The following is a 144,179-nucleotide window of genomic DNA, read 5'->3' as shown; positions in this document are numbered from 1 at the left end:
TCCTTGGTCTGAGGAAGCTTCCGCTCATCGAGCATAACATCAGTTAGACCTGGTGTGTGTGGAGGGGAACAAGCGCGATGAGGTGAAGGCTGCCGGGGGAGCCGGTGGCAGAGTCAGCAATAAAACCCAGCGACATGAATTGCTCATCACAGCTCCTGACCTGCATTGGACAGGTTCCAAACAAGGCTTCCAAATGTTCCATTGCAACATGACTGTGGTCAGTAAATTACTCCAGTAATGTCGCTGGCACATGAAGTATTCAGAGGACAGAGGGCTTCAGGGCCTTATTTGCACCTGACACATGTTGGTTTACGAAAAACAATTTCACTCTCACTCTAACTTTTCTTCTATTAATAAACCTCTCAATTTTAGATTCTAGAGGACTGACCCTGAGGGCTGTTTTTGGTAAGACCCAAGTATATATTGACCATGAAATGTGGCTGGTCCTTTTGGGGACTGGAAACACCTGTGTGGATTTGGTGAGATTGGTTTTCCTAACCTCTCAGCTGTGTCAGGTTGGTTACGGATTAAGGCACAAGGGAAGCTGAAACGTCTGCAGGATTTACTTGTATGACTTCTGCATGGCCAGAGAGGCAGCAGAGCTGCTCCTTGTGATGGGTTCAGTTTCCTTTAAAGTGTAGGAAATGCCAGTGTTGGGCTGACAGTGGCCTGGCTTTCAGCAGTTTACCCAGGTTTGGTTCTCTCAGCTGTGCCTGCTAACCCTCCATATATTGCAACCTGTCACTAAAAGGAAGAGAAGAAGGAGCAAATTAAGTTAAGTGGGATGGTGCCATTCCTGTGAACATCAAAGCTGGTGAAATTGCCCTGGTAATGCTCAAGATAATTGAGATCCCTGTTAAGGCCCAATTTATAAGTGTCAAATCTGCAAATGAATTCCAGTTCACGTCTCCTCCTTGTCTCCCTTCTTCCTGCATTGTGTCCTCCTGCCCCCACTCCTCCCGGCTGCTGCATTAACTCTGGATACTAATGGTCCACTCCAAATCTGAGGAAGTGGCTTTTACCCACAAAAGCTCATTACCTAGAGATAAACTCATTAGTTTTCAAAGTGCTGCAGGACTACTTGGGAAGCTACAGACTAGTGCAGCTACCTCTCTGAGTCTAAAAACCGCCTGTGTTTATTCACCAGTCAGGGTGGGTGACTCGCTAAGGCTTAAAAACCAGCCGTCTGCTATGGGATATTTCTAATGAATTGGAAACCTGAACCATTAAGGATAGAAATTTGATATATTTGAGCTTCCTAGAGAAAAAACCAGTACTGAGAGAGTAACTGCTCTCTCTCCCTCTGTAGGTCTCTACATCTCCTCAGCTGCAGACAGAGTCAATCATTCAAATATTTATTTCCCTGGGGCATGTCACTTAACTTGCCTGTCTTCCAACCTGTGTGGTCCAGTTGTAGCTGCTGTGCGGAAAGATGTTTTGCTTTACAAGGGTGTGAAGTCACATGCCACAAAGCATGGCTGACAGGTGGAACAAGACTCTAGGGCAGAACAGGTCATTGTGTGTCTCAGGAGTGTAAATATTTAAATTCCCCACTCTAATATTTGGGATTTCTAGTCTATTAGAATAATCTCCAAAAGCACATGGCTGGGACAGCAAAAATGAGAGTAGAGCCCTGATTAGGCTGAAACCTCTCTGTGAGCGGCGCATGCTCCGGACAGTGTGGGGAACGTTCCTGGCTTGTGCCCTACCCCAGTGAAATGAGCGAGTGAAAGGATCTGAGTTCTCCCTCCCAATCCCTTTACCCAGAGACCTCCCTGATCTCAAAGTCTTCCCTTCCACTCTCTTGTGTTGCAGAGTCTTTGTGTGCCCAACAAGGCTGTGCCCGAAATTCCTGGGCGGCTCTACCCACCGTCTTGTTCTGGTCACTTAGGACTGGGTGGATGTGTAGGCTCTCTGCATGGTACTCGCTTCACCCTGGAGGCTTTCTGAGCTACTCATGGGTGCACCTAATTCAAAGCAAAGGAAAGGCTCTTTGCTAAAACGGGCACTGAAAAGAGGAAAGCCAGCCCAGTGCTCAGCACCTGCAGAATGTTATCAACCAAGGGCTGGAATCTCCTATCTCAGAAAGTGTCAAACTTTGCAAGCTGAGCAGGGTCTGGTGCTGCTGGCTCAACAGGGTGGAATTTCATCCAGAACGATTTTTTCAGCAAGATGGGAGGAACCCAGAGAAACACAAGAGCAATACTAATGATGCAGCAGAGTTTTTAATGAATATCAGATCTGCAGTACACGCAGAACGTAATTGTACAGAGCAGATAGAAATTATGCAGAGCAGAGCTTCTATTAGCTATGACTGATCAGCCACCCCAATGGGATACATTTCAGACGAGATGTTCTTTATGCTTCGCAGTAGCTGTAGAGGTTGACAGTCAAGTCCCGTTTGTAACCAGTCTAAATTCTTTCTTTTATCCTGATCCATGGGATCTGAGACAAAAGAAAATACAAGCCTGGGACTATTCAGCATCACCATTGTATGTCTGCCACAGCAAAGGTAAAGACAAGGGGCTAAATATTGATGCAAACGACAGAACACATAGAGGCAAATGCTCCATGAAAGTGAGGTCTCTTTTCCTACCTAAGGAACTTAAACTGGTGAGGCATGTCACAGATGCCTGTCTTCAGGCCCCAGTTTCCTGTGCAATGTGTGGGGAATGAGTTCAAACATGAATAGGAGACTCAGCACATGGCTGGCAAAGCGTTAGCAGAAAGAGTCATGCAGCGTCCGAGTAGCAGAGCAGCCTGGCCACCGGCCCCAGGTGCTGAGCACACACAGCTCACACGAACTGGGTCTACACGACAGAGATCTGTTGACAGAACAGACCTTCTGCTGACGAAACTAGGGATCGTCCACGCCACCACGGTGTTCTTTTGAGAAGCTGTCGACAGAACACAGCAGTTTTCCCAGCAGAGGTCTGTCATGAGCGTATGAGGCACAGCACTTCTGTCCACAGATTCTGTCCACAAAAATATAGTGTAGATGCTCTGGGGCCCCCTCTGTCAGCACAGAGAACTTACAATTCACCAGGTGGCCCTGTTTCTAGAACTTCTGGTTGGTTTTCTGTCAACAGAGGGCTGGGCAGTCTGGGGGCTGTCTGTCAACAGAAGGCGTTAACAGGGGAGCCCGTGTTGGGTGTGGATGTGTTCTGTGGACAGAGGTTCTTTCGGGAAATATCTGTCCACAGTGACTTCTGTCGACAGAACTCTGTAGTGTAAACACAACCACTGAGTGCGGCTGGAGCTGTGTTTGCACAGCACTTCTGAAAGCTAAGCCAAAAAGTTCAGGGTGAGTTTCTGTATCCTGGCATCGAGTTTCCTGGTTCTTTCATGGATGTACCTGCTGGGTTTAACATGGCCCACAGTTTCCTCTGACATATCTATGGCAAGATATCCTGGAACCACATGCTCCCCCATAACCATAATATCCGGGGTAACCGCAGTATCCCCCATAACCATAATATCCGGGGTAACCGCAGTATCCCCCATAACCTAAACGGCCTCCGTAACCATATGGCCCCCCAAAACCATAATATCCTCCATAACGGCCACCGTACAAGCCCCCATAACCAAATGAGCCCCCGAAGCCAGCTCCCACCACTGGTGCTCCTACGGCACCAACATCACTCTGCTGAGGGAAGTTGCTCATAATGGGTCCTGGGAGGGTCACCACAACCGGGGAGGGGTTGATGACCACTTCGGAGTCAGGGCACTGCCGAACACAGGGCTCGTTGCAGCTGCCAGTGACTGGACTGGGACGGGCCACCCCGCAGTCTGGATAGCACAGGCTGGAGAAAGTCATCTTTGAGGGATCTAGGTAGACCTGGAACACAGAACCCAGAGCAGAGTGAGGTGAAGGTACAAGTGACAATGGAAGAAAGGCTTGAGAGCTCTGTTACTGTTGTGGTGGTGTCTAAGTGGGGCTGAGCAAGAGAAGGAGCAGGGAGCTTTGTCCTGATGTTTATAGCTATGTATTTCCTTCTCTTCCTTTTTCCTACTCCTTTAGTCATCTCACACAAATCCTGCCTCCCAAGTGGCCGCTTTGAACTGGACTTGATTTGAAAAAAGCAACTGCAATAAATGTAACGCTTCTTTGATGAGCACCTAGGATTCTGGGTCCATTTTAGATAATTCTCCAGGAGAGTATCACAGCAATCGTGGTGATCATCTCTTCTGACTAAAGTAGAATGCTCCTTAAACTGGCCCCCTCTGGAGTCACCTGGGAACACTTCTTCTTAACCCAGTTCAATGAAATGTGGTAGAAGAGGTTTTAATGGTTTAAATATCCAACTGAAATTTGCTATTACTTGAAAATATGTTTCCCAACTGCATATGTCGCTCGTCAGTTCCTCTATTTGAATTGCGTATATTATTCTAATACCCTCTTTTGTTTGAGATCACAAATCCACCAACATCTGCAACTCAATGGCTGCACTAGATAATTATGGAAGAACACCCTCATCTCATGTATTATTCATCGTGACTACATGTGAAATTTAGTACTAACTGAAAATAGCTCCTCTTGTTATATCTCTGGGATTCAAAAGAGATAGAATTGAAATGGACTCACCTGATTCACCGAGAAGATGAAGTCCAGAGAGGTGTTTAGAAGAGCCCTGAGTCAAGAGCTCTTTTATACTGTCCCTGGGACTGCCTGGAGGATCTGTGGTGCTTGTGGAGGAGTTCCTAATTAGTTACCAAACATACTTAATTGCCTCTCTAAGTCCTCATTTGGATATAGCTGTGTTCCTCAGCGTTGGTGATTATTGGGCTAATCTCAGCCTCAGAGAGTGTAATGGGCACGTTGCGTTCTTCAGCTTCCTGTCATCTGCCAATCGTACATGTCAACTGCATTTCCCGTGTCATTCCACTGACTTTCTTATTGCTCTAGAGGTGACCCTGGCAATTACAGACTGGGAAGTTTAACGTCATTTCCGGTCAAATTAATTGAAACAATAGTAAAGACTAAAATTGTCAGGCACATAGAAGAGCATAATTTGTTTGGGAAAAGTCAACATGGTTTCTGCAGAGGGAAATCAAGTCTCAGTAATTTGTTCGAGTTCTTTGAAGGGGTTAACAAACATGCAGACAGGGCAGATCCAGTGGATATAGTATACTTAGATTTCCAGAAAGCCTTTGACAAGGTCCCTCATCAAAGACTCTTATGTTAATTAAGTTGTCATGGGATAAGAGGGAAGGTCCTTTCATGGGCTGAAAACTGGTTAAAAGACAGGACACAGAGGGTGGGCATAAATGGTAAATTTTCCAAGTGGAGAGGGGTAACTAGTGGTGTCCCCTGAGGGTCAGTCCTAGGACCAATCCTGTTCAATTAATTCATAAATGATCTGGAGAAGGGGGTGAGCAGTGAGGTGGCAAAGTTTGCAGATGACACTAAACTGTTCAAGACAGTCAAGACAACGGCAGACTGTGAAGAACTTCAAAAAGACCCCATCAAACTGAGTGATTGGGCAACAAAATGGCAAATGAAATTTAATGTGGGTAAGTGTGAGGTAATGCACATTGGCAAAAATAACCCCAAGTATACTTACAATATGATGGAAAGAGATCTTGGAGTTATTGTGAATAGTTCCTTGAAAAGATCCATGCAGTGTGCAGAGGCAGTCAAAAAGGCAAATAGGATGTCAGGTATTATTAAAAAAGGGGTAGAAAATAAGACAAGGAGTATCTTACTGCCCCTATATAAATCTATGGTACGCCCACATCTTGAATACTGTGTACAGATGTGGTCTCCTCACCTAAAACAAGATATCCGGGTGCTAGAAAAGGTTCAGAAAAGGGCAATTAAAATGATTAGGCACTTGGAACAGGTTCCGTATGAGGAGAGGCTAAAAAGATTGGGACTTTTCAGTTTAGAAAAGAGGAGACTGAGGGGGGACATCACAGAGCTATATAAAATTATGACAGGCGTGGAGAGGGTGAATATGGAGAAGTTATTTACTTGTGCCCATACTACAAGAACTAGAGGACACCAAATGAAATTAATGGGTAGCAGGTTTAAAACTAAGAAAAGAAAGTGATTCTTCACTCAGCGCATAGTTAACCTGTGCAACTCCTTGCCAGAAGGCTAGGACTACAACAGAATTTAAGAAAAAGCTAGATAAATTCACAGAGGTTAGGTGCATAAAAGGCTATGAGCCAAGGGTAGGAATGGTGTCCCTGGCCTCTGATTGTCAGAGGCTGTAGACGGATGACAGGAGAGAAATTGCTTGATCATTGTCTTCGGTCCACCCCCTCTGGGGCACCTGGCTCTGGCCATTGTTGGCAGACAGACGACTGGGCTGGATGGACATTTGGGCGGACCCAGTATGGCCATTCTTATGTTTATATGCAATGAGAATGAAAGTCGAGGTGATTCTGGGCAGGATCAGAAGCACAAGTGAGTGTCATGTGAGGAATTCAGTTTGGTCTTTTCAGCTTCTGCTGGTGATGAGTTGTGGGTATTGGGCAATTTACTCTAAATGTGCTTGGAAAGAAGGTCTCTTTTTTCTCCATTCCCACCAGTTCCCTTCCCAGCACATTGGATCACATTCCCTTTGTGACTCGTGGGAAATATTCCTCAATCTCCCGTAGGTTTCCCATCAGGACTCTGAGTAGCAGGCGGCTGGAACAATGCCTTCCGAACAACTTTCATTTGTCCTGGGAGGTTCAGGAACAAGTGCTCATCTGATCAGAATGTCAGAGTCAGGGCACTGCCTCGTGTACGGCCCCTTCAAACAGACAGTAACTGAACTGCCCCCTGCCACTGTGCTGTGTGTTTTAAAAATAGCCAGTTCAATGCTGCATGAGAATGAAATGAAATAACCCAAATCTTGTGGCCTTAGAGCATGACCTGATTAAACAAATGATATGGATAACCTTGACCTCCATTTTGGTTACAGTGACTCTATGACTCAGTGCAGAGGCATCTAATCCTGGAAACAGAAGCTTAATATTGCAAGTGTGCAACCCTTTCAACTTGTGAAACACTAATGAGTGCTCGTGAGGCTTTGAAATCTTGAGCTCTGAGGAGTCTGAAGAACTTCTAGAACTAACATTTTTCCTCGCTGATTGGGTAGACCCAGAAAAAAAGAGACGTTGTATTGAAGGTTGCCGGGGGGGCCAGTGTCAGAAACAGAAAGACAACCCAATACTTCTGCGAGTATTCTCAGTACAAGATAATGACAGGAAATATTTTGTAGGAGATAGTTTATTTCTTCTCAAGTGTCAATACCCAACTGGCTTATCACCTGCCCTTTGGAAAGCTCAAAAGATTGTGTGCTAAGGAAAGGGCAAAACAAAACTTTATTGAATGCAAATCCAACAGGGTTGTACTCAGAAGCCAGGAATCATCCACTGGGCGTTGTCACGGCATAAGAAACCTTAAGATGCATTTGTAAAGTTAATTTTATCCAGTGTGTCCCCAGGGAGGCCACATGGAGGTTTATGGCAGTTAGAAAAGGCTCCAAAATTTGGGCAGGATTTGTGGAGGTGCAAATAATTTGTCCTGCCTGGCAACGCACAGTGGCAGGTGCTGAGCCAGTGGACACCAGAAACTGTTCCTAGACTTCAATCTCATTCTGTGCATTCAACCTCAGACAAGGCATTTAATGCTGCTCAGGTTGAATGAAACCCTGGTGTGTAGGGAGGTAATTTTCACTTCAAAGATCATTCCAATTGTAGTTGCAAACCTTTATGTGGGAGACTAGTATTGCAGGAAGCCTGAAAGTGGTCAGAAGAGCGATTACGCCAACGTCATGCCGTACCAAGGTGACATTTGAAAAAGTTCCCTTTAACTCTGTCTTGGGCTCCTTCCTTTTCTTTACGAGCTGGCATCTCTCACAAAGCCCATTTCTCTGAGATACTCATGGGTGGACACGCCCGGCTTGGATCTGGATCTATACCTTGTATCTGACCACCAGGGAGTAGATTGGCCAAGCATACACTGAAAAATACACTCCTCAAAATGGGTTTCTCTCTCCTTGGCTGGGTAAAGTCCGTTCCTTCAACGTGGTAGACCTCTTCCTTTTGCACCGGTTCAGCATCGAACCCTTAACTTTAAAATGCATGGAAAAGGGAAACGTAAAGACACATTGAGCAAATATGGAACATCCCCAATCTAAAGGCTAGAAATCACAAGCTGAGACATGGAATGACATCTTGAGACATTAATATGCATTTTCCAGTGAATCTAATCATCGGCGTTGCAACATCTAACCCCAATAAAAAGTTAAGTACTATATTAGTATTTCATCTCTTTGGCTGTCTATAACTTGATGAGAGTTTAAGAAGACTTTTGAAATACTTGAATCAGAAAGAGTCTCAGAGAAACCACCCTGAAAGTGCCCATTAAACTTGTTTGCTAAAGTGGTAAATGGAGAAACCCTCAGGTGAAGGTCAGAGACCCAGTGACAGCCAGAGTCAGAAACAAGCCCCAGGAGTTGGGAGTATGCATGCCATACACCAAACTGGATTTTCTGAATACGACTAGAAGCTTCTCCAAAAGTTACTGACCTGATAGTAACTCTTTGAGGCTCATTCTGGAATTTTTCTCTTTCGATGATTCTTGGAGGAATTTTTGCATAAAACATCTTTGTATCTAAGTCTGACTAATTGTCAGCCATTGAGGCTTTTGCGATCGAGGCACTCGAACTGCTTCCACAAGTACTTGTCAAAATGGTAGATACTCACCCTTGAGAAAAAATAAATTGTCTTGTATGAAAATATTTCCCAGACAGAATTCTAACTGAGCTTTTTATTCCTATACAATGCTATCTTGAAGGGCGCAGACTTTTTATTCCTTTGGATCATTATAATCCTCCTCATGCTTAAGGAATGCAGCATTGAAGAGATTCACTATTCTGCAAATCATTCGAACTCAGTATTGAACTGGTATATTTTAAACCCAGGGCGCAGTGGAAGTAGCCAGTTCAGTCGGGGTCTGTTTGAAGGAGCCGTGTGGGAGGCAGTTTCCTGACTCCGACATTCTGATCAGATGTGCACTGGTTCCTGAACCTCCCAGGACAAATGAAAGTTGTTCATAAGGCATCGTTCCATTGGCCTGCTACTCACAGTCGTGTCTGGCAATATAATGGAGAAAGTGGAATATATCCCATTGATGTAATAGGAAATTTGGTCCAATGTGCTAGGAAGCAAAGTGGTGAGAAAAGAAGAAAAAGGGTCCTTGTTTCCTGGCACATTTAGAATGACCTGCGCAATGCCGCAACTCATCACCAGCGGGAGCTGAAAGGACCAAACTGGATTCCTCACATGACCCTCACATGTGCTTCTGATCCCGCCCAGAATCACCTCGACTTTCATTCTCATTGAACCACCAATAAATTCAGTGGAATGACATGGGAAATGCAGTTGGCTTGTATGACTGGCAGATGACAGGAAGCTGAAGAACGCAACGTGCCTGTCACACCCTCTGAGGCTGAGATAAGCCCAATAATCACCAACGCTGAACAAACCAGCCATATCCAAATCAGGACTTATAGTGGCAATTAAGTTTGTTTGGTAACTAATTAGGACCTCCTCCACAAGCATCACAGATCCCCCAGGCAGTCCCAGGAACAGCATAAAAGAGCTCTCAACTCAGGGCTCTTCTAAACACCTCTCTGGACTTCATCTCCTCCGTGAACCAAGTAAGTCCATTTCTATTCTGTCTTTTGAATCCTGCAGATATATAACAAGAGGAGCTATTTTCATTTAGCACTAAATTTCACATGTAGTCACAATGATTATTATCTGAGATCAGAGTGTTCTTCCATAATTATCTCGTGCAGCCGTGAACTTGCAGATGCTGGTGGATTTGTGTTTTCAGACTAAAGTAGATATTTATATAATATCCGCAATTGAAGCAGGGGACCTGACGAGTAACTTGTGCTGTTGGAAATCATATTTTCTAGTAAACAACAAATGGCATTTGGGTATTTAAGTCATTAAAATCTCTTTTACCACATTGCCTTTAACTGGGTTAAGAAGATGTGTTCCCAGGTGAGTCCAGGGAGGGCCAGTTTAGGGAGCATTCTACGCTACTCAGAAGGTACGATGACCGTGATTCTTGTGATGCTCTACTTTAGAAATCTTTAAAATGGACCCAGAATCCTAGGTGCTCATCAAGGAAGCGTAACATTTATTCCATGTGCTGTTTTTGAAATCAAGTCAAGTTCAAAGTGGCCACTTGGGAGGCAAGATTTGTGTGAGGTGACTAGAGGAGTAGGAAAAAGAAATAGGACCAAATACATGGCTGTAACCATCAGGACATAGCCCCCTTCTCCTCCTCTCGCTCAGCGCCACTTCAATTCTCACAACAAAGGTAACAGAGCTCTCAAGCCTTTCTTCCATTGTCACATGTACCTTCTGCTCACTCTGCTCTGGGTTCTGTGTTCCAGATCTACCTGCATCCCTCCAAGATGACTTTCTCCAGCCTGTGCTATCCAGACTGCGGAGTGGCCCGTCCCAGTCCAGTCACTGGCAGCTGCAACGAGCCCTGCGTTCGACAGTGCCCTGACTCCGAAGTGGTCATCAACCCTTCCCCGGTTGTGGTGACTCTCCCAGGACCCATTATGAGCAACTTCCCTCAGCAGAGTGAAGTTGGTGCCGTAGGAGCACCACTGGTGGGAGCCGGCTACGGGGGCTCATTTGGTTACGGGGGCTTGTACGGTGGCCGTTATGGAGGATATTATGGTTTTGGGGGGCCATACGGTTACGGAGGCCGTTTAGGTTATGGGGGATACTGCGGTTACCCCGGATATTGTGGTTATGGGGGATATTGTGGTTACCCAGGATCTTATGGATATGGGGGATATTGTGGTTACCCAGGATCTTATGGATATGGGGGAGCATGTGGTTCCAGGATATCTTGCCATAGATACGTCAGAGGAAACTGTGGGCCATGTTAAACCCAGCGGTCACATCTGTTGAAGAACCAGGAAATTCGATGGCAGGATACAGAAACTCCCCCCGAGCTCTTTGGCTCGGCTTTCAGAAGTGCTGTGCAAACACAGCTCCAGCTGCACTCAGTGACTGTGTCTGCCCTGGAAGCATCTGTCTATAAAAGTTACTGTTGGAACGGATGTTCCGACACAACTTCTGTGAACAGATTGTCTCGACACAGCAAAGCGGATTGATCTTCTGATCTCCTCTGTCCACAGCAGAACTTTTGTTGTTGACAGTTTTTGTTGAAAAACGCATTTTGTTTGTAGACCCTCTGCAAGCTGTGTCGAAAAAAACCCTCCAGTTTTGTCTACAAAACTCTCTAGTGTAGATGCGCTGAGTGTGAGCTGTGTGTGCTCAGCCCCTGCATCTGGTAGCCAGGCTGCATGGCTATTCTTAGGCTTCATAACTCTTTCTGCAAATGCTTTGCCAGCCAAGTGCTGAATCTCCTATATATCTCTGGACACAATCTGAGTTATCTTACGGCTGTTACCCTGACCCCTCAGAGTGAGAGAAGCACAGATCTGGGGATGGTTTTACTTATATTTCTACTGTTTAAAACCCCTTTGTCAATGGTAAAAGAGACATTGCTCTGCTTGAGAATTCAGCCCTATGTGTTCTGTTTTCCACCAGGCTGTGCCTTGAGCACCTTGCTTTGCCTTTGCTTTGGCAGATGTGAAATAGGGAAGCTGTGTAGTCCCCTGCTCCTGTTTTGATTTCTCCCATTTCCCACTTACTGCGGAAGAACTTAGGACTTAAACTGATTGCAGGGAGACTTGTCTGTCAACCTCTGCATCAGAAGCAAAGGAAAAAAGCACATCTGTCTGAGACGAGCTCCGATAGGGAAGGAGAACAGCCACAACTCTTCGTGAAATGCTGAAATACATTCTGTCTGCTCTGTAGCATTTCTTCCTGTAACTGTGCGCTGCAAATTTCATTCACAATAAAAACTGCTGCAACATAACATCGGTCTCCAGTTCTCCCTTTTCCTCCTCCTTGCTGAAAAATTACGCTAGATGAGATTACTCTTTCTGAAGCTGGTTGCATCAGGCACATCAAAGCTTAGTGTGACAGGAGGATCTGGCCGTTGGAATGGCTGAAACCATTCTGCAGGCACTGACCACCTGTTGGGAGTTCTTCTGGGCGTCACCTACTTAGCAAAGGGTCTTTTCCTGCAACAACGGTGACAGATTTTCATGCCAGTTTTCCCTTTGATTTCAAGAAGACCTGTCCCTTGGTTCTCAGTAAGAGACTGGTGAGTCCTTGCAGGATAGCAATCCAGGAATCTTGAAGGAAAAAAAGAGTGACACTCAATGATATGGTGAATGAAAAGCTAAACATAGACTGGGCCAATGGTTTCTACCTTAGAGTCGCTAGGATCACCACTCCCAGCTCTTCCATCGGCCCACCCCTGCCCTCTTCTTCACTCAAGCTCCACTCCCACAGCCAAGCCAAAAGCTGGAGCCAGATTAGGAGGCCTGAGTCTCTTCATGTGGCACCTGGGAACCAAGAGCAGCCAGCATCTTGCCTGAGTGGAGAACAGGATCACTTGAAGAGAAAGAGGAAGAGAGGAAAGGAGGGTAGAGCAAACAGCCCAGACAAAACTAAGAGGGCCACAGCCGCTTGCACTTCCCTCTTCCATTGCACCTGCAAATCCAGACTCCGCTCCTTGAACGACACAGGATCTTTCAGGACAGGGGGTTTGACGCTTGACGAGAAATCTCGACTCATCCTGAGCTCCCCATTCCCCTCCCCGCCTCTTTGTTCTATGGAACTCGCTTTCTCCTGGCTTTGAATGTTTTCATATGGAAAAGTTTCTGGAAGTATTCAGTAGCCAGGCGATTTGTTCTGGGTGTGTCGGGAGCCCTCAGACCAAACCAGCCATTTCCACTGGGATCGCTCCTGCAGATCCTCAGGATAAATGTTCAGACCAGAGTACCACTGTCATGTCATTTGGGAGCATTTCCAGTAAGGAAAAGTCCGACAGCAACCCTCCTCCAACTTGGTTCTGGAGTCAGCAGCCCTCTGTCAGAAGAGGTCTCCTTCTCCCAGGACACTCTTCTCCTTTGCTGGAGACCCCCAGTGACACGAAGCACTGAGCATTACTCTAGAAAATCGTCTTCTAGGACAGGGGTCAGCAACCGTCCTGAAGCAGAGACCTGAAATTTGACATTTTGACCCCTGTGTATGGTCTACGTGCTGGAGATTCTTTTTTCACGTTCCTCGTAGTCTTAATTACAACGGCTTCCTTAATAAACTATAAATAAAGCCCTTCAGCGACACGCCCGTCAGGTTGACCCTTTTTCTTTCACCCAGTTAAGAGAGGGGATTTGAACAGGAGTCTGCCACGTCTCCAGAGTGGGCGCACGTCACCAGGCTGCAGAGTGCTCTCTGGTGGGTCTCCACAGCTCTTCTGCTGGAGCTGTTCACTTGGGATAAATGACATTGAACCAAACAGACAGACTGACTCAGTAGTCCAGCGGTTTGGGCCCCACAGAGGTGGGAGACCCAGCTCCCTGCTTCTCTGGTCGGACTTTCATTATTGTTACAATTAAAAACACATCAGCAGCCGTGAGCAGGGGAGCCCGACATCTACGACCCCACAGCCAAGCAGGACTGACCAGAGACTTCCCTAGCAGCTGTGCAGAGCCAGTGCTGGGCCCCCTGGATGGGGCACGTCCTCAGAGGAAAGGTCCTGAAGGACAGAATTTAGTGGATCAGAGGAGTTCCAGGGCTTCCACCCCAGCTCCAACTGCCCCCGGACTTCAGGCTCTCTGGGCTGCCATGGGGCTCCAAGACCATGCTCCTGGGTCTGCCACAATGTTAGGACAGGTGGGGGCTCCAGCCCCAGCCCCACTGTGCAGTGGGGTATCTGGTAATGGCTGGGCACTTGGCCATCCTGCCCTCCTGTAGCCAGGGCTCATGGCCACCCTGCCCTTCTGCGGCCGGGGCCCATGGCCACCCTAACCCCCCTGCAGCCGGTACCCTGGCCTGACGAGATGCAGCCCCAGCAGGGCAATGTGGGAGGACTGACAGCTTGGATTCACAGAGGGAGGACACAATCCTGACTGCCATCTTAGTGCAGCAGGACTGAGCATTGCCCTGTCTCCTCTCTGCAGCATGGGCCAGCTGGGAACCAGTGTCCTACTTCCACTGCTCTGGCATCCTGCTGTGCTGTCCTCAGGCTTATGCCAGCCCTGACAGCCTCTCCAAACACCCCCCATGAGACCAGCCCCAGTCAGCCTTCCCCACCCCTCCCTGCCCCACACTGCCCCGCCCCTCCCCAGATTGCCCTTCTAGGGCTGCATCTGGTGAGGCCAGTGTCCCAGCCACAGGAGGGCAGAATGACCATGTGCCCCGGCCGCAGGAGGGCAGGGTGGCCGTGAGCCCTGGCTACAGGAGGGCAGGTTGGCCAAGTGCCCAGCCATTACCAGATCACCCACTGTATTGTGGGGCTGGGGCTGGAGCCCCCACCTGTCCTAATATTGTGGCAGCCCCAGGAGCATGGTCTTGGAGCCCCCTGGTATCCCAGTGAGCCTGAAGTCCCGGGGCAGTCGGAGCTGGGGTGGAAGCCCTGGAACTCCTCTGATCCACTAAATTCTGTCCTTCAGGACCTTTCCTCTGAGGCCGTGCCCCATCCAGGGGGCCCAGCACTGGCTCCGCACAGGTGCTAGGGAAGTCTCTGGTCAGTCCTGCTTGGCTGTGGGGTCGTAGATGTCGGGCTCCCCAGCTCACGGCTACTGATGTGTTTGTAATTGTATTGATAACGAGAGTGCCACCAGAGAAGGGGGGAGCTGGGTCTCCCACCTCTGTGGGCTCCTAACCGCTGGACTACTTAGGCTACGTCTACACGTGAACGCTACATCGAAATAGTTTATTTCGATGTAGTGACATCAAACTAGGCTATTTCGATGAATAACGTCTACACGTCCTCCAGGGCTGGCAACGTCGGCGTTCAACATCGAAGTTGCGCAGCACCACATAGAAATAGGCGCTGCGAGGGAATGTCTACACGCCACTGTAGCACACATCGAAATAAGGGTGCCAGGCACAGCTGCAGACAGGGTCACAGGGCGGACTCAACAGGAAGCTGCTCTCTTAAAGGGCCCCTGCCAGACACAGTTGCACTAAACAACACAAGATCCACAGAGCCAACAACTGGTTGCAGACCCTGTGTGTGCAGCATGGATCCCCAGCTGCAGCAGCAGCAGCAGCCAGAAACCCTGGGCTAAGGGCTGCTGCACACGGTGACCATAGAGCCCCGCTAGGGCTGGAGAGAGAGCGTCTCTCAACCCCTCAGCTGATGGCTGCGATGGAGGACCCCGCAATTTCGATGTTGCGGGATGCGCAACGACTACACAGTCCCTACTTCGACGTTGAACGTTGAAGTAGGGCGCTATTCCTATCCCCTCATGGGGTTAGCGGCTTCGACGTCTCGCCGCTTAACGTCGATGTTAACATCGAAATAGCGCCCAACACATGTAGCCGTGACGGGCGCTATTTCGATGTTAGTGCCGCTACTTCGAAGTAGCGTGCATGTGTAGACACGGCTTTAGTCACTTTGTCTGTCTGGTCCAATGTCGTTTATCCCAAGTGAAGAGCTCCAGCAGCAGAGCTGTGGAGCCCCAAAAGAGAGTTCTCTGCAACCTGGTGACGTGCGCCCAGTCTGGAGAGGTGGCAGTCCCCTGTTCAAATCCCCTCTCTTTTCTAGGTGAAAGAAAAAGGGTCAACCTGACAGGCATGTCACTGAAGGGCTTTATTTATAGTTTATTAAGGAGGCCGTTGTAATTAAGACTACGAGTAACGTGAAAAAGAATCTCCAGCACGTAGACCATACACAGGGGTCAAAAAGTCAAATTTCAGGTCTCTGCTTCAGGACGGTTGCTGACCCCTGTCCTAGAAGATGATTTTCCAGAAGAATGCTCAGTGCTTCGCGTTACTGGTGGTGTCCAGCAAAGGAGAAGAGTGTCCTGGGAGAAGGAGACCTCTTCTGACAGAGGGCTGCTGACTCCAGAACCAAGTTGGAGGAGGGTTGCTGTCGGACTTTTGCTGAATGGAAATGCTCCCAAATGACATGACAGAGATACTGTGGTTTGCACATTTATCCTGAGGATCTGCAGGAGCGATCCCAGGGGAAATGGCTGGTTTGGTGTGAGGGCTCCTGACACACCCAGAACAAATCGCCTGGCTACTGAATACTTCCAGAAACTTTTCCATATGAAAACATTGAAAGCCAGGAGAAAGCGAGTTCCATAGAACAAAGGGGCGGGGGGATGGGGAGTTCAGGATGAGTCGAGATTTCTCGTCAAGAGTCAAACCCCCTGTCCTGAAAGATCCTGTGTCGTTCAAGGAGCGGGGTCTGGATTTGCAGGTGCAATGGAAGAGGGAAGTGCAAGCGGCTGTGGCCCTCTTAGTTTTGTCTGGGCTGTTTGCTCTACCCTCCTTTCCTCTCTTCCTCTTTCTCTTCAAGTGATCCTGTTCTCCACTCAGGCAAGATGCTGGCTGCTCTTGGTTCCCAGGTGCCACATGTAGAGACTCAGGCCTCCTAATCTGGCTCCAGCTTTTGGCTTGGCTGTGGGAGTGGAGCTTGAGTGAAGAAGAGGGCAGGGGTGGGCCGATGGAAGAGCTGGGAGTGGTGATCCTCGCGACTCTAAAGTAGAAACCATTGGCCCAGTCTATGTTTAGCTTTTCATTCACCATATAATTGAGTGTCACTCTTTTTTTCCTTCAGGACTCCTGGGCTGCGTCTACACGTGCACGCTACTTCGAAGTAGCGGCACCAACTTCGAAATAGCGCCCGTCACGTCTACACGTGTTGGGCGCTATTTCGAAGTTGAAATCGACGTTAGGCGGCGAGACGTCGAAGTCGCTAACCCCATGAGCGGATGGGAATAGCGCCCTACTTCGACGTTCAACATCGAAGTAGGGACGTGTAGACGATCCGCGTCCCGCAACATCGAAATAGCGGGGTCCTCCATGGCGGCCATCAGCTGGGGGGTTGAGAGATACTCTCTCTCCAGCCCTTGCGGGGCTCTGTGGTCACCGTGGGCAGCAGCCCTTAGCCCAGGGCTTCTGGCTGCTGCTGCTGCAGCTGGGGGTCCGTGCTGCATATACAGGGTCTGCAACTAGTTGTTGGCTCTGTGTATCTTGCACTGTTTAATGAAAGTGTGTCTGGGAGGGGCCCTTTAAGGGAGCGACTTGCTGTTGAGTCCGCCCCGTGACCCTGTCTGCAGCTGTGCCTGGCTCCCTTATTTCGATGTGTGCTACTTTGGCGTGTAGACGTTCCCTCGCTGTGCCTATTTCGATGTTGGGCTGAGCAACGTCGAAGTTGAACATCGACGTTGCCAGCCCTGGAGGACGTGTAGACGTTATTCATCGAAATAGCCTATTTCGATGTCGCAACAACGAAATAAGCTATTTCGAAGTTGGGTGCACGTGTAGACGTAGCCCTGGATTGCTATCCTGCAAGGACTCACCAGTCTCTCACTGCGAACCAAGGGACAGGTCTTCTTGAAATCAAAGGGAAAACTGGCATGAAAATCTGTCACCGTTGTTGCAGGAAAAGACCCTTTGCTAAGTAGGTGATGCCCAGAAAAACTCCCACCAGGTGGTCAGTGCCTGCAGAATGGTTTCAGCCATTCCAACGGCCAGATCCTCCTGTCACACTAAGCTTTGATGTGCCTGATGCAACCAGCTTCAGAAAGAGTAATCTCATCTAGCGTAATTTTTCAGCAAGGAGGAGGAAAAGGGAGAACTGGAGACCGATGTTATGTTGCAGCAGTTTTTATTGTGAATGAAATTTGCAGCGCACAGTTACAGGAAGAAATGCTACAGAGCAGACAGAATGTATTTCAGCATTTCACGAAGAGTTGTGGCAGTTCTCCTTCCCTATCGGAGCTCGTCTCAGACAGATGTGCTTTTTTCCTTTGCTTCTGATGCAGAGGTTGACAGACAAGTCTCCCTGCAATCAGTTTAAGTCCTAAGTTCTTCCGCAGTAAGTGGGAAATGGGAGAAATCAAAACAGGAGCAGGGGACTACACAGCTTCCCTATTTCACATCTGCCAAAGCAAAGGCAAAGCAAGGTGCTCAAGGCACAGCCTGGTGGAAAACAGAACACATAGGGCTGAATTCTCAAGCAGAACAATGTCTCTTTTACCATTGACAAAGGGGTTTTAAACAGTAGAAATATAAGTAAAACCATCCCCAGATCTGTGCTTCTCTCACTCTGAGGGGTCAGGGTAACAGCCTTAAGATAACTCAGATTGTGTCCAGAGATATATAAGAGATTCAGCACTTGGCTGGCAAAGCATTTGCAGAAAGAGTTATGAAGCCTAAGAATAGCCATGCAGCCTGGCTACCAGATGCAGGGACTGAGCACACACAGCTCACACTCAGCGCATCTACACTAGAGAGTTTTGTAGACAAAACTGGAGGGTTTTTTTCGACAAAGCTTGCAGAGGGTCTACAAACAAAATGCGTTTTTCAACAAAAACTGTCAACAACAAAAGTTCTGCTGTGGACAGAGGAGATCAGAAGATCAATCCGCTTTGCTGTGTCGAGACAATCTGTTCACAGAAGTTGTGTCGGAACATCTGTTCCAGTACTAACTTTTATAGACAGATGCTTCTAGGGCAGACATAGTCACTGAGTGCAGCTGGAGCTGTGTTTGCACAGCACTTCTGAAAGCCGAGCCAAAAAGCTCAGGGGGAGTTTGTGTATCGTGGCATCCAATTTCCTGGTTCTTTCACAGATGTACCTGCTGGGTTTAACATGGCCCACAGTTTCCTCTGACGTATCTATGGCAAGATATCCTGGAACCACATGCTCCCCCATATCCATAATATCCTGGGTAACCACAATATCCCCCATATCCATAATATCCGGGGTAACCACAATATCCCCCATAACCACAATATCCGGGGTAACCGCAGTATCCCCCATTACCTAAACGGCCTCCATAGCCGTATGGCCCCCCAAAACCATAATATCCTCCATAACGGCCACCATACAAGCCCCCGTAACCAAATGAGCCCCCGTAGCCGGCTCCCACCACTGGTGCTCCTACGGCACCAACTTCGCTCTGCTGAGGGAAGTTGCTCATAATGGGTCCTGGGAGGGTCACCACAACCGGGGAAGGGTTGATGACCACTTCGGAGTCAGGGCACTGTCGAACGCAGGGCTCGTTGCAGCTGCCAGTGACTGGACTGGGACGGGCCACTCCGCAGTCTGGATAGCACAGGCTGGAGAAAGTCATCTTGGAGGGATGCAGGTAGATCTGGAACACAGAACCCAGAGCAGAGTGAGCAGAAGGTACATGTGACAATGGAAGAAAGGCTTGAGAGCTCTGTTACCTTTGTTGTGAGAATTGAAATGGGGCTGAGCGAGAGGAGAGGAAGGGGGCTATGTCTTGATGGTTACAGCCATGTATTTGGTCCTATTTCTTTTTCCTACTTCTCTAGTCACCTCACACAAATCTTGCCTCCCAAGTGGCCACTTTGAACTTGACTTGATTTCAAAAACAGCACATGGAATAAATGTTACGCTTCCTTGATGAGCACCTAGGATTCTGGGTCCATTTTAAAGATTTCTAAATTAGAGCATCACAAGAATCACGGTCATCGTACCTTCTGAGTAGCGTAGAATGCTCCCTAAACTGGCCCTCTCTGGACTCCCCTGGGAACACTTCTTCTTAACCCAGTTCAAGGCAATGTGGTAAAAGAGATTTTAATGATTTAAATACCCAAATGCCATTTGCTGTTTACTAGAAAATATGATTTCCAACAGCAGAAGTTACTCGTCAGTTCCCCCGCTTCAATTGCGGATATTATATAAATATCTATTTTAGTCTGAAAACACAAATCCACCAGCATCTGCAAGTTCACGGCTGCACGAGATAATTATGGAAGAACACTCTGATCTCAGATAATAATCATTATGACTACATGTGAAATTTAGTGCTAAATGAAAATAGCTCCTCTTGTTATATATCTGCAGGATTCAAAAGACAGAATAGAAATGGACTTACTTGGTTCACGGAGAAGATGAAGTCCAGAGAGGTGTTTAGAAGAGCCCTGAGTTGAGAGCTCTTTTATACTGTTCCTGGGACTGCCTGGGGGATCTGTGATGCTTGTGGAGGAGGTCCTAATTAGTTACCAAACAAACTTAATTGCCACTATAAGTCCTGATTTGGATATGGCTGTTTTGTTCAGCGTTGGTGATTACTGGGCTTATCTCAGCCTCAGAGGGTGTGACAGGCAGGTTGCGTTCTTCAGCTTCCTGTCATCTGCCAATCGTACAAGCCAACTGCATTTCCCATGTCATTCCACTGAATTTATTGGTGGTTCAATGAGAATGAAAGTCGAGGTGATTCCGGGCGGGATCAGAAGCACATGTGAGGGTCATGTGAGGAATCCAGTTTGGTCCTTTCAGCTCCCGCTGGTGATGAGTTGCGGCATTGCGCAGGTCATTCTAAATGTGCCAGGAAACAAGGACCTTTTTTCTTCCTTTCTCACCACTTTGCTTCCTAGCACATTGGACCAAATTTCCTATTACATCAATGGGATATATTCCACTTTCTCCATTATATTGCCAGACACGACTGTGAGTAGCAGGCAAATGGAACGATGCCTTATGAACAACTTTCATTTGTCCTGGGAGATTCAGGAACCAGTGCACATCTGATCAGAATGTCGGAGTCAGGAAACTGCCTCCCACACGGCTCCTTCAAACAGACCCCGACTGAACTGGCTACTTCCACTGCGCCTTGGGTTTAAAATATACCAGTTCAATACTGAGTTCGAATAATTTGCAGAATAGTGAATCTCTTCAATGCTGCATTCCTTAAGCATGAGGAGGATTATAATGATCCAAAGGAATAAAAAGTCTGCGCCCTTCAAGATAGCATTGTATAGGAATAAAAAGCTCAGTTAGAATTCTATCTGGGAAATATTTTCATACAAGACAATTTATTTTTTCTCAAGGGTGAGTATCTACCATTTTGACAAGTACTTGTGGAAGCAGTTCGAGTGCCTCGATCGCAAAAGCCTCAATGGCTGACAATTAGTCAGACTTAGATACAAAGATGTTTTATGCAAAAATTCCTCCAAGAATCATCAAAAGAGAAAAATTCCAGAATGAGCCTCAAAGAGTTACTATCAGGTCAGTAACTTTTGGAGAAGTTTCTAGTCGTATTCAGAAGATCCAGTTTGGTGTATGGCATGCATACTCCCAACTCCTGGGGCTTGTTTCTGACTCTGGCTGTCACTGGGTCTCTGACCTTCACCTGAGGGTTTCTCCATTTACCACTTTAGCAAACAAGTTTAATGGGCACTTTCAGGGTGGTTTCTCTGAGACTCTTTCTGATTGAAGTATTTCAAAAGTCTTCTTAAACTCTCATCAAGTTATAGACAGCCAAAGAGATGGAATACTAATATAGTACTTAACTTTTTATTGGGGTTAGATGTTGCAACGCCGATGATTAGATTGACTGGAAAATGCATATTAATGTCTCAAGATGTCATTCCATGTCTGAGTTTGTGATTTCTAGGCTTTAAATTGGGGATGTTCCATATTTGCTCAATGTGTCTTTACGTTTCCCTTTTCCATGCATTTTAAGGTTACGGGTTCGATGCTGAACCGGTGCCAAAGGAAGAGGTCTACGACGTTGAAGGAATGGACTTTACCCAGCCAAGGAGAGAGAAACCCATTTTGAGGAGTGTATTTTTCAGTGTATGCTTGGCCAATCTACTCCCTGGTGGTCAGATACAAGGTATAGATCCAGATCCAAGCCGGACATGTCCACCCATGTGTATCTCAGAGAAATGGGCTTTGTGAGAGATGCCAGCTAGTAAAGAAAAGGAAGGAGCCCAAGACAGAGTTAAAGGGAACTTTTTCAAAGGTCACCTTGGTATGGCATGACATTGGCTTAATATGTCTTCTGACCACTTTCAGGCTTCCTACAATACCAGTCTCCCACATAAAGGTTTGCAACTACAATTGGAATGATCTTTGAAGTGAAAAATACCTCCCTACACACCAGGGTTTCATTCAACCTGAGCAGCATTAAATGCCTTGTCTGAGGTTGAATGCACAGAATGCGATTGAAGTCTAGGAACAGTTTCTGGCGTGCACTGGCTCAGCACCTGCCATTGTGCGCTGCCAGGCGGGACAAATGATTTGCACCTCCACAAATCCTGCCCAAATTTTGGAGCCTTTTCTAACTCCCATAAACCTCCATGTGGCCTCCCTGGGGAAACACTGGATAAAATTAACTTTACAAATGCATCTTAAGGTTTCTCATGCCGTAACAACGCCCAGTGGATGATTTCTGGCTTCTGAGTACAACACTGTTGGATTTGCATTCAATAAAGTTTTGTTTTGCCCTTTCCTTAGCACACAGTCTTTTGAGCTTTCCAAAGGGCAGGTGATAAGCCAGTTGGGTATTGACACTTGAGAAGAAATAAACTATCTCCTACAAAATATTTCCTGTCATTATCTTGTACTGAAAATACTTGCAGAAGTATTGGGTTGTGTTTCTGTTTCTGACACTGGCCCCCCGGCAACCTTGAATACAACGTCTCTTTTTTTCTGGGTCTACCCAATCAGCGAGGAAAAATGTTAGTTCTAGAAGTTCTTCAGACTCCTCAAAGCTGAAGATTTCAAAGCCTCACGAGCACTCATTAGCGTTTCACAAGTTCAAAGGGTTGCACACTTGCAATATTAAGCTTCTGTTTCCAGGCTTAGACGCCTCCACACTGAATCACAGAGTCACTGTAATCAAAATGGAGGTCAAGGTTATCCATATCATTTGTTTAATCAGGTCATGCTCTAAGGTCACACGATTTGGGTTATTTCATTTCAGCGGCCAGTTCAGTCACTGTCCGTTTGAAGAAGCCGTAGATGAGGCGGTGCCCTGACTCTGACATTCTGATCAGATGAACACTTGGTCCTGAACCTCCCAGGAGAAATGAAGGTTGTTTGTAACGTACCGTTCCAGCCACCTGAAACTCAAAGTCCTGATGGGAAAAATACAGGAGATCGTGGAATATTTCCCATGAGTGTCAAAGGGAATGTGGTCCGATGTGATGGGGAGGAAAGTGGTGAGAACGGAGAAAAAAGAGGCCTTGTTTCCAAGCACATTTAGAGTGAATTGCTCAATACCCCCAACTCATCACCAGCAGGAGCTGAAAGTCCCAAACTGGATTCCTCACATGACACTGACTTGTGCTTCTGATCCCACCCAGAGTCACCACGACCTTCATTCCCATTGAACCACCAATAAAGTCACAGGAATGACACGGGAAATGCAGTTGGCTTGCACAATTGGCAGATGACAGAAAGCTGAAGAACGCAACGTGCCTCTCACATCCTCTGAGACTGAGTTTAGCCCAATAATCACCAAAGCTGAGGAACACAGCTATATCCAAACGAGGACTTAGAGAGGCAATTAAGTGTGTTTGGTAAGTAATTAGGACCTCCTCTAGAAGCATCACAGATCCCCCAGGCAGTCCTAGGAACAGTATAAAAGAGCTCTTGACTCAGGGCTCTTCTAAACCCTTTCTGGACTTCATCTCCTCAGTGATCCAGGTAAGTCCATTTTGATTCTATCTCTTTTGAATCCCAGAGATATAACAAGAGGAGCCATTTTCATTTAGCACTAAATTGCACACGTATTCGCGATGAATATAACCTGAGATAAGGGTGTTCTTCTGTAATTATCTAGTGTAGCCATTGAGTTGCAGATGCTGGTGGATTTGTGATTTCAGACTAAAATGGGTATTAATATAATTTATATCTGCAATGCAAGCACGGGACCTGACGAGTAACATATGCAGGTGGAAATCATATTTCTAGTAGTAGCAAATTGCATTTGGGTATTTATGTCATTAAAACCTTTTTTACCACATGTCATTGAACTGGGTGAAGAAGAAGCAATCCCAGGTGATTCCAGAGAGGACAAGTTTAAGGAGCATTCTGCTTTACTGAGAAGAGACGATCACCACAATTCCTGCGATGCTGTAATTCAGAATTATCTAAAATTGACACAGAATCCTAGGTGCTCATCAAGGAAGTGTAACATCTATTCCAGGTGTAGTTTTTCATATCAAGTCAAGTTCAAAGTGGCCACTTGGGAGGCAAGATTTGTGTGAAGTGACGAGAGGAGTAGGGAAAAGCAATAGGACCAAATACATGGCTCTAACCATCAGGACATAGCCCCCTTCTCCTCCTCTCTCTCAGCCCCATTTCAATTCTCACAACAAGAGTAACAGAGCTCTCAAGCCTTTTTTCCATTGTCACGTGTACATTCTGCTCACTCTGCTCTGGGTTCTGTGTTCCAGATCGACCTGCATCCCTCCAAGATGACTTTCTCCAGCCTGTGCTATCCAGACTGCGGAGTGGCCCGTCCCAGTCCAGTCACTGGCAGCTGCAACGAGCCCTGCGTTCGGCAGTGCCCTGACTCCGAAGTGGTCATCAACCCCTCCCCGGTTGTGGTGACCCTCCCAGGACCCATTATGAGCAACTTCCCTCAGCAGAGTGATGTTGGTGCCGTAGGAGCACCAGTGGTGGGAGCCGGCTACGGGGGCTCATTTGGTTACGGGGGCTTGTACGGTGGCCGTTATGGAGGATATTATGGTTTTGGGGGGCCATACGGCTATGGAGGCCGTTTAGGTAATGGGGGATACTGCGATTACCCCGGATATTGTGGTTATGGGGGATATTGTGGTTACCCAGGATTTTATGGATATGGGGGATATTGTGGTTACCCAGGATATTATGGATATGGGGGAGCATGTGGTTCCAGGATATCTTGCCATAGATACGTCAGAGGAAACTGTGGGCCATGTTAAACCCAGCAGGTACATCTGTGAAAGAACCAGGAAATTGGATGCCACGATACACAAACTCCCCCTGAGCTTTTTGGCTCGGCTTTCAGAAGTGCTGTGCAAACACAGCTCCAGCTGCACTCAGTGACTATGTCTGCCCTAGAAGCATCTGTCTATAAAAGTTAGTACTGGAACAGATGTTCCGACAGAACTTCTGTAAAAATTTACTGTCTACACAGGAGATCGGATCAATCTTTTGATCTGCTCTGGTGACAGCAGGGCAACCCTGAGCATCTACAAAGACTTGTTGTTGACAGTTGTGGTTGAAAAATGCATTTTGTTTGTAGACGCTCTGCAAGTTTTTTCTAAAATACCCACCAGTTTTGTCTAGAAAACTCTCTAGTGTAGTTTCGTTGAGTGAGAGCTGTGCGTGCTCAGCCTCTGCGTCTGGTAGCCAGGCTGCATTGCTATTCTTAGGCTTCATAACTCTTTCTGTAAATGCTTTGCCAGCCAAGTACTGAATCTCCTATACATGTCTGCAGACAATGTGAGTTACCTTAAAGCTGATACCCAGACTCCACAGAGTGAAAAAAAAATGAATCTGAGGATAGTTTCAGTTATATTTTTATGATTGAACGTCCCTTTATCAATGCAAAAAGACTCTCCTCTGGTGGAGAATTCAAGCCTATTTGTTCCATGCTTTTCTATCAGGATGTACCTTTAGCACCTTGCTTTGCCTTTTGCTATGGCAGCTGTTAAATGGGGCAACTGTGTAGTCCCCTTCTACTGTTTTGCTTTGTCTCCATTTCCACTGCCTGGGGAAGATCGTGGGACTTACCCTGATTGCAGGGGGACTTGTCTGTCCACCTTTGCAGCAGAAGCAAAGGAAAAAGAAGACCATGTCTGAGACAAGCGCCAATAATGTCGGAGAAGAGCCACAACTCTTCTTGAAATGCTGAAATACATTGTGTCTGCTCTGTAGCATTTCTTCCTGTAACTGTGCACTGCAAATTTCATTCACAATAAAACTGCTGCATCATACCATCGGTCTCCAGTTCTCCCTTTTCCTCCTCCTTGCTGAAAAAGTGCGCTACATGAGGTTACTCTTTCTGAAGCTGGTTGCATCAGGCACATCAAAGCTTAGTGTGAGAGGAGAATCTGGCCGTTGGAATGGCTGAAACCATTCTGCAGGCACTGACCACCTGGTGGGAGTTCTTCTGGGCATCACCGACTTTGCAAAATGTCTTTTCCTGCAACATTGGCGACAGATTTTCATGCTAGTTTTCTCTTTGATTTCAAGAAGACCTGTCCCTTGGTTTACAGTAAGAGACTGGTGAGTCCTTGCAGGATAGCAATCCAGGAGTCCGTAAGGAAAATAAAAGTGAGACTCAATTATATTGTTAATGAAAAGCTAAACATAGACTGGGCCAATGGTTTCTACCTTAGAGTCGCTAGGATCACCACTCCCAGCTCTTCCATCGGCCCACCCCTGCCCTCTTCTTCACCCAAGCTCCACTCCCAGAGCCAAGCCAAAAGCTGGAGCCAGGTCAGGGACCCTGAGTCTCTTCATGTGGCACCTGGGAACCAAGAGCAGCCAGCATATTTCCTGAGTGGAGACCAGGATCACGTGAGGAGAAAGAAGAAGTGAGGAAAGGAGGGTAGAGCAAACAGCCCAGACAAAACTGAGAGGGCCACAGCCACTTGCACTTCCCTGTTCCATTGCATCTGCAAATCCAGACCCCGCTCCTTGAATGACACAGGATCTTTCAGGACAGGGGGTTTGACTCTTGACAAGAAATCTCGACTCATCCTGAGCTCTCCATACCCCTCCCCACCCCTTTGTTCTATGGAACTCGCTTTCTCCTGGCTTTGAGTGTTTTCTTACGGAATAATTTCTGGAAGTATTCACCAGTGTGGCCATTTGTTCTGGGTGTGTCGGGAGCCCTCACACCAAACCAGCCATTTCCCCTGGGATCGCTCCTGCAGATCCTCAGGATAAATGTTCCAACCAGAGTACCACTGTCATCTCATTTGGGAGCATTTCCATTCAGGAAAAGTCCAACAGCAACCCTCCTCCAACTTAGTTCTGGAGTTAGCAGCCCTCTGTCAGAAGAGGTCTCCTTCTCCCAGGACACTCTTCTCCCTTGCTGGAGACCACCAGTGACACGAAGCACTGAGCATTATTCTAGAAAATCGTCTTCTAGGACGGGGTCAGCAACCGTCCTGAAGCAGAGACCTGAAATTTGACTTTTTGACCCGTGTGCGGTGTACGTGCTTGAGATTCTTTTTTCACGTTACTCGCAGTCTCAATTAGAACAGCTTCCTTAATAATCTGTAAATAAAGCCGTTCATCGACACGCCCATCAGGTTGACCCTGTTTCTTTCACCCAGTTAAGAGAGTTGATTTGAACAGGAGTCTGCCACCTCTCCAGACTGGGCGCACGTCACCAGGCTGCAGAGTACTCTCTAGTGGGTCTCCACAGCTCTCCTGCTGGAGCTGTTCACTTGGGATAAATGACATTGGAGCAAACAGACAGAGTGACTCAGTAGTTCAGCGGTTTGGGCCCCACAGAGGTGGGAGACCCAGCTCCCCCCTTGTCTGGTCGGACTTTCATTATCGATACAATTAAAAACACATCAGCAGCCGTGAGCAGGGGAGCCCGACATCTACTACTCCACAGCCAAGCAGGACTGACCAGAGACTTCCCTAGCACCTATGCGGAGCCAGTGCTGGGCCCCCTGGATGGGGCACGGCCTCAGAGGAAAGGTCCTGAAGGACAGAATTTAGTGGATCAGAGGAGTTCCAGGGCTTCCACCCCAGCTCCGACTGCCCCGGGACTTCAGGCTCTCTGGGCTGCCATGGGGCTCCAAGACCATGCTCCTGGGGCTGCCACAATGTTAGGACAGGTGGGGGCTCCAGCCCCAGCCCCACTGTGCAGTGGGGTATCTGGTAATGGCTGGGCACTTGGCCATCCTGCCCTCCTGTAGCCAGGGCTCATGGCCACCCTGCCCTTCTGCGGCCGGGGCCCATGGCCACCCTAACCCCCCTGCAGCCGGTACCCTGGCCTCACGAGATGCAGCCCCAGCAGGGCAATGTGGGAGGACTGACAGCTTAGATTCACAGAGGGAGGACACAATCCTGACTGCCATCTTAGTGCAGCAGGACTGAGCATTGCCCTGTCTCCTCTCTGCAGCATGGGCCAGCTGGGAACCAGTGTCCTACTTCCACTGCTCTGGCATCCTGCTGTGCTGTCCTCAGGCTTATGCCAGCCCTGACAGCCTCTCCAAACACCCGCCATGAGACCAGCCCCAGTCAGCCTTCCCCACCCCTCCCCGCCCCACACTGCCCTGCCCCTCCCCAGATTGCCCTTCTAGGGCTGCATCTGGTGAGGCCAGTGTCCCAGCCACAGGAGGGCAGAATGACCATGTGCCCCGGCCGCAGGAGGGCAGGGTGGCCGTGAGCCCTGGCTACAGGAGGGCAGGTTGGCCAAGTGCCCAGCCATTACCAGATCACCCACTGTATTGTGGGGCTGGGGCTGGAGCCCCCACCTGTCCTAACATTGTGGCAGCCCCAGGAGCATGGTCTTGGAGCCCCCTGGTATCCCAGTGAGCCTGAAGTCCCGGGGCAGTCGGAGCTGGGGTGGAAGCCCTGGAACTCCTCTGATCCACTAAATTCTGTCCTTCAGGACCTTTCCTCTGAGGCCGTGCCCCATCCAGGGGGCCCAGCACTGGCTCCGCACAGGTGCTAGGGAAGTCTCTGGTCAGTCCTGCTTGGCTGTGGGGTCGTAGATGTCGGGCTCCCCTGCTCACGGCTACTGATGTGTTTGTAATTGTATTGATAACCAGAGTGCCACCAGAGAAGGGGGCAGCTGGGTCTCCCACCTCTGTGGGCTCCTAACCGCTGGACTACTTAGGCTAAGTCTACACGTGAACGCTACATCGAAATAGTTTATTTCGATGTAGTGACATCGAACTAGGCTATTTCGATGAATAACGTCTACACGTCCTCCAGGGCTGGCAACGTCGACGTTCAACATCGAAGTTGCGCAGCACCACATAGAAATAGGCGCTGCGAGGGAATGTCTACACGCCACTGTAGCACACATCGAAATAAGGGTGCCAGGCACAGCTGCAGACAGGGTGACAGGGTGGACTCAACAGCAAGCTGCTCTCTTAAAGGGCCCCTGCCAGACACAGTTGCACTAAACAACACAAGATCCACAGAGCCAACAACTGGTTGCAGACCCTGTGCGTGCAGCATGGATCCCCAGCTGCAGCAGCAGCAGCAGCCAGAAGCCCTGGGCTAAGGGCTGCTGCACACGGTGACCATAGAGCCCCGCAAGGGCTGGAGAGAGAGCGTCTCTCAACCCCTCAGCTGATGGCTGCGATGGAGGACCCCGCAATTTCGATGTTGCGGGATGCGCAACGACTACACAGTCCCTACTTCGACGTTGAACGTTGAAGTAGGGCGCTATTCCTATCCCCTCATGGGGTTAGCGGCTTCGACGTCTCGCCGCTTAACGTCGATGTTAACATCGAAATAGCGCCCAACACATGTAGCCGTGACGGGCGCTATTTCGATGTTAGTGCCGCTACTTCGAAGTAGCGTGCATGTGTAGACACGGCTTTAGTCACTTTGTCTGTCTGGTCCAATGTCGTTTATCCCAAGTGAACAGCTCCAGCAGCAGAGCTGTGGAGCCCCAAAAGAGAGTTCTCTGCAACCTGGTGATGTGCGCCCAGTCTGGAGAGGTGGCAGTCCCCTGTTCAAATCCCCTCTCTTTTCTAGGTGAAAGAAAATGGGTCAACCTGACAGGCATGTCACTGAAGGGCTTTATTTATAGATTATTAAGGAGGCTGTTGTAATTAAGACTACAAGTAACGTGAAAAAGAATCTCCAGCACGTAGACCATACACAGGGGTCAAAAAGTCAAACTTCAGGTCTCTGCTTCCGGACAGTTGCTGACCCCTGTCCTAGAAGACGATTTTCTAGAATAATGCTCAGTGCTTCGCGTTACTGGGGGTCTCCAGCAAAGGAGAAGAGTGTCCTGGGAGAAGGAGACCTCTTCTGACAGAGGGCTGCTGACTCCAGAACCAAGTTGGAGGAGGGTTGCTGTCGGACTTTTGCTGACTGGAAATGCTCCCAAATGACATGACAGAGATACTGTGGTTTGCGCATTTATCCTGAGGATCTGCAGGAGTGATCCCAGGGGAAATGGCTGGTTTGGTGTGAGGGCTCCCGACACACCCAGAACAAATCGCCTGGCTACTGAATACTTCCAGAAACTTTTCCATATGAAAACATTGAAAGCCAGGAGAAAGCGAGTTCCATAGAACAAAGGGGCGGGGGGATGGGGAGTTCAGGATGAGTCGAGATTTCTCGTCAAGAGTCAAACCCCGTCCTGAAAGATCCTGTGTCGTTCAAGGAGCGGGGTCTGGATTTGCAGGTGCAATGGAAGAGGGAAGTGCAAGCGGCTGTGGCCCTCTTAGTTTTGTCTGGGCTGTTTGCTCTACCCTCCTTTCCTCTCTTCCTCTTTCTCTTCAAGTGATCCTGTTCTCCACTCAGGCAAGATGCTGGCTGCTCTTGGTTCCCAGGTGCCACATGTAGAGACTCAGGCCTCCTAATCTGGCTCCAGCTTTTGGCTTGGCTGTGGGAGTGGAGCTTGAGTGAAGAAGAGGGCAGGGGTGGGCCGATGGAAGAGCTGGGCGTGGTGATCCTCGCGACTCTAAAGTAGAAACCATTGGCCCAGTCTATGTTTAGCTTTTCATTCAACATATAATTGAGTGTCACTCTTTTTTTCCTTCAGGACTCCTGGATTGCTATCCTGCAAGGACTCACCAGTCTCTCACTGCGAATCAAGGGACAGGTCTTCTTGAAATCAAAGGGAAAACTGGCATGAAAATCTGTCACCGTTGTTGCAAGAAAAGACCCTTTGCTAAGTAGGTGATGCCCAGAAAAACTCCCACCAGGTGGTCAGTGCCTGCAGAATGGTTTCAGCCATTCCAACGGCCAGATCCTCCTGTCACACTAAGCTTTGATGTGCCTGATGCAACCAGCTTCAGAAAGAGTAATCTCATCTAGCGTAATTTTTTAGCAAGGAGGAGGAAAAGGGAGAACTGGAGACCGATGTTATCATGCAGCAGTTTTTATTGTGAATGAAATTTGCAGCGCACAGTTACAGGAAGAAATGCTACAGAGCAGACAGAATGTATTTCAGCATTTCACGAAGAGTTGTGGCAGTTCTCCTTCCCTATCGGAGCTCGTCTCAGACAGATGTGCTTTTTTCCTTTGCTTCTGATGCAGAAGTTGACAGACAAGTCTCCCTGCAATCAGTTTAAGTCCTATGTTCTTCCCCAGGAAGTGGGAAATGGGAGAAATCAAAAGAGGAGCAGGGGACTACACAGCTTCCCTATTTCACATCTGCCAAAGCAAAGGCAAAGCAAGGTGCTCAAGGCACAGCCTGATGGAAAACAGAACACATAGGGCTGAATTCTCAAGCAGAGCAATGTCTCTTTTACCATTGACAAAGGGGTTTTAAACAGTAGAAATATAAGTAAAACCATCCCCAGATCTGTGCTTCTCTCACTCTGAGGGGTCAGGGTAACAGCCTTAAGATAACTCAGATTGTGTCCAGAGATATATAGGAGATTCAGCACTTGGCTGGCAAAGCATTTGCAGAAAGAGTTATGAAGCCTAAGAATAGCCATGCAGCCTGGCTACCAGACGCAGGGGCTGAGCACACACAGCTCACACTCAGCGCATCTACACTAGAGAGTTTTGTAGACAAAACTGGAGGGTTTTTTTCGACAAAGCTTGCAGAGGGTCTACAAACAAAATGAGTTTTTCAACAAAAACTGTCAACAACAAAAGTTCTGCTGTGGACAGAGGAGATCAGAAGATCAATCCGCTTTGCTGTGTCGAGACAATCTGTTCACAGAAGTTGTGTCGGAACATCTGTTCCAGTACTAACTTTTATAGACAGATGCTTCTAGGGCAGACACAGTCACTGAGTGCAGCTGGAGCTGTGTTTGCACAGCACTTCTGAAAGCCGAGCCAAAGAGCTCGGGGGGAGTTTCTGTATCCTGACATCGAATTTCCTGGTTCTTTCACAGATGTGACCGCTGGGTTTAACATGGCCCACAGTTTCCTCTGACGTATCTATGGCAAGATATCCTGGAACCACATGCTCCCCCATATCCATAATATCCTGGGTAACCACAATATCCCCCGTATCCATAAGATCCTGGGTAACCACAATATCCCCCATAACCATAATATCCGGGGTAACCGCAGTATCCCCCATTACCTAAACGGCCTCCGTAACCGTATGGTCCCCCAAAACCATAATATCCTCCATAACGGCCACCGTACAAGCCCCCGTAACCAAACGAGCCCCCGTAGCCGGCTTCCACCACTGGTGCTCCTACGGCACCAACTTCACTCTGCTGAGGGAAGTTGCTCATAATGGGTCCTGGGAGGGTCACCACAACCGGGGAAGGGTTGATGACCACTTCGGAGTCAGGGCACTGTCGAACGCAGGGCTCGTTGCAGCTGCCAGTGACTGGACTGGGACGGGCCACTCCGCAGTCTGGATAGCACAGGCTGGAGAAAGTCATCTTGGAGGGATGCAGGTAGATCTGGAACACAGAACCCAGAGCAGAGTGAGCAGAAGGTACATGTGACAATGGAAGAAAGGCTTGAGAGCTCTGTTACCTTTGTTGTGAGAATTGAAGTGGGGCTGAGCGAGAGGAGGAGAAGGGGGCTATGTCCTGATGGTTACAGCCATGTATTTGGTCCTATATCTTTTTCCTGCTCCTCTAGTCACCTCACACAAATCTTGCCTCCCAAGTGGCCACTTTGAACTTGACTTGATTTCAAAAACAGCACATGGAATAAATGTTACGCTTCCTTGATGAGCACCTAGGATTCTGGGTCCATTTTAAAGATTTCTAAAGTGGAGCATCACAAGAATCACGGTCATCGTACCTTCTGAGTAGCGTAGAATGCTCCCTAAAGTGGCCCTCTCTGGACTCCCCTGGGAACACTTCTTCTTAACCCAGTTCAAGGCAATGTGGTAAAAGAGATTTTAATGACTTAAATACCCAAATGCCATTTGCTGTTTACTAGAAAATATGATTTCCAACAGCAGAAGTTACTCGTCAGGTCCCCTGCTTCAATTGCGGATATTATATAAATATCTATTTTAGTCTGAAAACACAAATCCACCAGCATCTGCAAGTTCACGGCTGCACTAGATAATTATGGAAGAACACTCTGATCTTAGATAATAGTCATTGTGACTATATGTGAAATTTAGTGCTAAATGAAAATAGCTCCTGTTGTTATATATCTGCAGGATTCGAAAGACAGAATAGAAATGGACTTACTTGGTTCACGGAGGAGATGAAGTCCAGAGAGGTGTTTAGAAGAGCCCTGAGTTGAGAGCTCTTTTATACTGTTCCTGGGACTGCCTGGGGGATCTGTGATGCTTGTGGAGGAGGTCCTAATTAGTTACCAAACAAACTTAATTGCCACTATAAGTCCTGATTTGGATATGGCTGTTTTGTTCAGCGTTGGTGATTATTGGGCTTATCTCAGCCTCAGAGGGTGTGACAGGCAGGTTGCGTTCTTCAGCTTCCTGTCATCTGCCAATCGTAGAAGCCAACTGCATTTCCCATGTCATTCCACTGAATTTATTGGTGGTTCAATGAGAATGAAAGTCGAGGTGATTCCGGGCGGGATCAGAAGCACATGTGAGGGTCATGTGAGGAATCCAGTTTGGTCCTTTCAGCTCCCGCTGGTGATGAGTTGCAGAATTGCGCAGGTCATTCTAAATGTGCCAGGAAACAAGGACCCTTTTTCTTCCTTTCTCACCACTTTGCTTCCTAGCACATTGGACCAAATTTCCTATTACATCAATGGGATATATTCCACTTTCTCCATTATATTGCCACACACGACTGTGAGTAGCAGGCAAATGGAACGATGCCATATGAACAACTTTCATTTGTCCTGGAAGATTCAGGAACCAGTGCACATCTGATCAGAATGTCGGAGTCAGGGAACTGCCTCCCACACGGCTCCTTCAAACAGACCCCGACTGAACTGGCTACTTCCACTGCACCTTGGGTTTAAAATATACCATTTCAATACTGAGTTTGAATGATTTGCAGAATAGTGAATCTCTTCAATGCTGCATTCCTTAAGTATGAGGAGGATTATAATGATCCAAAGGAATAAAAAGTCTGCGCCCTTCAAGATAGCATTGTATAGGAATAAAAAGCTCAGTTAGAATTCTATCTGGGAAATATTTTCATACAAGACAATTTATTTTTTCTCAAGGGTGAGTATCTACCATTTTGACAAGTACTTGTGGAAGCAGTTCGAGTGCCTCGATCACAAAAGCCTGAGTGGCTGACAATTAGTCAGACTTAGATACAAAGATGTTTTATGCAAAAATTCCTCCAAGAATCATCAAAAGAGAAAAATTCCAGAATGAGCCTCAAAGAGTTACTATCAGGTCAGTAACTTTTGGAGAAGCTTCTAGTCGTATTCAGAAGATACAGTTTGGTGTTTGGCATGCATACTCCCAACTCCTGGGGCTTGTTTCTGACTCTGGCTGTCACTGGGTCTCTGACCTTCACCTGAGGGTTTCTCCATTTACCACTTTAGCAAACAAGTTTAATGGGCGCTTTCAGGGTGGTTTCTCTGAGACTCTTTCTGATTGAAGTATTTCAAAAGTCTTCTTAAACTCTCATCAAGTTATAGACAGCCAAAGAGATGAAATACTAATATAGTACTTAACTTTTTATTGGGGTTAGATGTTGCAACGCCGATGATTAGATTGACTGGAAAATGCATATTAATGTCTCAAGATGTCATTCCATGTCTGAGTTTGTGATTTCTAGGCTTTAAATTGGGGATGTTCCATATTTGCTCAATGTGTCTTTACGTTTCCCTTTTCCATGCATTTTAAGGTTACGGGTTCGATGCTGAACCGGTGCCAAAGGAAGAGGTCTACGACGTTGAAGGAATGGACTTTACCCAGCCAAGGAGAGAGAAACCCATTTTGAGGAGTGTATTTTTCAGTGTATGCTTGGCCAATCTACTCCCTGGTGGTCAGATACAAGGTATAGATCCAGATCCAAGCCGGACATGTCCACCCATGTGTATCTCAGAGAAATGGGCTTTGTGAGAGATGCCAGCTAGTAAAGAAAAGGAAGGAGCCCAAGACAGAGTTAAAGGGAACTTTTTCAAAGGTCACCTTGGTATGGCATGACGTTGGCTTAATATGTCTTCTTACCACTTTCAGGCTTCCTACAATACCAGTCTCCCACATAAAGGTTTGCAACTACAATTGGAATGATCTTTGAAGTGAAAAATACCTCCCTACACACCAGGGTTTCATTCAACCTGAGCAGCATTAAATGCCTTGTCTGAGGTTGAATGCACAGAATGCGATTGAAGTCTAGGAACAGTTTCTGGCGTGCACTGGCTCAGCACCTGCCATTGTGCGCTGCCAGGCGGGACAAATGATTTGCACCTCCACAAATCCTGCCCAAATTTTGGAGCCTTTTCTAACTCCCATAAACCTCCATGTGGCCTCCCTGGGGAAACATTGGATAAAATTCACTTTACAAATGCATCTTAAGGTTTCTCATGCCGTAACAACGCCCAGTGGATGATTTCTGGCTTCTGAGTACAACACTGTTGGATTTGCATTCAATAAAGTTTTGTTTTGCCCTTTCCTTAGCACATAGTCTTTTGAGCTTTCCAAAGGGCAGGTGATAAGCCAGTTGGGTATTGACACTTGAGAAGAAATAAACTATCTCCTACAAAATATTTCCTGTCATTATCTTGTACTGAAAATACTTGCAGAAGTATTGGGTTGTGTTTCTGTTTCTGACACTGGCCCCCTGGCAACCTTCAATACAACGTCTCTTTTTTTCTGGGTCTACCCAATCAGCGAGGAAAAATGTTAGTTGTAGAAGTTCTTCAGACTCCTCATAGCTGAAGATTTCAAAGCCTCATGAGCACTCATTAGTGTTTCACAAGTTCAAAGGGTTGCACACTTGCAATATTAAGCTTCTGTTTCCAGGCTTAGACGCCTCCACACTGAGTCACAGAGTCACTGTAATCAAAATGGAGGTCAAGGTTATCCATATCATTTGTTTAATCAGGTCATGCTCTAAGGTCACACGATTTGGGTTATTTCATTTCAGCGGCCAGTTCAGTCACTGTCCGTTTGAAGAAGCCGTAGATGAGGCGGTGCCCTGACTCTGACATTCTGATCAGATGAGCACTTGATCCTGAACCTCCCAGGACAAATGAAGGTTGTTTGTAACGTACCGTTCCAGCCACCTGAAACTCAAAGTCCTGATGGGAAAAATACAGGAGATCGTGGAATATTTCCCATGAGTGTCAAAGGGAATGTGGTCCGATGTGATGGGGAGGAAAGTGGTGAGAACAGAGAAAAAAGAGGCCTTGTTTCCAAGCACATTTAGAGTGAATTGCTCTATACCCCCAACTCATCACCAGCAGGAGCTGAAAGGCCCAAACTGGATTCCTCACATGACACTGACTTGTGCTTCTGATCCCACCCAGAATCACCACGACCTTCATTCCCATTGAACCACCAATAAAGTCACAGGAATGACACGGGAAATGCAGTTGGCTTGCACGATTGGCAGATGACAGAAAGCTGAAGAACGCAACGTGCCTCTCACATCCTCTGAGACTGAGTTTAGCCCAATAATCACCAAAGCTGAGGAACACAGCTCTATCCAAACGAGGACTTAGAGAGGCAATTAAGTTTGTTTGGTAACTAATTAGGACCTCCTCCACAAGCATCACAGATCCCCCAGGCAGTCTTAGGAACAGTATAAAAGAGCTCTTGACTCAGGGCTCTTCTAAACCCTTTCTGGACTTCATCTCCTCAGTGATCCAGGTAAGTCCATTTTGATTCTATCTCTTTTGAATCCCAGAGATATAACAAGAGGAGCCATTTTCATTTAGCACTAAATTGCACATGTATTCGCGATGAATATAACCTGAGATGAGGGTGTTCTTCTGTAATTATCTAGTGTAGCCATTGAGTTGCAGATGCTGGTGGATTTGTGATTTCAGACTAAAATGGGTATTAATATAATTTATATCTGCAATGCAAGCACGGGACCTGACGAGTAACATGCAGTTGGAAATCATATTTCTAGTAGTAGCAAATTGCATTTGGGTATTTATGTCATTCAAACCTTTTTTACCACATGTCATTGAACTGGGTGAAGAAGAAGCAATCCCAGGTGATTCCAGAGAGGACCAGTTTAAGGAGCATTCTGCTTTACTGAGAAGAGACGATCACCACAATTCCTGCGATGCTGTAATTCAGAATTATCTAAAATTGACACAGAATCCTAGGTGCTCATCAAGGAAGTGTAATATCTATTCCAGGTGTAGTTTTTCATATCAAGTCAAGTTCAAAGTGGCCACTTGGGAGGCAAGATTTGTGTGAAGTGACGAGAGGAGTAGGGAAAAGCAATAGGACCAAATACATGGCTCTAACCATCAGGACATACCACCCTTCTCCTCCTCTCTCTCAGCCCCATTTCAATTCTCACAACAAGAGTAACAGAGCTCTCAAGCCTTTCTTCCATTGTCACGTGTACATTTAGCTCACTCTGCTCTGGGTTCTGTGTTCCAGATCGACCTGCATCCCTCCAAGATGACTTTCTCCAGCCTGTGCTATCCAGACTGTGGAGTGGCCCGTCCCAGTCCAGTCACTGGCAGCTGCAACGAGCCCTGCGTTCGACAGTGCCCTGACTCCGAAGTGGTCATCAACCCCTCCCCGGTTGTGGTGACCCTCCCAGGACCCATTATGAGCAACTTCCCTCAGCAGAGTGATGTTGGTGCCGTAGGAGCACCAGTGGTGGGAGCCGGCTACGGGGGCTCATTTGGTTACGGGGGCTTGTACGGTGGCCGTTATGGAGGATATTATGGTTTTGGGGGGCCATACGGCTATGGAGGCCGTTTAGGTAATGGGGGATACTGCGGTTACCCCGGATATTGTGGTTATGGGGGATACTGTGGTTACCCAGGATCTTATGGATATGGGGGATATTGTGGTTACCCAGGATATTATGGATATGGGGGAGCATGTGGTTCCAGGATATCTTGCCATAGATACGTCAGAGGAAACTGTGGGCCATGTTAAACCCAGCAGGTACATCTGTGAAAGAACCAGGAAATTGGATGCCACGATACACAAACTCCCCCTGAGCTTTTTGGCTCGGCTTTCAGAAGTGCTGTGCAAACACAGCTCCAGCTGCACTCAGTGACTATGTCTGCCCTAGAAGCATCTGTCTATAAAAGTTAGTACTGGAACAGATGTTCCGACAGAACTTCTGTAAAAATTTACTGTCTACACAGGAGATCGGATCAATCTTTTGATCTGCTCTGGTGACAGCAGGGCAACCCTGAGCATCTACAAAGACTTGTTGTTGACAGTTGTGGTTGAAAAATGCATTTTGTTTGTAGACGCTCTGCAAGTTTTTTCTAAAATACCCACCAGTTTTGTCTAGAAAACTCTCTAGCGTAGTTTCGTTGAGTGAGAGCTGTGCGTGCTCAGCCTCTGCGTCTGGTAGCCAGGCTGCATTGCTATTCTTAGGCTTCATAACTCTTTCTGTAAATGCTTTGCCAGCCAAGTACTGAATCTCCTATACATGTCTGCAGACAATGTGAGTTACCTTAAAGCTGATACCCAGACTCCACAGAGTGAAAAAAAAATGAATCTGAGGATAGTTTCAGTTATATTTTTATGATTGAACGTTCCTTTATCAACGCAAAAAGACTCTCCTCTGCTGGAGAATTCAAGCCTATTTGTTCCATGTTTTTCTATCAGGATGTACCTTTAGCACCTTGCTTTGCCTTTTGCTATGGCAGCTGTTAAATGGGGCAACTGTGTATTCCCCTTCTACTGTTTTGTTTTGTCTCCATTTCCACTGCCTGGGGAAGATCGTGGGACTTACCCTGATTGCAGGGGGACTTGTCTGTCCACCTTTGCAGGAGAAGCAAAGGAAAAAGAAGACCATGTCTGAGACAAGCACCAATAATGTCGGAGAACAGCCACAACTCTTCTTGAAATGCTGAAATACATTTTGTCTGCTCTGTAGCATTTCTTCCTGTAACTGTGCACTGCAAATTTCATTCACAATAAAACTGCTGCATCATACCATCGGTCTCCAGTTCTCCCTTTTCCTCCTCCTTGCTGAAAAAGTGCGCTACATGAGGTTACTCTTTCTGAAGCTGGTTGCATCAGGCACATCAAAGCTTAGTGTGAGAGGAGAATCTGGCCGTTGGAATGGCTGAAACCATTCTGCAGGCACTGACCACCTGGTGGGAGTTCTTCTGGGCATCACCGACTTTGCAAAATGTCTTTTCCTGCAACATTGGTGACAGATTTTCATGCTAGTTTTCTCTTTGATTTCAAGAAGAGCTGTCCCTTGGTTTACAGTAAGAGACTGGTGAGTCCTTGCAGGATAGCAATCCAGGAGTCCGTAAGGAAAATAAAAGTGAGACTCAATTATATGGTTAATGAAAAGCTAAACATAGACTGGGCCAATGGTTTCTACCTTAGAGTAGCTAGGATCACCACTCCCAGCTCTTCCATCGGCCCACCCCTGCCCTCTTCTTCACCCAAGCTCCACTCCCAGAGCCAAGCCAAAAGCTGGAGCCAGGTCAGGGACCCTGAGTCTCTTCATGTGGCACCTGGGAACCAAGAGCAGCCAGCATATTTCCTGAGTGGAGACCAGGATCACGTGAGGAGAAAGAAGAAGTGAGGAAAGGAGGGTAGAGCAAACAGCCCAGACAAAACTGAGAGGGCCACAGCCACTTGCACTTCCCTGTTCCATTGCACCTGCAAATCCAGACCCCGCTCCTTGAAAGATACAGGATCTTTCAGGACAGGGGGTTTGACTCTTGACAAGAAATCTCGACTCATCCTGAGCTCTCCATACCCCTCCCCACCCCTTTGTTCTATGGAACTCGCTTTCTCCTGGCTTTGAGTGTTTTCTTACGGAATAATTTCTGGAAGTATTCACCAGTGTGGCCATTTGTTCTGGGTGTGTCGGGAGCCCTCAGACCAAACCAGCCATTTCCACTGGGATCGCTCCTGCAGATCCTCAGGATAAATGTTCCAACCAGAGTACCACTGTCATCTCGTTTGGGAGCATTTCCATTCAGGAAAAGTCCGACAGGAACCCTCCTCCAACTTAGTTCTGGAGTTAGCAGCCCTCTGTCAGAAGAGGTCTCCTTCTCCCAGGACACTCTTCTCCCTTGCTGGAGACCACCAGTGACACGAAGCACTGAGCATTATTCTAGAAAATCGTCTTCTAGGACGGGGTCAGCAACCGTCCTGAAGCAGAGACCTGAAATTTGACTTTTTGACCCGTGTGCGGTGTACGTGCTGGAGATTCTTTTTTCACGTTACTCGCAGTCTCAATTAGAACAGCTTCCTTAATAATCTGTAAATAAAGCCGTTCATCGACATGCCCATCAGGTTGACCCTGTTTCTTTCACTCAGTTAAGAGAGTTGATTTGAACAGGAGTCTGCCACCTCTCCAGACTGGGCGCACGTCACCAGGCTGCAGAGTGCTCTCTTGTGGGTCTCCACAGCTCTCCTGCTGGAGCTGTTCACTTGGAATAAATGACATTGGAGCAAACAGACAGAGTGACTCAGTAGTTCAGCGGTTAGTGCCCTACAGAGGTGGGAGACCCAGCTCCCCCCTTGTCTGGTCGGACTTTCATTATCGATACAATTAAAAACACATCAGCAGCCGTGAGCAGGGGAGCCCGACATCTACTACTCCACAGCCAAGCAGGACTGACCAGAGACTTCCCTAGCACCTGTGCGGAGCCAGTGCTGGGCCCCCTGGATGGGGCACGGCCTCAGAGGAAAGGTCCTGAAGGACAGAATTTAGTGGATCAGAGGAGTTCCAGGGCTTCCACCCCAGCTCCGACTGCCCCCGGACTTCAGGCTCTCTGGGCTGCCATGGGGCTCCAAGACCATGCTCCTGGGGCTGCCACAATGTTAGGACAGGTGGGGGCTCCAGCCCCAGCCCCACTGTGCAGTGGGGGATCTGGTAGTGGCTGGGCACTTGGCCATCCTGCCCTCCTGTAGCCAGGGCTCATGGCCACCCTGCCCTTCTGCGGCCGGGGCCCATGGCCACCCTAACCCCCCTGCAGCCGGTACCCTGGCCTGACGAGATGCAGCCCCAGCAGGGCAATGTGGGAGGACTGACAGCTTGGATTCACAGAGGGAGGACACAATCCTGACTGCCATCTTAGTGCAGCAGGACTGAGCATTGCCCTGTCTCCTCTCTGCAGCATGGGCCAGCTGGGAACCAGTGTCCTACTTCCACTGCTCTGGCATCCTGCTGTGCTGTCCTCAGGCTTATGCCAGCCCTGACAGCCTCTCCAAACACCCGCCATGAGACCAGCCCCAGTCAGCCTTCCCCACCCCTCCCCGCCCCACACTGCCCCGCCCCTCCCCAGATTGCCCTTCTAGGGCTGCATCTGGTGAGGCCAGTGTCCCAGCCACAGGAGGGCAGAATGACCATGTGCCCCGGCCGCAGGAGGGCAGGGTGGCCGTGAGCCCTGGCTACAGGAGGGCAGGTTGGCCAAGTGCCCAGCCATTACCAGATCACCCACTGTATTGTGGGGCTGGGGCTGGAGCCCCCACCTGTCCTAACATTGTGGCAGCCCCAGGAGCATGGTCTTGGAGCCCCCTGGTATCCCAGTGAGCCTGAAGTCCCGGGGCAGTCGGAGCTGGGGTGGAAGCCCTGGAACTCCTCTGATCCACTAAATTCTGTCCTTCAGGACCTTTCCTCTGAGGCCGTGCCCCATCCAGGGGGCCCAGCACTGGCTCCGCACAGGTGCTAGGGAAGTCTCTGGTCAGTCCTGCTTGGCTGTGGGGTCGTAGATGTCGGGCTCCCCTGCTCACGGCTACTGATGTGTTTGTAATTGTATTGATAACCAGAGTGCCACCAGAGAAGGGGGGAGCTGGGTCTCCCACCTCTGTGGGCTCCTAACCGCTGGACTACTTAGGCTACGTCTACACGTGAACGCTACATCGAAATAGTTTATTTCGATGTAGTGACATCGAACTAGGCTATTTCGATGAATAACGTCTACATGTCCTCCAGGGCTGGCAACGTCGGCGTTCAACATCGAAGTTGCGCAGCACCACATAGAAATAGGCGCTGCGAGGGAATGTCTACACGCCACTGTAGCACACATCGAAATAAGGGTGCCAGGCACAGCTGCAGACAGGGTCACAGGGCGGACTCAACAGGAAGCTGCTCTCTTAAAGGGCCCCTGCCAGACACAGTTGCACTAAACAACACAAGATCCACAGAGCCAACAACTGGTTGCAGACCCTGTGTGTGCAGCATGGATCCCCAGCTGCAGCAGCAGCAGCAGCCAGAAGCTCTGGGCTAAGGGCTGCTGCACACGGTGACCATAGAGCCCCGCTAGGGCTGGAGAGAGAGCGTCTCTCAACCCCTCAGCTGATGGCTGCGATGGAGGACCCCGCAATTTCGATGTTGCGGGATGCGCAACGACTACACAGTCCCTACTTCGACGTTGAACGTTGAAGTAGGGCGCTATTCCTATCCCCTCATGGGGTTAGCGGCTTCGACGTCTCGCCGCTTAACGTCGATGTTAACATCGAAATAGCGCCCAACACATGTAGCCGTGACGGGCGCTATTTCGATGTTAGTGCCGCTACTTCGAAGTAGCGTGCATGTGTAGACACGGCTTTAGTCACTTTGTCTGTCTGGTCCAATGTCGTTTATCCCAAGTGAACAGCTCCAGCAGCAGAGCTGTGGAGCCCCAAAAGAGAGTTCTCTGCAACCTGGTGACGTGCGCCCAGTCTGGAGAGGTGGCAGTCCCCTGTTCAAATCCCCTCTCTTTTCTAGGTGAAAGAAAATGGGTCAACCTGACAGGCATGTCACTGAAGGGCTTTATTTATAGATTATTAAGGAGGCCGTTGTAATTAAGACTACGAGTAACGTGAAAAAGAATCTCCAGCACGTAGACCATACACAGGGGTCAAAAAGTCAAATTTCAGGTCTCTGCTTCAGGACGGTTGCTGACCCCTGTCCTAGAAGATGATTTTCCAGAAGAATGCTCAGTGCTTCGCGTTACTGGTGGTGTCCAGCAAAGGAGAAGAGTGTCCTGGGAGAAGGAGACCTCTTCTGACAGAGGGCTGCTGACTCCAGAACTAAGTTGGAGGAGGGTTGCTGTCGGACTTTTGCTGAATGGAAATGCTCCCAAATGACATGAAAGAGATACTGTGGTTTGCACATTTATCCTGAGGATCTGCTGGAGCGATCCCAGGGGAAATGGCTGGTTTGGTGTGAGGGCTCCCGACACACCCAGAACAAATCGCCTGGCTACTGAATACTTCCAGAAACTTTTCCATATGAAAACATTGAAAGCCAGGAGAAAGCGAGTTCCATAGAACAAAGGGGCGGGGGGATGGGGAGTTCAGGATGAGTCGAGATTTCTCGTCAAGAGTCAAACCCCCTGTCCTGAAAGATCCTGTGTCGTTCAAGGAGCGGGGTCTGGATTTGCAGGTGCAATGGAAGAGGGAAGTGCAAGCGGCTGTGGCCCTCTTAGTTTTGTCTGGGCTGTTTGCTCTACCCTCCTTTCCTCTCTTCCTCTTTCTCTTCAAGTGATCCTGTTCTCCACTCAGGCAAGATGCTGGCTGCTCTTGGTTCCCAGGTGCCACATGTAGAGACTCAGGCCTCCTAATCTGGCTCCAGCTTTTGGCTTGGCTGTGGGAGTGGAGCTTGAGTGAAGAAGAGGGCAGGGGTGGGCCGATGGAAGAGCTGGGAGTGGTGATCCTCGCGACTCTAAAGTAGAAACCATTGGCCCAGTCTATGTTTAGCTTTTCATTCACCATATAATTGAGTGTCACTCTTTTTTTCCTTCAGGACTCCTGGATTGCTATCCTGCAAGGACTCACCAGTCTCTCACTGCGAACCAAGGGACAGGTCTTCTTGAAATCAAAGGGAAAACTGGCATGAAAATCTGTCACCGTTGTTGCAGGAAAAGACCCTTTGCTAAGTAGGTGATGCCCAGAAAAACTCCCACCAGGTGGTCAGTGCCTGCAGAATGGTTTCAGCCATTCCAACGGCCAGATCCTCCTGTCACACTAAGCTTTGATGTGCCTGATGCAACCAGCTTCAGAAAGAGTAATCTCATCTAGCGTAATTTTTCAGCAAGGAGGAGGAAAAGGGAGAACTGGAGACCGATGTTATGTTGCAGCAGTTTTTATTGTGAATGAAATTTGCAGCGCACAGTTACAGGAAGAAATGCTACAGAGCAGACAGAATGTATTTCAGCATTTCACGAAGAGTTGTGGCAGTTCTCCTTCCCTATCGGAGCTCGTCTCAGACAGATGTGCTTTTTTCCTTTGCTTCTGATGCAGAGGTTGACAGACAAGTCTCCCTGCAATCAGTTTAAGTCCTATGTTCTTCCCCAGGAAGTGGGAAATGGGAGAAATCAAAACAGGAGCAGGGGACTACACAGCTTCCCTATTTCACATCTGCCAAAGCAAAGGCAAAGCAAGGTGCTCAAGACACAGCCTGATGGAAAACAGAACACATAGGGCTGAATTCTCAAGCAGAGCAATGTCTCTTTTACCATTGACAAAGGGGTTTTAAACAGTAGAAATATAAGTAAAACCATCCCCAGATCTGTGCTTCTCTCACTCTGAGGGGTCAGGGTAACAGCCTTAAGATAACTCAGATTGTGTCCAGAGATATATAGGAGATTCAGCACTTGGCTGGCAAAGCATTTGCAGAAAGAGTTATGAAGCCTAAGAATAGCCATGCAGCCTGGCTACCAGATGCAGGGACTGAGCACACACAGCTCACACTCAGCGCATCTACACTAGAGAGTTTTGTAGACAAAACTGGAGGGTTTTTTTCGACAAAGCTTGCAGAGGGTCTACAAACAAAATGCGTTTTTCAACAAAAACTGTCAACAACAAAAGTTCTGCTGTGGACAGAGGAGATCAGAAGATCAATCCGCTTTGCTGTGTCGAGACAATCTGTTCACAGAAGTTGTGTCGGAACATCTGTTCCAGTACTAACTTTTATAGACAGATGCTTCTAGGGCAGACACAGTCACTGAGTGCAGCTGGAGCTGTGTTTGCACAGCACTTCTGAAAGCCGAGCCAAAGAGCTCGGGGGGAGTTTCTGTATCGTGGCATCCAATTTCCTGGTTCTTTCACAGATGTACCTGCTGGGTTTAACATGGCCCACAGTTTCCTCTGACGTATCTATGGCAAGATATCCTGGAACCACATGCTCCCCCATATCCATAATATCCTGGGTAACCACAATATCCCCCATATCCATAATATCCGGGGTAACCACAATATCCCCCATAACCACAATATCCGGGGTAACCGCAGTATCCCCCATTACCTAAACGGCCTCCATAGCCGTATGGCCCCCCAAAACCATAATATCCTCCATAACGGCCACCGTACAAGCCCCCGTAACCAAATGAGCCCCCGTAGCCGGCTCCCACCACTGGTGCTCCTACGGCACCAACTTCGCTCTGCTGAGGGAAGTTGCTCATAATGGGTCCTGGGAGAGTCACCACAACCGGGGAAGGGTTGATGACCACTTCGGAGTCAGGGCACTGTCGAACGCAGGGCTCGTTGCAGCTGCCAGTGACTGGACTGGGACGGGCCACTCCGCAGTCTGGATAGCACAGGCTGGAGAAAGTCATCTTGGAGGGATGCAGGTAGATCTGGAACACAGAACCCAGAGCAGAGTGAGCAGAAGGTACATGTGACAATGGAAGAAAGGCTTGAGAGCTCTGTTACCTTTGTTGTGAGAATTGAAATGGGGCTGAGCGAGAGGAGGGGAAGGGGGCTATGTCTTGATGGTTACAGCCATGTATTTGGTCCTATTTCTTTTTCCTACTCCTCTAGTCACCTCACACAAATCTTGCCTCCCAAGTGGCCACTTTGAACTTGACTTGATTTCAAAAACAGCACATGGAATAAATGTTACGCTTCCTTGATGAGCACCTAGGATTCTGGGTCCATTTTAAAGATTTCTAAAGTAGTGCATCACAAGAATCACGGTCATCGTACCTTCTGAGTAGCGTAGAATGCTCCCTAAAGTGGCCCTCTCTGGACTCCCCTGGGAACACTTCTTCTTAACCCAGTTCAAGGCAATGTGGTAAAAGAGATTTTAATGACTTAAATACCCAAATGCCATTTGCTGTTTACTAGAAAATATGATTTCCAACAGCACAAGTTACTCGTCAGTTCCCCCGCTTCAATTGCGGATATTATATAAATATCTATTTTAGTCTGAAAACACAAATCCACCAGCATCTGCAAGTTCACGGCTGCACGAGATAATTATGGAAGAACACTCTGATCTCAGATAATAATCATTGTGACTACATGTGAAATTTAGTGCTAAATGAAAATAGCTCCTGTTGTTATATATCTGCAGGATTCAAAAGACAGAATAGAAATGGACTTACTTGGTTCACGGAGGAGATGAAGTCCAGAGAGGTGTTTAGAAGAGCCCTGAGTTGAGAGCTCTTTTATACTGTTCCTGGGACTGCCTGGGGGATCTGTGATGCTTGTGGAGGAGGTCCTAATTAGTTACCAAACAAACTTAATTGCCACTATAAGTCCTGATTTGGATATGGCTGTTTTGTTCAGCGTTGGTGATTACTGGGCTTATCTCAGCCTCAGAGGGTGTGACAGGCACGTTGCGTTCTTCAGCTTCCTGTCATCTGCCAGTCGTACAAGCCAACTGCATTTCCCATGTCATTCCACTGAATTTATTGGTGGTTCAATGAGAATGAAAGTCGAGGTGATTCCGGGCGGGATCAGAAGCACATGTGAGGGTCATGTGAGGAATCCAGTTTGGTCCTTTCAGCTCCCGCTGGTGATGAGTTGCGGCATTGCGCAGGTCATTCTAAATGTGCCAGGAAACAAGGACCTTTTTTCTTCCTTTCTCACCACTTTGCTTCCTAGCACATTGGACCAAATTTCCTATTACATCAATGGGATATATTCCACTTTCTCCATTATATTGCCAGACACGACTGTGAGTAGCAGGCCAATGGAACGATGCCTTATGAACAACTTTCATTTGTCCTGGGAGATTCAGGAACCAGTGCACATCTGATCAGAATGTCGGAGTCAGGAAACTGCCTCCCACATGGCTCCTTCAAACAGACCCCGACTGAACTGGCTACTTCCACTGCGCCTTGGGTTTAAAATATACCAGTTCAATACTGAGTTCGAATGATTTGCAGAATAGTGAATCTCTTCAATGCTGCATTCCTTAAGCATGAGGAGGATTATAATGATCCAAAGGAATAAAAAGTCTGCGCCCTTCAAGATAGCATTGTATAGGAATAAAAAGCTCAGTTAGAATTCTGTCTGGGAAATATTTTCATACAAGACAATTTATTTTTTCTCAAGGGTGAGTATCTACCATTTTGACAAGTACTTGTGGAAGCAGTTCGAGTGCCTCGATCGCAAAAGCCTCAATGGCTGACAATTAGTCAGACTTAGATACAGAGATGTTTTATGCAAAAATTCCTCCAAGAATCATCAAAAGAGAAAAATTCCAGAATGAGCCTCAAAGAGTTACTATCAGGTCAGTAACTTTTGGAGAAGCTTCTAGTCGTATTCAGAAGATCCAGTTTGGTGTATGGCATGCATACTCCCAACTCCTGGGGCTTGTTTCTGACTCTGGCTGTCACTGGGTCTCTGACCTTCACCTGAGGGTTTCTCCATTTACCACTTTAGCAAACAAGTTTAATGGGCACTTTCAGGGTGGTTTCTCTGAGACTCTTTCTGATTGAAGTATTTCAAAAGTCTTCTTAAACTCTCATCAAGTTATAGACAGCCAAAGAGATGAAATACTAATATAGTACTTAACTTTTTATTGGGGTTAGATGTTGCAACGCCGATGATTAGATTGACTGGAAAATGCATATTAATGTCTCAAGATGTCATTCCATGTCTGAGTTTGTGATTTCTAGGCTTTAAATTGGGGATGTTCCATATTTGCTCAATGTGTCTTTACGTTTCCCTTTTCCATGCATTTTAAGGTTACGGGTTCGATGCTGAACCGGTGCCAAAGGAAGAGGTCTACGACGTTGAAGGAATGGACTTTACCCAGCCAAGGAGAGAGAAACCCATTTTGAGGAGTGTATTTTTCAGTGTATGCTTGGCCAATCTACTCCCTGGTGGTCAGATACAAGGTATAGATCCAGATCCAAGCCGGACATGTCCACCCATGTGTATCTCAGAGAAATGGGCTTTGTGAGAGATGCCAGCTAGTAAAGAAAAGGAAGGAGCCCAAGACAGAGTTAAAGGGAACTTTTTCAAAGGTCACCTTGGTATGGCATGACATTGGCTTAATATGTCTTCTGACCACTTTCAGGCTTCCTACAATACCAGTCTCCCACATAAAGGTTTGCAACTAGAATTGGAATGATATTTGAAGTGAAAAATACTTCCCTACACACCAGGGTTTCATTCAACCTGAGCAGCATTAAATGCCTTGTCTGAGGTTGAATGCACAGAATGCGATTGAAGTCTAGGAACAGTTTCTGGTGTGCACTGGCTCAGCACCTGCCATTGTGCGCTGCCAGGCGGGAGAAATGATTTGCACCTCCACAAATCCTGCCTAAATTTTGGAGCCTTTTCTAACTCCCATAAACCTCCATGTGGCCTCCCTGGGGAAACTCTGGATAAAATTAACTTTACAAATGCATCTTAAGGTTTCTCATGCCGTAACAACGCCCAGTGGATGATTTCTGGCTTCTGAGTACAACCCTGTTGGATTTGCATTCAATAAAGTTTTGTTTTGCCCTTTCCTTAGCACACAGTCTTTTGAGCTTTCCAAAGGGCAGGTGATAAGCCAGTTGGGTATTGACACTTGAGAAGAAATAAACTATCTCCTACAAAATATTTCCTGTCATTATCTTGTACTGAAAATACTTGCAGAAGTATTGGGTTGTGTTTCTGTTTCTGACACTGGCCCTCCGGCAACCTTGAATACAACGTCTCTTTTTTTCTGGGTCTACCCAATCAGCGAGGAAAAATGTTAGTTGTAGAAGTTCTTCAGACTCCTCAGAGCTGAAGATTTCAAAGCCTCACGAGCACTCATTAGTGTTTCACAAGTTCAAAGGGTTGCACACTTGCAATATTAAGCTTCTGTTTCCAGGCTTAGACGCCTCCACACTGAGTCACAGAGTCACTGTAATCAAAATGGAGGTCAAGGTTATCCATATCATTTGTTTAATCGGGTCATGCTCTAAGGTCACACGATTTGGGTTATTTCATTTCAGCGGCCAGTTCAGTCACTGTCCGTTTGAAGAAGCCGTAGATGAGGCGGTGCCCTGACTCTGACATTCTGATCAGATGAACACTTGGCCCTGAACCTCCCAGGAGAAATGAAGGTTGTTTGTAACGTACCGTTCCAGCCACCTGAAACTCAAAGTCCTGACGGGAAAAATACAGGAGATAGTGGAATATTTCCCATGAGTGTCAAAGGGAATGTGGTCCGATGTGATGGGGAGGAAAGTGGTGAGAACGGAGAAAAAAGAGGCCTCGTTTCCAAGCACATTTAGAGTGAATTGCTCAATACCCCCAACTCATCACCAGCAGGAGCAGAAAGTCCCAAACTGGATTCCTCACATGACACTGACTTGTGCTTCTGATCCCACCCAGAATCACCACGACCTTCATTCCCATTGAACCACCAATAAAGTCACAGGAATGACACGGGAAATGCAGTTGGCTTGCACAATTGGCAGATGACAGAAAGCTGAAGAACGCAACGTGCCTCTCACATCCTCTGAGACTGAGTTTAGCCCAATAATCACCAAAGCTGAGGAACACAGCTATATCCAAACGAGGACTTAGAGAGGCAATTAAGTTTGTTTGGTAAGTAGTTAGGACCTCCTCCAGAAGCATCACAGATCCCCCAGGCAGTCCTAGGAACAGTATAAAAGAGCTCTTGACTCAGGGCTCTTCTAAACCCTTTCTGGACTTCATCTCCTCAGTGATCCAGGTAAGTCCATTTTGATTCTATCTCTTTTGAATCCCAGAGATATAACAAGAGGAGCCATTTTCATTTAGCACTAAATTGCACACGTATTCGCGATGAATATAACCTGAGATGAGGGTGTTCTTCTGTAATTATCTAGAGTAGCCATTGAGTTGCAGATGCTGGTGGATTTGTGATTTCAGACTAAAATGGGTATTAATATAATTTATATCTGCAATGCAAGCACGGGACCTGACGAGTAACATATGCAGTTGGAAATCATATTTCTAGTAGTAGCAAATTGCATTTGGGTATTTATGTCATTAAAACCTTTTTTACCACATGTCATTGAACTGGGTGAAGAAGAAGCAATCCCAGGTGATTCCAGAGAGGACCAGTTTAAGGAGCATTCTGCTTTACTGAGAAGAGACGATCACCACAATTCCTGCGATGCTGTAATTCAGAATTATCTAAAATTGACACAGAATCCTAGGTGCTCATCAAGGAAGTGTAACATCTATTCCAGGTGTAGTTTTTCATATCAAGTCAAGTTCAAAGTGGCCACTTGGGAGGCAAGATTTGTGTGAAGTGACGAGAGGAGTAGGGAAAAGCAATAGGACCAAATACATGGCTCTAACCATCAGGACATAGCCCCCTTCTCCTCCTCTCTCTCAGCCCCATTTCAATTCTCACAACAAGAGTAACAGAGCTCTCAAGCCTTTCTTCCATTGTCACGTGTACATTCTGCTCACTCTGCTCTGGGTTCTGTGTTCCAGATCGACCTGCATCCCTCCAAGATGACTTTCTCCAGCCTGTGCTATCCAGACTGCGGAGTGGCCCGTCCCAGTCCAGTCACTGGCAGCTGCAACGAGCCCTGCGTTCGGCAGTGCCCTGACTCCGAAGTGGTCATCAACCCCTCCCCGGTTGTGGTGACCCTCCCAGGACCCATTATGAGCAACTTCCCTCAGCAGAGTGATGTTGGTGCCGTAGGAGCACCAGTGGTGGGAGCCGGCTACGGGGGCTCATTTGGTTACGGGGGCTTGTACGGTGGCCGTTATGGAGGATATTATGGTTTTGGGGGGCCATATGGTTACGGAGGCCGTTTAGGTTATGGGGGATACTGCGGTTACCCCAGATATTGTGGTTATGGGGGATATTGTGGTTACCCAGGATCTTATGGATATGGGGGAGCATGTGGTTCCAGGATATCTTGCCATAGATACGTCAGAGGAAACTGTGGGCCATGTTAAACCCAGCAGTCACATCTGTGAAAGAACCAGGAAATTGGATGGCAGGATACAGAAACTCACCCTGAACTTTTTTGCTTGGCTTTCAGAAGTACTGTGCAAACACAGCTCCAGCTGCACTCAGTAGTTGTGTTTACACTACAGAGTTCTGTCGATAGAAGTCACTGTGGACAGATATTTCCCGAAAGAACCTCTGTCCACAGAACACATCCACACCCAACACGGGCTCCCCTGTTAACGCCTTCTGTTGACAGACAGCCCCCAGACCGCCCAGCCCTCTGCTGACAGAAAGCCAACCAGAAGTTCTAGAAACAGGGCCACCTGGTGAATTGTAAGTTCTCTGTGCTGACAGAGGGGCCCCCAGAGCATCTACACTATATTTTTGTGGACAGAATCTGTGGACAGAAATGCTGTGCCTCATACGCTCATGACAGACCTCTGCTGGGAAAACTGCTGTGTTCTGTCGACAGCTTCTCAAAAGAACACCGTGGTGGCGTGGACGATCCCTAGTTTCATCAGCAGAAGGTCTGTTCTGTCAACAGATCTCTGACGTGTAGACCCAGTTCGTGTGAGCTGTGCGTGCTCAGCACCTGGGGCCGGTGGCCAGGCTGCACTGCTACTCGGTCGCTTCATGACTCTTTCTGCTAACGCTTTGCCAGCCATGTGCTGAGTCTCCTATTCATGTTTGGACTCATTCCCCACACATTGCACAGGAAACTGGGGCCTGAAGACAGGCATCTGTGACATGCCTCACCAGTTTAAGTTCCTTAGGTAGGAAAAGAGACCTCACTTTCATGGAGCATTTGCCTCTATGTGTTCTGTCGTTTGCATCAGTATTTAGCCCCTTGTCTTTACCTTTGCTATGGCAGACATACAATGGTGATGCTGAATAGTCCCAGGCTTGTATTTTCTTTTGTCTCAGATCCCATGGATCAGGATAAAAGAAAGAATTTAGACTGGTTACAAATGGGACTTGACTGTCAACCTCTACAGCTACTGCGAAGCATAAAGAACATCTCGTCTGAAATGTATCCTATTGGGGTGGCTGATCAGTCATAGCTAATAGAAGCTCTGCTCTGCATAATTTCTATCTGCTCTGTACAATTACGTTCTGCGTGTACTGCAGATCTGATATTCATTAAAAACTCTGCTGCATCATTAGTATTGCTCTTGTGTTTCTCTGGGTTCCTCCCATCTTGCTGAAAAAATCGTTCTGGATGAAATTCCACCCTGTCGAGCCAGCAGCACCAGACCCTGCTCAGCTTGCAAAGTTTGACACTTTCTGAGATAGGAGATTCCAGCCCTTGGCTGATAACATTCTGCAGGTGCTGAGCACTGGGCTGGCATTCCTCTTTTCAGTGCCCGTTTTAGCAAAGAGCCTTTCCTTTGCTTTGAATTAGGTGCACCCATGAGTAGCTCAGAAAGCCTCCAGGGTGAAGCGAGTACCATGCAGACAGCCTACACATCCACCCTGTCCTAAGTGACCAGTACAAGACGATGGGTAGAGCCCCATAGGAATTTCGAGCACAGCCTTGTTGGGCACACAAAGACTCTGCAACACAAGAGAGTGGAAGGGAAGACTTTGAGATCAGGGAGGTCTCTGGGTAAAGGGATTGGGAGGGAGAATTCAGATCCTTTCACTCGCTCATTTCACTGGAGTAAGGCACAAGCCAGGAACATTCCCCACACTATCTGGAGCATGCCCCGCTCACAGAGAGGTTTCAGCCTAATCAGGGCTCTACTTTCATTTTTGCTGTCCCAGCCATGTGCTTTTGGAAATTATTCTGATGGACTAAAAATCCCAAATGTTAAAGTGGGGAATTTAAATATTTACACTCCTGAGACACACAGGCTACGTCTACACGTGAACACTACATCGAAATAGCTTATTTCGATGTAGTGACATCATAACGTCTACACGTCCTCCAGGGCTGGCAATGTCGACGTTCAACATCGACGTTGCGCAGCACCACATCGAAATAGGCGCAGCGAGGGAACGTCTACATGCCACAGTAGCACACATCGAAATAAGGGTGTCAGGCACAGCTGCAGACAGGGTCACAGGGCGGACTCAACAGCAAGCTGCTCCCTTAAAGGGCCCCTCCCAGACACAGTTGCACTAAACAACACAAGATCCACAGAGCCAACAACTGGTTGCAGACCCTGTGCATGCAGCATGGATCCCTAGCTGCAGCAGCAGCAGCAGCCAGAAGCCCTGGGCTAAGGGCTGCTGCACACGGTGACCATAGAGCCCCGCTAGGGCTGGAGAGAGCGTCTCTCAACCCCTCAGCTGATGGCTGCCATGGAGGACCCCGCAATTTCGACGTTGCGGGACGCGCAACGACTACACGGTCCCTACTTCGATGTTGAATGTCGAAGTAGGGCGCTATTCCTATCCCCTCATGGGGTTAGCGGCTTCGACGTCTCGCCGCCTAAAGTTGAAGTTAGCTTCGAAATAGCGCCTGACACGTGTAGCCGTGACGGGCGCTATTTCGAAGTTAGTGCCGCTACTTCGAAGTAGCGTGCACTTGTAGACACGGCTACAATGACCTGTTCTGCCCTAGAGTCTTGTTCCACCTGTCAGCCATGTTTTGTGGCATGTGACTTCACACCCTTGTAAAGCAAAACATCTTTCCGCACAGCAGCTACAACTGGACCACACAGGTTGGAAGACAGGCAAGTTAAGTGACATGCCCTAGGGAAATAAATATTTGAATGATTGACTCTCTCTGCAGCTGAGGAGATGTAAGCTGCGTCTACACGTGCACGCTCCTTCGAAGTAGCGGCACCAACTTCGAAATAGCGCCCGTCGCGTCTACACGCATCGGGCGCTATTTCGAAGTTAACTTCGACGTCAGGCGGCGAGACGTCGAAGTCGCTAACCTCATGAGGAGATAGGAATAGCGCCCTACTTCGATATTCAACGTTGAAGTAGGGACCGTGTAGACGATCCGCGTCCCACAACGTCGAAATTGCTGGGTCTTCCATGGCGGCCATCAGCTGGGGGGTTGAGAGATGCTCTCTCTCCAGCCCCTGCGGGGCTCTATGGTCACCGTGGGCAGCAGCCCTTAGCCCAGGGCTTCTGGCTGCTTCTGCGGCAGCTGGGGATCTATGCTGCAGGCACAGGGTCTGCAACCAGTTGTCAGCTCTGTGTATCTTGTGTTGTTTAGTGCAACTGTGTCTGGGAGGGGCCCTTTAAGGGAGCGGCTTGCTGTTGAGTCCGCCCTGTGACCCTGTCTGCAGCTGTGCCTGGCATCCCTATTTCGATGTGTGCTACTTTGACGTGTAGACGTTCCCTCGCTGCGCCTATTTCGATGTTGGGCTGAGCAACGTCGAAGTTGAACATCGACGTTGCCGGCCCTGGAGGACGTGTAGACGTTATTCATCGAAATAGCCTATTTCGATGTCGCAACATCGAAATAAGCTATTTCGATGTTGGCTGCACGTGTAGACGTAGCCGTAGAGCCCTACAGAGGGAGAGAGAGCAGTTACTCTCTCAGTACTGGTTTTTTCTCTAGGAAGCTCAAATATATCAAATTTCTATCCTTAATGGTTCGGGTTTCCAATTCATTAGAAATATCCCATAGCAGACGGCTGGTTTTTAAGCCTTAGCGAGTCACCCACCCTGACTGGTGAATAAACACAGGCGGTTTTTAGACTCGGAGAGGTAGCTGCACTAGTCTGTAGCTTCCCAAGTAGTCCTGCAGCACTTTGAAAACTAATGAGTTTATCTCTAGGTAACGAGCTTTTGTGGGTAAAAGCCACTTCCTCAGATTTGGAGTGGACCATTAGTATCCAGAGTTAATGCAGCAGCCGGGAGGAGTGGGGGCAGGAGGACACAATGCAGGAAGAAGGGAGACAAGGAGGAGATGTGAACTGGAATTCATTTGCAGATTTGACACTTATAAATTGGGCCTTAACAGGGATCTCAATTATCTTGAGCATTACCAGGGCAATTTTACCAGCTGTGATGTTCACAGGAATGGCACCATCCCACTTAACTTAATTTGCTCCTTCTTCTGTTCCTTTTAGTGACAGGTTGTAATATATGGAGGGTTAGCAGGCACAGCTGAGAGAACCAAACCTGGGTAAACTGCTGAAAGCCAGGCCACTGTCAGCCCAACACTGGCATTTCCTACACTTTAAAGGAAACTGAACCCATCACAAGGAGCAGCTCTGCTACCTCTCCGGCCATGCAGAAGTTATACAAGTAAATCCTGCAGGCGCTCCAGCTTCCCTTGTGCCTTAATCCGTAACCAACCTGACGCAGCTGAGAGGTTAGGAAAACCAATCTCACCAAATCCACACAGGTGTTTCCAGTCCCCAAAAGGAACAGCCACATTTCATGGTCAATATATACTTGGGTCTTACCAAAAACAGCCCTCAGGGTCAGTCCTCTAGAATCTAAAATTGAAAGGTTTATTAATAGAAGAAAAGATAGGGTGAGAGTGAAATTGTTAAAGCATTCATATTACAACCCTCAATAATGAACTTCTTGATATAGGCTGCAGCAGATGGAATAGGTTGCTATCTGAAGCTGTGTCTACATGTGCACGCGACTTCGAAGTAGCGGCACTAACATCGAAATAGCGCCCGTTGCGGCTACACACGTCTGGCGCTATTTCGAAGTTAACTTCGACGTTAGGCGGCGAGACGTCGAAGTCGCTAACCTCATGAGGGGATCGGAATAGTGCCCTACTTCGACGTTCAACGTCGAAGTAGGGACCGTGTAGACGATCCGCGTCCCGCAATGTCGAAATTGTGGGGTCCTCCATGGCAGCCATCAGCTGGGGGGTTGAGAGACGCTGTCTCTCCAGCCCGTGCGGGGCTCTATGGTCACCGTGTGCAGCAGCCCTTAGCCCAGGGCTTCTGGCTGCTGCTGCTGCAGCGGGGGATTCATGCTGCATGCACAGGGTCTGCAACTCGTTGTCGGCTCTGTGGATCTTGTGCTGTTTAGAGCAACTGTGTCTGGGAGGGGCCCTTTAAGGGAGCGCCTGGCTGTTGAGTCCGCCCTGTGACCCTGTCTGCAGCTGTTCCTGGCACCCTTATTTTGATGTGTGCTACTGTGGCGTGTAGACGTTCCCTCGCTGCGCCTATTTCGATGTGGTGCTGCGCAACGTCGATGTTGAACATCGACATTGCCAACCCTGGAGGACGTGTAGACGTTATTCATTGAAATAGCCTATTTCGATGTCGCCACATCGAAATAGGCTACTTCGATGTAGGCTTCACGTGTAGACGTAGCCTGAATGGTCTCTGGAATACATCTCTTGTTAGGATGGCACAACAATTCATGGAGATGGAGACTGCATACCAAATGGTGATTGCGAGGGTCCCTTTTATAGCCATACCCATGTGGAGGGAAATCCATTGTTACTTGTTGCCTGGGATCACGTTCACAGTGGAGAATCACAGGATCACGTTATCTCTCCTTGTCCCTTTCTTGGACATTCTGCCATTGGCCTCATTCCAGGCGACACATCTCAGGTAAATTCCTGAGGTGTGGGTTGGAATCTGATGTGGCCCTTTCTCTGCTAAGTACATCTTCACCTGGCTAAGAGGTGGCCACACCCTCTCTTCTGACTTCCCAGGACATACCATTTCTAACACAGTAGGGTCTCAACTTTCGCAAGGTTTCCGTGTTGAGATTCCTCACAAATGTTGAATTTTGCGAATATGGCAGCCGCTCCATGTCTGGAGCCTGGATGCTGGGGCTCCTGCCTGGAGTCCCATCAAGGCAGAGTCTGCTGGTACTCCTGGCCTGGTGTCCTGGGGAAGTGGCGGCTGCTGGCGCTCCCCTTCCTGGAGCGTCAAGAAGTGGCAGCTGCCATCACTCCTGCCTTGGGCTCCAGGGAAGCGGCCACTCACAAATAATTGTATGTTGAGACCCTACTGTACAAGGACAGAGTTAATCTTAAAATTTCACATACAAAAATGATATAGGCATATAAGCAACATGAACAGCTTCTGTGAGTTACCAGCTGTCACTGTACACCTCACCTGGCCCACCTGGCACAAGATTTGATGAAAACTTAGTAAAGTCGTTACAATAATGCTTCTCATGTTCATTATGAAATCTCATAACTTCACACAGGTACCCCGCCTTTGTTTTCCTCCTTCGTTCTCCACCACTAACACAGCGTCTGAGCACCTATGGAGAGAGAGGCTTGAACAGAACATCTACAGTGCACATAGGAGGATGAGATAAAGTAGATAACAGACCTCTGAGTCATCAGTATTATTATGTATTTTTTCTCCTTTTTTTTGTTGTTAAAGTTTTTTTCCTAAACCAACATGTTTAAGGGGCAAATAAGGCCCTGCATGTCTCTGTCCTCTGAACACTTCATGGGCCAGCGACATTACTGGAGTAATTTACTGACGGTAGTCATGCTGCAATGGAATATTTGGAAGCCTTGTTTGGAACCTGTCCAATGCAGTTCAGGAGCTCTGCTGAGGACGGCAATGAGCAATTGTTATGGCTGGTTTTTATTGCTAACTCTGCAACTGGATCCCTCTGCAGCCTTCACCTCAGTGCCCTTGTTCCCCTCCACATACACCAGATCGAACACAGATATTATGCTCAATGATTGGAGGCTTCCTCAGATCAAAGAACTTCTGAGCACGGCAGGGTCATGAAAAACCTGTGGCGCACAGCATTGTATTATTGTAATAATAGAATTTTAGGGGGGATCAGATGCCCTCAAATTACACATGAGAACTCTGGGTTTCTCACAGCAAGGTTTTTGGTGACATCTGACAAACCTGTCTCTCTGTCCCTGCCTCCCTGAGCCCTTCCCTGAGAGCCTGCTGCATGGATGGTTTGGTTGGGAACTCACTGGATGCCTCAGGAGAACCTTGGTCCCTTGTCCCATCCAGGCAGGGGTGGTGGAGGGATCTGGTGATAAAATGCTGCAGGAGCCTCCACTAACAAGAGCTGCTTCATGTGCCACATATCCCAGCCCTGTGTGTCCCCAGAGCCCTGGAGAAAGGTTTGCAGGGCGCTGACCCCAGCTTGTGGTCTCACTGCTGACACCAATGCGATGCAACCAGCTGTCCTTGGCAAGAGCAATTCAGCAGCAACAGGTGGGCAGACTTCTACTGCAAACCAAGGGACAGGTCTTCTTGATATCAAATGAAGAGCTGACATTCTTAATGTGAAAATCTGTCTATGTCATCGCAGGCAAAGACTCTTTGCTAAAATGTCAGAGAGGTAGCCGTGTTAGTCTGGATCTGTAGAGCAACGAAGGCTACGTCTACACGTGCACCCAACTTCGAAATAGCTTATTTCGATGTAGCGACATCGAAATAGGCTATTTCGATGAATAACGTCTACACGTCCTCCAGGGCTGGCAACGTCGATGTTCAACTTCGACGTTGCTCAGCCCAACATCGAAATAGGCACAGCGAGGGAACGTCTACACGGCAAAGTAGCACACATCGAAATAAGGGAGCCAGGCACAGCTGCAGACAGGGTCACGGGGCGGACTCAACAGCAAGTCGCTCCCTTAAAGGGCCCCTCCCAGACACACTTTCATTAAACAGTGCAAGATACACAGAGCCAACAACTAGTTGCAGACCCTGTATATGCAGCACGGACCCCCAGCTGCAGCAGCAGCAGCCAGAAGCCCTGGGCTAAGGGCTGCTGCCCACGGTGACCACAGAGCCCCGCAAGGGCTGGAGAGAGAGCATCTCTCAACCCCCCAGCTGATGGCCGCCATGGAGGACCCCGCTATTTCGATGTTGCGGGACGCGGATCGTCTACACGTCCCTACTTCGATGTTGAACGTCGAAGTAGGGCGCTATTCCCATCCCCTCATGGGGTTAGCGACTTCGACGTCTCGCCGCCTAACGTCGATTTCAACTTCGAAATAGCGCCCAACACGTGTAGACGTGACGGGCGCTATTTCGAAGTTAGTGCCGCTACTTCGAAGTAGCGTGCACGTGTAGACGCAGCCGAAGGGTCCTGTGGCACCTTATAGACTAACAGAAAAGTTTAGAGCATGAGCTTTCACACTTTCACAGGCCTTGGGAGGCAGACCTATCGTTGCTCACAGACAACCTGCCAACCTAAAACAAATCCTAACCAGCAACTATACACCGCACCACAGTCACTCTATCTCAGGGACCCATCCATGCAACAAACCTCGTTGCCAGCTCTGCCCACATATACACACCAGCAACATCATTACAGGACCTAACCGGATCAGCCACACCATCGTGGGCTCATTCAGCTGCACATCTACCAATGTAATTTATGCCATCATGTGCCAGCAATGCCCCTCTGCTATATACATCGGACAAACTGGACAGTCTCTACGTAAAAGAATAAATGCACACAAATCAGACATCAGAAATGGCAATATACAAAAACCCATAGGAGAGCACTTCAATCTCCCAGGACACACAGTAGCAGATTTAAAAGTAGCTATCCTACAGCAAAGAAATTTCAAGAACAGACTCCAAAGAGAAATTGCTGAGCTACAATTCATCTGCAAATTCAATACCTTCAGCTCAGGATTAAACAAAGACTGTGAATGGCTGGCTAAATACAAAAGCAGCTTTCCCTCTCTTGGAGTTCACACCTCCAGATCTACTGATGACAATACAACTCAGCCTGCCTGACTGAGCTAACCTCGTTATCCCCAGCCTTGCTCTGGCCTATTTATACCTGGCCTTGCAGGTTTCCAGGATCAGCTCATGCTCTAAACTTCTCTGTTAGTCTATAAGGTGCCACAGGACCCTTCGTTGCTTTGCTAAAATGGTGACTCCCAGAAGAACTCCAGCCAGGTGGTCAGTGCCTGCGAAATGGTTTCAGCCACTCTAAGGGCCAGATTCTCCCATCATGCCAGGGCTTTGACGTGCCCGGTGCTGCTGGCTTCCAAAAGAACAATCTCATCCAGCACAATTTTCCAGCAAGGAGCAGGAACAGGGAGAGCTGGAGACCGATGTCATGATGCAGCAATTTTTATTGTGAATGAAATTTGCGGTGCACAGTTACAGAGACACATGCTACAGAGCAGACAGAATGTATTTCAGTGTTTCAAGAAGGGCTGTGGTTGTTCTCCTTCCCTACTGGGGCACGTCTCAGGCATGATGTTCTTTTTGCTTTGCTTCAGCTGCAGAGGTTGAGAGACAAGTGCCCCTTGCAACTGGTGTAAGTCCCATGGTCTTCCCCAGTCAGTGGGAAATGAGAGATGACACAACAGCAGCAGGAGACAACAGAGCTTCCCCATTTTGTGTCTTCCACAGCAAAGGGCAAAGCAAGGTGCTAAAGGCACGTACTGATGGAAAACACTAGAACACATAGGGCTGAGTTCTCCATCTTAGCACTATCTCTTTTTCCATTTGTAAAGGGACTTTAAATGTTAAAAATATAATTGAAACCATCTTCAGTCCCATGTGTCTGTCATTCTGTGGCGTTAGGGTAACAGCCTTAAGTAACTTAGCATGTGTCCGCACCTGCATAGGAGACTCAGCACACAGCTGGAAAACCATTATCAGGAAGAGTCATGAAGAGTATGAGAAGCAATTCAGCGTGGCTCCCAGACCAAGGGGCTGAGCACACACAGCTCACACTAAGTTCAGCTGGAGTTATATTTACACAGCATTTCTGAAAAACAAATCCAAAAGCTCAGGGGTGTATCTGTATCCTGCCTTTCAATTGCCTGGGTGTTCCACAAACGTGCCTGCTGGGTTTAACATGGCCCACAGTTTCCACTGAAATATCTATGACAAGATATCCTGGAACCACATGAGCCCCCATATCCATAATATCCCCCAAAACCAGAAAATCTGGGGTAACCCCAGTATCCCCCATAACTGTAACGGTTCCCATAACTGTATGCCCCCCAGAAGCCATATCCTCCATAACAGCCACCATAGCTGTAATATCCTCCTGCACCAAATGAGCCCCCCGAAGCCGGCTCTGACCACTGGTGCTCCTATGGCACCAACCTCACTCTGCTGAGGGAAGTTGCTCACAATGGGTCCTGGGAGGGTCACCACAACTAGGGAGGGTCTGATCACCACTTCGGAGTCAGGGCACCGCCGAACGCAGGGCTTGTTGCAGCTGCCAGTGACTGGACTGGGCCGGGCTACCCCGCAGTCTGGATAGCACAGGCTGGAGAAAGTCATCTTTGCGGGATGCAGGTAAGCACACAACAGAGAGCAGAGTGAGGAGAACAAATGTGAAGGGAATAAAGGCTTCAAAGCTATGTCAGAATTGGAGTGCCATCACATAATGCAGTGGGATCAGAGCAGAGGGCTTTGTCCTTGTGTTCGATGCCTTTGTTGTAATTTCCCTTTCTACATTTCTTCTCCTCTTACCATGGCCCTCCCTCCCCAGCAGCACCTTTGAGCACCTCTCAGTGACTTTGTCAGAAAAACACCCTCTGGAATAAATTAATCTATTTCTACTGTCAACACCTGGGTTTCTGGGTAACTTGTAGACGTTTCTCAACGAGAACATGGTCAGGATCCTAATAATTATATTTTTTGTTTTGAGGATTTAATCTCTGTGTACAAATTAGTTGTCTGGTATCACAGCTTCCAAACTTTAGGAGTCACCACTATTTGCTGATGAAAAAACAGAAACTTTGCCTTTCTCCTAACAAGTCACTAAGGACAATCTCCTCAGCTGGGATAAAACAGGTTCCAGTACCCTGATGTCCATGGAGCAGCACTAAATGATACCATCTGAGGAGAAACACCTTCAATGGTATTTCTGCACAGAAGTACATAGGATTTGCTAGACTGGATTGCACCACTTGTTAGATTCGCCGATTGTGCTGGTTCCAACTGTGATGAGTAACAATAACTTCAGGAAAAGATAGAAGACCTCTGAACTGGCACTTTCTGGACTAACATAGGAAAATGTCTTTCTATTTTAGCTAAGTGAGAAAAGGTTAAGGGATGTCCTAAAGCGAGCAAAGAGATTTTTAAAGGATCTAATCTATTTAATAGGAGATGGTTCCCAATTTTGTATGTTGCTCTTAAAGTCTCACATCGCTTTAGATCATGAATCCACCAGCGCCTTCAACTGAAGCTGGCCTTTGACAAACCTGCTAGTCTATAAGGTGCCACATGACTTCTCGTTGTTTTTGAAGATACAGACTAGCACAGCTACCTCTCTGATACTGGATGCATTTGTAAGGTTCATTTAGCCACCGTTTCTCAAATGAGCCCCCAGCAGTTTCTTTTGAGTTGTGAAAGGCTCCAAAACAGACAGAGCACCAGCCCCTTCTGGCAGCGCTCACCTGCTACTTCTGAACAGCTGTTACCAGACGCAGCTGGATGCACCAGATTGGTATCAGCAGTGGCATCACCCGCTGGGGTCAGCGCCCTGCACTGTGCTGCTTTCTCGAGGGCTCCGGGAAGCACCTCTGGGCACATGTGGGGCTGCTGTGTGTGTCATGTGAGGCAGCTGTTGTCAGTGGAAGATGCTGCAGAATTTTATCGCTGGACTGCTCCCCTGCTCCCACCTGGATGGGACACAGGAAACCTGCAACTCTTCAGGCAGCTAGTGAGTGCCCAACCCAACCACCCTGCAGCAAGCTTTTGGTGAAACAGAGAGACGGGTTTGTCAAAGGCCAGCAAAAACCTTGTGAGAATCTCTGAATCCAAACGTGTAATATGGGGGCGTCTGATCCCACAAAAACATTCTGCTCTTAAAATGGTATGGCGCTGGGTGCCACAGAAGTTTACGAGCCTGCCGTGCTCTGAAGTCCTTTGACCTGATGAAGCCTCTGATCATTGAGCATAATGTCAGTGTTAGATCTGGTTTATGTGGGGGGGAGCAAGGGCACTGAGGTGAGCCAGTGGCAGAGTCAGCAAGAAAACCCAGCCATAGCGATGGCTCATCCCCGTGCTCAGCTTTTCTCCTGAGCTGCACTGGATAGTTTCCATTCAAGGCTTCCAAATACCTGCTGCAGTAGCAGTGCAGTCAGTAGAATGACCCCAGGAATGTCATTGGCCCCCGACGTGTTCAGAGGACAGAGCTACAGGGTGCAGGGGGCACCTCATGCCACGTAGAGGTAGGAACCAAATAACAATAAAAACCACACAGGTAAAAAATTACATCAGTTGAATGAGAACAACAAGAAGTCTTGTGGCACCTTATAGACTCAGATATTTTGGAGCATCAGTTTTGTGGGCAAAGACCCGCTTCATCAGATGCTTTCTCCAAAAGCTTATGCTTACCAAAAGCTTATGCTTATCAGAAGCTTATGCTCCAAAATATCTGTTGGTCTGTAAGGTGCCACAAGACTTCTTGTCGTTCTTGAAGCTACAGATTAACACAGGTACCTCTCCGATACCAGTTGAATGAGTTACACTAACTTTCCTGAAAAGTTTTGAGCATGAGCTTTCATGAGCACAGACTCACTTCATCAGCATCTGATGAAGTGAGTCTGTGCTCACGAAAGCTCATGTGCAAAACTTTTCTGTTAGTCTATAAGGTGCCACAGGACCCTTTGTTGCTGTTACAGATCCAGACTAACACAGCTACCCCTCTGATATGTGACTAACTTTCCTGTTTTACTCCTTTGAAAAAAAGCACCTTTCACCAGCTGCCTAAATCTTTCATCAGCTGCTTAAAAATAGTGACGACTTAGGAGCCTTCTATCCAAAACTTTATCTTATGTAATCTAGAGACATCCTGTTCAAGTCGTTCTCTCCTTAGCCATTCAGACGACATGTTAATGATGTTTTTAATTGAGAACTGATGCTTCCATAATATCTGTGATTCCAAAATACATGTAAAAACAATGAGGTCCTGTGTCACCTTATAGATTAACAGATTTTTTGGAGCATAAGCACTCGTGGGCAAAGACCCGCTTCATCAGATGCAGTCAGTGGGTCTTTGCCAAGAAAATTTATGCTCCAAAAAATCTGTTAGGGTGTGTCTACACTTGCATTCCTCTTTCGAAACAGGCATGCAAATGAGGTAAATAAAATGCAAATGAGGTATAAATTTGCATATTCAGCACCTCATATGCATAGTATAATTTCAAAAGAGCTTCCCATTAAATAAAGGGAAGAAGGACTCTTTCAAAGATGGGTTTACTTTTGAAAGAGCAGTGTCTACACTGGTTTTCTTCTTTCAAAAGAAGATCTTTCGAAATTAGAATATGCAAATGAGGTGCTGAACATGCAACTTTATACCTTATTTGCATTTTTAATTTACCTCATATGCACTTCAAAATTGGCACGGCTCGCCGCCACGCGGCTCGTCTAGATGGGGCTCCTTTTTGAAAGGACCCCAGCTACTTCAAAGTCCCCTTATTCCTATGAACATCAATTTCGAAGTACCGCAGCCGCCCGCATGCTAATGAGGCGCTGAATATGTATTTTGGCTAGTGTAGACACGGCCTTAGTCTCTAAGATGCCACAGGACTGCTCATTGTTTTTGCAGCTACAGACTAACTCTATGATATATTAAAGAGGTGTAATTCAAAGGGAAAAATGTAGAGCGTACAGCACACCTGGTGACTTTATGGAAGCTGGTGTGATCTGAAACAAGTTGTTCAAGCTTGAACTCTATTATGATATTCATAATTCCACCACGCTCTTGGAAAACTGACTCACTTGTAATTCCTTTGCAGAAGTACTACCCTCAGGTATAAAGCAGCCACAATTAAAGTGGATTACAACAGCTGATTGTTTTATTGGTAATGCTTAAATCCAAGAACACAAACATTTTCTTACAAGACGTTTTATTAACCGTGTCATGTAACCTTGATCAACCTAGAGCCGCGCCTGTGATAGGAGGAGTCAGAAGTACTGGGTTGTATTTCTATTTCTGCAACAGACCCCATACGACCTTCACCTCAACATGCCTCTTTTCTAGTTCTCTTAGAAATATATTGCAAATGTGACAGCTGGAAGTCCTTCAGCATCCTCAGGACTCAAAATGTCAAAGCACCACAAACACTCCCAGGAGTTTCATGTGTACGAAGATTTATACACTTAGAATATTAAGGGTAGATCTACACAGCAAAGTAATTTCAAAATAACAGCTGTTATTTCAACATAACTAACCAGTGTCTACACAACGCAGCAACTATTTCAAAATAATTTCAAAACAGTGGCTGGTTTATTTTGAAATTGGAAAACTTCATTCTATGAGGAATAACACCTGTTCAATATAGCTATTTTGTAGTAGGTGAAGTTAAGACAGGGAATAGCTCCTATTTCAAAATAAATCAGTGTGTCCAATGGCTCTATTTCTAAATAGGCTCTATGTATGTAGATGATGTATTTCAAAATAGGTAAGTGCTATTTCAAAATGCATATTTTTGTGTAGCTGTTATTTTGTTATGTAGTGGTGTTATTCTGAAACAAATGAATTTGAAATAGCTCTTCTGGAATAGCTTATTTTGAAATACTAAATGTCATGCCAGAGATCATTACGAATACCAAAGGAAGGGAAACAGTCCTTGAAATCAAGTATCGGAGGGGTAGCCGTGTTAGTCTGGATCTGTAACAGCAACGAAGGGTCCTGTGGCACCTTATAGACTAACAGAAAAGTTTTGAGCATGAGCTTTCATGAGCATCTGATGAAGTGAGTCTGCTCACGAAAGCTCATGCTCAAAACTTTTCTGTTAGTCTATAAGGTGCCACAGGACCCTTCGTTGCTGTTACAGTCCTTGTAATGTGTGAGATAATTGTTGAGGCCAAGTGTTATTGTATTGAATTTGAGTATGAACCCCAGGTCACATATCTCCCTTTGTTATCTGCTGTCAATGTCTCTTTGTTGTAGGACGCATGTTCTCAGGTCTTTAACAGTATGGCCCACTCCATTGAAATGCTCACTGACAGGTTTATGTGTATTCAGATTCCTAATGTCTGCTTTGTGCACATTCATTCTTTGGCAGAGTGTTTGCCCAGTTTGTCCAATATACATAGCAGGGGGGCATTGAGGGCACATGATGATGTATATAACGTTGGCTGAAGTACAGGAGAATGAGCCATTGATCTTGTAATTAATGTGGTTCGGTCCAATGATGATATCTCTAGAATAAATATGTGGACAAATTTGGCAACAGGGTTTGCCAAAAGGAAAAGTTCCAGGACTGGTATTACTGTGGCGTGGCCTCTGGTTGCTAGTGAGTATTTTCATTAGGTTAGGAGGTTGTCTGTAGGACAGAACAGGCCTCTCACCTAGGGCCTTCTGGAGTTTAGCATCCTGTTATATCATAGGTTTTAGGTTTTTTGATGATGTGTTCCAGGGGTTTGAGCTGGGGGCTACAGGTGATGACAAGTGGTGTTTTGTTATTGACCTTCTTGGGCCTGTCTTGAAGTAGCCAGTTTCTGGTTATTCATCTGCCCCTGTCAATCTTTATTTTTACTTCTCCTGATGAGTAATTAAGATTAATGACTGCTTGGGAGAGATCTTGAAATTTTTGGTCTCTGTCAGTGGGATCGCAGCAGATGTGATTGTATGTAAGGGCTTGACTATAAATGATGGATTGTGTAGTGTGTGCTGGATGGAAGCTGGAGGCATGTAGGTAAGTGTAGCAGTCGGTGGGTTTCCAGTAGAGAATGGTGTTGATGTGGCCATTAGTGATTTGTACTGTGGTGTCCAGAAAATGGATCTCTCCTGTGGAATAGTCAAGGCTGAGATTGATGGCAGGGTGCAGGTTGTTACAATCACTGTGGAATTCTTCCAGACTCTCTTTACCATGGACCTAAATGATAAAGATGTCATCCAAGTAGCATAAGTAAAGGAGGTGTAATAGGGGGCAAGAGGTGAGGAAACATTGTTCTAAGTCAGCCATAAAGAAGTTAGCATACTGTGAGGCCACGCAGGTGCCCATAGCAGTGCCTCTACTTTTGAGCTATAAGTTGTCCCCAAATTGGAAATAACTGAGGGTGAGAACAAAGTTACATAGGTCAGCCACCAGACTTGCCATGGTAACACCATGGATGGTGTTTCTGATAGCTTGTAGTCCACCTCCATATGGATTATTCGTGTAGAGGGCCCCTAAGTCCATGGTGGCAAGGATGGAATTGTCAGGAAGGTTTCCAATGTTTTGTAATTTGCTCAGGAAGTCAGTGGTATCTCGGAGATAGCTAGGAGTGTTGGTGGCATAGGGTTTGAGGAGGGAGTCTACATAGGTATACAGTCCGGTAGTAAGGGTGCCAATACCCAAAATGATAGGGCATCCTGGGTTTTCAGGTTTGTGGATCTTAGGAAGCAAATAGAATAATCCAGGTTGGGGCCCAGATGGTGTGTCTGTGTGAATTTAGTCCCGAGTAGATGCAGGAAGTTCCTTAAGAAGACTGCGTAGTTTATGTTGGAATTTTAAAGCGGGATCAGAGGAAAGAGGTCAGTAAAATGTAGTGCTGGAGAGTAGTCTGGCTGCCTCCTGTTCACAGTCCGACTTATTCATGATGACTACAGCACCCCCTTTGTTGGCTGGCTTGATTATAATGTCTGAGTTATTTTCGAGACTCTGGACACCATAGTGTTCCACATGGCTGAGATAGTGTGTCACTTAAGCTGCGTCTACACGTGCACGCTACTTCGAAGTAGCGGCACCAACTTCGAAATAGCGCCCGTCGCGTCTACACGCGTCGGGCGCTATTTCGAAGTTAACTTCGACGTTAGGTGGCGAGACGTCGAAGTCGCTAACCTCATGAGGAGATAGGAATAGCGCCCTACTTCGACGTTCAACGTCGAAGTAGGGACCGTGTAGACGATCCGCGTCCCGCAACGTCGAAATTGCTGGGTCCTCCATGGCAGCCATCAGCTGGGGGGTTGAGAGATGCTCTCTCTCCAGCCCCTGCGGGGCTCTATGGTCACCGTGGGCAGCAGCCCTTAGCCCAGGGCTTCTGGCTGCTTCTGCGGCAGCTGGGGATCTATGCTGCAGGCACACGGTCTGCAACCAGTTGTCAGCTCTGTGGATCTTGTGTCGTTTAGTGCAACTGTGTCTGGGAGGGGCCCTTTAAGGGAGCGGCTTGCTGTTGAGTCCGCCCTGTGACCCTGTCTGCAGCTGTGCCTGGCATCCCTATTTCGATGTGTGCTACTTTGACGTGTAGACGTTCCCTCGCTGCGCCTATTTCGATGTTGGGCTGAGCAACGTCGAAGTTGAACATCGACGTTGCCAGCCCTGGAGGACGTGTAGACGTTATTCATCGAAATAGCCTATTTCGATGTCGCTACATCGAAATAAGCTATTTCGATGTTGGCTGCACGTGTAGACGTAGCCTTAGTGTTGTTTGCATATAATGTCAGTCTGTGCACAGTTGCGGAAGCATTGCATATAGAAATCTAGACTGTCATTATGACCATCAGGGGGAGTCCACATAGAATTTGTCTTCTTTTGGTATTGGTAGGGGGGATCCAGCAAGTCAGACTGATGTTCATTGATGTGTTGGAAGTAGTCCCTTAGACAGAGATGGTGAAAGAAGGCTTCAAGATCACCGCAAAATAGTATTATGTGCATGGAGGAGGTGGGGCAGAAAGGAAGTCCCTGGGATAAGAGACACACATCTGCTGGGCTGACTTTGTAGTTGGAAAAGTTAATAATATTATCTGATGAACTGAGGTTGTTGCACTGGTAGCATTGGTGGGGGAGGGATAGCTCAGTGGTTTGAGCATTGGCCTGCTAAATCCAGGGTTATGAGCTCAATCCTCGAGGGTGCCATTTAGGGATCAGGGCAAATAGATGTCAGGGATGGTCACCCATAGAATAGGAAGCAATTGTCTAGGAAGGAGTGATGCTGTTGCAAAAAAAAGCAAACATGATTCTGAGATGCATTAACAGGTGTGTTGTGTACAAGACATGAGAAGTCGTTCTTCTGCTCTACTCTGCACTGGTTAGGCCTCAGTTATAGTATTGTGTCCAGTTCTGGACACCACATTTCAAGAAAGATGTGGAGAAATTGGAAAGGGTCCAGAAAAGAGCAGCAAGAATGATCAAAGGTCTAGAGAGCATGACCTATGAAGAAAGGCAGAAAGAATGGGGCTTGTTTAGTTTGGAAAAGAGAAGGTTGAGGGGGGACATGATAGCGTTTTCAGGCATCTAAAAGGGTGTCATAAGGAGGAGAGAGAAAACTTGTTCTTCTTGGCCTCTGAGGATAGAACAAGAAGCAATGGACTTAAACTGCAGCAAGGGAGGTGTAACCAACCAGGCTCGGGTTCCCCAGAAACGAGGCTGCACCCAGAAGGCGAGTGCTATATTTGGTTTATTGAAAGTGTGACACCCACGACGGGAGCCCTGGAAACGCCGCAGTTACCAGTGGGGGAAAACCCGACGCATCAGAGCTTCACTCGGGGGAGAGGCTCTGTAACAGGCCTCCTAACACTAGCTGATAAAGCTTAACTTATTAACATAAGATTGCCTAAAATTGCCTATGCATTCCTTATCACTATCTCTTGTGGCCTACTGCTAGCATAGACTTGAAGTGTTGGCAAGCGTGATTTGTTTTGCAGGTGTTGTCACAGGATTCCTCTGAGGGTTCACAGAGGGGTTGGACTGCTCTCATGAGACCCTTACAAAATCTTCTTGCACCCTACAGGAGGTTTAGGTTGAACATGAGGAAAAAGTTCCTAACTGTCAGGGTGGTCAAACACTGGAATGAATTGCCAAGGGAGGTTGTGGAATCTCCATCTCTGGAGATATTTAAGAACAGGTTAGATAAATGTCTGTCAGGGATGGTCTAGACAGTACTTGGTCCTGCCATTGGGGCAGGGGGCTGGACTCGATGGCCTCTCAAGGTTCCTTCCAGTCCTAGTGTTCTATGATTCTGTGATTCTATCCTACGGTATGAAGTAATTTAGATAGTTTATTGTCCTTTTCTTGCTGTAGGGAGTGGAAGAGTATATTATAGATTTCTTGTCTAACAGTGTTACAGTCCCGCACTGTGGCATCTTGCATGGACGTTTGATTATTGATGAGAGTTTCAAGTTCACAGAGGTCATTCTTGATCCTCTCCTGCTTGCTGTACAGTATACTGATCAAGTGGTTCCTCAGTTTCTTAGAGAGCGTGTGGCATAGTTTCTCACTATAGTCAGTGTAGTACGTTGATTGTAACGGGTTTTTCAGAGTCAGTCTCTTGGTATGAGGTCCATCTTTTTGCATTTGGAGAAAAAGACGTGTGTGTGGATCTGAGTGAGCTTTTTGTGTGTAGTTGGTGGATCTCCATTCCAAATGGCTAAATGTAGTGCCTTGAATGTTGAATAGTGACAGAGAGGTATCTGTGTTAGTCTGCGTTCTAAGAAAAAAAACCAGCAGTCATGTAGCACTTTAAAAACTACCAAAATAATTTATTAGGTGATGAATTTTCATGGGGCAGACCCACGTCTTCAGATCTGGAGATGTGCCATTTCCAGTACAGACCAATAGATACATAACACAGAGGTCCAAAAATAAACAAACAAACAAATAAATGAATAGAAAAGAAAAACTGAAATCAAACCTCTCAACTCAGATACATAGAACTGAAGAAGGGGAGTGAGGGGTAAGAGATACTAAGTGCCCTGCCTGAGATCATTATGAATACTAAAGGAAGAGAAATGGTCCTTGTAATACGGGAGGTAGTTGCTATCTCTATTGAGGCCAAATGTTAATGTATCAAATTTGAGCATGAACCCCAGTTGTCATTAACTATAGCCCTCGGATCAAACCCCTGCAGCGCATCATCAAACACCTACACCCTGTACTAGACCGTGATGTATCCTGTGTCCCCCATCTCACTTGGTCCTCTCACTTGCAGCCCACTGTTGCACCCTCCCTCTCACCCAGACCCCACACCCCAAGCCCACTTCCTGGCAGCTCCTTCCTACACGGACCCCCTCCTTCCCCTTACACACCAGCCCCAGAGCCTAGAGGGGCCCACAGAATGTAATAGCCCTGGCCCCACTACGCGAGGGGCTGATGTGCAAGGGGCATGAATGGAGTATTGGTTTTAGCTGGAAACTACATCAGCGAGGAGGGTAGGTTTTTTGTTTTTGATTTTGTTGTTTGCTTCTCACTGATTTGGCTCCTGATTGATTAGTCTATGGGTCAGTGACCCCTGACCTGGAAAAAGTTCCCCACTCCTGAGCTAAAGCCTGGCAGAGAAACCTGTGCCTGAGTAATTTCCGTGTCCAACTTTTTCAAAGATCAGAACCATGTCTCATCAGCCTCCAAGAGATGAGGGGACGAAGCAGTTGAACTGAACACCCATAAACATACTGGGAACCCTGTGTCTGGATCAAAACATGAACTGGAAGGACCATACTGAACCCATGACTCCTGCCTATAACTGAGCCCAACACGAGTTCAGTGGGTTCCCCCCGTTCTTCTTGATGTTTGGCTGGCACCCCAGGCTGAAGGCAGATCGCACTGTAGGGTCCCCCACCAAGGATATGGGGGGGTAAATATGGAGAAGTGTGCCACCTGGATGAGGGAATGCCTTGACCAGTGTTTCCCAATTTTACTTGACCACAGAACTCTTTTAAACTGGAAAGAATTTTGTGGGACCCCATTCCCAGGCTCTGCCCCGCTTGGCTCCGAAATCTTAGCCTCATCTCCAGGCTTTACCTGCCTCAGCTCCCAAACCCTCACCCCTGTCCCCAAGCTTTACCCTCCCATTCCAATAAACCCACTCCCCATCCCCAGGATTAAGCCCTCTCAGCCACAAATCTCCCACACATCCCGAGGATTAACTCCTCTCAGCCCCAGGCTGGCCCCCCAGGACTTACCCATCCATGATGCTGGCTGGGAAGATACTTCAGACGGCCACATGTGCCCAGAGGAAGGAAGCTGGTATGCAGGTGTTCCACTGGTGGGGGGGACCAAACTACACCCACTGGAGATCAGTGGCCACTCAGGAAGCGGAGCAAGTGAAGGGCTCTCTGCAGCTCACTGCCCTGCCACCGCTGAAATAATGGGTCTAAATTCAACTGGTTTAATGGCCAGATCCCTCCCACTAAACCATTAAACTAATTAAACTGAGTTCTACTGTTTCAGCCGCAGAAGGGCAGGGAGCTGCAGAGGAGCCAGTTATTGTAATGGAATTGTCCCAGGGAACCCTTATTTTCACTTTGCGGAACGCCGAGGTTCCACAGAACGTCATTTGGGAAACACTGGCCTAGACAGAGAGTACCATCAGCCTGCACAGGCCTCTGAAGCCAGCAAACTTCACCAGTAACAGTACTGTGACCCCCTGGACATGAGAAGCCCCACTGACTCCTGGAGAGGGTGCTCGAAGCCAGGGAGAAGAAAGATAGTGGGAGACAATGGGAACCAATTTCCTGTATTGTGATCAGAAGACAAGTCCATCTGCATTCTACAGCAGGAATCAGGAAGAAGGGAATGGGTGAAACACTGGAACTGAATTACAAACCACATGGCTGTGTCTACACATGCCCTCTCCTTTCGCAGGGGGCATATTAATGAGGCAGTTTGGAAGATGCTAATGAGGCTCTGACATGAATATGCAGCACCTCATTGGCATAAAGGCAGCGGCATGCGATTCAAAAGTGCCGCGTTCAGAACGCATGCTGCCCATGTAGATGGGGGCCTTTTGAAAGGACCCCCTGACTGCGAAAGCACCTTCTTCCTAAAACCAAAGAGGAAGAAGGGGCTTTCAAAGTCAGGGGATCCTTTTGAAAGGCCCCAGTCTACATGGGCGGTGTGCATTCCAAAAGTGGCACTTTCGAATCACGTGAGGCCACTGTTATGCCAATGAGGTGCAGCATATTTATGTCAACACCTCCTTAGCGTCTTCCAAACTGCCTCATTAACATGTTTCCTTTGAGAGGAGGGGCCATGTGTAGGCATAGCCCTTGTTTCTCCCCTTTGATAGAGTCAATCAACCAGCAGGCAGGGAAGTAGAAATGGGTGGAGCCAAGATGGGACTTGAGGGAAATGTCCCAGTGGAGGCAAGGGCAGGGAAGAAACTTACTTGTGGCTCTACAAATGGACGAGGCTGCCATAGGGAAAAGAAAACCAGTAGAGGAGCTGACAAACACAGGTGGTACTTGGGATATGTGGGGTGGTCAGTGCAATGAAGGGGAGCCAGGTCAACTCTGTACTGTGTCCCAAAACCAGTTTGACTCAGACTCTCGGTACTCTGACATGGAGAAGCCTGACCAGACTATGGAGACCATGGAGGAGGCAGACCAAACTGAGAAGAGTCTGAACAAGCCTATTTGGATTGGCGAAGAAGAAACAGAGTGGGACAACATCAGAGAGGTGCCCAGACGTGGCCCACCAGCTCCTTGGCCCTCAAGAAGATAGTGCAGGGCATCTGTCCAGCTCAATTTGGAAGAGGGCAGCCTGAGGAAAAGAAGAAGAGACCAGGAATGTGGCCAGTGCTGCTGACAAGCAAAGATCAGCAGGAAGCTTTCAGATATATATTTTTTAAAACTGGTGGCATGCGACATTCATCCGGAGAGGCTTTTGACTATGTTCAGGGGTGAGGATGCTCTTTCTACAACTGTGGGGAGGGTGGAGCCGAAGTTCCATTCATCATTATCATCATCATAACTGTGAGCTCAGCGCCCATTGGTGTCAGATGCCTCTCTCACTATTTCCTTCCATCTTTCCCTGTCCCATGAAGAGTGGTTTAGTTTCTGTAGATTACCTCTGCACCAATCTACTGTGCCATCTACCCATTCTCTGTGGGGTCTGCCTCTCCTATTCATTATGCTGAATACCAGGGTCTTGATTTTTTTATTCGTCGTTCATTCTGCAAATATGCCCAAACACTTGTAGCTTCCATTTTATAACCTTGTGCAGCAGGTTCTGTATCAGCTGTATGTTTCTATATAATTCCTCATTGGTGACCTTCTGCGTCCATCCTGTTCTCAGAATCTTTCTATAACAACTCCTTTCAAACGCCAATATTCTTCTTTTTGAATCTTTCATTATCACCCATGTCTCACATCTGTACAACATGCTGCTGAATACACACATTTTCAAGACGCCCAGCTTTGTTCTTAAGCTAATTGCTTTGCTTTTCCAGATCTTCTCCATCGCCTTCAAACTCGCTCTTGCTTTCGCTATTCTAGTTGCTATTTCCTTCTTACAGTCTAGATCATATGCTTCGTTGCTCCCCAGATATGTGAGCTTCTCTACATTTTCTAGTTCAATACCATCTACACTGATCTTCCTTCCTATTTCCTTATCTCCAAATACCATTGTTTTTGTTTTATCGATGTTCATAATCAGTCTGTACCACCTTCCTTCTTTGTTTAGCACCTGCACCATTTTTTCTAGCTTCTCCTCATCTTCCTCAATGATAACTATATCATCTGCGAACCTCAAGTTGTTAATTCTTTTACCATGCACAGATAGCCCACCTACCTCTTCATTGATCTTGTCCATTGCTCTCTCTAGATGTGCGATGAAGATACTTGGCAATATTGGATCTCCTTGTCTTGTACCTCTACTTGTTTTAAACCAACTTCCCAACTCCCCGCATGTTCTCACTGCTGCGTCCGCATTGTCATTGATATCTTTCAACAACCATATCAGTCTGCTATCCACTCCGTACGACTCCAACACTGACGGAGTTGCTTTCTGATCTATACTGTCAAATGCCTTTTAAAATTGATGAAGCAAGTGTGTATGTTCTTGTTCTTTCATTGAACTTTCTCCGCTATCAGTCTTAGTGCCAACATCTGCTGTATGGTACTTCTATCTTTTCTGAACCCCACTTGCTTGTCTGTTATATGTTCTTCTATATGCGATCTTAGTCTCTCTGTCAGTATTATCATCAGCACCTGCTAGATGACTCGTTAGGGCAATTGTTCTGTAGTTCTTGCACTCCAATGTACTTCCTTTCTCTAGCACAGATCTTGTCCATTCCTTAGGTGCCTTCCCTTCTTTCCATGCTATGTTACATAGTCAGTGTATTTCCTGAATCCTGCTTTCTCCACCACATTTGATTGTCTCTCCCATGATCTCATCATTTGCAGGGCTCTTCTTGTTCTTTAGTCATGTCACTGCTTTTTCTATTTCCTCCTTGGAAATATCGGTCTTGTTCTCAACGCCCATGGAGATCTCTCTTTCAGTTCTTCAATCCATCTCTCTGCGATACTCAGGTCCAGCTGTGCTTTGTATAGATCGGTGCAATATCTCGTCCATTGCTGCACAGTCTTCTGCCTGTTCATGAGCATGAGGTATTACGGCGAATGTAAGACCAGGGAGGTGTATAAGACAATTAGGAATATTAACAGGAAATGGCAACCAAAGCAGATGGCGATCAAAGATGAGAACAAAGAAGTGCTCATGAACAGGGAGAAGACTGTGCAGCAATGGACGAGCTATTGCACTGATCTATACAAAGCACAGTTGGACCCGAGCGTCTCAGAGAGACTGATTGAAGAATTGAAAGAGATATCTCCCCTGAGCATCGAGAGTGAGATGGATATTTCAAAGGAGGAAGTAGAAAAAGCAGCGAAATGACTAAAGAACAACAAGAGCACTGGAAATGATAAGATCATGGGAGACATGATCAAATACGGCAGAGAAAGCATGATTCAGGAAATATACCGACTATGTAACATAGCATGGAAAGAAGGGAAGGCACCTAAGGAATGGACAAGATCTGTGCTAGTGACAATACACAAGAAAGGAAGTACATTGGAGTGCAAGAACTACAGAAAGATTGCCCTAACGAGCCATCTAGGTAAGGTGCGGATGATGATATTGACTGAGAGATTAAGATCTCAGATAGAAGAACATATGGCAGACAAGCAAGCAGGATTCAGAAAAGATTGAAGTACCATACAGCAGATATTGGCACTAAGACTGATAGCGGAGAAAGCTTGACGAAAGAACAAAAATATATACACTTGCTTCGTCAATTTTCAAAAGGCATTTGACAGTATAGATCAGAAAGTGACTCCGTCAGTGTTGGAGTCGTACAGAGTGGATAGCAGACTAATATATGGTTGTTGAAAGATATCAATGATAATGCAGAGGCAGCGGTGAGAACATGTGGGGAGTTGGGAAGTTGGTTTAAAACAAGTAGAGGTACGAGACAAGGAGATTCAATATTGCCAATTATCTTCATCGCACTTCTGGAGAGAGCAATGGACAAGATCAATGAAGAGGTAGATGGGATATCTGTACATGGGAAAAAAATTAACAACTTGAGGTTCGCAGATGATATAGTTATCATTGAGGAAGATGAGGAGAAGCTAGAAAAAATGGTGCAGGTGCTAAAAAAAAAGGAAAGTGGTACGGACTGATTGTGAACATCGATAAAACAGAAGCAATGGTATTCGGAGATAAGGAAATAGGAAGGAAGATCAGTGTAGATGGTATCGAACTAGAAAATGTAGAAAAGCTCACATATCTGGGGAGCAACGTAGCATATGATCTAGACCAGGTGTGTCCAACCTGCGGCCTGTGGGCCGCATGCAGCCCTGGACAGCTAATAATGTGGCCCCACAAGATCGTAAACTTTTAACATTATTATGTGATTTATATATATTAACTATATTATATATTTTATATGTGGCCCAAGACAATTCCTCTTCACTCAGTGAGGTCCAGGCAAGCCAAAAGGTTGGACACCCATGATCTAGACTGTAAGAAGGAAATAACGACTAGAATAGCGAAAGCAAGAACAAGTTTGAAGACGATGGATAAGATCTGGAAAAGCAAAGCAATCAGCTTAAGAACGAAGCTGGGCATCTTGGAAATGTGTGTATTCAGCAGCATGTTGTACAGATGTGAGACATAGGTAATAACGAAAGATTCAAAAAGAGAATATTAGTGTTCGAAAGGAGTTGTTATTGAAAGATTCTGAGAATAGGATGGATGCAGAAGGTCACTAATGAGGAATTATATAGAAACATACAGCTGAAAGAGAACCTGCTGCAGAAGGTTATAAAACAGAAGCTACAAGTATTTGGACATATTTGCAGAATGAACAATGAACGAAAAATCAAGACCCTAGTATTTGGCATAATGGATGGTTTGAATAGCAGAGGCAGGTCCCACAGAAAATGGATAGATGATGTAGTAGACTGGTGCGGAGCTAGTCTACAGAAACTAAGCCACTTTGCACTGGACAGGGAAAGATGGAAGGAAATAGTGAGAGAGGCATCAGACACCAACGGGCGCTGAGCCCACGGTTATCGATGATGATGATGATCTTCACATTGCTCCCCTAACCATTTCTGCTTATCCTTTCTGGTTGCTTTCCTTCCCTCATTGCATTTCATCCTATATTGCTGTTCCGCCATCTCAGAAACATCTCTTCTGATCTTCAACGCTCTTTTCTCTTGAGCCAACTTCATTATTTCCTGAGTAATCCACTTCTTATTGATCTTCTCTTCTTCTGGAACAGTGTGCTCAATTGCCTCTTCTATTGCAGTGGCTACCCCTGGGATTGTCTTATCTAGGTCTTTCTCTGGGGCAATATTCTTAATCTTCTCTTCGATCACTGCTCTGTTTGCATTTCCTGTTTCTTCCTCACCTAGCCTTACCACGTCTTTTCTTTTCTTAAACTGTGTCTTACACTTTCTTTTGAGGTTTATCTTGATGTTTGTGATCGCTAGACTGTGGTCTGAGTCTATATCCGCTCCTTGGAAAGTTTGGCACTGCTGTACTGATGTTACCTATCTTCTTATCAAAATCATATCTATCATGTTCTTGAATTTCTCATCATTCAATTGCCACATCCACTTCCTACAGTCCTTTTGTTGGAATCTCATGTTGCAGATCACCATCTCATGCTCTGTAGCAAACTCTAGTAATTTGTCACCTCATTTGTTTCTTTTTCCATATCTAAACCTTCCCATGACTCTCTCCTAACCTTTGTTATCTGTTCCAACTTTCACATTCCAATCTCCTCCAATGATCAACACATATTTCTTTGGTGTCTCCTCCACCATCTTTGTCAAGTCTTTATAGAATAGCCCAGTTTCTTCCTCTGTACTGTCTGACATGGGTGCATACACCTGATGACTGAGATGTTGAATGGTTTTGCTTCAAATCTCACTACCATCATTCTTGCACTCACTGGTTTGTATCCTAACAATGCTCCTCTAGATGTTTTGCTAAGAAGGAATCTGACTCCTGCTTCATTTCATTTCCTGGCCATGTGACTTTGCAACCACACATCTCTCCCAATGCTGTCCAATGTATCTCTGCCAATCCAAGTATATTGCATCAGTATCTCTCCGTCTCCTTCCGAAGCAGCTCTAATTTTCTAGTTGCCCACAGTGTTAGGGCATTCCATGTTCCAATTGATAGCATATGTGTTAGTTGTAATTTTCTTTCGGTAGCCAACTTATCAACCCAATCCCAATTGCTCGATTGGTGTTGTGGACCTTGTTTATCCCGGTGACGTCTGAGTTGGCATCTTTCATCATTTAATAATACTAGCATCAGATGTCGTCTATATTGTTGTTTCACAGTCAATGCATCGACACTCATCTGACCAACCTTCCTCCTTCATCCAGGCTTGGGACTGGCATGGAGCCTGTAGAGGCTTCATGGTGGAGTTGAAGGTGCATTAGACTACAACAATTGGGAATGACAAGATGTGGGTTACAAACCCACATGTTGAGAGAACCGCCTGGTTCCTGCCAGGTGGTGGCCTCTCCTCTCCCAGTGAGAGGTTTCTTCACCAATGGAGCTGGGAGCAGGCCTGGGCGGCGTCCTTGGAAGGAGGAAGCTGCACCGGTGCCCAGAGATTCAAAGGGGCCCCAGGCTCACAGCTACCAGTGCTGCTACTGTGACAATGGCAGTGGCCAGGGCTCTGAGCTGCTTAAATTGCCGCTGGAGGTCCGTGTTCCCCAAGGCTGTGGGCACAAATCTCTTCACATCACACATGAGATTCCCCATTCTTGCAGATGACTGTGGTGCAGTGGAATTGCTCCCTATTGACAGAACAGACTCAGTCAGGTGTGTTTGCAACTTCCGAGTGAAATCAATTTCTGCTCATGTCATTGGAACCAGTAGTGGATTCTGATGCAGAATTCTCGAGAAATGAGGGAAAAGAACGAGAATATAATTTAACTTGAGTGTCCTGAAAAAGGAGAAATATTCTGAGAGAGGGCTGCAAACTCCATAATTGAGTTTCAGCGGAGTTTCTATTGGACTACAGATGCTCTCAAATGACATGCCTGCAATACATGGGTTTGAACATATCTCTTTAGCACCTGCAGGAATGATAGTGATGAAGATAGACTGGTTTCATCTGTCACCTCCTGATAAACCCCTGTAACAAACGGCCAGGTTAGTAAATGTTTCCAGGTATTTTCTGTATGAATTTTCTGTGTGGAAACACACAAAGCTTGGGAAAGCGAGTAGCATAGAACAAAGAGTGAGGATGTGGAGTTTGGGCTAAGAAGAGTATCAGAAGGGTCACCATGTTAATCTGTACCTGCAAAAACAACAAGAAGTCCTGTGGCACTTTATAGACCAACAGATTGATTGCAGCAGAAGCTTTCCTGGGAAATGACCCACTTCGTCAGATGTATGGAGTGGATGTTCCAGAGGCAGGTAAAAATATACAGGCACATGAAAAGAAGTGAGTTACCAATCAAGAGGAAGGTCAGAGTGAGCAAGGTCAATTCAGTCAGGGAGGGTGTGGCCGACTTCCAGCAGGTGATGTGGAGGTGTGAACACCAAGGCAGGAGAAACTGCTTTACACTTAGCCAGCCATTCCCATTCTTTGTTCAATCCTAAATTGATGGTGTCAAATTTGAAAATGAATTGTAACTCTGCAGTGTCCCTTTGAAGTCTCGTTGAGAAGGGATTTCTAATGAAGAGCCAAAAATCCCGTCTGAAAGTTTGTGTGTCCTTTAAGCAGTTGGGTTTCGATTTTCTGGTACAATGAAGCAGGGAGGAGCAAGGACCTGTGGCCCTCTCACATCTTGTTTGGGCCTGCCACTCTAGCTTCTCCTGCTTCCCCTTGATCCTTGCCTCAGATCAGGCCAGAAGCTGACTGCTCTTGCCCCACCCAGCAAACAACATGGAGGGGTCCAGGCTTACTGGCTTGGCACCAGCTTTTGGCTTGGCTGTGGGGTGAAAAGGAGAATAGGAGCAGGCCTAAGGAGGAGGCGGACCTTGTCATCCCCCCAGGCTTTTGGGAAGACTCCATTGTACCAGTTTAGAATGAACCTTTCATTAACCATATAATTTGGTTTCACTTTTCTTTTCCTTATGAAAATCTAGGTTGCTCTCCTGCAAAGGCTCACCCGATTCTAGCTGTGAACCAAGTGACTGGACTTCTTGTAATCATAGGAAAAACTTAATGTGAAAGTCTGTCTAAGTATTTGAAGGAAAAATCTCTTTGCTAAAATAGGTAAGGCCATGAAGAACTCCCGCCAAGTGGTCAGTGCCTGTGGAATGGGTTAAGCCATTCCCGGGGGCAGATTCTCCCATCATTCCAGGGCTTTGAAGTGTCTTGTGCTGCCACCTGAACAGGCAGCATTTTCATCCAGCACAATTTTTCAGCAAAGGAGGAGGACAAAGAAGAATTGGAGACTGCTGGTACGGTGCAACAGAGATTTTATTGTGAATGAAACTCTTGGCAAACAGTAACAGAGAGAAATGCTACAGAGCAGACAGAATCTATTTCCAGCATTTCAAGAAGGGCTGTGTCTGATCAACCGCTTCACTGGGGCACATTTCAGACTTGATGCTCTTTTTGTTTTTTTGCAACTGCAGAGGTTGACAGACAAGTCCCCTTTGTAATCAGTGTAAGTACAACATAGGGCTGAATTCTGCTTCAGAACAAGATCTCTTTTTCTCCTTGTAAAGAAACTTCATGTGGTAAAATATAGCCGAAGCAATACTGAGGCCCACGTTTCCGTCACACTTCAGGGACAGAGTAAACTGCCTTAATGTAACTCAGAATGTGTCCACAGGTGAATAGAAGACTCCAAACGTGGCTGGCAAAGCATTAGCAGAAACATTCATGGAGAATAAGAGTAGCAATGCAGCCTGGCTACCAGACCCCGGTGCTGAGCACACACAGCTCACACTGAGTTGAACGAGAGCCATGTTAGCACAGCACATCTGAAAGCCAAGCCTAAAACTCAAGGGTGAATCTGTATCTGGCTGTTTATTTCCTGGTTCTTCCTTTTTTCACAGATGTTCCTGCTGGGTTTAGCATGGCCCACAGCTTCCACTGCGGTACCTATGGCAAGATATTGCGGAACCACATGCTCCCCCATAACCATAATAGCCTGGGTAACCCCAGTATCCCCCACAGCCATTAAATCCTGGGTAACCCCAGTACCCGCCATAACCAAAACGACCTCCATAACCATATGGGCCCCCAAAACCATATCCTCCGTAAAGGCCGCCATAGCCGTAATATCCCCCTGCACCGAATGAGCCCCCGAAGCCGGCTCCAACCACAGGTGCTCCGACGGCACCAACTTCACTCTGCTGAGGGAAGTTGCTCATAATGGGCCCTGGGAGGGTCACCACAACTGGGGAGGGGTTGATGACCACTTCGGAGTCAGGGCACTGCCGAACACAGGGCTCATTGCAGCTGCCAGTAACTGGACTGGGCCGGGCCACCCCGCAGGCTGGATAGCACAGGCTGGAGCAAGACATCTTTGTGGGATGTAGATAAACCTGGAACATAATGGGGAGCAGAGTGAGGAGAACTTATAAGTGCTGTTGGAAGAAAGGCTTCAAAGCTCGGTGACTATAGTAGTGAGGTCTATATGGGGCAGCAGAGAAAGAGGGGAGTGTTCTCGGTCCCTATGTTCTTAGCGATTTATTTTTTCCTGTATCCTATTTCCAAGCTTTTGTCCACTTGCACTAAACTTGCTTCTCATTCGGCCACTTTGAGACACTTTCAATGCTTCTGTCTGAAAATCTGACTGGATAAATATAACTATTTCTACGATGAACACCTGTGGTTTATTTCTCGAGGAAAGCATGGCTGGGAACTTGGGAATTGCATCTTTTCCTTTGTGAATTTATTTCTTACATGCAAAACAATTGAGTCTGGTATCACTGTGCTACTCTTTGGTTTTCCAAATCTTGGGAGTCAACAATCCTTGCTGCTGAATAATCAGAAAGCTTTTGTTTTTCTACAGAAATTGTTGACACACTTTTCAGCTGGGATGAAATGGGTCCAGGTCACCTACTGCCAAGGAGCAACACTTAAACACATTGTCTGAAGAGAAAAACCTTTAATGTGTATTTCTCTTCAGAAAAGGACAGGAAATGGCTGACTGGATTACACCAGTTCTCAGGTTAATCTGTGCTCCAGTCTCCAATAGTGAGAACACCTGGGTTCCTGATAAAAATCATAATGAACACATGCAAAATTCTGTCTTAAATGAAACTCTCCCCTACTTGATGTCTTTGGGGTTAGAAAGAGATTGAATCAAATTGGACTTACCTGGTTCACCAAGAGATGAAGTCCAGAAAAGTATTTAGAGGAGTCCTGAGCCGAGAGCTCTTTTATACCGTTCCTAGGACTGCCTGGAGGATCTGTGATGCTTTGTGGGGGAGGTCCTAATTAGTTACCAAACAAACCTGACTGCCTTGTTAAATCCTCCTTTGAGCATTTAATGGAGCAGTTTTCCACTGTGTTCATGAATATTGAGCTAATCTCAGCCACAGAGGGCGTGGTATGTACATAGCCCTTGCCAGCTTTCTTTCATCTTCAATTTGTATGTGGCTGCTATACTTCTTGAGCCACTCCACTGATTTTATTGGTGCTGCACTGAGATGAAGGTCAAGGTGATTCTCACCATCATGAAAAGCTCAACTGAGTGTCATGAAAGGAACCCAGTTTAGTCCCTGGGCAGTTCATTGTGAATGTGCTAGAATGAGGAACCCAATTTTCAGCATTCTCACCACCTCCATCCCAACAGGTTAACATGTCCAAGACCCTTTGAAAAACTGAATTCTTCCATTGGATCCAGAATGTTTTTTCATAAGTCTGAAATTCACAGTTTGGCGGTACAATGTCTATAGAGAACTTGAGTCCAATCTGAAACTTTCAAAGTGGGCCTTAGCAAGGACTTAAGAGGTGTATGAGCCTTAGCGATGGCACTGTGCCCACTGGTGAATCTTACCTCCTGGTGCGTAAAACTTGACCTACCATTTGACCTCTACATGGATTACCAATAATGTCTCAAAGGGCTGCCTGGAGCAGATTTGCTCCGGAGCTCAGAGGTGGGATTACAGAGAGGGAAAGGAAGCAGTGGTCTTTTACGGAAAGTTTTTGAGTTATGTCTTTGTGCCGTACTGTGTCAGAAACCATCTCTCCATCAACAACCAGCCAAGAACCTGAGGTCTTGTAAAGGAATGCTATTGTGTGGGACCAGCAAGAAATACTTGAATAAGAAGTCCTTGCTATCTGTGTTGAAAAGGCCTAGAAAAAGAGGCATATTGATGTGGAGGTCACATGACGGTGGGTTGTAGAAAGGGAAATTTACTTCCATATTTCTGGCTCCTTTTGCTGGCATGGGTCTTGCTTTATCCCTGTCACACCATCTTATGAGTCAAGGTTACTAGGAGTGGAATAATGATCCAAAGGAATTACAAGTGTGTGCATTTGAAGCTTGTACATGTGTAGTATAGGACTAAAAAGTTGTTAGTATTCTACCTTGGAAACATGTAGTAGAGTAGAAGAAAATGTAATTCTCTTTAAGTGTAACCACCCCTACAACAACTATACCTAAAGGGAGTTAAACTGCATGGTAAGAGTCTTGATGGTTGACAATCGTTCACACTTAGGATAGGTCTACAGAAAAGTTAGTTTGAAATAACTCTCCTTGCATCCACATAACATAACCGCTGTTTCAAAAAATTTCAGAATAGTGGTTGCCTAATTTCAAACTTGGTAAACTTCATTCTAAAAGGGATAGCGTCTGTTTCAAAATAGCCTTTTTAAAATAAGAGCCATTAAGACAGAGAATAGAGCCTATCTCGAAAAAAGCAATAATGCGTCCAATACGCTCTAAATGTGTAGACATTGTAGTTTGAAGTCACTAAGCGCTATTTCAAAATGCACTTTTTTTTGTGTGAAGCTGTGTTATTTCTGAATAGGCTATTCTGGAACAGCTCTTTGGGAATGGCTTATTTCCAAATGTACTGGAAGGCACTGAAATGGACTGGAATTCATTACCTAGAGAGGTAGTGGACTCTCAGTCCCTAAACATTTTTAAGTCCTAGCTGGAGAAGTCCTGGATAAGATGATGTCATTAGAGTTCATGCTGCTTAACACAAGGGACTGGAGTCGATGACCTCCTGAGGTCCCTTTCAGTCCTAGGATTCTATGAATTATGGCTACTGAGTAGGCATATCCTTAGTTGTGAAGATGCTTCACTCAAAAGCTCCCCCAAAAATCACCGAAACAAAATCCCAAACAATTCCAGAATTAGACTCTATAAGAGTTACTTCATTGTTAGTGACGTCTCGGGAAGCACTTAGTAGACTCAGGAGATACAGGTTAGTTTTTAGCATGCTTAGTCCCAAGTACTGGGGTTTACTTTTGCTTGGCCATTCACCCTCTATATGACCTTAACCTGAATATGCTTCCCTTTACCTCTGTGGCAAACAGGTGTAATTGTAACTTGCAGGCTGGATTGTTTGAGGATTCTTCTGATCTCAGCATTTCAAAGCACCCCATGAACACTCATCACATTTTATAAAGAGAAACAGGTGAATAACTAAACTATTAAGAACTATTAACTGGGATTAGATGTTTTAATAGTGAAGATTAGACTCACTTGAAAAAGACATGTCAAGGTCTCATATGTCAATCCAATGCTCAGCTCATGGATTTTAGCCTTCGAAACTGGGTCTGTTTTATTTTCAGGCAGTGTGTCTTCGCATTTCCCATTGTCATATATTTTCAAGTGTAAGGGTAGGTGCTGAGCCAGTGTAAGAGGAACAGTTCCAGAAACTTCAGATTAAAAGAAGGTGCTCTTCATATCCCGGGTGAAGCACAACCTTGGTGTGAGTGTATCATACTCTGCTCCTCCACCCCCTGCTGCTCTTATCGGAGATACAGGGAAGTCAGTGGGAACCAGGAGGTGCTGCATCTCAACCCATGAAGTACCAAGGGAAATGGATCCCATGGAAGATGTTGGCTAATAAAGAAAAGGAAGAAGAACAAAATAGTTAAAAAGAATGCTTTCCCACAATGCCCTGTGCCCCCTTCTATTCAGTGTGACTCCCCATTCTCTTGGTACTTCCAAGGCTTCAGTGTCACTAAGGATGTGACTATGCCACCATTTGTCAGAGAGACAAGGGAACAAATGCCTCCTTCTGGGGGAGTGATGACTTGTCCTTACTCTGAAGAGGGCTTGGTTTGTGTAGGGGCTCAAGGTGGCAGGTGTGGGGCCTCAGACAGGAGGTTTGGGGTTGGTGACTTATCACCCCCATTTCCTGGTTCACCTACCACCTGTGTGCCCATCTGCTCATCTTTTCAAATCATTACATTTTTCCTTATTTCTTGCCCAAAGGTGGCTTCCATTTCTGGATATCCCCAATGTTGACGCTCATCCCAGGAAAGCTTGTGGCCTAGTATGAAAAACTGTTGAGTTTGAAAATTTCCTATAGCCTCTACTGGGAGTGCTGAGTAGTTGGCCCAGTAAAAAAGGAGCCTAAAACCTCACCAATCTGGCATTTAAAAGCGATGGCTCCTTTGGGAAAAGGTTGGCTTTAGATGCACTTGAACAGTCAAAAAATGTACACGCTTGCAATTCCTGTGGACCGTTAAGTAGAAAGAAAGTGACTGGAGAGATGTCGTACTCTGTACCTCATTTCACAAACATGAAGGCACTTGTTACTATTGCTTTTGTGTAACTCACGTGGGAGATGTGGTTCCGCAGAGGGAAAAAGCAGACACAGGGCACTGGGTGCTAAGACTTAGAGCAAGATTTTTAACCGTAAACTCCATCTTTATTTTTAGAATGCTCCTTTGTCATGTAATCAAGTGTAACTGGCACCAGCTTTGACCCTCCTCTGTGGGAGGAAGACTCAGAAGTATGGGGTGCTGTGATGGAGTATCCCAACCCTGCACTGAGCAGGGGAGTTTGAGCCAGGCCTGTGGCCCCTGCCCCGAGGCCCTGCTGGGCATTCTCCAGCTGCAGCCCAGGTGTAAAGGCTGGGAAGCTGGCAGCTGGGGCTGGCCAGTAGCGGAGAAGGAGCTTCCGTACAGCCTGGGTTCAGCAGCCGCCCGAGCTACAGCAGCAGTGGCAGCAGCAGGGGCGGTGGCAGCCGCCGGCGCAGTACCAGTCTGCAGCAGGAGCCGGGTAGGAAGTTGCCCAGGGAGGTTTCCAATGAGCTCAACGTGTTGCAGTGAGGATCCCCACTGAGCTGGTGGCTGGGGTCACACACCCACTGCCAACAGGGCCCAGGGCTGGAGCTTGGCAGAGCGGGAGGGCCCGAGCTCCCCAGCCTCCACCCCGCCATGAGCCTGAGGCAGGGGGAGCTTGGGCCGCTGAGGCCTGACGAGGCCGCTTAGGTCTGTGAACTGGGACTAGGCCACTGAAGTCTGAGGGTAACACACGAACCCTCAGGAGTGAGGCGGGGCAGGAGACCCCACCACAGGTGTTTTTTCTGTTTCTTCAGCTGACCTCCGTGTGACCTTCACCTCAGCATGCCTCTTCTTCTGGGCCTCTTAAACGTAGATAATGTGTGTATTGTGGCTGGAAGTTCTTCAGCATCCTCAGGACTCCGGATTTCAAAGCCTCACAAACTCTCATTGGGGTGTCACGTACACAAAGAGTCGCACATTTAGAAAATGAAGGGTTTGTTGTGGGGATTAGACGCCTCTGCACTGAGTCAGAGAGCCACTTTAAACAAGATGGAGGCCAAGGTCTCTGGTGTCACTGCCTTCATCAGGTCAGGATTTCAGGCTACACAGTTTGGGGCAATTTCATTTTTATTCACATGTACATTTAAATTTGGTATTTTTTTTTAAAACCATGAGAGTAGAATCAGGGAACCCTAGAACTGGAAGGGACCTTGAGAGGTCATGAAATCTAGTCTGCTGCCCTCATGCCAGGTCTAAGCATGGCCTAGACCATCCCAGATAGATGTCTGGAAAGGGTCAAAAGGCCCAGTCCGTATCCTATCAGGTTGAGTGAGCCTTGTCCTGGGCAGTTCCCTGATTCAGAGCTGTTGATCACAGTCTCATTGATTCAGTGCTCTCTCAGACCCAACTCTCGTCAATTTGCCTCCGCAGAGCCAAGTGGGACCAGGGAACACCTGTGGTTGGAGGCTGTTTCATTCAATTTTGGAGGTGTTATTTTTAAAGGAAAAGGAAGGTGCTCCCTGGGTGTCAATCAGCATGGTTACTTCACCTTGGATGAGGCTGAGGACCTTAAAAGCAAAGCAAGACAAGGCTGTGCTCTGCCCCTATGATGGAACCCTCACTTGGGGCTAGATTTTACTCTTAAAAACATTCTGGTCTAGGGAAGGATGTTTTCTGCGACATGCCCTATGACTGGTCAGATATTACGTCAAATCTCATCTTACAGCCTCTTTCACCAACAATGCAATGTTTTCATCTCTCTCCTTGGCTACTGGCTGGGCTCACTCTTTTGCATTGGCTCACAAGACCTCAGTTTCGTGGCTGCTCTTGGAGGGAGCGATGGTTTCTGGTAGAGGAGAGGATCCAAGTCTTGATTCACACCCTTTGTTTGATAGGACACTGCTTTCTTCCACCCTCCCGCATCCTGCAACTTGACCTTGGAGAAAATCTGCTCTCAGCAGCCCTTGGCGAGAGCATTCGTGATCTGGGTGTAGGTGCAGTGAAGGTCAGATTTTATTCACCACAGGGTAAGATTCACCCCAGGGCTCACCTCTGTCACAAAGGCCAATGCTTTTCTTAAGTCTCTGCTAAGACCCAGCTTGAAAGTTTAAACTTGGACAAAAACTGAACTTCAGGCATCCCACTGTCCCTCTGCCATAGGGGGATTTTAGACATCAAGTCCTGACAGAAAACATAGTGGCGCGATTGGACGTTCCCTGTGGATTTGAAAGGGAATTGGATCAGACCTGCTGGATTTGAAAGTGGTGAGAATGGAAAAAATGAATCCTTGTTTCTTAGCACATTTCAAATGAACTGATTGACGCCCCAATGCGTGAGCAGTATGAGCCGAAAGCAGGACGCTCGATTCTTTACAAGACATCCACTTGTGCTTCTGATACTGCTCAGAATCCCCTCCACTCTCATTCTCATTGCAGCATCAATAAAGTCAGTGGAGTGACATGGAAAATGAAGATGTCCTGTGCAGTTGGAATATGAAAGAAAGCTGAAGAGTGCAATGTACCTGTCACCCCTTCTAAGGCTGAGACTATGCCAATAATGAACCATGGTCTGGAAAACAACTGTTTCCAAAGGAGAACTTACAAAGGCAATCAAGTTTGTTAAGTAATTAGGACCTCCTCCTCAAAGCATCACACATCCTCCAGACAATCCTAGGAATTGTATAAAAGAGCTCTTGACTCAGGGATCAGCTAAACACCTTTTTGGACATCATCTCTTTGGTGAGCCAGGTAACTCCAATTTGACATAATGTCTTGCTAACGCCAGAGATTTTGCAGTAGAATCTTTTTTCATGTAATAGTGAATCTTGCATGTGTGTGCTGTGATTTTTAACAAAGATCAGAGTTCTTGCATAATTTTCTTGTGCATTGCTTCAGTCGAAGGTCCTCGTGGATTCATGATCTGAAGCGATGTGAGGGACTTTAAGTGCAACACACAAAATTGGGAAACACATCCGCTTTGAAATGGAAATAGTTTACATACCTTACAATTTTTTTCAATCACTTTAGGAAGTCCCTTAATCTTTTCTCACTTTAGCTAGATTGGGAAGATGTTTTCCCAGGTTAGTCCAGAAGGGCCAGGTTAGTGGTCTTTTATTTTTCCAGAAGATTCTCATCACAATTGGAACCAGCACAACAGTGACTGACAAGTGATGAGATCACATCCAGCAGTTCCTATGTATTTAGTCATAAAAATATCATTAATGGTGTTTCTCCTCAGATGGTGTCATTTAGTGTTGCTCCATGGAGATCAGGGTACCTGAACCTCTTTCATCCCAGCTGAGGAGATTGTCATTAGTGACTTGTTAGGAGAAAAACACAGTTTCTGTTTATTCTCAATGAATAGGGGTGACTCTTAAGGTTGGGAAGGTGTGATACCAGACCCACCACTTTGCAAACAGAGGTAAAATCCACAAACCACCCTGCTCCTCCATCCTTGCTGAAAAATTGCTCTAGATGAGTTTACTGGGTGTGCAGCCAACAGTCCTTTGATTTCAAGACCAATCCCTTGGTTCACAGTTGGAGTCTGGTGAGTCCTTGCAAGATAGAAACCCAGGAATTCATCAGGAAAATAAAACTGGCACCAAATTATGATTAATGAAAGGTTCACTCTAGACTGGCGCAGTGGGTTCCCAATAGTTGGGTTGATCATAAGTTACATCTCTTCCATAGACTCTACCCTGCACTCCTCCTCACCCAAGCTCCACTCCCGCTTTGCCAAGTCAAAACCTAGAGCCAGGTCAGGGAGCCATGGCCCCTCATTTTGCATTTCCAGGGGAACCCAAGAGCAGGCAGCACCTGGCTTGATCTGAGAACCGGATCACAGGAGGGAAGGGGAGAGAAGGGGAGGGTAGAGCAGCAGGCATAGACAAAAAGTGGGTGGGCTGGGCCCATCTACTTTCAAAAGTGAGAGGGCCACAGCCCCTTGTTCTATTGCACCTGCAAATCTAAATCCCACTCCTTGAATGGCAGAGCAACTTTCAGGACAGGATGTTTGGCTCTGTAACTGGGTCTATGTATCTCCTGTGCCCTGGTTCTCTGCTAAGTCCCTGGTCCTGCAGTGTTGGGCCCAGTTGCCATTGCTGGGGTTTGGGTTTGGTCCCTAGACTTGAAGATCCGTGGGTAAAAGCTTCCTCAGTTTGGTCATGCTGAACACCCAGTCCCCTCAGCCTTTGTCTGACCCCTGAGGTTCCCTGCGGGAGCTGCTCACCGCCTTTGCTGTCTCTGGTGTTACTAGTAGTTATTTGCACCTCTCTCTGACTCCCTCCTGGCTTGTTTCAATCTCCACAGTCCTCGCCAGCCTCCTCCGAGACTCTCTTCCTGCCCTTCTGGGGGAAGGTTTTTAAAAGGCAGCCTCAAGTGAGTTTCCCCTGCTTTCACTGATTTAGGACAGCCTCTTCCCCAGCTGCTCCCACTCTGCCTGATTGTCAGGGTTGTTTTGAGCTCCTTTTCCTCTTGGAAGTTGCTCCTCTGGCTTCATACTGTCATATTCTTGACTAGAATCCTCTACTCATTCTGAACTCCAGTTCATCCTCTTTTTTCTATGAAACTTGCTTTCTCTAGGCTCTGAGTGTTTCTGCCCAGAACAATCATTCAGAAAAATACTTAGAAATATTCATCGGGGGTGTCTGTGTTAGTCTGTATCTGCAAAAACAATGAGAAGTCCTGTGACACCTTATAGACTAACAACTTTTGTGAGCAAACACGCACTAAGTCCGATGTATCTGATGAAGTCAGCCTCTGCTCACAAAAGCTTATGTGCCAATAATCTAGAAATATTTACTTTTCTGGATGTTTTCTCTGTCAGTTTATGAAGAGCCCCCAGAGCAAACCAGCCATTTCCACTGCATTGTTCCTGCAGATTCTAAGGATGAAAGTTCAAACTGGAGTATCATTGTCATTTCACTTGAGAGCATTTTCAGTAAGAAAAAGTCCAACAGAGACTCTTTTAAAACTTAGTTTTGGAGTTAGAAGCCCTCTGGCAGAATAGCTCTCCTTTTTCCAGAACACACTTTTCCTTTGCTGGAGATCACCAGTGACATGAAGCACTGGGCATCATTCCAGAAAAGTGTCTTCTAGAAGAACCTAATGGGGAGTTCTGCTCCTTTACACCAATTTTCAACTGACTTTGCAATTCTGGAGCTGACTCTATCTACGGCAATGGGGACAAAACAGTGCAGCTTCGTATTGAGATTTTCAAATTCATTGCACCAATTAAACTTAGTTACTTAATCTTCTCATTCCTTACCTAAAGGCTTTATCAACAGCTCAGCAGGAATATTCACTCCTTGGTCAAATGACATTCAGAAGTTCAATGGTAACAGTGAGGTAGACATGTAAATCTGTTCTCGGACAAAACAAAGCAGCAGAAATGTAGCACTGTAAAAAGTAACAAGATGATTTATTAGGTGATGAGCTTTCGTGGGACAGAGCCACTTCTTCAGATCAATTTCCAGAAGTTGATTTCACTATGATGTTGCAAATAAACCTGACCAAGTCTGTTCTGCCGTTATAGACAAAATACATTGCACCACAGTCATCTGCAGGAATTAGGAACCTCACACGTGATGTGAAGAGATTCTTGCCCAGACAATTCACTGAAAGAATTTCTCATGGGTTCTGTGGTAACTCTGACTCACTTCACTCCACATTAATAGATGTATTTAACTTACCTGTATGTATCATGGCTAGATATTGCAGGAGCTGCGGACAAAACGATCACATTTCCCACTATATTTTTTTCAGCCTCTTTGAGTTCCCACTTCCCCAAAGAGGAACACATTCCACTCAGCAATTGTTTGGTCTGACAACACCAAAGGAATGTTTTACCCAGACTTCCCTGTGGCTTTGGCTACACGGCAGCCCTTTTTTGAAATAAGCTATTTGAAAATAATGCAACCACACCCAAAATACCTTTGGAAAGAGCACCCAGCATTTCTGGGTCCATAGTTCTATTTTGAAACACTGCCATTGGAAAACATTACAACTTATTTCAAAGTAGCATTCTTCCATGTCTTAAGAGTGCTTATTATAAAATAGAGTTTTTGAAATAGGTGTTATTCCTCTCATTCTTTGGGTTATGAATTTTGGTTTAATGCACCTACCATTGTGTGTGTGGAGTGTAGATTGCAGCTGAGTTATTTTGAAATAACTGCTGTTATTTCAGCATAACTAGGTAGTGAAGCTGTAGCCTGCTTGTTTGGGAACAGGATACAATACTCAGATGAGTTTTGAGCATGAGCTTTCGTGAGCAAAGACTCACTTATTCAGATGCTGGACCTAAGTCTGAAATACACACTTTAGCGGTGTCTATGGAGAACTTGAGTCCAGTTAGAACCTTTCAAAGTGGGTCTTAGCAAGGACTTAAGAGGCGCATGAGCCTTAGCAATGGCCCTGTGCCCACTGGTGAATCTTACCTCCTGGTGAGTAAAACTTGACCTACCATTTGTCCTCCATAGCTATGTCTACACGTGAAGCCTACATCGAAGTAGCTTATTTCGATGTAGCGACATCGAAATAGGCTATTTCGATGAATAAAGTCTACACGTCCTCCAGGGCTGGCAACGTCGACGTTCAACATCGACGTTGCGCAGCACCACATCAAAATAGGTGCTGTGAGGGAACGTCTACACGCCAAAGTAGCACACATTGAAATAAGGGTGCCAGGCACAGCTGCAGACAGGGTCACAGGGCGGACTCAACAGCAAGCCGCTCCCTTAAAGGGCCCCTCCCAGACACAGTTGCACTAAACAACACAAGATCCACAGAGCCGACAACTGGTTGCAGACCCTGTGCATGCAGCATGGATCCCCAGCTGCAGCAGCAGCAGCCAGAAGCCCTGGGCTAAGGGCTGATGCACACGGTGACCATAGAGCCCTGCAGGGGCTGGAGAGAGAGTGTCTCTCAACCCCTCAGCTGATGGCCACCATGGCGGACCCCGCTATTTCGATGTTGCGGGACGCGGATCGTCTACACGTGCCCTGCTTCAACGTTCAACTTCGAAGTAGGGCGCTATTCCCATCCCCTCATGGGGTTAGCGGCTTCGACGTCTCGCCGCCTAACGTCGATGTTAACATCGAAATAGCGCCCAACACGTGTAGCCGTGACGGGCGCTATTTCGAAGTTAGTGCCGCTACTTCGAAGTAGCGTGCACGTGTAGACACGGCTCAAGTGAGTCACCAATGATGTCTCAAAGGGCTGCCTGGAGTATATTTGCTCCTGAGCTCCAAGGTGGGATGGCAGAAAGGGAAAGTTTTTGAGTTATGTCTTTGACTATACTGTGTCAGAAACAATCTCTCCATCAAATAACAGCCAAGAACCTGAGATCTTGTAAAGGAATGCTACTGTGTGGGACCAGCAAGAAATCCTTGAGTAAGAAATCCTTACTGTCTATGTGGATAAGGCCTGGAAAATGAGGCATATTGAGGTGGAGGTCACATGACAGTGAGTTGTAGATAGAATTAAATTTCTCTGCATTACTGACTCCTTCTGCTGGCATGTGTCATTTGATCCCAGTCACACTATCTACATAGACGAGATTACTGTCAGTGGAATAATGCTCCAAAGGAATTACAAGTGTGTACATTTGAAGGTTGTTCATGTGTAGTATAGGACAAAAAACTTCATTTAGAATTCTGCCTTGGAAATGTGGTAGAATACAAGAAAATGTAATTCTCTTCAGATATAACCACCACTAGGACAGCTATATGTAAAAGGATTTAGAGTGCACAGTAAGACTCTTGGTGTTTGACAATGGTTCACACTTAGCATAGGTCTACACAGAAAAGTTAGTTTGAAATAACTCTCCTTGCATCCACATAACACAATCACTATTTCGAAATAATTTCAGGATAGTGGTTGCCTTATGTCAAAATTGGTAAACTTCATTCTACAAGGGATAGCGTCTATTTCAAAACAGATATTTTAAAATAAGTGCCGTTAAGACAGAGAATAGTGCCTATCTCGAAAAAAGCAATAATGTGTCCAATGGCTGTATTTTGAAATACGATCTATATGTGTAGACACTGTAGTTTGACACGGCTAACTGCTATTTCAAAATGCACTTTTTTAGGTGAAGCTGTGTTATTTCTGAATAGGTTGTTCTGGAATAGCTCTTAGGGAATGGCTTATTTCAAATGCACTGGAAGGCACTGAAATGGACTGGAATTTATTGTCTAGAGAGGTGGTGGAATCTCCATCCTTAAACATTTTTACGTCCTAGCTTGAGAAGTCCTGGCTATGATGGTTTAGTTAGAGTTCATGCTGCTTAACGCAAGGGACTGGACTTGATGACCTCCTGAGGCCTCTTTCAGTTCTAGAATTGTATGATTCTATGAAATATGGCTACTGAGTAGGCATACCCTTAGTCATGAAGGTGCTTCACCTAAAAGCTCCTGCAAAAATCATCAAAACAAAATAAAACAATTCCAGACTTCGACTCTCTGGCTACATCTACACGTGCCCCAAACTTCAAAATGGCTACGCAAATGGCCATTTCGAAGTTTACTAATGAAGCGCTGAAATGCATATTCAGCGTTTCGTTAGCATGCGGGTGGCAGCCGCACTTCGAAATTGACGCGGCTTGCCGCCGCGCGTCTCGTCCAGACGGGGCTCCTTTTCGAAAGGACCCCGCCTACTTCGAAGTCCCCTTATTCCCATGAGCTCATGGGAGTAAGGGGACTTCGAAGTAGGCGGGGTCCTTTCGAAAAGGAGCCCTGTCTGGACGAGACGAGTCAGTGCCAAGATCTTCCACTGGAGAGCAGAGGCCACAGCCTGGCAGGAACTGGGAGGTTTTCCCAACACACTGCAGTTTCTAACCTACAACTTGTCATTCACAATTGATGTAACACACTGGGAGCCTTGGCTTCAGCATTCCACAACGTCTAGAAGGGGTGACCTCCTCCCTATCAATTGTCAAAAACCTCCCCAGCTGAATGTCACCTGCCACCTGCTTTTTTAAACAAAATTTTGCAAGATTTTCCACTGCCCTTTGCCCCACAGCAGCACTGGTGAAAGCCCCGCACTCTGCTCCCTTTCCTCTGGCATCCTCCCTTCCTAATCGAGCTACAGCAGTGCCGTGGGCTGGCTTCTTCATAGGGGAGGAGCTGGTGGGTCATGTCTGGGCACCTCTCTGATGGGGCTCCACTCTGTCTGTTCTTGTCCAATCCAATGCTGTTTGTGCAAACTCTCCTCAGTCTGGTCGGCCTCCTTCCTGGTCCTCCAGATCCACAAGGCTCCTCAAGGTCAGAGTACTTTGAATCTGAGTCAAAATGGGCTTGGTCTGGGTCTTGTGACTCATTCCCATCAAGCCTGGGTTCATCGTCATTGCACTGCGCATCTACCACGTTCCAGGTATCCCCTGTATATGAACTCCCCTACTGGTTTTCTTTCCCCCGTGGCAGCCTGGTCAATCTGTAGAGCCTCTCTAATAAGTTTTTTGGATTCTTCCCTCAAGTCCTTTCTTGGGGCCCCTGCCTGCTGATGGATTGAGTCCACCTGAGGAAACTTTGACTCTCTGAGAGAACTGATGGGTTGGATCCCCTGGGAAGCTACTATAAAGGGGAAAGGAGTTCAGGAGAACTGGCTGTATTTTCAAAAAGTGTTAGTGAAGGCACAGGAAGAAACCATCTTGATGTGCAGTAAGAAAAGCAAATATGGAAGGCAACCAGCTTGGCTTACAAGGGGAAATCCTTGGCAAGGTTACACTGAATAAGGATGTGTGCAAGAAGTGGAAACTTGGACAGATGAGTAAAGAGGAATATAAATATATGGCTGGAGAATGCTGAGGGGTTCAGGAAGGTGAAAGCACAATTGGAACTGCAGCCGGCAAGGAACATGAAGGTCAACAAGATGGGCTTCTACAGGTATGTCAAAAATAAGAAGGTTTTGAGGGAGGGTGTGGGTCCATTACTGGATGAGGGAGTTAAGCAGGTGACAGATGATGGAGGAAAGGCTGAAGTACTCAATGCTTTTTTTGCATCAGTCTTCACAGACAAATTCAGTTCCCCAACCACGACACTAGGCAATGCAGTACGGGAAGGAGGTGGGCAGTCCTCGGTGGGGAAAGAACAGGTTAAAAGCTATTTAAAAAAGCAAGACATACACAAATCCATGGGTCCGAATTTAATTCATCCGGGGTTCTGAGGTTCTGGCAGATATGATTGCAGAGCCTTTAGCTATTATAGTTGAAAAGTTGTGGAGATCAAGAGAGGTCCCAGATGATTGGAAAAAGAAATGTATTGCTCATCTTTAAAAAAGGAAAGGAGAATCCAGGGAACTATAGACTGGTCAGCTTCACCTCAGTCCCTGCAAAAATCATGGAGGGAATCCTCAAGGAATCCATTCTGGAGCACTTGGAAGAGGGGAAAGTGATCAAGACAATCACCATGGATTCACCAAGGTCAAGTTGTGCCTGACCAATGTGATTAGCTTCTATGATGATGTAACTATCTCTTTGGACACGGGAAAGTAAATGGATGTGATATACCTTGATTTTAACAATGCTTTCGATACATTCTCCCTCAATTTTCTTGCCCATAATTTAAGAAAGTATGAATTAGATATATGCAGTGTAAGAAGGATAGAAAACTGTCTTGTCAGATGGGCGTGAGGGGTAGTGGCAAATGGCTCAGTGTCTGGTTGGTGGTCGGTTTCAAGTGGAGTGCCCCAAGGATCAGTTCTAGGGCCAGCACTGTTCAACAGCTTTATTAATGACCTGGTTGAGGGAATGGATTGCACTGTCAGCAGATTTGCAGATGACACGAATGTAGGGGGTCAGGTAGATACACTGGAGAGTAGAGAGAGAGTCCAGAGTGACCCAGCCAAATTGGAGGATTGGGACAAAAGAAATTTGATGAGGTTCAATAAACAGAAGTGCAGAGTCTTGCACTTAGAACAGAAAAATCCCAAATATTGTTATAGGCTGGGGAGCAACTGGCTCAGGAGCATTGCAGCAGAAAAGGAGCTGGGGATTACAGCAGATGAGAGGATGGATATGAGTCAGCAGTGTGCCCTTGTACCCAAGACGGCTAATGGCATATTGGTGTGCACTAGGTGAAGCATTTCCAGTAGATCTAGAGAAGTTATTTTTCCCCTCTACTTGGCTTTGGTGATGCCTCATCTGAAGTATTCCATCCGGTTGTGGGCCCACCAGTATAAAAAGAATGAGGACGCATTAGAGAGGGTTCAGTGGAGGGCAATAAAAATGATTAGGGGTCAGGAGCACGTGACCTATGAGGAGAGGCGGAAAGATTTGGGCTTCTTTAGTTTGCAGAAGAGAAGACTGAGGGGTGAGTTGATAGCAACCTTGAACTTTCTAAAAGGGGACTCTAAAGAGGATGGAGACAGACTGTTCTCAATGGTGACAGATGAGAGAACATGGAGCTACCAGGACAGGTGCAGGTTGGATGTTAGGAAAAACTATTTTAACAGGAGGGTGGTGACGGACTGGAAAATGTTACCAAGAGAGGTGGTGGAATCTGCATCCCAATAGGTTTTGAAGTCCTGGCTGGGATTATTTAGATAGGGTTGACCCTGCTTGAAGCACGGAACTGGACTAGATGACCTCCTGGGGTCCCTTCCAGCCCTAGAGTCCCATGATTCTGTGATAGGTGAAAGATGTCATATGTAATTTGGTTACGGTGTTTCAGCCATTCCTCTCCTCTGGATTCCCATGGTAGAATGCAGACAGGTAAGTCACATTGTCATATGATCATGATTTAGGGAACTGGTTCCCATCTGTCGCTCAGTTGCTCTCACCCTGCCTCCAGGAGTCAGTGGGCTTCTCCTGTCCAGCACTCACAGGGCTGCTAGTGGTGAAGTTTGGTGACTTCACACACCCATGCAGGACGATGGTACGCTCTGTCTAGGCTTTCCCTCAGCCACGTGACACACTGCTATACCTCTACACCCTCACCTCCTCAGCGGGGAACCCCAAAGTCAGATCTGCCTTCAACCTGGGCTGCCAGCCAAACCTAAAGAAGAACGAGAAAACCCAGTGAACTCATGTTGGGCGCAGTTATCCGCAGGAGTCAGGTGCTCAGCGTGGTCTTTCCAGTTCTCCACTTGGTGCAGACACAGGGTCCCCAGCATGTTTATGGGTGTTCAGTTCAGTGCTCCATCCCCGCCATTCCCTTGACAGTGCTGGACGAGGAGATTACTTTCAGTCTGCATGTCTCCTGCAGGGATGCGATAGCAAGATATGAACTCTTTGCACATCGCCGCAGTGACAGTGGATGCCCCCAGTTACGAGGAGCATATGCCTGAGCATAGTAAGTGTAGTTTGCAGTGACCTCAAGGACAATCTTGGCGCCCCCCAGGGAAGGTTCCAGGGTGGGAAAGTTGAGCCACACTAGCTCTTGGGGACTACTTGACTGGAGCGAGGTAAGTGGGGTTGTGCCTTCAAAGATGCTGCTCCTTCTGAGGCAGAAGCCTTCACCAGGGAGGTAGCAGCCAGGATTTGTGGAGCTCATGCCTGGCCAGTAACAGCGAGTTTGCGGGAGATCCATGCTACAGTCAGTGCTCATATGCCCCATGTCCAGGGGCAGAGCTTCGAACACTTCTCATGGAGTGTCTCTGGCAGAGCCGCTTGTTGGATCTGTCCCTCTCCTGGGAGCGTTGTCCCCTCTGCCAGCTGCAGTCTCTTGCATTGGTTCAGTAATGTCCTCGCTGGTGTCTCTGTCTTTTGTCTCTCGGGCACTGGGTGTCTCTTGCCTGGGTGTGTAGGTCCTTACTCAAGAGATTACTGCCCCCTCTTCCTGAAGCCCCCTTATCTACTCCTGAGGCAGCGCTAGGATTAATTGTGTGCCTAGCCTGTGGACCACCTCAGCTCCACCTCTTGCAGTCACTTGGCATTCACTTTCTGTGGCTATTGAGGACCCTCTGCTTCCAGCATTCAGAGCAGTGCCGCAATCTCCCTAGGTAGCCGAGACTGGCCATCCACATTGGCTTTACTGCTCCCAGATGGTACTTTCTGTCAAAGTTGAACTCTGCCAGTTTTGCCATTAGCCTTTGACAGACAGCGTCCAGTTAAAGCCACTGCTGACAAAAGCTATGACCCTTTGCTTCACTGACTGAGTCTGCACCAGTATAGCACCTAGGCCCTGTGTGAAGGCATCTGTAAGGAGTATGAATGGAAAGCTGTAATCTGCATATCTCAATTCTGGGGAAGTGGTCAGCTTTGTCTTCCACTCTCTGAAAGCTTGGTCACAGTCCTGCGTCCTAACAGAGCTGTGCATCAAAGGGGGACCCTCCAATTTCCCTTTCTCATCTGGGCTTCCCCACCAGTCAATCTGAATAATGGAGCTGTCATTCTGGAGTGGCCTTAAATTTTTCTCCTGTAACAGCTAATCACTTCAAGAAATGGCAACATTTCCTCCCTGTTAGAAGGGTTCCTCCAGTCCCTCGCTTGCTGGACGTTACATGGATCTGTTGCAATGTCTTAGGCAGACAGGATGTGGCCAAGGTATCCTACTTCTTCCTGTAGAAAGTGACACTTCCCAAGCTTCAGCTTGAGCCTGTGTTGATGGAGTGTATGAAAAACCATCTCCCTGCAGTGCAGATGCTCCTCAAGAGTCCTAGAGAACACTGTGATATCAGCAAAGTAATCCAGTACTGCTGAGAAGTTTACATCTTCCAAGATATGCATCATCTGCTTGTGGAAGGGAGCCTGGGTTGTATGTATTCCAAAAGACATCTGATTACATTGAAATAGTCCCATGGCGTTTGGGGTTTCTCCTCCTCTGCCATTTTCACCTGCCAACACCACGAGGGAAGATCTAGAGTGGGTTAATGTCTGGTAGCTCCTAGGACACCCAGCGCTTCTTGGATAGAGGCAGAGGAACTGCATCTTGAGTGGTGCTAGCATTTAGCTGTCCGTGGTCGATACCCGCTCACCTGGAACCATCTTTCTTCTTTGCCAGCGCCACTGGTGAAATAAAGGCTGTGGGTACACTAGCCCCAAACTTTTGAAAGGGGGATGCTAATGAACCCCTTCAGCAGATGCTAATGAGGCTTTGCCATAAATATGCAGTGCCTCATTAGCATAATGGTGGCCATTCATGTTTTCAAAGTGCTACTTTCGAAACACATGCTGCTCGTGCAGACAGGGGACTTTTGAAAACAGAGGCCTGCAGAGATGTGCTGCAATCAGCCTTTGGGCTGTGTGTCAAATGACGGCCTATTATTATCTCCCCAGGCAGTATAGGAGGTGATCTCTGGAAATTAATGTCTGAACTCTGGGGCTTCACTGATGAATGAGAGCAACTGTGAGTGGGGTTTAGAGAAGGGACGGGCACATGAAGGGAACTTTGGGCTGGGTGGACATAAGACCTTAAAGCAAAAGGAAATCAGTGAGTTTACCTAGGGAGGGCCATTTGCTCATGGTTTGTGTTTCTGAAGCCCAGTTGAGCTGTTGTCCCAAATGAATACTGAGTTACTTCCCTCCTGCTGTGGAAGATTTTTGCTACCCTCAGATTCTGAGCTTGCAAAAGGGGAAGAAACAGCTGTCAGAGGCACCTAGGTGGTGGTGTGAATTGTCCCAGGTCACGGGGTGGGGGCTGGAGGTGGTTTTGTGTGGTATTGTTGGAAAGAAACCTCTAGATACTGAGTCTGGCGATTGTGGTACTGGCTCTGCCAGGCAGAAGTTTTGCACTACTGGGGCACTTCTCACCAGCTTTAGACCCTTCACCTGCCCCTTGGTGTCAGGCGTTAGCAGGTTAAAGAAGGACCCTCACGTTGCCGTTGACCATGAAGGGAGTCTGAGGATCTTAACATCTGCAACAGGTTATGTGGACTTGTAATCCACAACAGCGACATCCAAATGGCTCCTGATTGCTGGCACTATGATCAGGGCTACCTTGACCACTTCCCTCTCTAGGATTTGGGGTGTCTCCCTCACTCCTGCACCTTTCTGCACTACCTGTGTCTCCAGGTGTCTCATTCCCTCTTGGCTGTTTCTGGAGTACAGTCAGTTCTTGAACTAGCTCAGTTAGGCCCTTCAGTGCCTCCAGTCTCACATGCTCTGGGGTACTGCTGGGTGGAGACACCTGGGGAGCAGCCCTCACAGCACCATCGGACAGGGCAACTTGTCGCATGCTGCTTATCCTCTGGGCTGGCCTATCCATATCTATTTCATCCTCTGCATTCCTCTTGCAGGCCAGCGGTCACAGTTCTCACAGCAGCTGTCAGACCGTCTGTAGGGAGTGTGTAGAGGTGCCAGCCAGTTGCACGCTTCTCAGCCCCAGATGCCTGCACAAGTTGCTTTGTCAGTTTATACTCCTGACCAGGGAATGGTCGGCCCTCTTGCAGCTTCCATTCTGCTAACCGCAGTGGGGTCTTTAACTCAATGGCACAGGAGCAGCATTGGTGTGTCTCATAAAAGTCTGTCATGGGCTCCAGCGACGCACGACAGCCACTGTGTTCTTCTTTCCGCTCTTCAGTCATCTGGGCTGGAACTTGCTACGGAGCTGGCAGGTTATGGACTGATTTATGTCCCCTCCCTTCAGGTCTCAGACGAGGGTGGGTAACTTTAAAGGCTGCTGGCAGGTACTGTGTATCTTTTATCTCCTCTGCGATGTCTGCCCTGCAATCTGCACCACCACTGCACACAGGAACCCCATGGATCTGGGGCTGTGCCGATGGGTATGGCACTGCCGCGTTACTCCCCAGGATTTCCACTCCAGGATCTTTGCCTTTAGTAAGAGGAATCTCCAGGCTACAACACCCTCACGCTGTGGTCACCTATTCCTACACTGGATAGGAACCGGCTTAAAACACGCACTCTGCTGACTCCTTTAGCCCATTCTTATGCTCACCCATAAGGAAGAGAAGATTGCCTAGATAGTGTCAGCCACATTTCAAAAACATGGAAGAATTCATCACCACCGCATTACTGTGACCTAAAGCAAATATCAGTTTTCAAGAAAAGATGAAGTAATACACACAGTGACCATGGTGACTTCACTGCAGCTGGTGCTATGACTAAAAAGAAGGTTTTAAACGTGAATCCCATCTTCACATTTACAATGCTAAGGAACGCTTGTAAAACTGCTTAGAAACGTATTAGCCGAGTTTATTAAGAAGACTCAGTTTAAGCGGGTCACAACATTCATCAATGTTTTTGATTGGTGTTGCTTAGACCCAAGGATTAAAAGCTTTTGTAAGACGACATTTTGCTAACCTTGTCTTCTGAGGAAGCATAACTGGGGCCAAGCTAAAGCCACACCTGTGGGAGGAAAGGTCAGAAATATTTTCAAGATTTTCAATTCCGCACAAACACTCGTTGGTATGTCACATGGACAAAGTGTTGTACACTTAGAATATTAAGGGTTTGTTGTTGGGATTAGACGCTTCTGTACTGAGTCCAAGAGACACTTCAAACAAAATGGAGGCCAAGGTCTCTGCTGTCATTCCCTTAGTCAGGCTGTGGTTCAAAGTCGCTTGTTCTTCTGACTCTCCCAACACCAATTTTCCACAGTTTGCCTCAGCAGAGCCAAGTGGCACCAAAGGCGTTTCACACGTGCGAAGGGCTGGAGAATTTGAAATCTAATAGATTTTAGTTGGCATGAGATGCCTCTGCCCTGTGTCACACAGTGACTTAGAATAAAATTTAGGTCAAGGCCTTTGATGTTATTTCCTTAGACAGGTCAAGATTTGAGGCTACACAATTTGGGGCTATTTCATTTTAATTCAAAAGTATCTCTGAACTTGGTATTTTTTAAAAATTGTGAGGGGTCATACGGACCAGTCCAGTTCCGATTACCTTGAGTACATGGTGTGTCCGACAGTGCCCCAGTTCTGAGGTATTGCTCAGACTCTCCCCCGTTCATGACCCTCCCAGCAATTTCCCATAGCACAGCCAAGTGGGACACTTACCCTCTTACTTAGTTATGGAACCCCCGTTTGGGGATAGCTTTTACCTTTAAAAACATTCTGGTCCAGATAAGATATTTTCTGTGACATGTCCTACAGCCAGTCAAACATTCTGTCACATCCCATCCCACAGTCATTTCCTCCATCACCAAGGAAGTGTCATTTTCATTTCCCCATGGCTCCTTGCTGGGCTCAGTATGCTTCCTTGTCTAAAAGGTGTGGTGAGCAAGAAACAAGAAGTCATGCTTCCGCTCTACTCTGCGCTGGTTAGGCCTCAGCTGGAGTATTGTGTTCAGTTGTGGGCATCACATTTCAAGAAAGAGGTGGAGAAATTGGAAAGGGTCCAGAAAAGAGCAGCAAGAATGATTAAAGTTCTAGAGAACATGACCTATGAAGGAAGGTTGAAAGAAATGGGCTTGTTTAGTTTGGAAAAAAGAAAATTGAGGGGGGGACAGGTTTTCAGGTATGTGAAAGGGTGTCGTAAGGAGGAGGGAGAAAACTTGTTCTTGGCCTCTGAGGATAGAAGAAGAAGCAGTGGGCTTAAATTGCTGCCAGGGAGGTTTAGGTTGGACATTAGGAAAAGGTTCCTAACTGTCAGGTTGGTCACACACTGGCATAAATTGTCTAGGGAGGTTGTGGACTCTCCATCTCTGGAGATATTTAAGAACAGGTTAGATAAGTGTCTGTCAGGGATGGTCTAGACAGTACTTGGTCCTGCCATGAGGGCAGGGGGCTGGACTCAATGGCCTCTCAAGGTCCCTTCCAGTTCTAGCATTCTATGATTCGAAGACATCAGTTTCTTGGTTGTTCTTCGAGGGAGAGATGGTTTCTGGAGCACTGTTTCCTATGACTCTCTGTCATCCCTTCCATTGACCCAGGAGAAATTCAGTCCTGGCAGGCCTTTGAGACAGCAATATAAACCCAGGTGGAGCTTCAAGCTTAGGTCAAATTTTCCTTTACATAGTGCAAGATTCACCCCTTGACAACAGGACATCACCAAGACCCAGCCTTCTTCTTCAGCACCAGTTTGAAACTTTAAAATTGGATTAAAATTGTTCAAAAGCATCATACCAACCCCCTGTGAAAGTGAGAAATTGAGACTTAAAGTCCTGACAGGAAGTGTACTGAGGCAGTGGAATGTTTCCCACTGATTGCAAAGGGACTTGGAGTGGAGCTGCAGGGAATGGAACTGGTGAGATTGGGGAAAAAGGGGTCCCTGCCTTCAAACACATTTACAAAGAGCTGTCCTCTGCCCCAACTCATGACCAGCATGAGCTGATTCGTCCAGTCTGGATTCCTTTGGTGATACCCACATCTGCTTCTCAGATTCACCTTGACATTCATGTAATTGCAGCCCCAAGAATGTCAGTGTGATGACATAAGGAATGCAGCAGGACCACGCACTTAGAAGATGAGAGAAAACTGAAGATTGCAGCCTGCGCATCATATCCTCTGAGGCTGAGATCAGCTCAATTAACACTGACGCTGAAAAGCACAGCTCCATCAAAGGCAGACTTGTAAAGGCAATTGAGTTTGTTCGGCAACTAATTAAGCCCTCTTCCACCAATGGTTTTTCAGAACCTCCAAGCTGTCTTAGAACAGTATAAAAGTGATCCCAACTCAGTGCTTTTCTAAACGCTTCTCTGGACTTCATCTCATCTGTGGACCAGGTGAGTCCAACTTGAATAGATCGTTTTCTAACCATAGGAATATGACAGTGGAGTCTCTTTTCCTATAAATTGACTCTTCCATGTACTCACTGTGATTTTTATGTTGGATGAGCGTGCTCTTCTGTAATTTTCCTGGCTAGTAACTCAGTTGCAGGCACAGTGCATTCATCATCTGAAGCTAAGGAAAGGACTTTAAGAGCAACATCCTCCACTTTGAAACATTTCCAATTAAGTGGAAATAGAATGGGGACTTTCAGGAAGTTTAGAAAGTTCTTTAACCATTTTTCACAGAGTTTCTTTCGGAAGATATAATCCCAGCTCGGCATAGTAATGGCCGATTCAGTGATCTTCTATTTTATCCTAAAACAGCTGTTACTTCTCACTGTTGGAGAAAGGTAAATGGATGAATCTGAGAAATGAAGTGTTCCAGCTCAAAATGTCTTTGTTCTTGTCAGTAGAATGTCCGTAGAAAATGTTCTTCCTCAGATGATGTGACTTTGGTTCAAATCTTGAAAGTCAATGGTTGTGAAGCCATTTTTCCTCAGCTCAGTTGCCCTTAGATACTTGTGAAGAAAAACAAAAACTTTCTTCGTTAAAAAAAACAAAAAGAAGGATTGGTGGCTTCCTTGGTTTTGAGAACTAAAGAGTCACATTAGAATAGCAGACTCAGCGGGTTGCCATTAGAGGTAAAATTTGCAAAGGAAAGGGTGTGATTACCTTGATGCAAAGCGTGTTCTTTTTGAAAATTGTTTCAATTAGACCTCCAAAGCCAGGTGTCCTTCATAGTAATCATTACATTTATTGGAGTCAGCGCTGTTCAGAGAGAGTCAGTGGGAGGGGCTAAAAGGGGATGGGTTGGGAGGGAAGATTTCTGTGAGTCGAGAATAGGAATAGAAAGAGAACAGGAAAAAATTCATGGTGACAAACATAAAGTCCCCTCCTCCTCTCTCACAGACCGACCACATAAACAGCATTACTACTGTAAGCAAGCTTTGAAGCCTTTCTTTCCTTGGCACTTGTATCTTCTCCTCACGCTGCTCCCCGTTGTGTGTTCCAGGTTTACCTCAATCCCACAAAGATGACTTGCTCCAGCTTGTGCTACCCAGCCTGCGGGGTGGCCCGTCCCAGTCCAGTCACTGGCAGCTGCAACGAGCCCTGCGTTCGGCAGTGCCCTGACTCCCAAGTGGTGATCAGACCCTCCCCAGTTGCGGTGACCCTCCCAGGACCCATCATGAGCAACTTCCCTCAGCAGAGTGAAGTTGGTGCCGTAGGGGCACCAGTGGTGGGAGCCGGCTTCGGGGGCTCATTCGGTGCAGGGGGATATTACGGCTATGGCGACCTTTATGGAGGATATGGTTTCGGGGGCCCATATGGCTATGGAGGCCATTTTGGTTATGGGGGATACGGGGGTTACCCAGGATTTAATGGCTGTGGCGGATACTGGGGTTACCGAGGATTATATGGCCATGGGGGATCATGCGGATGCGGCTGTCGCCCTTTGTACCATGGTGGAAACTGTGGCCCATGTTAAACCCATCAGAGACATCCATGGAAGGACCAGGAAATGATGTGGATATGGATTAACTCCTGTGATTGTGGCCTTGGCTTTCAGAAATGCTGTGCAAACACGGCTCCAGCTGCTCTCAGTGTGAGCTGCACCTGGGTCTGGTAGCCAGGCTGCATTGCTACTCCTACGCTTCATGACTCTTTCTGCTAGTGTTTTGCCAGCTGTGTGCTGAGTCTCCTGTTCACCTGTGGGCTCATCCTGTCAGTCCCTTTACAAGGAGGCAAAGAGACCTCAATGTTACAGAGAACGGGTCCCTGCATGTTCTGTCCCTTCCATCAATACACATGCTTAACTTCTCCATTTCCCTCTTGCAGCAGCAGATGTACAATGGAGAAGCTGCATAGTCCTCTGCTTCTGATCTGTTTTTTTTCATTTCCTGCTCACTGGGAAGACCTTCACATGGCTGACGGGTGGGACTTGCTGTTCAGCCTTTGTTGCTGTAACACAACAAAATGCACATCTTGTCTGAAATGTGTCCCACTGAGGTGGGTGATCAGTTGTTGACCTTTCTGAAACACCTGTGATACTGTCTTTGCCATCTGTAATATTTGTTATTGTCACTGTTACTGCCACTTTCATTTCCATTAAAACCCTGCTGTGTCGTTGACATTGGTTTTCGAGTTGTCCTTGTTTCTTCCTCCGAGCTTAAAAAGTTCAAAAGCGAAATCCCCCCTGTGGAGCTGCAGCACCAAGCACTTTTCTTCTTGCAGTTTTTAAGCCGGTGTGATAGGAGAGTGTGACCACTGGAGAGGCTGACACCATTTGGTCGTCACTGAGCCCCCGGCTCAAGTTCTTCCTGCCATTACCTGTTTTAGCAAAGAGTCTGTTTTTGCAAAGACTTAGGCAGACCTTCACTCCAGAATGTCAATTTTCCTTTGAGTTCTGGAAGATCGGTGAATGACGCTGAAAAGAAAAGTGGTCCCCAAATGACACGATTATGGAAACCAACCCCCACCCCTTCTTTCATTGGTGGCCTTGTGTGAGGTCGTATAGGGGAAGCCAACCTTCTGATTAATGGACAAGTCTGGGAAACTGGGCCTGAGGCTCCTTTGTGTGCTCTGCCATGTGTGTCAGTGTGTGTCACCTCAGACCTGACCTGCTCAGTCAGAGCCCCAGAAACAGACTTTGTTTGTTTGAAGGATGCAGAGCAGGATTACAATAGAGCATCCTCCTTGGTTACCGGCTCCATGTCCCCAGCTCCATCAGTGCTGAGACACTGGTGGGAGAGCACAGGGTACACTGAACAACACGACCCCCTCATACCCAAGGTCTAACTCCCCCAGTGACTCACCCCAAACAAAGGAGTTCATGTTCTTCTTCTATGTTCATTAAATTCCTCTCCTGGGGCTCATTAAGCCTTTTCTGGTTCAGCCTGCAAAGAACTCAGAACAGGATAAGAGACCCACAGCCTCTTCTCTACCTGCCGGCTCTGTCTTCCCCGCTCAGTCAGTGCCAAGATCTTCCACTGGAGAGCAGAGCGACAGCCTGGCAGGAACTGGGAGGTTCTCCCAACACACGGCAGTTTGTAACCTCCATCTTGTCATTCACAATTGATGTAACACACTGGGAGCCTTGGCTTCAGCATTCCACAACGTCTAGAAGGGGTGACCTCCTCCCTATCCAGAGTCAAAAACCTCCCCAGCTGAATGTCACCTGCCACCTGCTTTTTTATACAAAATGTTCCAAGATCTTCCATTGCCTTTTGCCCCACAGCAGCATTGGCCAAAGCCCCGCACTCTGCTCCCTTTCCTCTGGCATACTCCCTTCCTAATCGAGCTAGAGCGGTGCCGTGGGCTGGCTTCTTCACAGGGGAGGAGCTGGTGGGCCATGTCTGGGCACCTCTCTGATGGGGCTCCACTCTGTCTGTTCTTGTCCAATCCAATGTTGTTTGTCCAAACTCTCCTCAGTCTGGTCGGCCTCCTTCGTGGTCCTCCAGATCGACCAGTCTCTTCCAGGTCAGACTACTGAGAATCTGAGTCAAAATGGCCTTGGTCTGGGTCTTGTGACTCATTCCCATCAAGCACGGGTTCCTCTTCATTGCACTGCGCATCTACCACGTTCCAGGTATCCCCTGTGTATGACATCCCCTACTGGTTTTCTTTCCCCCGTTCAAGCTTGGTCCCTCTGTAGAGCCTCTCCAATAAGCTTTTTGGATTCTTCCCTCAAGTCCTTTCTTGGGGCCCCTGCCTGCTGATGGATTGACTCCACCTGAGGAAACTTTGACTCTGGGAGAGAACTGATGAGTTGGATCCCCTGGGAAGCTACTATAAAGGGGAAAGGAGTCCAGGAGAACTGGCTGTATTTTAAAGAAGTCTCAGTGAAGGCACAGGAACAAACCATCTTGATGCTCAGTAAGGAAAGCAAATATGGTAGGCAACCAGCTTGGCTTACAAGGGAAATCCTTGGCAAGGTGACACTAAATAAGGATGTGTGCAAGAAGTGGAAACTTGGACAGATGAGTAAAGAGGAATATAAATATATGGCTGGAGAATGCTGAGGGGTAATCAGGAAGGTGAAAGCACAATTGGAACTGCAACCGGCAAGGAACGTGAAGGGCAAAAAGACGGGCTTCTACAGGTATGTCAACAATAAGAAGGTTTTGAGGGAGGGTGTGGGTCCATTACTGGATGAGGGAGTTAAGCAGGTGACAGATGATGGAGGAAAGGCTGAAGTACTCAATGCTTTTTTTGCGTCCGTCTTCACAGACAAATTCAGTTCCCCAACCACGACACTAGGCAATGCAGTACGGGAAGGAGGTGGGCAGCCCTCGGTGGGGAAAGAACAGGTTAAAAGCTATTTAGAAAAGGCAGACATACACAAATCCATGGGTCCGAATTTAATGCATCCAGGGGTTCTGAGGTATTTGGCAGATACCATTGCAGAGCCTTTAGCTATTATAGTTGAGAAGTCGTGGAGATCAAGAGAGGACCCAGACGAATGGAAAAAGGCAATGTATTGGTCATCTTTAAAAAAGGACAGAAGGACAATCCAGGGAACTATAGACTGGTCAGCTTCACCTCAGTCCCTGCAAAAATCATGGAGGGAATCCTCAAGGAATCCATTCTGGAGCACTTGGAAGAGGGGAAAATGATCAAGACAGTCAACATGGATTCACCAAGGTCAAGTTGTGCCTGACCAATGTGATTAGCTTCTATGATGAGGTAACTGTCTCTGTGGACACAGGGAAGTCAATGGATGTGATATACCTTGATTTTAGCAAAGCTTTTGATACATTCTCCCACAATCTTCTTGCCCATAAGTTAAGAAAGTATGAATTGGATACATGGACTTTAAGAAGGATAGAAAACTGTCTTGTCAGATGGGCGTGAGGAGTAGTGGCAAATGGCTCAGTGTCTGGTTGGTGGTTGGTTTCAAGTGGAGTGCCCCAAGGATCAGTTCTAGGGCCAGCAGTGTTCAACATCTTTGTTAACGACCTGGTTGAGGGAACGAATTGCACTGTCAGCAAATTTGCAGATGACACTAAAGTAGGGGGTCAGGTAGATACATTGGAGAGTAGAGAGAGAGAGAGTCCAGAGTGACCTAGCCAATTTGGAGGATTGGGACAAGAGAAATTTGATGAGGTTCAACAAACAGAAGTGCAGAGTCTTGCACTTAGGATGGAAAAATCCCAAAGACTGTTACAGGCTGGGGAACAACTGGCTCCGGAGCATTGCAGCGGAAAAGGACCTGGGGATTACAGCGGATGAGAGGATGTATATGAGACAAGAGTGTGCCCTTGTAGCCAACATGGCTAATGGCATATTGGTGTGCACTAGGTGAAGCATTTCCAGTAGATCTAGAGCAGTTACTTTTCCCCTCTACTTGGCTTTGGTAACGCCTCATCTGAAGTATTGCATCCGGTTCTGGGCCCACCAGTATAAAAAGGTTGAGGACGCATTGGAGAGGGTTCAGTGGAGGGGAATAAAAATGGGGCCTCTAAAGAGGATGGAGACAGACTGTTCTCCATGGTGACACATGAGAGAACAAGGAGCAGCCAGGATAGGTGCAGGTTGGATGTTAGGAAAAACTATTTCACCAGAAGGGTGGTGATGGACCGGAATGCGTTACCAAGAGCGGTGGTGGAATCTCCATCCCTAGAGGTTTTGAAGTCCTGGCTAGGATTATTTAGATAGCGTTGATCCTCCTTGAAGCATGAGGCTGGACTAGATGACCTCCTGGGGTCTCTTACAGCCCTAGAGTCCCATGATTCTGTGATAGGCTGAAAGATGTCATATGTAATTCGGTTACGGTGTGTCAGCCATTCCTCTCCTCTGGATTCCCATGGTAGAATGCAGACAGGCAAGTCACATTGTCATACGATCGTGATTTAGGGAACTGGTTCCCATCTGTCTCTCAGTTGCTCTCATCCTGCCTCCAGGAATCAGTGGGGCTTCTCCTGTGCAGCACTCAAAGGGCTGCTAGTGGTGAAGTCTGGTGACTTCACACACTAATGCAGGATGATGGTACGCTCTGTCTAGGCTTTCCCTGAGCCAGGTGACACACTACTACACCTCTACACCCTCATCTCCTCAGCGGGGAACCCCAAAGTCAGATCTACCTTCAGCCTGGGCTGCCAGCCAAACCGAAAGAAGAACGAGAAAACCCAGTTGGGCGCAGTTATCCGCAGGAGTCAGGGGCTCAGCAGTTCTCCACTTGGTGCAGACACAGGGTCCCCAGCATGTTTATGGGTGTTCACTTCAGTGCTCCATCCCCGCCATTCCCTTGACAGTGCTGGACGAGGAGATTACTTTCAGTCTGCATGTCTCCTGCAGGGATGTGACAGCAAGATATGAACTATTTGCACATCGCTGCACTGAAAGCGGATGCCCCCAGTTACGAGGAGCATATGCCTGAGCATAGTAAATGTAGTTTGCAGTGACCTGAAGGACAATCTTGGCGCCCCCCAGGGAAGGTTCCAGGGTGGGAAAGTTGAGCCACACTAGCTCTTGGGGACTACTTGTCTGGAGCGAGGTAAGTGGGATTGTGCCTTCAAAGATGCTGCTCCTTCTGAGGTAGAAGCTTTCACGAGGGAGGTAACAGCCGGGGATTGTGGAGCTCATGCCTGGCCAGTAACAGCAAGTTTGCGGGAGATCCATGCTACAGTCAGTGCTCATCTGCCCCATGTCCAGGGGCAGAGCTTCGAACACTTCCCCTGGAGTGTCTCTGGCAGAGCCGCTTGTTGGATCTGTCCCTCTCCTGGGAGCGTTGTCCCCTCTGCCAGCTGCAGTCTCTTGCATTGCTTCAGTAATGTCCTCACTGGTGTCTCTGTCTTTTGTCTCTCGGGCACTGGGTGTCTCTTGCCTGGGTGTGTAGGTCCTTACTCAAGAGATTACTGCCCCCCCTTCCTGAAGCCCCCTTATCTACTCCTGAGGCAGCGCTAGGATTAATTGTGTGCCTAGCCTGTGGACCACCTCAGCTCCACCTCTTGCAGTCACTTGGCATTCACTTTCTGTGGCTATTGAGGACCCTCTGCTTCCAGCATTCAGAGCAGTGCCGCAATCTCCCTGGGTAGCCGAAACAGGCCATCCACATTGGCTTTACTGCTCCCAGATGGTACTTTCTGTCAAAGTTGAACTCTGCCAGTTTTGCCGTCCGCCTTTGACAGACAGCGTCCAGTTAAAGCCACTGCTGACAAAAGCTATGACCCTTTGCTTCACTGACTGAGTCTGCACCAGTATAGCACCTATGCCCTGTGTGAAGGCATCTGTAAGGAGTATGAATGGAAAGCTGTAATCTGCATATCTCAATACTGGGGAAGTGGTCAGCTTTGTCTTCCACTCTCTGAAAGCTTGGTCACAGTCCTGCATCCTAACAGAGCTGTGCATCAAAGGGGGACCCTCCAATTTCCCTTTCTCATCTGGGCTTCCCCACCAGTCAGTCTGAATAATGGAGCTGTCATTCTGGAGTGGCCTTAAATGTTTCTCCTGTAACAGCTAATCAGTTCAAGAAATGGCAACATTTCGTCCCTGTTAGAAGGGTTCCTCCAGTCCCTCGCTTGCTGGACCTTATCTGGATCTGTTGCAATGCCTTGGGCAGACAGGATGTGCCCAAGGTATGCGACTTCTTCCTGTAGAAAGTGACACTTCCCAAGCTTCAGCTTGAGCCCGTGTTGACGGAGTCGATAAAAAACCATCTCCCTGCAGTGCAGATGCTCCTCAAGAGTCCTAGAGAACACTGTGATATCAGCAAAGTAATCCAGTACTGCTGAGAAGTTTACATCTTCCAAGATATGCATCATCTGCCTGTGGAAGGGAGCCCGGGTAGTCTGTATTCCAAAAGACATCTGATTATATTGAAATAGTCCCATGGCGTTTGGGGTTTCTCCTCCTCTGCCATTTCCACCTGCCAACACCACGAGGGAAGATCTAGAGTGGGGTAATGTCTGGTAGCTCCTAGGACACCCAGCGCTTCTTGGATAGAGGCAGAGGAACTGCATCTTGAGTGGTGCTAGCATTTAGCTGTCTGTGGTCGACACACGCTCACCAAGAAGAGCCTTTCTTCTTTGCCAGCAACACTGGTGAAATATAGGCTGGGGGTACGCTAGCCCCAAACTTTTGAAAGGGGGATGCTAATGAACCCCTTCAGCAGATGCTAATGAGGCTTTGCGATAAATATGCAGTGCCTCGTTAGCATAATGGTGGCCATTCATGTTTTCAAAGTGCTACTTTTTAAACACATGCTGCTTGTGCAGACAGGGGACTTTTGAAAACAGAGGCCTGCAGAGACGTGCTGCAATCAGCCTTTGGGCTGTGTGTCAAATAACTGCCTGTTGCTATCTCCCCACGCAGTATAGGAGGTGAACTCTGCAAATTAACGTCTGAACTCTGGGGCTTCACTGACGAATGAGAGCAGCTGTGAGTGGGGTTTAGAGAAGGGACGGGCACATGAAGGGAACTTTGGGCTGGGTGGACATAAGACCTTAAAGCAAAAGGAAATTGGCGAGTTTACCTAGGGAGGGCCATTTGCTCATGGTTTGTGTTTCTGAAGCCCAGTTGAGCTGTTGTCCCAAATGAATGCTGAGTTACTTCCGTCCTGCTGTGGAAGATTTTTGCTACCCTCAGATTCTGAGCTTGCAAAAGGGGAAGAAATACCTGTCAGAGGCAACTAGGGGGTGATGTGAATTGTCCCAGGTCACAGGGTGGGGGCTGGAGGTGGTTTTGTGTGGTATTGTTGGAAAGAAACCTCTCGATACTGAGTCTGGCCATTGTGGTACTGGCTCTGCCAGGCAGGAGGTTTGCACTACTGGGGCACTTCTCACCAGCTTTAGACCCTTCACCTGCCCCTTGGCGTCAGGCGTTAGCAGGTTAAAGAAGGACACTCACGTTGCCCGTGACCATGAAGGGAGTCTGAGGATCTTAACATCTGCAACAGGTTATGTGGACTTGTTATCCACAACAGCGACATCCAAATGGCTCCTGATTGCTGGCACTATCATCAGGGCTACCTTGACCACTTCCCTCTCTAGGATTTGGGTGTCGCCCTCACTCCTGCACCTTTCTGCACTACCTGTGTCTCCAGGTGTCTCATTCCCTCTTGGCTGTTTCTGGAGTACAGTCAGTTCTTGAACTAGCTCAGTTAGGCCCTTCAGTGCCTCCAGTCTCACATGCTCTGGGGTACTGCTGGGTGGAGACACCTGCGGAGCAGCCCTCACAGCACCATCGGACAGGGCAACTTGTCGCATGCTGCTTATCCTCTGGGCTGGCCTATCCATATCTATTTCATCCTCTGCATTCCTCTTGCAGGCCAGCGGTCGCAGTTCTCATAGCAGCTGTCAGACCGTCTGTAGGGAGTGTGTAGAGGTGCCAGCCAGTTGCACGCTTCTCGGGCACAGATGCCTGCACAATTTGCTTTGTCAGTTTATAGTCCTGAGCAGGGAATGGTCGGCCCTCTTGCAGCTTCCCTTCTGCTAACCGCAGTGGGGTCTTTAACTCAATGGCACAGGAGCAGCATTGGTGTGTCTCATAAAAGTCTGTCATGGGCTCCAGCGACGCACGACAGCCACTGTGTTCTTCTTTCCGCTCTTCAGTCATCTGGGCTGGAACTTGCTACAGAGCTGGCAGGTTATGGACTGATTTATGTCCCCTCCCTTCAGGTCTCAGACGATGGTGGGTAACTTTAAAGGCTGCTGGCAGGTACTGTGTATCTTTTATCTCCTCTGCGATGTCTGCCCTGCAGTGTGCACCACCACTGCACACAGGAACCCCATGGATCTGGGGTTGTGCCGATGGGTGTGGCACTGCCGAGTTCCTCCCCAGGATTTCCACCCCAGGATCTTCACCTTTAGTAAGAGGAATCTCCAGGGTACAACACCCTCACGCTGTGGTCACCTATTCCTACGCTGGATAGGAACCGGCTTAAAACACGCACTCTGCTGACTCCTTTGGCCCATTCTTATGAGCACCCATAAGGAAGGGAAGATTGCCTAGATAGTGTCAGCCACATTTCAAAAACACGGAAGAGCTCATCACCACCGCGTTACTGTGACCTAAAGGATATATCAGTTTTCAAGAAAAGATGAAGTAATACACACAGTGACCATGGTGACTTCACTGCAGCTGGTGCTATGACTAAAAAGAAGGTTTTAAACCTGAATCCCATCTTCACATTTACAATGCTAGGGCATGCTTGGAAAACTGCTTAAAAAAGTATTAGCCGAGTTTATTAAGAAGACTCAGTTAAAGTGGGTCACAACATTCGTCAATTTTGTTTATTGGTGATGCTTAGATCCAAGGATTAGAACTTTTTGTAAGACGACATTTTACTAACCTTTTCTTCTGAGGCAGCATAACTGGGGCCAAGCTAAAGCCACACCTGTGGGAGGAAAGGTCAGAAATATTTTCAAGATTTTCAATTCCTGACAAACACTCGTTGGTATGTCACATGGACAAAGTGTTGTACACTTAGAATATTGAGGGTTTGTTGTTGGGATTAGACGCTTCTGTACTGAGTCAAAGAGACACTTCAAACAAAATGGAGGCCAAGGTCACTGCTGTCATTCCCTTAGTCAGGTTGTGGTTGAAAGACGCTTGTTTTTCTGACTCTCCCAGAACCAGTTCTCCACAGTTTGCCTCAGCAGAGCCAAGTGGCACCAAAGGCGGTTCACAAGTGCGAGGGGTTTTAGAATTAGAACACTAAGATATTTTAATTGGCATGAGATGCCTCTGCCCTGTGTCACATAGTTACTGAGAATAAAATTTAGGTCAAGGCCTTTCATGTTATTCCCTTAGACAGGTCAAGATTTGAGGCTACACAATTTGGGGCTATTTCATTTTAATTCAAAAGTACCTGTGAATTTGGAATTTTTTAAAAATCGTGAGGGGTCATACAGACCAGTCCAGTTCCCATTACCTTGAGTACATGGTGTGTCCGACAGTGCCCCAGTTCTGAGGTATTGCTCAGACTCTCCCCCGTTCATGACCCTCCCAGCAATTTCCCATAGCACAGCCAAGTGGGACACTTACCCTCTTACTTAGTTATGGAACCCCCGTTTGGGGATAGCTTTTACCTTTAAAAACATTCTGGTCCAGATAAGATATTTTCTGTGACATGTCCTACAGCCAGTCAAACATTCTGTCACATCCCATCCCACAGTCATTTCCTCCATCACCAAGGAAGTGTCATTTTCATTTCCCCATGGCTCCTTGCTGGGCTCAATATGCTTCCTTGTCTAAAAGGTGTGGTGAGCAAGACACAAGAAGTCATGCTTCCGCTCTACTCTGCGCTGGTTAGGCCTCAGTTGGAGTATTGTGTTCAGTTGTGGGCATCACATTTCAAGAAAGAGGTGGAGAAATTGGAAAGGGTCCAGAAAAGAGCAGCAAGAATGGTTAAAGGTCTCCAGAACATGACCTATGAAGAAAGGCTGAAAGAATTGGGCTTGTTTAGTTTGGAAAAAAGAAAATTGAGGGGGGACAAGTTTTCAGGTATGTGAAAGGGTGTCGTAAGGAGGAGGGAGAAAACTTGTTCTTGGCCTCTGAGGAAAGAAGAAGAAGCAGTGGGCTTAAATTGCTGCCAGGGAGGTTTAGGTTGGACATTAGGAAAAGATTCCTAACTGTCAGGGTGGTCACACACTGGCATAAATTTTCTAGGGAGGTTGTGGACTCTCCATCTCTGGAGATATTTAAGAACAGGTTAGATAAGTGTCTATCAGGGATGGTCTACACAGTACTTGGTCCTGCCATGAGGGCAGGGGGCTGGACTCAATGGCCTCGCAAAGTCCCTTCCAGTTCTTGCATTCTATGATTCGAAGACATCAGTTTCTTGGTTGTTCTTCGAGGGAGAGATGGTTTCTGGAGCACTGTTTCCTATGACTCTCTGTCATCCCTTCCATTGACCCAGGAGAAATTAACTCCTGGCAGCTCTTTGAGACAGCATTGGAAACCCAGGTGGAGCTTCAAGCTTAGGTCAAATTTCCCTTTACATAGTGCAAGTTTCACCCCTTGACAACAGGACATCACCAAGACCCAGCCTTCTTCTTCAGCACCAGTTTGAAACTTTAAAATTGGATTAAAATTGTTCAAAAGCATCATACCAACCCCCTGTGAAAGTGAGAAATTGAGACTTAAAGTCCTGACAGGAAGTGTACTGAGGCAGTGGAATGTTTCCCACTGATTGCAAAGGGACTTGGAGTGGAGCTGCAGGGAATGGAATTGGTGAGGTTGGGGAAAAAGGGGTCCCTGCTTCCAAACACATTTACAAAGAGCTGTCCTCTGCCCCAACCCATGATCAGCATGAGCTGATTCGTCCAGACTGGATTGCTTTGGTGATACCCACATCTGCTTTTCAGGTTCACCTTGACATTCCTGTAATTGCAGCCGCAAGAATGTCAGTGTGATGACATAAGGAATGCAGCAGGACCACGCACTTAGAAGGTGAAAGAAAGCTGAAGATTGCAACCTGCGCATCATGTCCTCTGAGGCTGAGATTAGCACAGTTAACACCAACGCTGAAAAAAACAGCTCCATCAAAGGCAGACTTGTAAAGGCAATGGAGTTTGTTTGGTAACTAATTAAGCCCTCTTCCACCAATGGTTTTTCAGAACCTCCAAGCTGTCTTAGAACAGTATAAAAGTGATCACAACTCAGTTCTCCTCTAAACGCTTCTCTTGACTTCATCTCGTCTGTGAACCAGGTAAGTCCAACTTGAATTGTTTGCTTTCTAACCATAGAATATGACAGTGGAGTGTCTTTTCCTTTCAAATGGACTCTTGCATGTACGCACTGTGATTCTTATCTTGGATGAGAGTGTTCTTCTATAATTTTCCTGGCTAGTAACTCAGTTGCAGGCACAGTGGATTCATCATCTGAAGCTAAGGAAAGGACTTTAAGAGGAACATACTCCACTTTGAAACATTTCCAATTAAGTGGAAATAGAATTGGGACTTTCAGGAAGTTTAGAAAGTTCTTTAACCATTTTTTACAGAGTTTCTTTCGGAAGATATAATCCCAGGTTGGCATAGTAATGGCCAATTCAGTGATCTTCTATTTTAGTCTAAAACAGCTGTTACTTCTCACTGTTGGAGAAAGGTAAATGGATGGATCTGAGAAATGAAGTGTTCCAGCTCAAAATGTCTTTGTTCTTGTCAGTAGAATGCCCGTAGAAAACGTTCCTCCTCAGATGATGTGACTTTGGTTCAAATCTTGAAAGTCAATGGATGTGAAGCCATTTTTCCTCAGCTGAGTTGCCCTTAGGGACTTGTGGAGAAAAAGAAAAGCTTTCTTTACTCTAGAAAAACAAAAACAAGGATTGGTGGCTTCCTTGGTTTTGAGAACTAAAGAGGTACATTAGGATACCAGACTCAGCTGGTTGCCATTAGAAGTAAAATTTGCAAAGGAAAGGGTGTGATTACCTTGATGCAAGGCATGTTCTGTTTGAAAATTGTTTCAGTTAGACCTCCAAGGCCAGGTGTCCTTCATAGTAATCATTACATTTATTGGAGTCAGCGCTGTTCAGAGAGAGTCAGTGGGAGGGGCTAAAAGGGGACGGGTTGGGAGGGAAGATTTCTGTGAGTCGAGAATAGGAATAGAAAGAGAATAGGAAAAAATTCATGGTGACAAACATAAAGTCCCCTCCTCCTCTCTCACAGACCGACTACATAAACAGCATTACTACTGTAAGCAAGCTTTGAAGCCTTTCTTTCCTTGGCACTTGTATCTTCTCCTCACTCTGCTCCCTTTGTGTGTTCCAGGTTTACCTCAATCCCACAAAGATGACTTGCTCCAGCTTGTGCTACCCAGCCTGTGGGGTGGCCCGTCCCAGTCCAGTCACTGGCAGCTGCAACGAGCCCTGCGTTCGGCAGTGCCCTGACTCCGAAGTGGTGATCAGACCCTCCCCAGTTGCGGTGACCCTCCCAGGACCCATTATGAGCAACTTCCCTCAGCAGAGTGAAGTTGGTGCCGTAGGAGCACCAGTGGTGGGAGCCGGCTTCGGGGGCTCATTCGGTGCAGGGGGATATTATGGCTATGGTGGCCGTTACGGCGGATATGGTTTCGGGGGCCCATATGGCTATGGAGGCCGTTTTGGTTATGGGGGATACGGAGGTTACCCAGGATTTAATGGCTGTGGGGGATACTGGGGTTACCGAGGATCATATGGCCATGGGGGATCATGCGGATGCGGCTGTCTTCCTTTGTACCATGGTGGAAACTGTGGCCCTTGTTAAACCCAACAGAAGCATCCATGGAAGGACCAGGAAATGATGTGGATATGGATTAACTCCTGTGATTCTGGCCTTGGCTTTCAGAAGTGCTGTGCAAACATGGCTCTAGCTGCACTCAGTGTGAGCTGCAGCTCGGTTTGGTAGCCAGGCTGCATTGCTACTCCTACGCTTCATGACTCTTTCTGCCAGTGGTTTGTCAGCTGTGTGCTGAGTCTCCTGTTCACCTGTGGGCTCATCCTGTCAGTCCCTTTACAAGGAGGCAAAGAGACCTCAATGTTATAGAGAACAGGTCCCTACATGTTCTGTCCTTTCCATCAATGCACATGCTTAATTTCTCCATCTCCCTCTTGCAGCAGCAGATGTACAGTGGAGAAGCTGCATAGTCCTCTGCCTCTGATCTGCTTTTTTTTCATTTCCTGCTCACTGGGAAGACCTTAACATGGCTGACGGGTGGGACTTGTTGTTCAGCGTTTGTGGCTGTAACACAACAAAAGGCACATCTTGTCTGAAATGTGTTCCACTGAGGTGGGTGATCAGTTGTTGACCTTCTTGAAACACCTGTGATACTGTCTTTGCCATCTGTAATATTTCTTATTGCCACTGTTACTGCCACTTTCATTTCCATTAAAACCCTGCTGCGTCATTGAGATTGGTCTTCGAGTTGTCCTTGTTCCTTCCTCCGAGCTTAAAAAGTACAAAAGCAAAATCCCCCCTGTGGAGCTGCAGCACCAATCACTTTTCTTCTTGTAGTTTTTAAGCTGGTGTGATAGGAGAGTGTGACCACTGGAGAGGCTGACACCATTTGGTCGTCACTGAGCCCCCGGCTCAAGTTCTTCCTGCCACTACCTGTTTTAGCAAAGAGTGTTCTTCTGTAAAGACTTAGAGAGACCTTCACTTGAGAATGTCAGTTTTCCTTTGAGTTCTGGAAGATCGGTGAATGACGCTGAAAAGAAAAGTGGTCCCGAAATGATACGATAATGGGAACCAACCCCCAGCCCTGCTTTCTTTGCTGGCCTTGTGTGATGGAGTGGGGGGAGTGCATGTGTGAGACAAGCAGAGCAGCTCCCAGCCAGTAAGGATTACCCTGAGGCTATAACCTAGGCTGGCAGGTGACACCTCAGCCCTGAAAAAAGAGGAGGGTGGAGCCGAGCTGGTTTTGAATCGGAGGCAGCAGTGAGAGGCTGGGGGGAGAGGGAGCTGGAAGGCAGCCAGCCAATCGAGGGGGGAAGCTACACCCCAGAGGGGCACCCCTCGGGCTCCTCTCCCCAGGACGGGTTGTAAAGATTGTCTCTGACTGCTGTACTGACGCTTCTGTGAGAAACTGGGCACCTGGTGCCTGATAAACCTCCTATTGTACCTGCTGATTGAGAGTCACTCCTGCCAGTGGACAGGGTGCAGTGCATGGGGACCCCTGAACCCCATCACACCTTGTATGAGGTCGTATAGGGGAAGCCAACCTTCTGATTAATGCACAAATCTGGGAAACTGGGCCTGAGGCTCCTTTGTGTGCTCTGCCCTGTGTGTCAGTGTGTTTCACGTCAGACGTGACCTGCTCAGTCAGACCACCAGAAACAGACTTTGTTTGGAAAAGGACACGGAGCAGGATTACAATAGAGCATCCTCCTTGGTTACCGGGTCCGTGTCCCCAGCTCCGTCAGCGCTGAGACCCTGGTGGGAGAGCACAGGGTACACTGAACAACACCATCCCCTCATACCCAAGGTCTAACTCCCCCAGTGACTCACCCCAAACAAAGGAGTTCATGTTCTTCTTCTATGTTCATTAAATTCCTCTCCTGGGGCTCATTAAGCCTTTTGTGGTCCCTCCTGCAAAGAACTCAGAACAGGATAAGAGACCCACAGCCTCTTCTCTACCTGCCGGCTCTGTCTTCCCCGCTCAGTCAGTGCCAAGATCTCCCACTGGAGAGCAGAGGCCACAGCCTGGCAGAAACTGCGAGGTTCCCCCAACACACGGCAGTTTGTAACCTCCAACTTGTCATTCACAATTGATGTAACACACTGGGAGCCTTGGCTTCAGCATTCCACAACTTCTAGAAGGGGTGACCTCCTCCCTATCCAGAGTCAAAAACCTCCCCAGCTGAATGTCACCTGCCACCTGCTTTTTTAAACAAAATGTTGCAAGATCTTCCACTGCCTTTTGCCCCACAGCAGCACTGGTCAAAGCCCCGCACTCTGCTCCCTTTCCTCTGGCATCCTCCCTTCCTAATCGAGCTAGAGCGGTGCCATGGGCTGGCTTCTTCACAGGGGAGGAGCTGGTGGGCCATGTCTGGGCTCATCTCTGACGTGGCTCCACTCTGTCTGTTCTTGTCCAATCCAATGTTGTTTGTCCAAACTCTCCTCAGTCTGGTCAGCCTCCTTCATGGTCCTACAGATCGACCAGGCTCTTCCAGGTCAGAGTACCGAGAATCTGAGCCAAAATGGCCTTGGTCTGGGTCTTGTGACTCATTCCCATCAAGCCTGGGTTCCTCTTCATTGCACTGCGCATCTACCACGTTCCAGGTATCCCCTGTGTATGACATCCCCTACTGGTTTTCTTTCCCCCGTTCAAGCCTGGTCCCTCTGTAGAGCCTCTCCAATAAGCTTTTTGGATTCTTCCCTCAAGTCCTTTCTTGGGGCCCCTGCCTGCTGATGGATTGACTCCACCTGAGGAAACTTTGACTCTGGGAGAGAACTGATGAGTTGGATCCCCTGGGAAGCTACTCTAAAGGGGAAAGGAGTCCAGGAGAACTGGCTGTATTTTAAAGAAGTCTCAGTGAAGGCACAGGAACAAACCATCTTGATGCTCAGTAAGGAAAGCAAATATGGTAGGCAACCAGCTTGGCTTACAAGGGAAATCCTTGGCAAGGTGACACTGAATAAGGATGTGTGCAAGAAGTGGAAACTTGGACAGATGAGTAAAGAGGAATATAAATATATGGCTGGAGAATGCTGAGGGGTAATCAGGAAGGTGAAAGCACAATTGGAACTGCAACCGGCAAGGAACGTGAAGGGCAAAAAGACGGGCTTCTACAGGTATGTCAACAATAAGAAGGTTTTGAGGGAGGGTGTGGGTCCATTACTGGAGGAGGGAGTTAAGCAGGTGAGAGATGATGGAGGAAAGGCTGAAGTACTCAATGCTTTTTTTGCGTCCGTCTTCACAGACAAATTCAGTTCCCCAACCACGACACTAGGCAATGCAGTACGGGAAGGAGGTGGGCAGCCCTCGGTGGGGAAAGAACAGGTTAAAAGCTATTTAGAAAAGGTAGACATACACAAATCCATGGGTCCGAATTTAATGCATCCAGGGGTTCTGAGGTATTTGGCAGATACCATTGCAGAGCCTTTAGCTATTATAGTTGAGAAGTCATGGAGATCAAGAGAGGACCCAGACGAATGGAAAAAGGCAATGTATTGGTCATCTTTAAAACAGGACAGAAGGACAATCCAGGGAACTATAGACTGGTCAGCTTCACCTCAGTCCCTGCAAAAATCATGGAGGGAATCCTCAAGGAATCCATTCTGGAGCACTTGGAAGAGGGGAAAATGATCAAGACAGTCAACATGGATTCACCAAGGTCAAGTTGTGCCTGACCAATGTGATTAGCTTCTATGATGAGGTAACTGTCTCTGTGGACACAGGGAAGTCAATGGATGTGATATACCTTGATTTTAGCAAAGCTTTTGATACATTCTCCCACAATCTTCTTGCCCATAAGTTAAGAAAGTATGAATTGGATACATGGACTTTAAGAAGGATAGAAAACTGTCTTGTCAGATGGGCGTGAGGAGTAGTGGCTAATGGCTCAGTGTCTGGTTGGTGGTTGGTTTCAAGTGGAGTGCCCCAAGGATCAGTTCTAGGGCCAGCAGTGTTCAACATCTTTGTTAACGACCTGGTTGAGGGAACGAATTGCACTGTCAGCAAATTTGCAGATGACACTAAAGTAGGGGGTCAGGTAGATACATTGGAGAGTAGAGAGAGAGAGAGTCCAGAGTGACCTAGCCAATTTGGAGGATTGGGACAAGAGAAATTTGAAGAGGTTCAACAAACAGAAGTGCAGAGTCTTGCACTTAGGATGGAAAAATCCCAAAGACTGTTACAGGCTGGGGAGCAACTGGCTCCGGAGCATTGCAGCGGAAAAGGACCTGGGGATTACAGCGGATGAGAGGATGTATATGAGACAACAGTGTGCCCTTGTAGCCAACATGGCTAATGGCATATTGGTGTGCACTAGGTGAAGCATTTCCAGTAGATCTAGAGCAGTTACTTTTCCCCTCTACTTGGCTTTGGTAACGCCTCATCTGAAGTATTGCATCCAGTTCTGGGCCCACCAGTATAAAAAGGTTGAGGACGCATTGGAGAGGGTTCAGTGGAGGGGAATAAAAATGGGGCCTCTAAAGAGGATGGAGACAGACTGTTCTCCATGGTGACACATGAGAGAACAAGGAGCAGCCAGGATAGGTGCAGGTTGGATGTTAGGAAAAACTATTTCACCAGAAGGGTGGTGATGGACCGGAATGCGTTACCAAGAGCGGTGGTGGAATCTCCATCCCTAGAGGTTTTGAAGTCCTGGCTAGGATTATTTAGATAGCGTTGATCCTACTTGAAGCATGAGGCTGGACTAGATGACCTCCTGGGGTCTCTTACAGCCCTAGAGTCCCATGATTATGTGATAGGCTGAAAGATGTCATATGTAATTCGGTTACGGTGTTTCAGCCATTCCTCTCATCTGGATTCCCATGGTAGAATGCAGACAGGCAAGTCACATTGTCATACGATCGTGATTTAGGGAACTGGTTCCCATCTGTCTCTCAGTTGCTCTCATCCTGCCTCCAGGAATCAGTGGGGCTTCTCCTGTGCAGCACTCAAAGGGCTGCTAGTGGTGAAGTCTGGTGACTTCACACACTCATGCAGGATGATGGTACGCTCTGTCTAGGCTTTCCCTGAGCCAGGTGACACACTACTACACCTCTACACCCTCATCTCCTCAGCGGGGAACCCCAAAGTCAGATCTACCTTCAGCCTGGGCTGCCAGCCAAACAGAAAGAAGAACGAGAAAACCCAGTTGGGCGCAGTTATCCGCAGGAGTCAGGGGCTCAGCAGTTCTCCACTTGGTGCAGACACAGGGTCCCCAGCATGTTTATGGGTGTTCACTTCAGTGCTCCATCCCCGCCATTCCCTTGACAGTGCTGGACGAGGAGATTACTTTCAGTCTGCATGTCTCCTGCAGGGATGTGACAGCAAGATATGAACTATTTGCACATCGCTGCACTGAAAGCGGATGCCCCCAGTTACGAGGAGCATATGCCTGAGCATAGTAAATGTAGTTTGCAGTGACCTGAAGGACAATCTTGGCGCCCCCCAGGGAAGGTTCCAGGGTGGGAAAGTTGAGCCACACTAGCTCTTGGGGACTACTTGTCTGGAGCGAGGTAAGTGGGATTGTGCCTTCAAAGATGCTGCTCCTTCTGAGGCAGAAGCCTTCACCAGGGAGGTAGCAGCCGGGGATTTGTGGAGCTCATGCCTGGCCAGTAACAGCAAGTTTGCGGGAGATCCATGCTATAGTCAGTGCTCATCTGCCCCATGTCCAGGGGCAGAGCTTCGAACACTTCCCCTGGAGTGTCTCTGGCAGAGCCGCTTGTTGGATCTGTCCCTCTCCTGGGAGCGTTGTCCCCTCTGCCAGCTGCAGTCTCTTGCATTGCTTCAGTAATGTCCTCACTGGTGTCTCTGTCTTTTGTCTCTCGGGCACTGGGTGTCTCTTGCCTGGGTGTGTAGGTCCTTACTCAAGAGATTACTGCCCCCCCTTCCTGAAGCCCCCTTATCTACTCCTGAGGCAGCGCTAGGATTAATTGTGTGCCTAGCCTGTGGACCACCTCAGCTCCACCTCTTGCAGTCACTTGGCATTCACTTTCTGTGGCTATTGAGGACCCTCTGCTTCCAGCATTCAGAGCAGTGCCGCAATCTCCCTGGGTAGCCGAAACAGGCCATCCACATTGGCTTTACTGCTCCCAGATGGTACTTTCTGTCAAAGTTGAACTCTGCCAGTTTTGCCGTCCGCCTTTGACAGACAGCGTCCAGTTAAAGCCACTGCTGACAAAAGCTATGACCCTTTGCTTCACTGACTGAGTCTGCACCAGTATAGCACCTATGCCCTGTGTGAAGGCATCTGTAAGGAGTATGAATGGAAAGCTGTAATCTGCATATCTCAATACTGGGGAAGTGGTCAGCTTTGTCTTCCACTCTCTGAAAGCTTGGTCACAGTCCTGCATCCTAACAGAGCTGTGCATCAAAGGGGGACCCTCCAATTTCCCTTTCTCATCTGGGCTTCCCCACCAGTCAGTCTGAATAATGGAGCTGTCATTCTGGAGTGGCCTTAAATGTTTCTCCTGTAACAGCTAATCAGTTCAAGAAATGGCAACATTTCGTCCCTGTTAGAAGGGTTCCTCCAGTCCCTCGCTTGCTGGACCTTATCTGGATCTGTTGCAATGCCTTGGGCAGACAGGATGTGCCCAAGGTATGCGACTTCTTCCTGTAGAAAGTGACACTTCCCAAGCTTCAGCTTGAGCCCGTGTTGACGGAGTCGATAAAAAACCATCTCCCTGCAGTGCAGATGCTCCTCAAGAGTCCTAGAGAACACTGTGATATCAGCAAAGTAATCCAGTACTGCTGAGAAGTTTACATCTTCCAAGATATGCATCATCTGCCTGTGGAAGGGAGCCCGGGTAGTCTGTATTCCAAAAGACATCTGATTATATTGAAATAGTCCCATGGCGTTTGGGGTTTCTCCTCCTCTGCCATTTCCACCTGCCAACACCACGAGGGAAGATCTAGAGTGGGGTAATGTCTGGTAGCTCCTAGGACACCCAGCGCTTCTTGGATAGAGGCAGAGGAACTGCATCTTGAGTGGTGCTAGCATTTAGCTGTCTGTGGTCGACACACGCTCACCAAGAAGAGCCTTTCTTCTTTGCCAGCAACACTGGTGAAATATAGGCTGGGGGTACGCTAGCCCCAAACTTTTGAAAGGGGGATGCTAATGAACCCCTTCAGCAGATGCTAATGAGGCTTTGCGATAAATATGCAGTGCCTCGTTAGCATAATGGTGGCCATTCATGTTTTCAAAGTGCTACTTTTTAAACACATGCTGCTCGTGCAGACAGGGGACTTTTGAAAACAGAGGCCTGCAGAGACGTGCTGCAATCAGCCTTTGGGCTGTGTGTCAAATAACTGCCTGTTGCTATCTCCCCACGCAGTATAGGAGGTGAACTCTGCAAATTAACGTCTGAACTCTGGGGCTTCACTGACGAATGAGAGCAGCTGTGAGTGGGGTTTAGAGAAGGGACGGGCACACGAAGGGAACTTTGGGCTGGGTGGACATAAGACCTTAAAGCAAAAGGAAATTGGCGAGTTTACCTAGGGAGGGCCATTTGCTCATGGTTTGTGTTTCTGAAGCCCAGTTGAGCTGTTGTCCCAAATGAATGCTGAGTTACTTCCGTCCTGCTGTGGAAGATTTTTGCTACCCTCAGATTCTGAGCTTGCAAAAGGGGAAGAAATACCTGTCAGAGGCAACTAGGGGGTGATGTGAATTGTCCCAGGTCAGAGGGTGGGGGCTGGAGGTGGTTTTGTGTGGTATTGTTGGAAAGAAACCTCTCGATACTGAGTCTGGCCATTGTGGTACTGGCTCTGCCAGGCAGGAGGTTTGCACTACTGGGGCACTTCTCACCAGCTTTAGACCCTTCACCTGCCCCTTGGCGTCAGGCGTTAGCAGGTTAAAGAAGGACACTCACGTTGCCCGTGACCATGAAGGGAGTCTGAGGATCTTAACATCTGCAACAGGTTATGTGGACTTGTTATCCACAACAGCGACATCCAAATGGCTCCTGATTGCTGGCACTATCATCAGGGCTACCTTGACCACTTCCCTCTCTAGGATTTGGGTGTCGCCCTCACTCCTGCACCTTTCTGCACTACCTGTGTCTCCAGGTGTCTCATTCCCTCTTGGCTGTTTCTGGAGTACAGTCAGTTCTTGAACTAGCTCAGTTAGGCCCTTCAGTGCCTCCAGTCTCACATGCTCTGGGGTACTGCTGGGTGGAGACACCTGCGGAGCAGCCCTCACAGCACCATCGGACAGGGCAACTTGTCGCATGCTGCTTATCCTCTGGGCTGGCCTATCCATATCTATTTCATCCTCTGCATTCCTCTTGCAGGCCAGCGGTCGCAGTTCTCATAGCAGCTGTCAGACCGTCTGTAGGGAGTGTGTAGAGGTGCCAGCCAGTTGCACGCTTCTCGGGCACAGATGCCTGCACAATTTGCTTTGTCAGTTTATAGTCCTGAGCAGGGAATGGTCGGCCCTCTTGCAGCCTCCCTTCTGCTAACCGCAGTGGGGTCTTTAACTCAATGGCACAGGAGCAGCATTGGTGTGTCTCATAAAAGTCTGTCATGGGCTCCAGCGACGCACGACAGCCACTGTGTTCTTCTTTCCGCTCTTCAGTCATCTGGGCTGGAACTTGCTACAGAGCTGGCAGGTTATGGACTGATTTATGTCCCCTCCCTTCAGGTCTCAGACGATGGTGGGTAACTTTAAAGGCTGCTGGCAGGTACTGTGTATCTTTTATCTCCTCTGCGATGTCTGCCCTGCAGTGTGCACCACCACTGCACACAGGAACCCCATGGATCTGGGGTTGTGCCGATGGGTGTGGCACTGCCGAGTTCCTCCCCAGGATTTCCACCCCAGGATCTTCACCTTTAGTAAGAGGAATCTCCAGGGTACAACACCCTCACGCTGTGGTCACCTATTCCTACGCTGGATAGGAACCGGCTTAAAACACGCACTCTGCTGACTCCTTTGGCCCATTCTTATGAGCACCCATAAGGAAGGGAAGATTGCCTAGATAGTGTCAGCCACATTTCAAAAACACGGAAGAGCTCATCACCACCGCGTTACTGTGACCTAAAGGATATATCAGTTTTCAAGAAAAGATGAAGTAATACACACAGTGACCATGGTGACTTCACTTCAGCTGGTGCTATGACTAAAAAGAAGGTTTTAAACCTGAATCCCATCTTCACATTTACAATGCTAGGGCATGCTTGGAAAACTGCTTAAAAAAGTATTAGCCGAGTTTATTAAGAAGACTCAGTTAAAGTGGGTCACAACATTCGTCAATTTTGTTTATTGGTGATGCTTAGATCCAAGGATTAGAACTTTTTGTAAGACGACATTTTGCTAACCTTTTCTTCTGAGGCAGCATAACTGGGGCCAAGCTAAAGCCACACCTGTGGGAGGAAAGGTCAGAAATATTTTCAAGATTTTCAATTCCTGACAAACACTCGTTGGTATGTCACATGGACAAAGTGTTGTACACTTAGAATATTGAGGGTTTGTTGTTGGGATTAGACGCTTCTGCACTGAGTCAAAGAGACACTTCAAACAAAATGGAGGCCAAGGTCACTGCTGTCATTCCCTTAGTCAGGTTGTGGTTGAAAGACGCTTGTTTTTCTGACTCTCCCAGAACCAGTTCTCCACAGTTTGCCTCAGCAGAGCCAAGTGGCACCAAAGGCGGTTCACAAGTGCGAGTGGTTTTAGAATTAGAACACTAAGATATTTTAATTGGCATGAGATGCCTCTGCCCTGTGTCACATAGTTACTGAGAATAAAATTTAGGTCAAGGCCTTTCATGTTATTCCCTTAGACAGGTCAAGATTTGAGGCTACACAATTTGGGGCTATTTCATTTTAATTCAAAAGTACCTGTGAATTTGGAATTTTTTAAAAATCGTGAGGGGTCATACAGACCAGTCCAGTTCCCATTACCTTGAGTACATGGTGTGTCCGACAGTGCCCCAGTTCTGAGGTATTGCTCAGACTCTCCCCCGTTCATGACCCTCCCAGCAATTTCCCATAGCACAGCCAAGTGGGACACTTACCCTCTTACTTAGTTATGGAACCCCCGTTTGGGGATAGCTTTTACCTTTAAAAACATTCTGGTCCAGATAAGATATTTTCTGTGACATGTCCTACAGCCAGTCAAACATTCTGTCACATCCCATCCCACAGTCATTTCCTCCATCACCAAGGAAGTGTCATTTTCATTTCCCCATGGCTCCTTGCTGGGCTCAGTATGCTTCCTTGTCTAAAAGGTGTGGTGAGCAAGACACAAGAAGTCATGCTTCCGCTCTACTCTGCGCTGGTTAGGCCTCAGTTGGAGTATTGTGTTCAGTTGTGGGCATCACATTTCAAGAAAGAGGTGGAGAAATTGGAAAGGGTCCAGAAAAGAGCAGCAAGAATGGTTAAAGGTCTCCAGAACATGACCTATGAAGAAAGGCTGAAAGAATTGGGCTTGTTTAGTTTGGAAAAAAGAAAATTGAGGGGGGACAAGTTTTCAGGTATGTGAAAGGGTGTCGTAAGGAGGAGGGAGAAAACTTGTTCTTGGCCTCTGAGGAAAGAAGAAGAAGCAGTGGGCTTAAATTGCTGCCAGGGAGGTTTAGGTTGGACATTAGGAAAAGATTCCTAACTGTCAGGGTGGTCACACACTGGCATAAATTGTCTAGGGAGGTTGTGGACTCTCCATCTCTGGAGATATTTAAGAACAGGTTAGATAAGTGTCTGTCAGGGATGGTCTACACAGTACTTGGTCCTGCCATGAGGGCAGGGGGCTGGACTCAATGGCCTCGCAAAGTCCCTTCCAGTTCTTGCATTCTATGATTCGAAGACATCAGTTTCTTGGTTGTTCTTCGAGGGAGAGATGGTTTCTGGAGCACTGTTTCCTATGACTCTCTGTCATCCCTTCCATTGACCCAGGAGAAATTAACTCCTGGCAGCCCTTTGAGACAGCATTGGAAACCCAGGTGGAGCTTCAAGCTTAGGTCAAATTTCCCTTTACATAGTGCAAGTTTCACCCCTTGACAACAGGACATCACCAAGACCCAGCCTTCTTCTTCAGCACCAGTTTGAAACTTTAAAATTGGATTAAAATTGTTCAAAAGCATCATACCAACCCCCTGTGAAAGTGAGAAATTGAGACTGAAAGTCCTGACAGGAAGTGTACTGAGGCAGTGGAATGTTTCCCACTGATTGCAAAGGGACTTGGAGTGGAGCTGCAGGGAATGGAATTGGTGAGGTTGGGGAAAAAGGGGTCCCTGCTTCCAAACACATTTACAAAGAGCTGTCCTCTGCCCCAACCCATGATCAGCATGAGCTGATTCGTCCAGACTGGATTGCTTTGGTGATACCCACATCTGCTTTTCAGGTTCACCTTGACATTCCTGTAATTGCAGCCGCAAGAATGTCAGTGTGATGACATAAGGAATGCAGCAGGACCATGCACTTAGAAGGTGAAAGAAAGCTGAAGATTGCAACCTGCGCATCATGTCCTCTGAGGCTGAGATTAGCACAGTTAACACCAACGCTGAAAAAAACAGCTCCATCAAAGGCAGACTTGTAAAGGCAATGGAGTTTGTTTGGTAACTAATTAAGCCCTCTTCCACCAATGGTTTTTCAGAACCTCCAAGCTGTCTTAGAACAGTATAAAAGTGATCACAACTCAGTTCTCCTCTAAACGCTTCTCTTGACTTCATCTCGTCTGTGAACCAGGTAAGTCCAACTTGAATTGTTTGCTTTCTAACCATAGAATATGACAGTGGAGTGTCTTTTCCTTTCAAATGGACTCTTGCATGTACGCACTGTGATTCTTATCTTGGATGAGAGTGTTCTTCTATAATTTTCCTGGCTAGTAACTCAGTTGCAGGCACAGTGGATTCATCATCTGAAGCTAAGGAAAGGACTTTAAGAGGAACATACTCCACTTTGAAACATTTCCAATTAAGTGGAAATAGAATTGGGACTTTCAGGAAGTTTAGAAAGTTCTTTAACCATTTTTTACAGAGTTTCTTTCGGAAGATATAATCCCAGCTTGGCATAGTAATGGCCGATTCAGTGATCTTCTATTTTAGTCTAAAACAGCTGTTACTTCTCACTGTTGGAGAAAGGTAAATGGATGGATCTGAGAAATGAAGTGTTCCAGCTCAAAATGTCTTTGTTCTTGTCAGTAGAATGCCCGCAGAAAACGTTCCTCCTCAGATGATGTGACTTTGGTTCAAATCTTGAAAGTCAATGGATGTGAAGCCATTTTTCCTCAGCTGAGTTGCCCTTAGGGACTTGTGGAGAAAAAGAAAAGCTTTCTTTACTCTAGAAAAACAAAAACAAGGATTGGTGGCTTCCTTGGTTTTGAGAACTAAAGAGGTACATTAGGATACCAGACTCAGCTGGTTGCCATTAGAAGTAAAATTTGCAAAGGAAAGGGTGTGATTACCTTGATGCAAGGCATGTTCTTTTTGAAAATTGTTTCAGTTAGACCTCCAAGGCCAGGTGTCCTTCATAGTAATCATTACATTTATTGGAGTCAGCGCTGTTCAGAGAGAGTCAGTGGGAGGGGCTAAAAGGGGACGGGTTGGTAGGGAAGATTTCTGTGAGTCGAGAATAGGAATAGAAAGAGAATAGGAAAAAATTCATGGTGACAAACATAAAGTCCCCTCCTCCTCTCTCACAGACCGACTACATAAACAGCATTACTACTGTAAGCAAGCTTTGAAGCCTTTCTTTCCTTGGCACTTGTATCTTCTCCTCACTCTGCTCCCTTTGTGTGTTCCAGGTTTACCTCAATCCCACAAAGATGACTTGCTCCAGCTTGTGCTACCCAGCCTGTGGGGTGGCCCGTCCCAGTCCAGTCACTGGCAGCTGCAACGAGCCCTGCATTCGGCAGTGCCCTGACTCCGAAGTCGTGATCAGACCCTCCCCAGTTGTGGTGACCCTCCCAGGACCCATTATGAGCAACTTCCCTCAGCAGAGTGAAGTTGGTGCCGTAGGAGCACCAGTGGTGGGAGCCGGCTTCGGGGGCTCATTCGGTGCAGGGGGATATTATGGCTATGGTGGCCGTTACGGCGGATATGGTTTCGGGGGCCCATATGGCTATGGAGGCCGTTTTGGTTATGGGGGATACGGGGGTTACCCAGGATTTAATGGCTGTGGGGGATACTGGGGTTACCGAGGATCATATGGCCATGGGGGATCATGCGGATGCGGCTGTCTCCCTTTGTACCATGGTGGAAACTGTGGCCCATGTTAAACCCAACAGAAGCATCCATGGAAGGACCAGGAAATGATGTGGATATGGATTAACTCCTGTGATTCTGGCCTTGGCTTTCAGAAGTGCTGTGCAAACATGGCTCTAGCTGCACTCAGTGTGAGCTGCAGCTCGGTTTGGTAGCCAGGCTGCATTGCTACTCCTACGCTTCATGACTCTTTCTGCCAGTGGTTTGTCAGCTGTGTGCTGAGTCTCCTGTTCACCTGTGGGCTCATCCTGTCAGTCCCTTTACAAGGAGGCAAAGAGACCTCAATGTTATAGAGAACAGGTCCCTACATGTTCTGTCCTTTCCATCAATGCACATGCTTAATTTCTCCATCTCCCTCTTGCAGCAGCAGATGTACAGTGGAGAAGCTGCATAGTCCTCTGCTTCTGATCTGCTTTTTTTTCATTTCCTGCTGATTGGGAAGACCTTAACATGGCTGACGGGTGGGACTTGTTGTTCAGCGTTTGTGGCTGTAACACAACAAAATGCACATCTTGTCTGAAATGTGTCCCACTGAGGTGGGTGATCAGTTGTTGACCTTCTTGAAACACCTGTGATACTGTCTTTGCCATCTGTAATATTTCTTATTGCCACTGTTACTGCCACTTTCATTTCCATTAAAACCCTGCTGCGTCATTGACATTGGTCTTCGAGTTGTCCTTGTTCCTTCCTCCGAGCTTAAAAAGTACAAAAGCAAAATCCCCCCTGTGGAGCTGGAGCACCAAGCACTTTTCTTCTTGCAGTTTTTAAGCTGGTGTGATAGGAGAGTGTGACCACTGGAGAGGCTGACACCATTTGGTCGTCACTGAGCCCCCGGCTCAAGTTCCTCCTGCCACTACCTGTTTTAGCAAAGAGTCTTTTTCTGCAAAGACTTAGAGAGACCTTCACTTGAGAATGTCAGTTTTCCTTTGAGTTCTGGAAGATCGGTGAATGACGCTGAAAAGAAAAGTGGTCCCGAAATGATACGATAATGGGAACCAACCCCCAGCCCCGCTTTCTTTGCTGGCCTTGTGTGATGGAGTGGGGGGAGTGCATGTGTGAGAAAAGCAGAGCAGCTCCCAGCCAGTAAGGATTACCCTGAGGCTATAACCTAGGCTGGCAGGTGACACCTCAGCCCTGAAAAAAGAGGAGGGTGGAGCCGAGCTGGTTTTGAATCGGAGGCAGCAGTGAGAGGCTGGGGGGAGAGGGAGCTGGAAGGCAGCCAGCCAAGCAAGGGGGGAAGCTACACCCCAGAGGGGCACCCCTAGGGCTCCTCTCCCCAGGACGGGTTGGAAAGATTGTCTCTGATTGCTGTACTGACACTTCTGTGAGAAACTGGGCACCTGGTGCCTGATAAACCTCCTATTGTACCTGCTGAGTGAGAGTCACTCCTGCCAGTAGACAGGGTGCAGTGCATGGGGACCCCTGAACCCCATCACACCTTGTATGAGGTCGTATAGGGGAAGCCAACCTTCTGATTAATGCACAAATCTGGGAAACTGGGCCTGAGGCTCCTTTGTGTGCTCTGCCTTGTGTGTCAGTGTGTTTCACCTCAGACATGACCTGCTCAGTCAGGCCACCAGAAACAGACTTTGTTTGGAAAAGGACACGGAGCAGGATTACAATAGAGCATCCTCCTTGGTTACCGGGTCCGTGTCCCCACCTCCGTCAGTGCTGAGACCCTGGTGGGAGAGCACAGGGTACACTGAACAACACCATCCCCTCATACCCAAGGTCTAACTCCCCCAGTGACTCACCCCAAACAAAGGAGTTCATGTTCTTCTTCTATGTTCATTAAATTCCTCTCCTGGGGCTCATTAAGCCTTTTCTGGTCCAGCCTGCAAAGAACTCAGAACAGGATAACAGACCCACAGGCTCTTCTCTACCTGCCGGCTCTGTCTTCCCCGCTCAGTCAGTGCCAAGATCTCCCACTGGAGAGCAGAGGCCACAGCCTGGCAGGAACTGGGAGGTTCCCCCAACACACGGCAGTTTGTAACCTCCAACTTGTCATTCACAATTGATGTAACACACTGGGGGCCTTGGCTTCAGCATTCCACAACTTCTAGAAGGGGTGACCTCCTCCCTATCCAGAGTCAAAAACCTCCCCAGCTGAATGTCACCTGCCACCTGCTTTTTTAAACAAAATGTTGCAAGATCTTCCATTGCCTTTTGCCCCACAGCAGCACTGGTCAAAGCCCCGGACTCTGCTCCCTTTCCTCTGGCATCCTCCCTTCCTAATCGAGCTAGAGCGGTGCCGTGGGCTGGCTTCTTCACAGGGGAGGAGCTGGTGGGCCATGTCTGGGCACATCTCTGAGGTGGCTCCACTCTTTCTGTTCTTGTCCAATCCAGTGTTGTTTGTACAAACTCTCCTCAGTCTGGTCGGCCTCCTTCGTGGTCCTACAGATCGACCAGGCTCTTCCAGGTCAGAGTACCGAGAATCTGAGTCAAAATGGCCTTGGTCTGGGTCTTGTGACTCATTCCCCTCAAGCCTGGGTTCCTCTTCATTGCACTGCGCATCTACCACGTTCCAGGTATCCCCTGTGTATGACATCCCCTACTGGTTTTCTTTCCCCCGTTCAAGCCTGGTCCCTCTGTAGAGCCTCTCCAATAAGCTTTTTGGATTCTTCCCTCAAGTCCTTTCTTGGGGCCCCTGCCTGCTGATGGATTGAGTCCACCTGAGGAAACTTTGACTCTGGGAGAGAACTGATGAGTTGGATCCCCTGGGAAGCTACTCTAAAGGGGAAAGGAGTCCAGGAGAACTGGCTGTATTTTAAAGAAGTCTCAGTGAAGGCACAGGAACAAACCATCTTGATGCTCAGTAAGGAAAGCAAATATGGTAGGCAACCAGCTTGGCTTACAAGGGAAATCCTTGGCAAGGTGACACTGAATAAGGATGTGTGCAAGAAGTGGAAACTTGGACAGATGAGTAAAGAGGAATATAAATATATGGCTGGAGAATGCTGAGGGGTAATCAGGAAGGTGAAAGCACAATTGGAACTGCAACCGGCAAGGAACGTGAAGGGCAAAAAGACGGGCTTCTACAGGTATGTCAACAATAAGAAGGTTTTGAGGGAGGGTGTGGGTCCATTACTGGAGGAGGGAGTTAAGCAGGTGACAGATGATGGAGGAAAGGCTGAAGTACTCAATGCTTTTTTTGCGTCCGTCTTCACAGACAAATTCAGTTCCCCAACTACGACACTAGGCAATGCAGTACGGGAAGGAGGTGGGCAGCCCTCGGTGGGGAAAGAACAGGTTAAAAGCTATTTAGAAAAGGTAGACATACACAAATCCATGGGTCCGAATTTAATGCATCCAGGGGTTCTGAGGTATTTGGCAGATATCATTGCAGAGCCTTTAGCTATTATAGTTGAAAAGTTGTGGAGATCAAGAGAGGACCCAGACGATTGGAAAAAGGCAATGTATTGGTCATCTTTAAAAAAGGACAGAAGGACAATCCAGGGAACTATAGACTGGTCAGATTCACCTCAGTCCCTGCAAAAATCATGGAGGGAATCCTCAAGGAATCCATTCTGGAGCACTTGGAAGAGGGGAAAATGATCAAGACAGTCAACATGGATTCACCAAGGTCAAGTTGTGCCTGACCAATGTGATTAGCTTCTATGATGAGGTAACTGTCTCTGTGGACGCAGAGAAGTCAATGGATGTGATATACCTTGATTTTAGCAAAGCTTTTGATACATTCTCCCACAATCTTCTTGCCAATAAGTTGAGAAAGTATGAATTGGATACATGGACTTTAAGAAGGATAGAAAACTGTCTTGTCAGATGGGCGTGAGGAGTAGTGGCAAATGGCTCAGTGTCTGGTTGGTGGTTGGTTTCAAGTGGAGTGCCCCAAGGATCAGTTCTAGGGCCAGCAGTGTTCAACATCTTTGTTAACGACCTGGTTGAGAGAACGAATTGCACTGTCAGCAAATTTGCAGATGACACTAAAGTAAGGGGTCAGGTAGATACATTGGAGAGTAGAGAGAGAGAGAGAGTCCAGAGTGACCTAGCCAATTTGGAGGATTGGGACAAGAGAAATTTGATGAGGTTCAAAAAACAGAAGTGCAGAGTCTTGCACTTAGGATGGAAAAATCCCAAAGACTGTTACAGGCTGCGGAGCACCTGGCTCAGGAGCATTGCAGCAGAAAAGGAGCTGGGGATTACAGCGGATGAGAGGATGGATATGAGTCAACAGTGTGCCCTTGTAGCCAACATGGCTAATGGCATATTGGTGTGCACTAGGTGAAGCATTTCCAGTAGATCTAGAGCAGTTACTTTTCCCCTCTACTTGGCTTTGGTAACGCCTCATCTGAAGTATTGCATCCAGTTCTGGGCCCACCAGTATAAAAAGGATGAGGACGCATTGGAGAGGGTTCAGTGGAGGGGAATAAAAATGGGGCCTCTAAAGAGGGTGGAGACAGACTGTTCTCAATGGTGACACATGAGAGAACAAGGAGCAGCCAGGATAGGTGCAGGTTGGATGTTAGGAAAAACTATTTCACCAGAAGGGTGGTGATGGACCGGAATGCGTTACCAAGAGAGGTGGTGGAATCTCCATCCCTAGAGGTTTTGAAGTCCTGGCTGGGATTATTTAGATAGCGTTGATCCTACTTGAAGCATGAGGCTGGACTAGATGACCTCCTGGGGTCCCTTACAGCCCTAGAGTCCCATGATTCTGTGATAGGCTGAAAGATGTCATATGTAATTTGGTTACGGTGTTTCAGCCATTCCTCTCCTCTGGATTCCCATGGTAGAATGCAGACAGGCAAGTCACATTGTCATACGATCGTGATTTAGGGAACTGGTTCCCATCTGTCTCTCAGTTGCTCTCATCCTGCCTCCAGGAATCAGTGGGGCTTCTGCTGTCCAGCACTCACAGTGCTGCTAGTGGTGAAGTTTGGTGACTTCACGCACCCATGCAGGATGATGGTCCACTCTGTCTAGGCTTTCCCTCAGCCAGGTGACACACTACTATACCTCTACACCCTCATCTCCTCAGCGGGGAACCCCAAAGTCAGATCTGATTTCAGCCTGGGTTGCCAGCCAAACCTAAAGAAGGATGAGAAAACCCAGTGAACTCATGTTGGGCGCAGTTATCCGCAGGACTCGGGCTCAGAATGGTCCTTCCAGTTCTCCACTTGGTGCAGACACAGGGTCCCCAGCATGTTTATGGGTGTTCAGTTAAGTGCTCCATCCCCGCCATTCCCTTGACAGTGCTGGACGAGGAGATTACTTTCAGTCTGCATGTCTCTTGCAGGGATGCGACAGCAAGATATGAACTATTTGCACATCGCTGCACTGAAAGCGGATGCCCCCAGTTACGAGGAGCATATGCCTGAGCATAGTAAGTGTAGTTTGCAGCGAACTCAAGGACAATCTTGGCGCCCCCCAGGGAAGGTTCCAGGGTGGGAAAGTTGAGCCACACTAGCTCTTGGGGACTACGTGTCTGGAGCGAGGTAAGTGGGGTTGTGCCTTCAAAGATGCTGCTCCTTCTGAGGCAGAAGCTTTCACGAGGGAGGTAACAGCCGGGGTTTGTGGAGCTCATGCCTGGCCAGTAACAGCGAGTTTGCGGGAGATCCATGCTACAGTCAGTGCTCATCTGCCCCATGTCCAGGTGCAGAGCTTCGAACACTTCCCCTGGAGTGTCTCTGGCAGAGCCGCTTGTTGGATCTGTCCCTCTCCTGGGAGCGTTGTCTCCTCTGCCAGCTGCAGTCTCTTGCATTGCTTCAGTAATGTCCTCACTGGTGTCTCTGTCTTTTGTCTCTCGGGCACTGGGTGTCTCTTGCCTGGGTGTGTAGGTCCTTACTCAAGAGATTACTGCCCCCTCTTCCTGAAGCCCTCTTATCTACTCCTGAGGCAGCGCTAGGATTAATTGTGTGCCTAGCCTGTGGACCACCTCAGCTCCACCTCTTGCAGTCACTTGGCATTCACTTTCTGTGGCTATTGAGGACCCTCTGCTTCCAGCATTCAGAGCAGTGCCGCCTTCCCGCTGGGTAGCCGAAACAGGCCATCCACATTGGCTTTACTGCTCCCAGATGGTACTTTCTGTCAAAGTTGAACTCTGCCAGTTTTGCCATCCGCCTTTGACAGACAGCGTCCAGTTAAAGCCACTGCTGACAAAAGCTATGACCCTTTGCTTCACTGACTGAGTCTGCACCAGTATAGCACCTATGCCCTGTGTGAAGGCATCTGTAAGGAGTATGAATGGAAAGCTGTAATCTGCATATCTCAATACTGGGGAAGTGGTCAGCTTTGTCTTCCACTCTCTGAAAGCTTGGTCACAGTCCTGCATCCTAACAGAGCTGTGCATCAAAGGGGGACCCTCCAATTTCCCTTTCTCATCTGGGCTTCGCCACCAGTCAGTCTGAATAATGGAGCTGTCATTCTGGAGTGGCCTTAAATGTTTCTCCTGTAACAGCTAATCAGTTCAAGAAATGGCAACATTTCCTCCCTGTTAGAAGGGTTCCTCCAGTCCCTCGCTTGCTGGACCTTGCCTCGATCTTTTGCAATACCTTGGGTAGACAGGATGTGCCTAAGGTATCCTACTTCCTCCTGTACAAAGTGACACTTCCCAAGCTTCAGCTTGAGCCTGTGTTGACGGAGTCGATGAAAAACCATCTCCCTGCAGTGCAGATGCTCCTCAAGAGTCCTAGAGAACACTGTGATATCAGCAAAGTAATCCAGTACTGCTGAGAAGTTTACATCTTCCAAGATATGCATCATCTGCCTATGGAAGGGAGCCTGGGTATTCTGGATTCCAAAAGACATCTGATTACATTGAAATAGTCCCATGGTGTTTGGGGTTTCTCCTCCTCTGCCATTTCCACCTGCCAACATCACGAGGGGAGATCTAGAGTAGGGTAATGTCTGGTAGCTCCTAGGACACCCAGCGCTTCTTGGATAGAGGCAGAGGAACTGCATCTTGAGTGGTGCTAGCATTTAGCTGTCTGTGGTAGATACACGCTCACCAAGAACAGCCTTTCTTCTTTGCCAGCAACACTGGTGAATTATAGGCTGTGGGTACACTAGCCCCCGACTTTTGAAAGGGGGATGCTAATGAACCCCTTCAGCAGATGCTAATGAGGCTTTGCCATAAATATGCAGTGCCTCATTAGCATAATGGTGGCCATTCATGTTTTCAAAGTGCTACTTTTTAAACACATGCTGTTCGTGTATACAGGGGACTTTTGAAAAGAGAGGCCTGCATAGATGTGCGATGTGTGTCCTGCAGTCTGCACCACCACTGCACACAGGAACCCCATGGATCTGGGGTTGTGCCGATGGGTGTGGCACTGCCGAGTTCCTCCCCAGGATTTGCACTCCAGGATCTTTACCTTTAGTAAGAGGAATCTCCAGGGTACAACACCCTCACGCTGTGGTCACCTATTCCTACGCTGGATAGGAACCGGCTTAAAACACGCACTCTGCTGACTCCTTTGGCCCATTCTTATGCTCACCCATAAGGAAGAGAAGATTGCCTAGATAGTGTCAGCCACATTTCAAAAACACGGAAGAGCTCATCACCACTGCATTACTGTGACCTAAAGCAAATATCAGTTTTCAAGAAAAGATGAAGTAATACACACAGTGACCATGGTGACTTCACTGCAGCTGGTGCTATGACTAAAAAGAAGGTTTTAAACCTGAATCCCATCTTCACATTTACAATGCTAGGGCACGCTTGGAAAACTGCTTAGAAAAGTATTAGCCGAGTTTATTAAGAAGACTCATTTAAAGTGGGTCACAACATTCATCAATTTTGTTTATTGGTGATGCTTAGATCCAAGGATTAGAACTTTTTGTAAGACGACATTTTACTAACCTTTTCTTCTGAGGCAGCATAACTGGGGCCAAGCTAAAGCCACACCTGTGGGAGGAAAGGTCAGAAATATTTTCAAGATTTTCAATTCCTGACAAACATTCGTTGGTACTTCACATGGACAAAGCGTTGTACACTTAGAATATTAAGGGTTTGTTGCTGGGATTAGACGCCTCTGCACTGAGTCAAAGAGACGCCTCAAAGAAAATGGAGGCCAAAGTCTCTGCTGTCATTCTCTTAGTCAGGTTGTGGTTCAAGGTCGCTTGTTCTTCTGACTCTCCCAGCACCAATTTCTCCACAGTTTGCCTGAGCAGAGCCAAGTGGCACCAAAGGCGTGTCACACGTGCGAAGGGATGTAGCATTAGAACGCTAAAAGATTTTAATTGGCATGAGATGCCTCTGCCCTGTGTCACACAGTGACTGAGAATAATATTTAGGTCAAGGCCTTTCATTTCATTCCCTTAGACAGGTCATGATTTCAGGTGACACAATTTGGGGCTATTTCATTTTAATTCAAAAGTACCTCTGAATTTTTTTTTTTTTTTTAAAAAGCTCTGGGGGGTTGTATGGCTGAGTCCATCTTCTATGAGCTGGGATGAATCATGTGTCTGGCGTAGCCATCATTCTGAAGTGTTTTTCAGACTCTTATTGATTCGTGAACCTTTTAGGACCAGTTCTGAGTATTCTTCCTCAGCAGAGCCAAATGAGTCTATGGGAATACGTGTTGGCGGGCCCAGACATCGGTGCAGATTTGCTTTTATAATATATGGAGATATATGAGTCTCATAGAACTGGAAGAGATCTTAACAGGTCAATGAGTCCAGTCCCCTGCCCTCATGGTAAAACCAAGCACCATCGCTGACAATTTGTTTTTAATCTATTTGCCCCAGATGCCTAAATAATGCCCTCAAGGACTGAGCCTACAATCCTGGGTTTAGCAGGCCAATGCCCAAACCACTGAGTTAACCAACCCCCGCCCCGGGCTCCCGCCACCCCAATGAGGTATTTTCTTTATTGGGAACTGAAGGAGCACTCTGTGTCTCAACCATCATGGTTGCTTCACCCTCATTGAGACTGAGGACCTTAAAATCAGAGAAAGACATTTCTGCCTTCTGCCCTGGGTATGTCCTCTACGCTGGGGGATAACTTTTACACTTCAGAAACTTTGCGGTCCAGACAGCTCTCTTGAGCAATTTGCTGGGCTCACTCTGCTGTATTGTGTTAAGAGACATTGGTTTCATGGCTACTCCTGGAGGGAAAGATGATTTCTGATTCACTGTCTATATCATCTCGTCCGTTAGCCCAGGAGCACATTGTCTCTAGGAAGACCTTTGAGACAGCATTGGAAAGCCAAGTGGAGATCCAACTTAGGTCAAATTTTACTCTCTATAGTGTAAGATTCACCCCTGCCCCACAGGGCAATCCCCAGGGCCCAGGGTTCTGGTAAGTCCTTGGTAAGCACCAATCCAAAACTACAAAATTAGACCAAGTTGTTCGTAGACATCATACCAAATTGCATCCATTTGTGAAACGGCAACATTGAGACTTAAAGTCTTCACAGGAAATGTACATAGGCAGTGGAATGTTTCCCACTGATTTGAAAGGGACTTTCTGGGAATGGAGTGGTGAGAATGGAGAAAAATAGGTCCCAACTTCCAAGCATGTTTGCAATGAGCAATCCACTGCCCCAACTCATGAGCAGCATGAGCTGAATTGTCCACACAGGATTCCTTTGTTGATACCCACGTGTGCTGTTCAGAATCACTTTGACATTTGTGTTCACAGCAGCTCCAATAAAGTCAGAGCAATGACATGAGGAATCCGGCAAGACCACGGTTTTTGAAGATGAAAGAAAGCTGATGAGTGCCATGTGCGCGTCATGCACTCTGAGGCTGAAACGAGCCCAATAATCACCAACGCTGAGGAAAACAGCTCCATCCAAGGAGGAGTTATGAGGCACTTGAGTTTGTTTGGGGACTAATGAAGCCCTCCTCCACCAATGGTCTTTCAGAGCCTTCAGCCTGTCTTAGAACAGTATAAAAGTGCTCTCGACTCAGGGTTTCCCTAAACACTTCTCTGGACTTCATCTCCTCGGTGAACCAGGTGAGTCCAATTTGAATCAATCTTTTTCTAACCATGGGAATATCTCTGCGGAGTCTCTTGTCACTTCAGATTGAATCTTCCAGGTAGACTCTTTGATTTGTATCCTGCGTGAGAGCATTCTTCCGTCATTTCTTTCCTCCAGTTATTTAGCTGCAGCCAGATTCAGTATCTCAGGCTAAGGAAGGGAAGTTAAGAGTAACATACTCCACTTTGAAACATAATTCCAATTAACTGGGAATAGAATGAGTACATATAATAATATTCAGTCATTTTAGAAAGTCCCTTAACCATTTCTCACTTAGCTTCCTTAGGAAGACATGTTCCCAGCTTAGTCCACTAATGACCAATGTGGTGATCCTCTAGTTAAGTGTAAAACAGCTGTTGGAGACAGGAGAATGGACAAATCTGACAGGTGGGGTGATCCAGCCAAACCATTCCTATGTTCTTCTAAGCAAAAATACCCCTGGAAGGTGATTCTCCTCAGATAATGTAATTCAGTGTCACTCCATTGAAGTCAGGAGACCTGAACCTATTTTCCCCAGCTGAAGAAGTAGTAACTGAACTTTGAAGCCTTTCTTCCATTGTCACTTGTACATCTCTCCCCTCTGCTCTCTGTTGTGTGTTCCAGGTTTACCTCAATCCCACAAAGATGACTTCCTCCAGCTTGTGCTACCCAGCCTGTGGGGTGGCCCGTCCCAGTCCAGTCACTGGCAGCTGCAACGAGCCCTGCGTTCGGCAGTGCCCTGACTCCGAAGTGGTGATCAGACCCTCCCCAGTTGTGGTGACCCTCCCAGGACCCATTATGAGCAACTTCCCTCAGCAGAGTGAAGTTGGTGCCGTAGGAGCACCAGTGGTGGGAGCCGGCTTCGGGGGCTCATTCGGTGCAGGGGGATATTATGGCTATGGTGGCCGTTACGGCGGATATGGTTTCGGGGGCCCATATGGCTATGGAGGCCGTTTTGGTTATGGGGGATACGGGGGTTACCCAGGATTTAATGGCTGTGGGGGATACTGGGGTTACCGAGGATCATATGGCCATGGGGGATCATGCGGATGCGGCTGTCTCCCTTTGTACCATGGTGGAAACTGTGGCCCATGTTAAACCCAACAGAAGCATCCATGGAAGGACCAGGAAATGATGTGGATATGGATTAACTCCTGTGATTCTGGCCTTGGCTTTCAGAAGTGCTGTGCAAACATGGCTCTAGCTGCACTCAGTGTGAGCTGCAGCTCGGTTTGGTAGCCAGGCTGCATTGCTACTCCTACGCTTCATGACTCTTTCTGCCAGTGGTTTGTCAGCTGTGTGCTGAGTCTCCTGTTCACCTGTGGGCTCATCCTGTCAGTCCCTTTACAAGGAGGCAAAGAGACCTCAATGTTATAGAGAACAGGTCCCTACATGTTCTGTCCTTTCCATCAATACACATGCTTAATTTCTCCATCTCCCTCTTGCAGCAGCAGATGTACAGTGGAGAAGCTGCATAGTCCTCTGCTTCTGATCTGCTTTTTTTTCATTTCCTGCTGACTGGGAAGACCTTAACATGGCTGACGGGTGGGACTTGTTGTTCAGCGTTTGTGGCTGTAACACAACAAAATGCACATCTTGTCTGAAATGTGTCCCACTGAGGTGGGTGATCAGTTGTTGACCTTCTTGAAACAGCTGTGATACTGTCTTTGCCATCTGTAATATTTCTTATTGCCACTGTTACTGCCACTTTCATTTCCATTAAAACCCTGCTGCGTCATTGACATTGGTCTTCGAGTTGTCCTTGTTCCTTCCTCCGAGCTTAAAAAGTACAAAAGCAAAATCCCCCCTGTGGAGCTGCAGCACCAATCTCTTTTCTTCTTGCAGTTTTTAAGCTGGTGTGATAGGAGAGTGTGACCACTGGAGAGGCTGACACCATTTGGTCGTCACTGAGCCCCCGGCTCAAGTTCTTCCTGCCACTACCTGTTTTAGCAAAGAGTCTTCTTCTGCAAAGACTTAGACAGACCTTCACTTGAGAATGTCACTTTTCCTTTGAGTTCTGGAAGATCGGTGAATGACGCTGAAAAGAAAAGTGGTCCCGAAATGATACGATTATGGGAACCAACCCCCACCCCCGCTTTCTTTGCTGGCCTTGTGTGATGGAGTGGGGGGAGTGCATGTGTGAGAAAAGCAGAGCAGCTCCCAGCCAGTAAGGATTACCCTGAGGCTATAACCTAGGCTGGCAGGTGACACCTCAGCCCTGAAAAAAGAGGAGGGTGGAGCCGAGCTGGTTTTGAATCGGAGGCAGCAGTGAGAGGCTGGGGGGAGAGGGAGCTGGAAGGCAGCCAGCCAAGCGAGGGGGGAAGCTACACCCCAGAGGGGCACCCCTAGGGCTCCTCTCCCCAGGATGGGTTGGAAAGACTGTCTCTGAGTGCTGTACTGACACTTCTGTGAGAAACTGGGCACCTGGTGCCTAATAAACCTCCTATTGTACCTGCTGAGTGAGAGTCACTCCTGCCAGTGGATGGGGTGCAGTGCATGGGGACCCCTGAACCCCATCACACCTTGTATGAGGTCGTATAGGGGAAGCCAAC

Source organism: Carettochelys insculpta, chromosome 1, assembly GCF_033958435.1.
Source record: "Carettochelys insculpta isolate YL-2023 chromosome 1, ASM3395843v1, whole genome shotgun sequence".
Taxonomy (NCBI): domain Eukaryota; kingdom Metazoa; phylum Chordata; order Testudines; family Carettochelyidae; genus Carettochelys; species Carettochelys insculpta.
The sequence above is the reverse complement of the archived record's forward strand: the minus strand, read 5'-3'. Positions refer to the sequence as shown.